Source organism: Phallusia mammillata, chromosome 1 (genome assembly GCF_965637545.1).
Source record: "Phallusia mammillata chromosome 1, kaPhaMamm4.hap1.1, whole genome shotgun sequence".
Lineage (NCBI taxonomy): Eukaryota > Metazoa > Chordata > Ascidiacea > Phlebobranchia > Ascidiidae > Phallusia > Phallusia mammillata.
Window position 1 is genome coordinate 23,922,305 of NC_137252.1, and position 130,079 is coordinate 24,052,383.

The window sequence follows — 130,079 nt, forward strand, 5'->3', positions numbered from 1 at the left end:
GTAGGTCCACACGGCGAGGCTGAGGACAAGCGAAGCCCGCGGCACTATTTCACTCATACGCCAAATTACACAACGTTTGTATGAGCAGCGTTTTACAGCAACTCGCCTGCTGGGTGTATAAAGGTTACATTCAAAATTATTATGCTGTAGCGACCTAACGATCGTTTTCGCTTATGCGCTCTGAAGCGTGCTATTTGCGTTTTTCTTTTAATTGCCATTGCCTCTTTATAAACGCCGATTTCTCTACCTCTCACACGTTCCTAACATGACTCGAACATGGTGACGCTGCTCATTAATTGCTTCAACCGCTTCTAAGCAATGAAAAAGACTCGCCCCAGGGTCGTTTGCGTCAGTTTGCATTTTTACAAGTGCTTCGTTTTAGTTTGTGCATATATTGTGACGTAACTGCCCCTTTCTCTTCACTTCGCGCCGCTTCTCGCAGCCTCCAAGCATATCCGCCAATGGCAGGGAGTAAAGAACCTGGCTTTCTTCTTCTCGTTTTAACTAACCCGAGGGGTAACGGTACCGCACTACCAGGCGTGACGCGCGTTTTTGTCTAATTCCTGTGTTTGTACTTTTTTGTGATCGCCCGTTTATTAGCGCACAACAAACAAAACTTATCTACACAGTGGTGCGTAAATACGCAAATTGTACAGCTCAACACATCCACATTTGTACAACTAAAAAAATATAAACCACTGTTCCATTTTTCCAAGCGCCGCCACGCAGGGCACGGGCAACACATTTGAAATTCGATCACAATTCTACGCCCTAACGTTACGGATTCACTTTGGAAAGCCTAACTTTGTTCGGCGGACTTGCCAACTTTTAACGCAAATGGCACAAGCGACTCCCTTTAAAAAAAAATCATATTTATTTAATAATCACTAGCAGTGTTTTTTTTAAGGTGTTTTCCGAAACGGTCCCCCAAATTTCTCCAGCGGTTTCTCAAAATTTTATTTAACTAATAAATAATTCGTTTAAGCAAATATGGCTTTTTTTGGTATTTAAATGAAACACTTGCGGTCTCTTAAAACTACTTAGCGGTCACCCAAACCAAACCTTAAAAAAACCTGATCACTAGAATAAACTCCCACTTTGGGCAAAGAGAAAGTGTCTAATTAAGCTTGCTGATCCGTTTGGTTTTGGTACATAAAGTATCTTGCCATAACACTCTGAGACGCTTCACCTACTGGCCTGTGTTCGTTTGCCCACGAGGTGCAGTGGCAATTACATTGAATACTCTTGTATATAGTGACGTAATATATAGGAAGGAGCTACGAGCAAAAAGCCAAGTTATGTGCAGACTGTAACGTATTATAATTGAGTTTTATTAATTTGTGTTGATTTTATGGAACTTCCACGAAGTGAATTGTTTGACGTTGTCTACGAGCAACGAACCGTTGGAATTCGAATGACCCTTTTGGCATCTTGGCCAACGCCCTAAATAATGTTTGTCCACTAACAGTTTATTACTAATTGCAGTAACGGTGTTTTGTTCCCCTGGTAACTCAAAGTGAAGTTGTTTGTGTTTACCAAGAACCCGGTGGTCCTTCGTAAGCGCAGTCGTTGGGCAGTTACTAAGCCGCAAGTCGTTAAGTTGGGCGGTTATTTTGGATGCCCAACTGGACAATAGCTTCTGAGTACGTTATTGCTCGATCGTTAAATGTCGGTAAACAATATTTAAAATAACTGACATTATGTTTAGATCTATATATACGTAGTAAGATAGGCCGAGCATCCATTCCATTCGATTATTCTACGATATACATTCTGTTTGAAATTTCTGTTGATGCTGCATTGAACTGATATTCGTGGATCGCTCTGTGTTAAATAAACAACAAATAACCAAACTTCTGGAGCAATAATACCCACTCTTGGACACGCAAGGTTGTAAGGCCTCAATTCTACAAGACGGCGCCGACAGTGCAATGAGTGTATTGAAAAGACCGAACTGCTTAACTTTTAAAGCTACGAAACAGCTCAAGAGAGAGGATTTATGAAACCTTATGAAGAAAATTAACTTTTCTCTCCAAAAAGAATTGTGGGATAGCTGAAATGAAGGGTACACCTGTGCATGCAATCTGCACAACAATAGAAACGTTTTGGTCTTCACAAGAAATTACTAGAGGTATTGTAACCAGGGAGTCGAACCGGAACTGAACCCGAACCCGCGAACCGGTTTGAGCGGTTAATTTCATTAAACCCGAACCGAATCCGAACCGCTAATTACGATTTTCTAAAAACCCGAACCGGAGTTGAACCCCATATTTTGTTTGGCGTTGGACCTGAACCGGAACCGAACCAGCAAAAAATGCAGTCTGTTTTATATTTTGCGATATTTTAAAAAACAGCGCACTGAAGAATACACGAGATAAAACTTATACGGCGTGTCAAAAATAACAGTGCACGGGCAAAATTCTTTTGGAGTTTGATAAGGCCAGGTAGATGATGGGTAGAATTAAATTAAAACGAATAAAAATTTGAACCGGTTTAAAACCGCAAACCGGTTCGGACCGTATAATTTGCCCAAACCGGAACAAAACCCGAACCCGATAATATGCATTATTAAAAACCGGAAGCGAACCCGAACCATTAAAAACAAAACCAAGTGAACCCGAACCGAACCTGAACCCATATGACAAGCGGTTCGACTCCCTGATTGTAACGGCGATAACGCTCCCCTACAGCAAAAACCTTTCCCGCCGTTGCAATCATCACACCATACATGCATTGTTACGTCGTAACTGCTGACCTTGTATGTGTCCCACTTTAACAGTTTTCTTAGTGTCTACACCAGGGGTGGGGAACCTGCGGCCCGCGGGCCGCATGCGGCCCGCTTGCCTTTTTAAAGTGGCCCGCGTCAACATTTTGTTAAAGTACAGCATAAAACTTAACATAAAAAAAAAACAATAAAATGTTTATGTACAAATATTTACTTGAAATGACTTCGACACTTCCACGTTTGACGCCAAACGTACAAAAATTGCCACACATTCAACCACTTGCTGTATTTGTGACGTAACAGTCACTCGATTCTATTTGTGACGTAACAGTCACTCGACCTCTCCTTGCAGTATTTGCCATGTGGTGTTAGTTTTAAATTGATTTTAGAGCTATAAAATGTATTCGGTATAACGGAGCTAGGGTATTCCAGAAGAATGGAAAAATGTTAGTCGAATTAAGTGATACACCTGAATTCCATGTTTGTTGCAAATAAGTAACAGCAAAGAAAAAAATCTGGAGCGATGAAATATAAAAAAATCCGGAGCGTTGAAATATAAAACACTTGTGTGCTTAGGGCATTTTTACACGGAATTTGAAAATAAAAAAATATTTGGCCCGCCCGAAAATGTTGTGCAATTCATGCGGCCCGCAGTACTAAGTAGGTTCCCCACCCCTGGTCTACACGTACAGTCCAGTTAGTGTTACAGTGGTGTATGAGTTAGTTGTGAGCGTATTAAGTTGTGTTATGGTGCATACTTTATGTGCTGCAAGTAAGATTGTTTGGACTATTTTGTGGTTATTACGTTCGTTATTCTATTTGGTTTAGGTGGTCAAAAATCGTTTTAAATCACTCTTAATTTCAATAAAGTGCATGTGAAACTGACCGCTCTTATTCTGCCAGTCGAGAGACTGAAAGGTAGAATTAGCAGCAATGCTTGAATTCTACAGGTATTATATGTACAAAACTCAAGGCTTTATGAAAGCGATAAGATCCCGATACCGTTCTCAAATGCCCTTATTGTTAAAAACATGGAAGAGCACCATAGTAAACTAAAGAAAATAATGCATCGAAAAAACGAAGAAGGACTTCTTTCTGGAATGAGGATACTCACAATGAACAAATTTGATCTATAAAAACCCTATACCCAGCCACATTCGCGTCATTGGCAATAAATTTTATGTGACTTATCATGGTCGTGTGCGAGTACGCAATCCCAGTAAAATGTTATAGCTGCAATACCGGAAGCTTAGTGGACCCAGACCGCAGGCATTTCTTCTGCTGCAAATGCCAAAAAATATATAGTGGCCAAGGCATGCTGTGATAAGTCAACCTTGTTCCTATTGCCACAATTGCAAACAGAAACAAAATGTCCGAAATGTCACGCACCGATGAGACTAATGACATGCTGCAAAAACATTCAACCAGAATAGATAATGGATGGCAACATGTTCAAATGCATTCAATACCAAACGTATGCTAATACCTGTTAACGCTTTGGCTAAAACTGCTATGAGTAAAGATGGTTACAATCCTGCCTGCAGAAATAAATTAGTCCACTGCAGTTGTGGGGAACAAACGCTGTACATATTGAACCAAGTCAACCTTACAACTGTAATTGTGGTTTTGAATATGAATGAGACATAGAAGTAGGAGTTCAGAAGTATCAATAGTGTCCTCAAAATAATATCCTCAAAACTTACTACTTTTAACACTATTTACGGAAAATACACTATTTAACACTATTTACGGCAGGGGTGGGGAACCTGTGGCCCGCGTCAGATTTTCGTTAAAGTATACAACATAGCATAAAAAAAACGTTTATGTACAAATATTTCCTAAAAATTACTTCGATATTATTGCTAATCTTCCCATACCACATTATGATGCCAAACTTATAAAAAAATGCCACGCATTGAACTACTTGGTATGTTTGTGACGTAACAGTCACTCGATTGCCTTTTCTCGCAGTAACAAATCATTTGTCATGTGGTATTATTATTTGATTTTAGAGCTATTAACGTGCGATCCTTATAAGCTATTGCTGCCAGGCATAATGTATGACCAAGTATTGCTCATCCAGCAGTTTTATTGTAAACAATCGACGTTTCGACGTCCTATACTATACAAGACGCCTTCATCAGGATAATGACGTAACGTGCGATCCTTATATTGGTATTTCAAACATATCATTGAAAAAATAAACAGATCAGTAATAGAGCTAGGGTGTTCCAACTCTTATTTTTTAGTCGAAATAAGTGATAAACCTGTATGCCTTGTTTTTTTGCAAACATGTACCAGCAAAGAAAAAGTCAAATCAAAATGAAATATAATACCACTAGTGTCCCTTGGGTAGTTTTACACGGAATTTGGAAATAAAAAAATATTTGGCCCGCCGCAAAATGTTGTGCAATTCATGCGGCCCGCAGTATCAAGTATAGGTTCCCCACCCCTGATTTACGGAAAATTCTTTAGAATGCCATTTTGTCTAAAAAGGCCCAAAAAGTTTTTCAACAGAGAATTTGAAAAAAGAAACAAGTTACTCAAACTGGTAAAGTACTTAAATTTTACGACTCTAATTAGCCATTAAAAATTCTAGTGGATTCATCGCAACATGGTTTGGGCGCTGTCTTGTAAGAAAAGGCTTAATGGTCCTTTCGACTTCGAGTATGCACCCCGGGCATTAAGCGAAACTGAACAAAAGTACACACAAATTCAAAAGGAAATGCTAGCAATAGTTTTCGGGTGAGCAAACTTTCATCAATATACCTATATGGCCGACATTTTTATGTTGAATCCGATCACAAGCCTTTGGAAATCATCTTCAAGAAACCGATTTCGACAGCGTCTGATAGATTGCAGCGAATGATGATAAAGATTCAAGATTACGATTTTGCTATTTCGTTTAAACCTGTAAAAGATAGCCCGATTGCAGATGGCCTATCTCGCAACCACCCTCAAAACAGCGATGAATCGGGCCAATGTGACAACAATTTGCATGTTAATTTTATAGATTTGCCCATATGCAAATGCTTAAAAGGTATATTCTTGACGGTTGGCCCACCGCGCGAAATTCATGCTCCCAGCAGACACGTGATTTTTGGGGATTTCGAGACGAACTGCCTATAACAGAAAATGTCTTGTTAAAGGGTGAGAGAATCGTTGTTTCTTCGTCTAAATGTTTCAAAATAAGCACTCAAAAGAACCATTAGTCAATCATGAAATACCTGTGACGCCATGGGAGCAAGTTGCTGAGGACCTGTTTCAATGGAACGGAAACAAATATATACTTGTAGTGGACTATTACAGCAAGTGTTTTGAAGTGATTTTGTTGACAACAACAACTAGTCCAGCGGTAGTTTCTCATTTAAAATCTTTATTTTCAAGGCATAGGATTCCGAAGGTTATCATATCAGACAATGGTCCGTAGTTCAACAGTCAAAAAGATTTTTGTACAAATTGAAACATATTACATAAAACATTAAGTTCATTACATCCACAATCAAACGGATTGACCGAGAGAACTGTACAAACTGTAAAACGTTTGTTAGATAAAGCCTTCAAGTCCAATGAAAACCCGTATTTAAGTTTTTTTTTGCAATACAGGAATACGCCGATCGGAAACGAAGGCTCGCCAGCGCAATGGCTGATTGGGGAGAAGATTAAGGCAATTGTCAATGACATCCGATCATCTTGAGACAAGGACTGTGCCTTTATCAGTTACCAGCAGAACACGTATTTTGATAGAGGTGCTCGACCACTTCCACCACTTCAAACTGGAGACAAAATCTATCATCGACGCGACAAAAACTAGAACCGTCCACTGTTATCAAAGCCTCTCACAAGCATCGTTTTTACATTATACAAAAAGGACGATTTGCTCTGGCGGAATCGACGGTTTCTGCACAAGGCTCGGTTGAGCCCATTATTCCGCACACAGAAGATCTCGAAGGGAAAGATGACGCTCAGGGTGCTTCACTAGAAGGTCCGACATACCACACTCAGTCTGGTCGGATAATACACTCACCGCAGCTATTTAGCGAATAATATTAGGTATTTTTCGTTGTGACTATTGTATTGTGTTGTTGTCTTTACAATCTTCCTAAAGAGGGAAGATGTAGTGAATTTATGACATATTTCTACGCTTGAGTGGTTTTCTACTACGTAGTCTTTCTTGTACCTCTCCACCACTTTGGAGGTCATTTTAGTTACGCGCGGGTGCTGTGCGGTTGTGCTGTTGGCTCCTGGCAATAAAACACTAGAAATATAGTGTTTTTGCTTTGTACTTTTTCACTTTTCTTTTACTGCAATGTCTGTATTAAATTTTGCATCATTCAATGTGGGGCTGTATGAGGAATCATAACAAACGATAAACCATATTTCACTTTCTCCAAGGGAAGGCATTTGATGTCGTTTTTCTCCGGGAAACGCACTATTCAGTTGGTCTTCTTAGCAATTCGTATGTACACATCTGAGAGGTCCTTTTTTCAAAATCCAAGAACAATTATGTTGTCAAATGCTAGAGAAAGCGGAGTACTGTCCCAATTTAAATTAGGTAACAGATGGTTAGATTTTTCAAGCCTATGCCTTTTCGTTTGTGAATTCGAGATGACTTACAGTTACAGGTGTACCACAAACTGTACAATGTCTGGCAATAAAACTTATGTGAATGTGTAAAAAGCTAATTTATTCGGATATTGGATTGCGGTCCGAGCCTGTTAGCCAATTAGTTACATCACTTCTGGACCGTCTTAGACCTACAACCGGTGGATTTGGAAATCTTTTTTTTAATCAGTTTATAACAGTGTTTGAAGTATTATCTGTCATCACTTCTAGTTCTTTTATAAATCTTGTTCGATTATTTGTTTTTCCATCCTTGCCTGTCCCTTGAAGTGATTTGCTCTGGTTTACAAAACTGCTGTTTTCGCGGAAAAACTTTTGTGACTTGGATAGCAAGTTTGCCAGTAATTGCCAATTTCTATTAATTGTTCTGCTTGGCTGATTTAAGTCCTGCTTTCATCGTGACGTATGTAAATGTTCATTTGAGAGCATGTGCATTGAACATCACGTTTTTGTGAGATGCATGAGTTGTTAGATTTGCAAACTAGGTAAGTAAATTTAGCCTAATTTTCTGTGTCTTTTTGCTTGTAGTGAAATTAGTAATGCTAACAGCAGTGGTTAAAAGGCTAGTTTGACATTTGTGGGACCTATAGTCACAGGCTAGTGCAGCCCTGGTTACCCAACAGTTGGTACGTTTATGTTCTTATTTTACTTCTGTTTAACTTGTATTAATGTATACCTAACCGTAACTGAACTTATTATGAGTAATTGGAAGTCATTTGATGTGGAATGCGACCGATTAATGTAGATTTAATCGGCGACATTTGTGCAATGTTCAAACTGCTTGATGTGAATTGTCGCCTGACGTCATAATGGTTACGTATGAATGATAATTTTATTTTGTGGTTTACAGAAAAACCGTTGCCGTCGCTATTGACGTTGTCGTCTTGCTGTTAGTGGTCAGCGTTGCCTTTTATCGCCCAACAAGAATATTCGTTGCACATGCAAGAGTGGGTCGTCTTGGAGTACAGGCTGTACGGACATCTAGTGTGACAAACGGCGCAGGGCCAGGCTGCGCACCTAGCGGTTATTACAGCAAGTGTCTGATCATTCTTCTCCCTAAAAATCAGCTTTACTACCACTGGGTCTTAAAGTTAAAAAAATTGCCGAATTTGAGTAACAACAAAAATCATCACTACCTCTGTCGAAATGCCCCGACGTGACCATGACGCAGACATGCCTACTGCCATCACACTACTTGCCCACGTCGTTATACTTGAAATATTTGAAGACGTCACACATGCATATGACGCATCGAGCATTCATTTCCGTGTTTGACAGATGATGATGGTTAACCGCGTTGTCCTGGCCATTATTATTATGGGTCCCCTTCCCTGAAGGGGACGCATCTTGATTTCACTCACTTTTTTTTTCTTTTTTCCGCCGTGAAGTTTATCCATGCACTTTTGGCAACAAATCTTTGATGGATGTGGATGAAACTTTTACAGATGGTAGATATGGTCATGCAGATGTGTCTTTCGGTTTGTTTGATAGCCCCAGTATTTACCCCACTAGCCCCTGAAATGGGGGAATTTTTAAAACGATGTCTGAATTGGATGAAGTTAGACAGTTTATAGAACGTCATCCATCAATGTCTTTTACCATGTGAGCCCCACCTTCACCCCATTAACCCCTAAAACGGGTGTAACGTTGGCTGAGTTGGTTGAAATTTTGACAGTTTGTGCTATATGTCATTTTAAGTGTCGTTTTTCATTTTTTGACCGCCAATCCCATTAGCCCCCTAAAAAGGGGGCTTTTTAAAACAATATTATAAAGGCTTTTAAAACAATAAAAACTTTTCTAACAATATCACAAAATTTAGACAATATATTCCATTTTGAGGTGAAGTTTTACCACGTAGCCCAACCATTTACTCCATTAAAACCCTGTAAAAGGTTAAATTTTGCAAACAATGGCTGAATTGAATGCGACTTGTATAGTTTGTACCTCATATAGCATGATTATGTCTGCAGACTTTTTTATCGTCCTCTTTAAACAGATAGCACCAAGATTTATCATAGTTATTTTGCAAAATGCATTATTTACAACTTTGTATGTGTGGGAGACCCATGAGTTTTTGGTTGCAGAAACAACTAAGGCTATGAAAGACAGTGGCTGATATGGGACCCAATTTAACCGATTATAAATAAAGTGTACGCAGTGTATGTGCAATGGCAATAGGTGCTGAGCCACTTTTCTAGTTTGAATGTCTTTTTATGTGCAGAGATGAATGTCGGCAAATTGTTTTTATCTCTAATTACTCTTTATCCGCTACTTTAGATCAGGGCAACTCAAACCTTCTTGCTGTGCGAGCTGTGACCCCATTTTAAAACAGAAACTTCTACGCGACCCCTTGATGGGTATAGCCCAGGGGTGCACAACCTTTTAGCTGTGACGGCCGCGTCATAGATCCTTATTTCACCAACTTGTGTTTTAAAATTACTGATATACATATATATATATATATATATATACCATCTTAATGGCGCCTAACAAGCCTAAATTAATTTCCAACTTGATCACACAAGTTGACAGTCTTAGCTTTTATGACGTCATAATCTATATTGTGACGCTTGTGGTATCTGCTTTTTCGCATTGTTTGCACAAAAGAGGTAGAGCTACTAACACGATATGTTTCAGGAGATTCAAAAGTGCTTAATTTTCGATAAGTGGCGTAAAGAGCTGAATTATTTATTTAGCGGCTAAAGAGGGGTTGGTTTGGGATGCAAGTTTTTGAAAATGTTACATTAGTAACTGGTTTTTTTGGCTAGTTTTATTGAATTTTAAATGCTAATACCTTACCCCGACCCTAATAGCCCTAACCGTTGGCATTAAATCGTCTCTGTGCAGCCACAAGGTTGTGCACCCCTGGTATAGCCTATACACGGGAATGATGTTTAAACACTAAATGTACGCACGTATACCATTTATTGTGACTGACATAACAACGCATAACTTTTCGCGACCCCAAAATTATATTTTGCGACCCAAATCGGTGTCGCGACCCACAGTTTGAGAAGCCCTGCTTTAGATTACCCATAGTCTGTGTTAATATGGAGTGATACAAAAATAAATCTGTTGAATTTATGTTGACGTGATTTCTAAAGTACACCTAGGAAACCTATAAAAGTAAGTATAGGCTACTTCGAGGCAGTTATACTAATTATCAAGACGAGTACGACGAATGTTGTCAAAATACATATTTTTCGATTTTACTAATTATCTAGCAGTGGTTTCCAACTTTAACGATGTATTTCTCACCTAACAATTCATAACATTCTCATTTTTCCCAAATAGACTATAATAGTAGATGCTAAACCATACAAAAACATTGGGTATTTTATCAAGTGTCCATTTACGAACCACATCTATAATTAAAGTTAATTCCTCCTCTTGTGTTTTGAAACTCCTCCCCGGTGGGAAACTACTGGATTAGAGCGTTGCAGAGTTGCAAGCGGGCCCAAAATCTGAGCCCGAACCCGGCCCGAACCCGAAAGTATAAGCCCGAAGCCCGGCCCGAACCCGAAACGTTTTTGAGAAGCCCGTTTAGGCCCGAAATTTTGATTGACAGGCCTATCCACGAAAGCCTTGCAACAAAGGATGAGAAATAAAAAAGAGAAAGACAACAAACACAATGAACAATAGTAGAAAATGGCGTAAACAATGTGTTTTAGAGTAGGGTGGGCATTAAGTCTAAGCCAGAGACTTGTTACTTAGCTGAGTGATTTTATTTAAAAATTGGCGGACACGGAACGCAAAGTCAGGCCCGTTTTAAGCCCGTTTTCTCACAAATACCTAAGCCCGAACCCGGCCCGAACCCGGCCCGAACCCGAACCCGACCCGAAAAGCCCGGCCCGACTTGCAACTCTGGAGCGTTGTCAAGTAAAGTGAGCCTATAGAGATCATTTACGTTAAATATATACAATTAACTGCTGATGTGGAAACTGGTTGGGTACACACATATAAGTTTTTTTTCGCAAATTTGCCCTTATTTAGGCCTCATTAAAGTTTGTTTCATTATTTTAACGGAACACAAATAATTTTTTGCGTCAAACAGCACCAGGTTCATACAAACTACAACAAAACTACATAGGGAATATTCGCCTAACAATGCTAAATACGGTTATATCAATATACTTTTACGGATAGACATTGACCAATAATAGGGCAGCAATTTTTTTAAGTCGTTTTAAAAGTACGACTCCAGAACACCCCTTCTTCTGACGTCAGTGGTCCAGCAATGGAACCCTCCGCCAAGCGAATTGGCAAACCGTATGTCGACTGGTATTGCCTTAATTCCTGTAACGTACACGAAATTAAGCTTTTAAATGAAAGGAACTAATGCCGGTTTTAACGTCAGCATTTTTCCATTGTGCCTTTTACCGACATTAAACAATAGCCTACCACTAAGTCGTGCTGTTAACTATTTTAAAAACAAAACAAAACAATTTCTTACCGAGACTTTCAAACATTCTTATAGTGGGTATTTCGTGTTTACAGACCATAACTCTTCGCTCATCCAACATAAGAACGTTCATGCTCAACCATTTTGATGACATCCACATTGGATGATCTGTGTGCAAGTCATAGTTTTGACTCGAAATAAAAACAGCTATATCACAGCTATGTGGTCATGTTTACCATCAGGCACTATTGGTTTTGGGGCCTTTACCAGTTTCCAACCGGCTTTGTTGAACATCTCAGACTGAAACGCAAACAAAGAAGTGTTGAAAAAAATGTTCGATACACAAGCTTAGTTAGTCTTGTGGTAACCACAACCACAACCAGTTCAACATAGAAATATGATCGTGCGGCATTTTGTGACGTTAAATACATAAAATATTCCTATACAATAATAGACACAAAGTTAGAAACAACCCACACCCTGAACATAGAACTCAATCATTATTCAAATCAAATTTGACCCGATAACCCGGTGTTCTTGCTGTTTTACGTAACTGTTCAACGTTGACAATGTGATGAATTCACTAAGCAAACAAACTTGACTTGATGACTCAATGCTCGGATTTAACACATTTTGGAATCTTTAACATATTGACCAACCTGCAAACATGGTATATCAGGATTGACAATCACAAGTCCCGGTCCAACAGCGTTGAAAGTAGCATCAATGTGCATTGGATTTGGATCTTTGAATTGTAATAAATGCACTTTATAGTCTGGTCCAAGATGGCGGGCCATCCATTCTATTCCAAACAAGTTTGTGACCTTTTAACAAATAAAGGTTAAGTTTAAGTAGACATGAAAAGTTTGTGAACGCAGTAGGTACGATTGAGTTCGTCGGGCACATATATTTATATTATACTTCATGATGTAAAACAGCCTAACCAAACTCTGACCTATTTACTCAGGGGTTACCGACCATTGCCTGCTTTTAACAGTGACTGTTCAAATTTACCGTGCCAAGACCGCGTATTAGCTACCTATAACATTGATCTTAACGGACCAAAGTCTAAAAACGTTGTCACTGTAATCTAACCACAAATATTCGCTATCAAGTTATATTGCTTCATAAAATTAGTCGATTGTAGTTCAACCACAGATAACCAAAAATACCACAGATAACAAAACACTTCAAACGCACGTTTCGCACCCTGCTAATTGTTATGAAGCAAAATATTCCAGTTTTAAATATAAAGATTGCGCTGATTCGTAAAATCCTAAAATTCATCAATGCATCCCATCATGCCTATATTCAGCTTCATAAAACTTTACTGGCTGCACGATATTTATTGATCGGTATAAATTTTATGTAACTATCCATAATATCTTTTTAAACGACATCGTACAACATTGTTAAAAATGTGATTGCGCAACATGTGAAGGAGCAAAGTCAACATTCATGACCTTAATGTTGCGTTAACAAATATTTGTTGTCACATTGTATGCGTAGTAAACCCGGTGACACTCCCGCTATATTTCACAAGCATTTGCAAAACGAATATTTCACAAGTATTAACATTGCAAAACGAACAAAATTGGTGCAATTTTGCCGTGATAATTGCTGTAATTCAAGTCTACGGACTTTGATACAGTTTTGCGAGTGACAGATGGTTAAACTGTGAGAACTTTGTAGTAAAAGAACTTACCAAAAGTGTCTTGTTACATCGTTGATTTCTCAAAAACATTAACCAAATAGGCAACCGCTTTAACAACCAACCAAAAAAAGAGATGTGTGGGAATTTTGCTCAATTTCTCACCAACCTGACTTTGCTGAGCGAAAATATCTTTTCCGCATCTCATGAAATCTGCTGCGTCAAAACAGGGTTCGAATTCAGTTGTGAGGTAACGGCCTTCGCTCAAAAGTTTGTAACGATGTTCCACATTCTCCACTGGGTAGTTCTAAAATAAACGACAAAAAATGTAAATACTGACCGTGTTTTTAAACTAACCTAGTGCAACGTTATGTGGAAAACGGACAAGCAACAGTAAATCTCGGTTAATCTGCGTCTTTGCCTAATTCAGTGGTTCCCAAACTTTTTCATATTTTTTTCAAAACGGTCCCTTTGCCATTATTTCGAGGGCTCGCGGTCCTTGAGCCAAAATGTGTATTTCATAAAAACGAAAGTTGATTGACAAATATTTTGGTCCAAACGGGTCTGGAATAACTGAACTGAGGTTTACTGATGTACTTAACTACAGAGCAAGCTGTGATAGGTTTATGTCTTATCTGATACAGCTTTGAAAAAAGTGAAACATATAGGTGATATGCCGACGCATAACCATTGTAGTCCCATTTGATGCTTACTTTAAAAAATAAAAATAAACTCAAAGTGTTAGGATTGATGACGCAGTATACGCGTCAAAGCTAATTTACCTAATTGCAGCCGATTAGCTAGGTTTAGATGTTTGTTTAACCGGATAAAACTCGGAAGTAGTTTTTTGCACACATTCATATGACACATCGCAGCTGACTTTTTGGCACAAACCACAGTCACCTAATACTATAATATATGAATTTGCTGTTTAAACTTTTTTTCTAATATATGTTATGCTTGATTTGCACTTAATTGGTATGAGCGAAATCTTGCTGTTTGTCTACTTCTAAAATTTTTAATGTCTCGAAACCCGCAATTTTGAATCAATCTTCAATAAATAATAATTACGAAATAATAAATGATTCTTTCTGCTTTTTCTCGCTTTTTGGTCAAAACGCGGCAAGTCTGGGAGTTATTATGCTGCTATTCGTCTATGATACCAGTACCCACAGGTGCTGGGAAAGATCAACTACACTAGAGCGTTTACAAAGGAGAAAAGGATTTTCTTAGGTTGGATAATCGGCTTTCACTGTTGACACCCAACAATGAACCACAGGAATACACGTGAGTGCGCATTCTAAAATGAATACTTTGTGCATTCTCCGTGTTAAATGGGTTGTCAGTTCAGCCCCACTGATCTGCTTCGTAATGCACGAACATGAGAGAACAAGGCCACTGCCGGCTTTTTAGTTAATAACTGGGTCCACGTGTATATTGAGTACTTCCCCTTTTTGATGTCGCAATTCCACATGGCAAAAGCAGCACGAAACAACATTCGCTTACCTGATCATATAACTCATCACTCATAAGAGGCTTAGGAGCAGTGGTCCATTTAGCCCCGGCTTGAAAATATTCTTTCATCAGTGACCGATAAGCGCGATATTCGAAAAACCTGGAACGCCAAGCCATTGGTGCCTCGATAATTTCTTCACCAATCACGATCAAGATATCTCGTGGCATAGCTGCGTGCGTACCTGCATATAAAGTGATGAATATAAATATCGAGCCACAGACAGTTTTCTGATTTACTAATATCTTTGTCAGTTTATCTTTTGACATATAGGGGTCCAATTAAAAGAGCACATAAAATCGCTTGTGAATTGTTATAGGCGCTTAGGTCTTAGGGTATATACTTAAAATACACAAGATTGTGACGTTGTTCTCATTATACCCTTTCTCCGTTTTTTTCATATTGACGCTTAAAAATTATTGTCATATAATAACCTTTGGATTTAAAATCTGGTGTTTCGTAGGCTTTGCTCCAATCTACTATGTCAGGACGCCTCACTGTGACGCCTTCGTGGCGTAACACATTGCACATTTCTTCGATTTGGGACACCGCTTTTTTCAGGTGCTCTTCTGGGAAAAATTGGCCCCCGAATTTTCGAAAAAACTCCCACTGCTGAGGACTTGTGATAGCCTGGAAACACAAAGGTGAAATACATTAATTTCAACGTGTCTTTCCAATCCACGCATAGCTATTCCAAAGGAGCCCGAAATCTAAACTTTATAATATGCATACATTGTCATACCTTCACTTCAGGGGTAAGTGAGGGTACGCACGCGTTGTCAGGACGACCGACGATCACCTCATCAAGTGGGTCCCACTCGTTGTAAGAACAGACTGGCGATTTTTTCTGTCGGTCAACCTGGAATATACGATAACTTTTGTTGTTTAGTTATTTGTATCGTGGGTTGTAACATGTTTTCCGCCGGTCATTTGCTTTATTAGTTGCATTCCGCTTGCGTTTAATTTAGCTATTGAATAAGATGTGCAAGGAGCCTCATTGTTCACAAACTACACAAAATGAGTGGTTCATGCAGTCAGGCAACCAAATCCTACCTGCCGCGAATACGGACATTTAAGATAGACATACTTATTGCCGACCGATCATTGATAAAAACCATACATTTGAACATACGACTTCTGTTCTTAAGTTTTAGGTTGGTAAAAATTGTATATAATGGACTTATACGCCCTGTTGCTTGACTTTTTTTAGACACTTCATGTGGAATCAATGGGCGACACTTAGCGTAACAGTTATGACGTCAAAAACAGTTAAGAGTGATTGCTGATAGTGTTTCATTAACAATATGGATAAACACCGTAACAATGGACATTAATCTGCTATTGACAGCTTCACATTGGATATTACGAGAAAAATCCTAAGCATGTATCAAAAAGCAGTAGTTAGCGAAATAATGACCACGTGGTGCAGCCGTCCACATAGAGAGGGGTGATAAAACATCTACCTTTGGTCCAACTGTATCTGCATGTCGTTTGCGTGCACCTTGAACCGCCACAACCAGCTTCGAGCGAGAGGCAATAACATTCTAGTAGAAAAAAAGAACTTTTAAAAATATATTTACTATTTTCCAGGAAGTCCACCGTCATAATTACATGCTTGTGTGGCTTTAGAACGGTGTTACGCAGGGGCGGCTCGTGCTAGGGTGCTGCGGAGGTGCAGCACCCCTGGATATTTTGACTTAATATTCCTACCACAATATTACAGATAACTTACATTATACTTATTTTTTTATTCTTTAGCAATATATAATAAGTATATTTTCCGCCTTGATCTTCATTTTTTCCTTTTAAAAAATTTTATGGCATTATTATGTTATCTATGGTGGAACTGCAGCTCCAATTTCGTGACGTTCATGACGTTTAGCAGTTGTACGCAAGGGCAGTTGGAAAAGCTACGTGCCGGGCGAAATAGGCGACAGGGTGCTGCGGCTCGCGCAACTCTACAAATCACGTAGCGTGTGAACCGGCCTGTAGTTGTGTTGTCTGTTCCGGGTCTACTGTGCTCCAAAGCCAAACCCGTGTACTATATTTTTAAGTTCGGCATTGAGTATAGTTAAATAATTATTTTGCCATCTTTCAATTTATTTATTTGAAGTTAGACGTGACTTTTTAAGATGACTGTAGGTGGGCTTCAGTTTTTGCAGTTATCATTAAATTAAAAAGTGAAATGGTCATCTAACGCCTTGAAAAGTCACGAATAACCAGAGACTACTAAGCTCTTAAGCAGAGACTACACACTGCCCATTAAGCGACGACATAAATGGGGCGATATCTTTGCCAGTACGCAACGGATCAAACTAAAATTTGGTATGTAAGTTTGAATTAATTATTCTGATTTTTAGGTATTTTAATCTGATACTTATTAAACTTCATTTGTGTTTTTAAAATAATAATGTTCTCTGCAAGTATTAAGATCGGTTCCGCTTAAACGCGACCACTAAGATTTTAGCGTTTACAATGGAAAAGGATAGGAAAAAGTGGTGTTGTCGTCTGTTTTTTCGTGTTTACGTGAAGCGTAGGCTTTTAAATCGGATATTAATGGGTGTTAAACAAACTAGAACACTTTTTAAAATATATAAAGGTAAAACACTCATCCGGCCCATGGAAATACAGGCCCAAGATAGTGGTAGAAAGCGAGATTTCTGATATGACCACATGTGTTTAGTCAAAATTGGCTGTAGGTTAGTTTTAAGCTGTGCTGCAGGTTTTTGTCGACAGCTCTCTCCTATACTAAGAATGTATTGACTGAAATGCACTACCCCCAAACGATTTATTTGTCTTAATATTGTTGAACTGAACTTAAAAGAGCTGCAGTAAAACATTTCTTTTGAAACTAATGTTGTGGTAATTTTTTCTAGAATACAGTGACTTTAGAATGGTAATAAGTTGTTGATAGGCTCTGACTTATGAAGATGGAGTTGCGTCACCACAGCAACAACTCATCAAATGTGAAACCAAGACACAAGTTTATTGTTACTATTAAATCAGCAGTTTCTGTTATGTTTTGTAACAGACTTGATTTGTATGCACCTTGCTACTTCAAAGTTCAGAGATAGACAAAACAATACATTTGTTTACTAAGTGGTATTTGTATGAAGGCTTAACAGAGGAAGGTTTTAGCTGGTAGAGAAAATAAAATTACATGCAGATGCAGTGGTTGCTTGCCATATTACCACATGAACACAAATAAAAATGACTTTGACTCATGCAAATGAAAATGTCACAACTCAAAGATAAACAATAGATGAAATATATGACTGAACAATGTACAAAAAATCAAAAAAGTTAAAAAAAAAAAAAAATCAAAAAAATCAAGTAGGCAGTTGATTTGAAAACAGTCCAGCCTTAATTGTATTTTAAATGCAATACCATAAAACTTGACAAATGCCTCAAAAATTAAATTGTAAAACTAATGGCAATATCGATTAAAATAATGCATGATACTGTATTTCCAGTTTCATCCTGATCAGCAAACTAGTATATCTGGGAGCAACACCTATGAGATTGGATAGTTTAAGCTGCAAAAACAACATCTAAAATAACTTAAAAATGTTAAATTGATTAAAAAACAACACAACTACCAGAACAAAAAGCGAAATGACAAAATTGATTGCATTTTAAATGTGTAAGGCCCTGGCATGGTCGTTATTTGATGATAACTGATTTTAAAATTTAGTGCCATTCCTTTGAGAACATATGCTGTTTCCTGTTTCATCCTGATAATCATCAAAATAATATATCTGGAATCAACACCTATGAGGTTGGTTAGTTTGAGCTGCTTGAATTGATATTAAAAAAAAACACAAGTACCAGAACAAAAGGCAAGATGATAAAATTTATTGCGTTTTAAATGTGTTGGGAATAGCATGGTCTTTAATTACATATGACAGATTTTAAAATTTAGTTACATTATTATGAGAACATTTGTAACTGCCAGCAATTCGTATTACATCTCTTTTCGCAAATATAATCTATAGATGTTGGCAATGGAGTTTTCGTCATACATGCACATCCGAAAATTTGGTAGCAAATTTCGTACATTCAATCGCCACCTATGCCGTTTTTTCCGCCTGCGGAAAGTTTCTTTCTTCAATATGTTTTCAGAAGTGGTCAAGTTGATGTACCAATCAATAAAATTTAATTCAAAAGCCTACGCTTCACGTAAACACGTAAACACGAAAAAACAGACGACAACACAACTTTTTCCTATCCGTTTCTATTGTAAACGCCGCCATCTTACTGGTCGCGTTCAAGCGAAACCGATGTTAATAAAAATCGCAATGTGCAGTCTCTGCTTAGTAGTCTCTGGAATAACCTTCATAATAAATAACTGAATTAAAAAGTTTTAAGACAAAATGGGATAAAACATATGCTGTTCCAAATATGTCATGCTGGAATAGGCAACATCAAGAAATACTCAGTTTTAGTTCTGAATGCTACCAAAGAAAAAAACAGCTCTGTGACTGTGAATTTAAATGCCTCACTGAAATTCAGGCAATATCAAATGCAGAACAAACAAATGCAGAAGCAACAGGAATTTTGAAATAACTGAGTGATGACAATTTCAAGTTTTGGTTTCTTAACACAGTGGTCGGCAACCGCCGGTCCGCGGCCCGGTACCGGTCCGCGAGGAGTTCGTTACCGGGCTGTATAACATTTCCTGTGGAACGGTTTAAAACATTTTGCTCATGTATCCCGGGAATGATAAACTAATTTAGGTGTTTTTATTGCTAAATATTTGTAGTTTTTTCAAGACCGGTCCGCGATAAAATTTCACTTTCAAAAACGGTCCGCGGTGCAAAAAAGGTTGCCGACCCCTGTCTTAACACACCATGTGGACAGTATTTGCAACCAAGTGCAATCATGTGTATTGATATGATGGACTGTTTCTCTAAACAGTAGCTGCTAAATTGCTTCACAGGAAGTGTTTTCTAAGAATGAACATTCTACAGAGGAGATAGTAGTGACCACCAAGCATATCCTATTGTTGACAAAGAAAGGCTAGTTACTGAAATAAAAATGTTTCTGTAGATCTGATGTTCATGATTACTTTGAAAATAATCTAGATCAGTGGTTCTTAACCGGGGTTCGATCGAACCCCAGGGGTTCGGCAACGCCGATTCAGGGGTTCGACGAAGGTCTTTTTGAAGTACAATACAAATACTCGTTTTTGTCAAAGTTTAGGGTCTATAGTTGCTAAAAACGGCAATTTGTATTTGGTCAATATTAAAACACTGGAAGGTTAAACTTAAGCAGGGCTGTTTTAAACTGCACTAAACAGTTTTTGTGATATTAAAAAGAGCATTGCGTTTGTGGTGTGCTAGACCACTGCCCGCCTTGTGGAAATTGTTTCCTGAATTGCATTGCTGTTGAGGGCAATTGGATGGGAACCTGCAGATCGTTCTGTGACGTCACTGTGTGCTCGCCAATTGTGTTTGCCAGGCCCTTCAAGGGTTTGACGTAGTCAAAAACTGTGACGTCACTGTGGGCTCGGCAATCGTGTTTGTCTGGCTCTTCAAGAGCTTGGCGCAGCCAATTAATTCGCGCCTGCAGGCCTGTTTTCTGACGTAATATTGTAAAGACAGTTTTGACGTAGTCAATTGCATCGACCAAGCGCTTCGGGGGGAATTTATTCATCGAATAACGTTTGTACAACTAGATTAAGTGATTGGACGAAAAAAAAAAAGCCATGCGATACAATGGCGATATGTACAGCATGTTGAAAACACAAATGATACAATCGTTTGCTCAAAGTTCGTTGGGGATGCCCAGTCAAAAATTTTCTACACCTAACGCCCGGGTCATACTCGACCAACACTGGTTTATCTATCGTTTATGTCAGGATCGGCCGATTCATGCTTAACAGAGCATACGTCATATTTGTTTCTATGGGTCTTTTTCGCCATACTAGGGTTTAAAATGGAAAATGTGGTATAATTACACTTGGTGTTGATAAGATTAAGCAAGAAGTTGCTATACTTGGGTGCCGAGAGTGTGGCGCCACACCTGTTCGGTTCTGGATTAATGCGGTATCTGAAAGAATATTAAGCTATTGGTTGACAATGTTATTTTTGACACCAGGGCCCTCGAGAGCAAAAAATATATGCTGGGGAACGAAAAATTCTGGCCCCCCTCTCAACACTATAGTCATGTCTAGAATAGTGATTGGTTTATGCGCTGATGATCAAACATTCAATACGTTCATTCTGCAATCAGAACAAACAAAAGGAAGTTGACCAATGGATAATTGACACTCATTAAAAGGCTTGGTCAAGAACGTCAGACCTTAAGAGTTTTGAAAACCTAAAATTCCTAATTTTTACGGCATGCGCAAAGACCGTAATTTTGCAACATTCAAAAATTAATTTACTGTTTGCGAAATTTTTCTTGGAAGGACATCTGAAATTAATTTTACCTAGTCTTGTAGGATTTCAACGTACAAAAATAATAAGCCAGTGCGTAACACCACAGACAAAACTACAAGTGTTTTGATTGTTCGCGAACAATTGCGGTAACTTTGATCACTTGTGAAATCAATTGCAGAAAGATCTCTTGGCGGTTCGATAAAAAAAAAAATCGCCGGGCGAGTTTGGAAAGACTACGCTATGGCTTGTAAACTATACGGCACGCGCGAATCATTATTAAACTTATCCGGCCCGCTATGCAAAAAGTTTGGTGAGCCATGGCATTAATCAAGCGGCAACTGCAACACAATGCCAGTGAAACACAGTTTTTTTTCTGCAGCGACTTCGTTACGTGAAAATTAAGCAAAAATAACTACGAATCGCACAGTAAAGTTCTGATGTTGTTTGGGTGAAGCCAACTCAACATGTGGTAAAAAAAATATGTTTTGTTGTTGGTATACCGAGCCAAATCAAGTGTTTTCCCAGCTGATACTCAAGTCGGACAATTTGTTGAAAACAAGGTATAACTGCCTTGGTGGTAATTTTCACATACGTACATATAGGCCAATTAAAAATGCTAACATGAAGGCAGACAGCAAAGTAAACGTCTCCACACACATACGACCGTTGCTTTACGAACCTTAGCAAATATGGTCCAAAGAAGTACCTCGCTTGTTAAAAAAACTGTGACCAAACTAAATACGTGTAACAGGTACTATACCGTCCAGAAAACTTACCAGCACTATGTAGTCAGCACAAATGTGCACTTAACACCATACCTTATGTTGTTCAAATTACAAGATGTATGTCAATTCACACCACAACTTATACGACTTATAAGCTTACTGCAATAAATGTTACCGTTGACATTGCTAACCCTCACCAAACAACGAACAACTGCGGCACAAAAAATAGGAACATCAAAAAAAGATCTCGCTACAATTCGCACATGTACCGACTAACAATCATAAAACTTGTTGCATAGCGTGATTTGCACTACTTACAAATCAAACTCCATATTCGGTAATCAGCATCAACATTTTTCAGTTTCAAAACAATTTTGAAAGAACATACACATTTGACCCTCTAATTTTTAACCTAATAATTATGGGCCTCCAATACTCTCATGGGCGGCGCACCGGCTGCACCTCCCTCTTGTGGGGCCTGATTGACACCATTTTCACCGATAGTTTTGAGGCAATTCGTACGACGACTTGAAGTGGTGAACATTTAAAAATGAAAGTAATGCATTTTATGTACCATCATTATCTTTTCGTACCTTTAGCGAGCCTGAAGTCGACGTGGCGGTTCGTTAGCGCCTAATCTTTGACAACTCAGGGCGTTTATAACATAGATATTACACATATCACGAATTATGTCAACTGTCAAGTAAGCGTAGTCAAACTCAAATTGCACCACACTTGCGCAATCATTTGACCTATGAACTTTATGAAACGTTGTCTGTCGTGATTGGTAAATGCCAATCTTGAACGTTTTGAATCCGGACTAAAAGCAAACACGTGTTGCTTGGCGGCGGGAAAGTTTTAATCAAGGAGGTTTACGAGTGTACGACGACTATATTGTTTATTTTAGATCTGACTAAAAAAACGTGGGTTAATGAAGCCACCAAAAACGGGTACAGCGTACAAAACTTTTAGCAATTTAACTCAGAAATGGAGAAGGAAGCAATCGTCGAAGAAAAGAAAACTGCAAGCAGCAGCTCTTATAATTGAAAAAGAGACCCAGAATATGAATGATTCTGAACGACACAGTGAGTGTGAAGGCATGTGTAGTTCAACCATTTCAATAACATTAATGTCCGGCTCTGATTCTGCACCTGTTTTACAGCCAACAGAGACAATGCCAGTGGCAATACCAAACCAAGCTTTACAAATGCAATTCATCACTGGGCTATAACGGAACCCAATGTACCAAAAATGGCAGTATCTCGACTACTCAAAGTTACCCTTTCATAAAGAATTGCCATCAAGTTTTAACACTTTGCTGCCATATCCAAAGCTTTGCTATGAAAATATGTTGGGTGGTGCTTATGTACATTTTAACGTTTGGAAAGATAATCTTAAATCATTTTTGATCAGGCGAGCGGCATCAACATGTGAAACAAAGTACTACTTATTATTCAATAATAATGAGTCACCAAATTTTAAAGTTTGTCCAATACTTATGTCAATTTTAAATGTCAATATGAAACCACTCTGTGCAGGAATTTACTGCACATACAAATCTTCAATTTGAGAGATGACAGACCCGAGTGTGTTTTTTTCGATTCACTACTAAATGACATAAAAGATTTGCAAAGCAATCCAATTTGCAGCGATACTTACAAACTTGGAAATTCAGGAATGTATGTTTGTGATGCTCCAGCTCGTTCCAGTCTGAAACTAATCAAGTCTCACACTTGCTACCACAGCTGTGAAAGGTGAATATTTCGACAATCGGTTGTGCAAGTTGAAAACAGATGAGCCAAGTCGAACTGATGATGACTTTTTGCATCAATATGATTGTAACCACCACATTGGTACTTCAGTTCTGACGTGTGGAAATGGTTACAGGCTTTGTACTAGATTATATGCACTCGACATGTTTAGGAGTAATGCGGCGATTGTTAATCTGGTGGAGAGGAGTTCCAACTTCAAGCAAAGCTTTCATCAACAGCTGTAATGTTGATCAGTGGGAATGAGATACAAAGAATTTATACCCCTTGAGTTTAACAGAAATCTGAGGCCTTTATCTGATTTACTTTACTGGAAAGCAACCGAATTTAGATTATTTGTGCTGTAAGTAGGAATAGTTTTTTTCCATCCTCTCTAGTGAACGATGCTGTCATTTTTTGGGATTTTCTGTAACTATATGAGATATTTATTATCTGTCAACTTTAAAAGACAGGAATTAAATTTAAGTGCTAAAAGATTTTGTTCGTAAGTGTGCACATATTTATGGTAAATCATTTGTCAGTTATATTGCTTAATTCATTTGATAAATTCTTTCGTTCGACTGGTGTATTGCTAGACAAAATACTAGTTGTTCAAGAACTTGTATTTTAGCTGACGTTTCGCCCACCAGAACGATAGGGCTTCTTCAGAGCAATGAATGAATAATACAGCGGGCACAGAGGCGAAAATGAACAAAAACAGCGGGATACGATGAAAAATAATTACATTAGGACAAAGGCTTTCCGTGAAGAGTTGCGTGCGCTAGAAAATGACAGGCCACTAATGAAAAAATGACAACTAATGTCCGATATTTGATGGGGAAGTCGAACGTAAAATGTCGTGGAAAACTGGGCTCAGGCTTTTGCCATCGTTACGATTTAAAACATTTGAATTAGAATTTATGAGGCAACTTTCGAAGACCAATCTTTTCGACCAATTCGGTTCTTGTTTCAAAATTTGGGCATCGTTCCAATTAAAGCGGTGATCACATTCCAAAACATGTTCGCATAAGGCGGACTTGTTGACGTCCATGTTTCTGACTGCCACTTTGTGTTCCTTGAGGCGTGAATTTAGATTTCGCTTAGTTTGGCCAATGTATACCATATTACAATCACGACAAGGGACCTGGTAAACAACTCCTGTACGATGTTGTGGTATAGTGGCATCTTTAGGTTTTGGTAGCAACTGTCCAATTGTTTTAAGAGGTGTCATTGCCACCTTTACTCCAGCGTCGTTCAAGATTCGTTTGAGGCGCTCCGATACACCCTGGACGTATGGTAGGCAAGTGAACGATTTAAACTGTCTGTTTTGCGAGGTGGTTGTGTTACGTGTCATGTGGTGCAAGTTACGTGGGAAACCGTTATTCCCTAACACGCGTGCAATGTTCTTGCATTCGTGTTTGCGAATAGCCATATCCCTGATGTGTGTCTTGGCTCTGTTGTAAAGTGTTTTGGCGACCGTAAGCTTTTGGTGCCGAGGATGGTGAGATGTGTAATTTAGGTATCGATCAGTGTTCGTGGGCTTCTTGTAGATGTTAGTGGTGAGCGTTTGGTCTGGCTGCCTGGTGACAGACACATCCAAAAACGCAATAGTGTCGTGTTTTTTGTTTTCCATTGTGAATGCTATTGTTGGTGATATGGTGTTCAGGTGTGCGTGATATACGTGGACCATGTTTTTATCGATAACAACGTATGTGTCATCCACGTATCTAAGCCATAGACGTGGTGGTGTGTGAAAAGTTGTAAGTGCCTTTTGCTCGATGTGTTCTATGGTGAGATTAGCGAGAATTGCTGAAATAGGTGAGCCCATCGGTGTGCCAAAGATTTGTTTGTATATTGTGTCTTTGTAAGTAAAAACAGTTGCGTTAAGGCAAATCTGTAATGCTGTTCCTATGTGTGAAAGGTCTAGTCCGGTGCGTTCGTGTAGTGTTGTGTCTTGTTTAAGTTTGTCCAGGGTGATCGAGAGCGCCAAATCAGTAGGTACGGATGTAAACAAACTGACAACATCAAAGGAAACTTGACATTCGCCCGGTTTAATGTTAAAATCAGAAATGGTTTCCAAAAAGTCCAAGGAGATTCATTTGTCTGATGATTACAAAAGATATGGTTCTCTAGAAAACATCAACCTAACCCTAAAAACTTTTCTAACTTTTTGTTGGATTTACCCATTTTGCACCCCTTTAACCCCGAAATATTTGGTTTTAGATTTTCCAGTCCCTTAGGTCAGAAATGCAAGCCCGTGATATGTACTAAAAGGTAACATTTGAAGAAAAAAAATGTTTGCAGTGGGTTACTCATTTAGTGTTCAAAATTTTGGCTCAATGGCCAAATGGTTACCATTACAGCCCATATGTGTACACTGGAAAGCCCAAGGGAGAAATTTACTGGTTTACAATTACTGGTTTACGCTATAGCGGCGATTTAATGCGTAGAGATCGATGCTTAAACGGGCGTTTTACCGAGCAGTCTTTTTGATGATTAGATCAGAGCTGTAACGCTATGTGGTTTTATTAAGTTAGCACGCGTATTTTCAGCTTATGCGAAAGTTTTGTATCTTAGAAGTGATTTAGGCAGAAGTGATTTTTTTTAATGATTTAGGGGATTTAGGGTATTTTGTACTTTTCAGGCAAACGTTGTTTCGCAAAGAGTAAATTAATTTTTGAATGTTGCAAAGTTATAAGTACGATTTGGCAAACCAAAAATTACGGTCACTGGCGCATGCCGTAAAAATTAGGAATTTTAGGTATTCAAAACTCTTAAGGTCTGACGTTCTTGACCAAGCCTTTCAATGAGTGTCAATTATCCATTGGCCAACTTCCTTTTGTTTGTTCTGATTGCAGAATGAACGTATTGAATGTTTGATCATCAGCGCATAAACCAATAACTATTCTAGACATGACTATAGTGTTGAGAGGGGGGCCAGAATTTTTCGTTCCCCAGCATATATTTTTTGCTCTCGAGGGCCCTGGTGTCAAAAATAACATTGTCAACCAATAGCTTAATATTCTTTCAGATACCGCATTAATCCAGAACCGAACAGGTGTGGCGCCACACTCTCGGCACCCAAGTATAGCAACTTCTTGCTTAATCTTATCAACACCAAGTGTAATTATACCACATTTTCCATTTTAAACCCTAGTATGGCGAAAAAGACCCATAGAAACAAATATGACGTATGCTCTGTTAAGCATGAATCGGCCGATCCTGACATAAACGATAGATAAACCAGTGTTGGTCGAGTATGACCCGGGCGTTAGGTGTAGAAAATTTTTGACTGGGCATCCCCAACGAACTTTGAGCAAACAATTGTATCATTTGTGTTTTCAGCATGCTGTACATATCGCCATTTTATCGCATGGCTTTGTTTATTTTTTCGTCCAATCACTTAATCTAGTTGTACAAACGTTATTCGATGAATAAATTCCCCCCGAAGCGCTTGGTCGATGCAATTGACTACGTCAAAACTGTCTTTACAATATTACGTCAGAAAACAGGTTTGCAGGCGCGAATTAATTGGCTGCGCCTAGCTTTTGAAGAGCCAGACAAACACGTTCGCCGAGCCCACAGTGACGTCACAGTTTTTGACTACGTCAAACCCTTGAAGGGCCTGGCAAACACAACTGGCGAGCACACAGTGACGTCACAGAACGATCTGCAGGTTCCCATCCAATTGCCCTCAATAGCAATGCAATTCAGGAAACAATTTCCACAAGCGCGGGCAGTGGTCTAGCACACCACACATAACCATATGTGTCAGACTTTTTGTACGCCTATTGTGTGCAAACAATGCGAACAAAACAGGTACCACAAGCATCACAATATAGATTAGGACATCATAAACAGTTAAAACTGATCACCTCGCTGTGCAGCTCAATCTGTGCACCGAGCTAGAAATTAATCTGGGCACATGATATAAACCAATTATTTTAAAACAAAAATAAGCAGGTAAATGACGGCCGCTGGTGATCATAAGAATTTGCGATGCGGCCGTCCTAGCAAAATGGTTGTGCACCCCTGCACTAAGGTTTTATTTTCTTTTTTTGACGTAACAAAGAGCATTGTTCGCGTTGTTCGTAAGCAGAAACACAACGAAGTTTTGTTGGCAGCAAAAACTTATTACTTCATCTGTTTCGTGTTTGTGTACAGATGCTAAAAATACAATGCTTCATTTTGGTAAAAACCAAAAATTGCCGGAATTAAAGCAATCATGAAACAAGTTGCTTGTACTATTATGTCAGAATTTAACAAAATGAAAAACAGTAACTGGTGCCACTACGGTTGAACGAAAACTAATTCTGACCCGCCAAACAAAATGGGTTAAAAACCTAGGATGTAAATTTGGGGTTCGCCAAAAGGCTGAAGAATATCGTAGGGGTTCGGCCGTTATAAAAAGGTTAAGAACCACTGAGTTAGGGTTATTTAACCATCTATAGCAGGGGTCCCCAAACTACGGCCCGCGGGCCGGATCCGGCCCGCGAGGTCATTTTATCCGGCCCGCGACCACATTTTTTGGTTTGCTGAACCGTATTGATAAGATTGTAACATTCAAAAATTAATCTGGTCCTTGCAAAAGTTTTCCTGTCGCGATTTGTAAAAATGATATACCCCAGTTTCATAGTATAATAAAGCCCAGGATTAATCCAAAGCCAGTATGTTACGTCACAGACAAGACTACAAGTGTCAATTGTGCGCAAACAATTGCCTTGTTTTGTTAGTTGTGACGTAATATAAAAGCATTGCTCTTAAGATGGGACGAGCTATACAATTTAACAGTCGCATCACCAGATTTTAAATGGGATTTAATTGTAGAAAGACCATATCTTGGCGCCCTTATAAAAATCGCCCCGCGGGCTAAGTTTGGAAGGACGGCGCTAAGACATGTAAACTATGCGGCCCGAGCGAATCATTTTTAAACTTATCCGGCCCGCAGTGAAAAAAGTTTGGTGACCCCTGATCTATAGGATTACGTTCATTACCCTCTAAACTTAGGGTTAGAATCTAAACTTAGGGTCATTACCGTCTAAACCAGGCCTGGGCATTTTACGGCCCGCGGGCCACATCCGGCCCGTTGGCTGTCCCTGTCTGGCCCGCGTGAGGTTTTAGTAAATTAAAACATCAATCCAATATAAAGGTCTATTCATGCTATGCATGAAATACGGCAATTTTGCTGTTATTTTGAATAGCCATTTGTTACATATAATTACGTAGTGATGCACGTGAGCATGCGAACAGCTACGTGTGATGCTGGTCAAAATCGTAATAAAACACAAGTTGTTCAACCCATTGTTGCGCGATGAAGCCTATATACCTTTTTTGCACTGCGGACCGGTTTGAAACAAAAATTTATATCACGGACAAGCCTTTGAAAACCACAAATAATCAGTACTGAAAACTAATGACAATTATTCCAACTTTCATTCAAAAGCAACCTTGAGCAATTTTATGCGGCCCGGTAACAAACTCCTTACGGACCGGCACCGGGCCGCGGACCAGTGGTTGCCGACCACTGCCCTAAAGGACCGCGGATCCCAGTTTGAGAACGGCTGCGTTAGCCATTTTTGGAATCCAAACACTTCTATTCCGGAATAAATTTGGAATATTCGGAAGTCACACGGACGGCGACACGAGAAAACGTTAGATACGGTACTCTGATCCTTGTCAATTACCTTTCTATGTTCCGTTTAGTTAAGTTTATTAGTCTAAGCTCACTACTCTTACTATCCATGAAACAATAAGCACATATATCAGGGGTCGCTAACCTTTACCACTCTAAAAATCATTCGGGCCAATTGGTACATTAATTTCATAGTATACATATATATGTATATATTTTTCTCAAATTCCTGACTTTTAAGTACATTTTAACATTTCTCCCTGACGCAGATTTTAACACCAAATTCCCTGACATGTCAGGGAAAATCCTGACGTATGGCAACCCTACATTAAATACACAAATAAAAATCCGCGTCTCAAGAAAACACAGCATTTGATGCTACATTGGAACGTGGGAAATTTCATTTGCTTTAACTGTGTACCTAATATGCAAGGAACCAACTGACAACAAAAAGTCAAATGTCGTGAGACATAAAAAACGTTTTTACAGTGGGATTTTATTTCAAATTTGAAAAGGTCTTTGTGGCTTCCATTGTCCGAATGGTTTTTTGAGTGCTAAAGGTTGGCGACCCCTGATATATGTGCTTATTGTTTTAAGGATAGTGAGAGTAGTGAGCTTAGCCTAATAAACTTGACTAAACAGAAGCCTAAGCAGAAAGTTAATTGACAAGGATCAGAGTATCGTATCTAACGTTTTCTAGTGTCGTCGTCCGTGTGATTTTCGAATATTCTAAATTTATTCCGGAATAGAAGTGTTTAGATCACAAAAAAGGGTAACGCAGTGGTTCTCAAACTGGCGTCCGCAGTCCTTCAGTTAGGGCATTTTGCGGCAACTGCGAAAAGGTGAAAGTAATTCTATATTCTAATTATTTGGCGTCAGTTTGTGCAACTCAATAAGTTTAAATCAAAGTGAAAGTGAGAATCGGCCGTCTCTATTGCTAAACAACAGGCTTTATTGCATGACAACTAACAAAAATGCAATTGTTCGCGCACAATTGTAATGCTTTTGTCTTGTCTGTGATGTCAGATTTGGATCATTGTTATGCGGAATTTTGCATAACTAGCTAAAATTCTGCAATCAACTTTCGTTTTTCTAAAATACACATTCAAGCTTACGCACCGCGAGCCCTCGAAATAATGCAAAGGGACCGTTCAGAAAAAATAACGAAAAAGTTTGAGAAAATCTGGGTTAACGCAACCGAGATAAATTTTGTGAGGGATTGTGTGTCATAAAATATGGCAACCCTATTATAACCCACATGTTGAGGTGTCAAAAAAATAATGTAAGCCGCCCTCGATTGTAAGCCGCACGCTGGGATGTTAAATAGGCTACTATATTGCTTCATCATAAATCATTATGTTGCTACGTAGTACAACTTTTTGCCCATGTTTGTTAGTCACGTTAATAATTGTACCCAACGGAACGTATATCGACGTATAATCTGTACATGCATACAAGTTTTGAACCCCCAAAATATTAAAAAGTTTAAGTGTAGAAACAATACCGGTATAAAAAAAATGTTAGCCGCCGATTATAAAGCCGCACAAACGGCAGGCAAAAAAACAATATAAGTCGCGACTTACAATCAAGTAAATACGGTACACTGTAAAAAAAACTCGTAAATTTTACTGGAAAAACATACGTAATCTTTTACGGTCTCGAAACGTAAGTTTTTTTTACGTCCACGTGACCGTAATTCAAGCATGTTCTGATATGGATGAATGCGTTATCCAATCAGATTCGCTCAAAATGTAGACTGCATCTATGCGCGACCGCGGAGGTTCTGTGTGAGCGTAGGTTGCTGCTGGCAGATGCACATCGTGTTACTTTTTTAGAGTTAATGTTAGGTTTTATTTTGTACGGTGTTTACAGTTGCTGTATACAGAGAGAGGTGCAGATGTTTGTTTTTTTGACAAAACGGTAAATCTGTTTTGATTAAAGCTAAAAACTTCTGTAATGGACTCAAGTTTAGTGTGTAGTGTAGAAATATGTGGGAAAGGTTTTGATTGCCTGAAAGAACCTATAAAACATACGAAGCATTATATACGACAAGGTTATGAAATTCAATGTCCTGTCGATAAATGCTCAAAGACGTACAATATCATATCCTCTTACATCACGCTTGTCTTGCTGTTATAGCAACTTGCATTGTATTGGCCGCCATGATACAAGTCTCAATGATTCAAGCTTTGGCAGTCAAATTCATTTTGTTATAATTAAACAAATTGCTCATGCTTATTCACATTATGGTGTTTACAAATTGGATCATTTTCAACGTTTTGATTTATTATGTGTTTGTATTGATTATTTTTGAGAATTCCTATAACTGTGTACAACATTGGAGTTTATGAGTGTTTTTGTCGACTTTCGATATGTTCAGGGTTTTAAACTTTTGTTTCTAACAGAAAATGGAGGAATACTTAAAAAAAACATTGCCAGAACTGGTAACCAATGAACAAAACTTAAATTATGTTTGAACCATTTAAGCAACCTGGGTGTTATTACCACTGATGATTTTCAGCATTTGGAACTGGATGATTTGCTTGTCCAGTTTACACTGGTGCAAGCAAGAAAATTGCTTAAAACTTCCTTGGTGAATCAGGGTAAGTAAAAATGCTTCCTAAAGCTAATTTGTTTAATGATTAAATATTGATGTGCTTTATAGAATCTTCAAGTTCAGGTACAGAGCCACTGCTGACCTCGGATACTGACAATGACAGCAGCATAAATGATTGTGTTCAGTGGATACATGAGTACAGAGTACCTTGGGAAAAATGTTCCAGGGCTTTAATGAATGTTCTTCAAGAAAATCGAGTACCCAATGCCGTTTTGAGAAAAGAACTTATTCATGTAATAATTGATAAAGTTATGCAGGTGAAGACATTACAAATGATACAAAATAAGTCTACTTTTCATGCAGTCCAAACAGTAGCGCAGTTTAGTTTTTTCCATATGTGTATTTGTTGACATTTGTGCAAACATTTCAGTTTACGGAGAGGCCAGGAAGAAAAAACCTTGAGCGCATTGCTTATTTGGTTGTTTCCAAATATCCAACATCATTCAGAGATGTTATTGGAGGCATTCCTATGGTGATGGCCACAACTCAATTGCAAACCAGCTGTACTACAGATGGGAAAATGTGATACGCAAAAAAAAGAAAACTGCAGCATTTATCTGATGTCCAAAGTTCTGCAAGTAAAATTTTGAAAACTCCTTATGGTGTCAAAAATTGGTTGGTTCCAAACAAAACCCAAAACCAAACTTCTTTGCAAAATTGGTTATTGGAAGAGTTTAAAAGAGCAAAACCTGAATGGGATATGCAACATACCAAAAACCTCATGAAGCAAACTTACTTCATGCAACGGGAATTAATTAATAAAAACTCCCCTGTCCAAATGGTGCTGACACAATGGCCATTTTTGACAGAGGCCGAGTTTTTACTTTCCCATTTTGGGAAGCTATTGGAAAAAGACCACATAGAACATCTGCCATCAACCATTGCTCATCGCAGCATGGAGGTGTATAGGTGAGCAAAGTGGAATTATTGCACTTTTGGGTTCTCATCTAACTTGTTGAATCTTGCTTCAGGTCACTAAAATTAAATGCTCGACCAAGTGTGGAAACAGTGCTAAAATCCATTAAGCACCAATGCTCCCAATTTGAAAATAACGATGCAAAGTCATCTGAAGTGGTAAGCCTTCTGGCTGCTTTTTTTAAGGAAGAAGGCAAGACCATTCTCAAATGTTTCAAGGTAAGTGCTGCATTTTTTGATGACAGTGCACAGTTCACTTCTAACAAAAATGCACTTTGTGTCTAGGATGAGTATCAGTTAAGCACTATTATAGAAGAAAACGAAACTACTCCTTATGTTATAGCAATTGGTGAGTTTGCAATATACATTCTTATATGTATGTGTATGTTTTAAGTACAAACATTTTTATTCTAGGGGACATGCCAGCCATTGCCAAACATTTTAAGGTCATTGTTGAAAAAAACATAGTAACTTCTTGCAGTGACCTGTTTCTTGCATTGTCATGCTGTATTGCCACCTACTTCATATTCAATATTGAGTATCCAAAAAGTGCATTGGCAACTTTGGAGTTCATGCAAAGGTTAGTGTGGACTATGTTTATGTTCTTTTGTTTGTGTACAAAACATTAGTACAAAAAAGCCGTAAGTCTGTTGGGTCAGGTAGTGCATTTTTTTCTTTTTAAACTTAAGGGCATGTTGGTTTTAACCACAGGTTTTGATTTGATTGTGATTTATTAGGTTTTTAGAATTTTTTATGTTAATTGAAAAAAAAAACATTGCATAGTTTGATTTTATGTGTAAAATCTATTGTTTATTCAAATAAAATTATAATGATTGTTATGTTTTTTGTATGTATAGGTATTTTGTGGAAATCAATGCACCCGGAAGCAAAACCTCTAAAAAAAGGAAAAGTTGTGGGATACATCCAAAAGTTTTGCAATTAAGCAACATTATGCAGGCATACAAGCAATAATATTCTGCCTTTTTGCAACAATAAAACACAGTTCTTTGAAGCGTGTTGTATTGCAATTTGCAATGCAGTAGAATTGACAAACTTGTCAGTAAAAAAAACTGCCAGGACTTTTCCCTGTAGATTTAACAGCAGGTTATTCAGTGAATTTAACTGGCCAGGTTCCGTAAAAATTACGTGTACAGACATGTAAAACAAAAGAAAATAACTGGGGAATGCACGTATATATTTACTTGGGTTTCCACAGTAAAATCTACAAAAAGTGCCGTAAAAAAAGCTGCCAGAAGTTTTCCCAGTAAATTTTTTAACAGTGTAGGCTACCTACTGTATTATGTGACAATAACATATAACAGTCCTAATATTGATATTTAGTTCCTTAGTATTTTCCACAAACTTACATGCTAATAAAATGCTTGGGTCGCGAGAATTTAGAGCATTTTTTTAGGGTCGCGTTAAAAAGTATTAGCGGACCCCTGCAGCTGTTAGTGGACATTGTTATAACCGGTTAGTTTTAAATGTTGTCCAACTGAAATACGTTTCGACTCATTTATTACTATTTTGTTTTGTATATTGAGTTTTTGTTCTATATATTGTTGTGTTTTACCATATTTACAACCGCTTCGTTTCAAGTCTGTGTCACGTGTGTTTTTGTGCCACAGTATTACTGAACGTTATTGAGTTTGGCCAATCGCCATGCAAGTAAACAAAATTCCCAAATGATACCGTCTGCTCGTTACACTCGTGTACATTAATGCGTAACGAAAATTGCGTCACAATGGAGTTGCTAATTAAGATGTTGTTATTCAACACAAAACAATGGCTGGAAATTTATAAATGTGGCTTTTCTATATATTGCCAACTTATATATGTTCAATAAAGGCTAAAATTTGGAGCAGCACCCGCAGAAATTTTAGGCATGAGCTGCCACTGGTGTTATAACAAACTTTCAACGGTTTCCTGACTGTCTGTGAAAAGACGTCATGCAATTTGCCGTCACGGAAGCCGGTCCATTCCTTGGCCAACGGAGAACTAGAAATCTCTGTGACTTAAACGTTACCAAAGCTTCAAATTTTCGTGAAAGATTTGGTTTCGGCCGAATTGCGCAATAACAAGAAATTAGTAGACTTAAAGGGTGGTAAAAGCACAACAGATGTATTGGCGCACGCTTACGGGAGGAGGGGAAACGCCGCAGCCCCGGGTTACACGCCAACAACCACGTGATAAAAATTTTTACCTGTAACGTACTAATATTAAGTTTTATGTTTGGCAGTTGGTTACTAGCAACGAACCGTTGGAATTCGAATGGCCCTTTTGGCATCTTGGCCAACGCCCTAAATAATGTTTGTCCACTAACGGTTTATTACTTATTGCAGTAACGGTCTTTTGTTCCCTTGGTAACTCAAAGTCATAGGCACCGAGTAGGCGCTGGCGGGCCACCTTGGGTTTTTAAAGCACGGTGGCGGCCACCGTGGATATTTCGGTTAGTTTGTAGCGGTATCGTACGAAATATCGTCAAATCTGAAGAAAATTGGGAAATATTTTGTATTTAAACAATCGTGCTGGCGATGCAGCCACAAAACATGGTGCTTTAAAACTGCAACCTGTTTTGGTATACACTTTACGCCCTACCGGAGTTGAGCAGGCTTTTATGTTGGTTATATCCAATCTTATCTTATGTTTGTTTTTTCAACGTTCAATTTTTTATTTTTGTTTAAGGATCTAGTACAGTTTTCTGCAAACGGTGCGTCGTATCTAATGGCAGATATGCCGCGGTGTGTATGTTACACAAAATCATTTTTAAAATTCGCATTTTAAACATAATAAAAATGGTTTAGATTACGCACACACACGCATAAATTGTCAAGTTAGACCAGAAAGTTTCATGTGACATGCAACACCTCACCCAACTCTGACGTTAAGTATGCTTTAATGTAAACAGGCGGAAATAACCATACATTTACATGTACAGCACTGCAAAACCCACCTGTCTGGCTTGTATTTGGATAACTGAGCCGTACGTCAATAATGCACGCTTCATTCTTCAACGTTGTTAGTATCAATTACTAAAAAATACCTAGCCAACAAATCTGGACCTGAATAAGTAAGATTGAACTATAGTTTTTTGTACCAATCTTTTATTTTGAATATCGTAAGACCAATATTGCCGAATAGTTTAGGCTCCAGCTAAAACCTGATTTTATTTTGATACTTGCCAAATGAAGGTTAAGTGATTCATGTAGACGGTCTATGAGTAAGCATGATGAGAATCACATTGGCTGGCAGGAATGCTCTGTCATTTGTCGGTCCATTTATCCTAACCTTCAACCGTTCTGCAACCAAAGCGTTTCCCACTTATATACCACGCGGCAAAACGAAGAAAAATGCACAGAATCTGTATTGTGTTACTTGCCCCTGCAGTACCGCCAAGCGAATGGAAAGTTTTACGCAGTTTGGCTTGGTATGGCAATTCAGTAAGTAGGTCCACACGGCGAGGCTGAGGACAAGCGAAGCCCGCGGCACTATTTCACTCATACGCCAAATTACACAACGTTTGTATGAGCAGCATTTTACACCAACTCGCCTGCTGGGTGTGTAAAGGTTACATTCAAAACTAGAAGAGTGGCTGAGCAAATTTTATTGTTGCATTTACACTATAACCTATTCTAAAACATTAATATATTTCCTATGCTGATTTTGTATTGGGTCGCATATTAGCCATCGTCTTTTATAACCTTAGTCGTTTCGGCAAGCAAAAACTCATGGGTCCCCACACATGCAAAGTTGTAGATAATGCATTTCAAGAGATAACCATGTGAAAGTTTAGTGTTGTAATGTAAAACACAGTGATCGGCACTGGGCTTAAATAATAATACTATGTAGAAAACAAACTATAAAATTAGATTCATCCCAGATATTGTTTGAAGTATGTCCTATTTAACATTTTAAAAAACTGACCCATTTCAGGGGGCTAGTAGGGTAACTACTGCAAATTTGACACATAAACTAAAGAAATATAAAACCGCAATGACTCAATCAATAGTACTGCAAAATTTCAGCCCAATCCGCCAATGTTTAAAATTTCGACCACTAGAGGTGTTTTGAGCAACAACCGTTAATGTTCTATGCTAAACTGCCATGGCGCAAAAACGTCCAACAAGTACCCACAATGCCCCAATGAGTAACATACAACTGGTTGCCCTTGTAATACTATTGCGCCACAGAAATATTTCGTTTGTGGTGCCCAGTAACATACAAACACGTTTTACACTTTGGGGGCTTGTGGGGTAAATGTTAGGACTACAGGGTTGAACACAACAATCGACACCTATAAATGACATACTATACAAGCTATCCAAATTTCAACCAATTCTGACACTGTTTAAAAACTCACCCATTTTAGGGGGCTAGCGGGGTAAATACTGGGGTTATCAACAAAAACAAAGTGGTATGCACATCTGCATAAATATATCTACCATCTGTGTAAATTTCACCCAAATCCATCAAACATTTGATAGAAAAACGAGTAGGACAAACTTTGGGTAAAAAACACACATTTTGGGGGGCTAGCGGGGTAAATACGGGGGTTATCAACAAAAACAAAGTGGGATGCACATCTACATAACTATATCTACCATCTGTGAAACTTTCATCCAAATCCATTAAACATTTGATGGAAAAACGAGACGGACAAACTTTAGGTAAAAAATACCCATTTTGGGGGGCTAATGGGGTAAATACTGGGGCTATCAACAATAGTGACCCTGTCCCAGAGGCATCACATGATATTGAACAAAACGATCAAGAAGAACATGAGACCTCAATTATTGCCCTGCAGTGACGCACAAGCACCCTCGTATTAGTCCAACAGAATTTCCGGACAGTAAATCTCGTAGTCGTGTGCGAGTACGCAATCCCAGTAAAATGTCATAGCTGCAATACCGGAAGCTTAGTGGACCCAGACTGCAGGCATTTCTTCTGCTGCAAATGCCAAAAATATATAGTGGCTAAGGCATGCTGTGATGAGTCAACCTTGTTCCTACTGCCACAATTGCAAACAGAAACAAAATGTCCGAAATGTCAGGCACCGATGAGACTACTGACATGCTGCAATAACATTCAACCAGAATAGATAATGGATGGCAACATGTTCAAATGCAATGCCAAAGGTATGCTAATACTTGTGAATGTAACACTGTTAACGCTTTGGCTAAATGTGCTATGAGTAAAGATGGTTACAATCCTGCCTGCAGAAATAAATTAGTCCACTGCAGTTGTGGGGAACAAACGCTGTACATATTGAACCAAGTCAACCTTACAACTGTAATTGTGATTTTGAATATGAATGAGACATAGAAGTAGGAGTTCAGAAGTATCAATAGTGTCTTTAAAATAATATCCTCAAAACTTACTAACACTATTTACGGAAAATACAAATTCTTAAGAATGCCATTTTGTCTAAAAATGGCCCAAAAAGTTTTTCAACAGAGAATTTGAACAAGCCTTGCATGGTTTACCCAATCAAGGCATTCAAATTAGGAGCGTTTGTTCATTTTGCCCTAATTAGATGTCGATTTGTTGTAGCCCCAACATTTACCCCACTAGCCCCCTAAAATGGGTGATTTTTTAAAACGATGTCCGAATTTGATGAAATTTTGAGAGTTGTTCAGTTTGCCACAATTAGGTTTCGATTGTTGTGTTTCACCCTGCATCCGCAATATTTACCCAACTAATGTTTAAAGCAATGTCTGAATTGGATGAAATTTAGACAGTTTATAGAACGTCATCCATCAATGTCTTTTACCCTGTGAGCCCCACCTTCACCCTATTAACCCCTAAAACGGGTGTAATTTCTAAACATTGGCCGAGTTGGTTGGAATTTTGACAGTTTGTGCTATATGTCATTTTTAAGTGTCGTTTTTCATTTTTGACCGTCAATCCCATTAGCCCCTAAAAAGGTTAACTTTTTAAACAATATTATAAAATTTAGACAATATATTCCATTTTGAGGTGAAGTTTTACCACGTAGCCCAACCATTTACCCCATTAATCCCGTAAATGGTTGAATTTTGCAAACAATGGCTGAATTGAATGCGACTTGTATGGTTTGTACCTCATATAGCATGATTATGTCTGCAGACTTTTTTATCGCCCTCTTTAAACAGATAGCATCAAGATTTATCATAGTTATTTTGCAAAATGCATTATTTGCAACTTTGCATGTGTGGGAGACTCATGAGTTTTTGGTTCCAGAAACAACTAAGGCTATAAAAGACAGCGGCTGATATGGGACCCAATTTAACCGATTATAAATAAAGTGTACGCAGTGTATGTGCAATGGCAATGTGTGCTGAGCCACTTTTCTAATTTGAATGTCTTTTTATGTGCAGAGATGAATGTCGGCAAATTGTTTTTTTTATCTCTAGTTACTCTTTATCCGCTACTTTAGATCAGGGATATACTCGAACTTTCTTGCTCTGCGACCCCACCTTGATGGGTATAGCCCAGGATGCACAACCTTCACCAACTTGTGTTTTAAAATTACTGATGTAAAGAAATACTTCTATATTATATATATATGCCATCTTAATGGCGTCTAAAAAGCCTAAATTAATTTCCAACTTGATCACACAAGTTGACAGTCTTAGCTTTTATGACGTCATAATATATATTGTGACACTTGTGGTATCCGAAACGGTCCCCCAAATTTCTCCAGCGGTTTCCCAAAATTTGGAAATGGCTATTTTTTGGTATTTAAATGAAACACTTGCGGTCTCTTAAAACTATTTAGCGGTCACCCAAACCAAACCTTAAAAAAAAACCTGGTCAGGCGTATACTAATAGGCTGGTATTACTCTTCCAAGTTCCACAAAATGTGTTTAGACCAGTTTGAAAATCAAAATATTTGGCAAAAGAGTTTTATTTACGTCACGGCCGCCAGTCACAAAGATTCCAACAAACACGTTCACGGCACATCTCTATAAACCCTGGATTGCGCTACTGGCCGTCACGGTTGAAGCAAATTGAAGCGTAATGGCGGCTGAAAAGGAAGCCCCAAAAATGCATTGCGGGCAATGGGGAGAGAGTGGAAAAATGACGATAATTTTTGTTTTAAGCATTTGTATAGCGATTTTTGCAGATATGATTTGTAGATTAATAGGACGCATGCATTCGAGTGTGTAATAACCTATAAATATGCGTAGATTGACTGTGATGTGTATTAGTGTAGGTGTACTGGATATACGTTATTAAGTTAATGTTGAAATAAAAATCATTACTAAGTGGAAATAAATGTTTTATTATGCAATATAAGTGGTTTGCGTGCTTTTTTAAGCATTTTAGACATGAATCCAACAAGATGGCTACTTCCATCACACAAGATGATGTAATTCTTTGTGTGACATTACCTTGTGCTAATCCAAACTGCTGTTTTTGACTGTTATCAAACTTCAGGAAAATCTGACCAACATGTGGAATAACGTTTTAATTCACAAAAACTAAAGGAATGTTTCAACTATTTTAACACTATTTGACTTTTTTTCTCGATTGAGTGCATTTGGTTTGGGTCTTTATTACCTTGCCATGGTGATATTATGAAATTTTGCAATTCCATTTTACATTTATGATAAATTTGTTTCCAAACATTTCAGACATAATAGGGTTTATATTTCTCCAATAAGCAACCTTTATTGTCTCTGGTAAAATTCCACTGGAATGTTTCAGTCTCCTCCCAAACCCTCAAGCTTTATGACACTGCCAGATTACAATACAGCCTTATTCGACAACAAATACACTACAGAGGGATTGGAATCAGATTAAATATTTTTTGTGTGTATACTGTTCTACTTCCACTGTGTATGTTTTGTAATCATTTCTGACACTGCCTGTAACATGATATGCTGTACATTTTAAATTAAACAACTTTGAGGTTGTTGTTTTTTTATTTTGTGAATGCACCATCTGTTATAATAGTGATCATCTGACAAAAAATACAGGATATCTGTATGAACTTGGCTGGTGTATGTGTTGCCTTTAGTCCTGTTTAGCAAGAATTTAAGTGATAACTGGTGTGCAGGTGTGTTTTTGCAGAAAATTGCTGATTAAGTAGAATAAAAACAATATTTCATGATTCTGACTGAAATAGTACATAAATAGGCAACTCATTTGGGTAGTTAAACTTGTCCACCCTAACTGCTATGATGTCTTAAATGCATTTATATGCACATGTATCTCTTTGAGATATTAGAATTTTGTTAAGAGTTTGTAGTTTGAGAATTCACAACATTAGAAAAAATTTATTCAACACATGTTGGTTGCAAACTGAAAAGGGTAGATTAAATGAACTAATTGTGAGCTTACTAGATTTATGGTTTGTAACATAGAAGCAAAATAATGTTGAACCTACTACAAAAAAACTTTTAAACAGCCATATTTTAGCTCCAAGACTTTGCTGACAATCAAAAACAGCAGTTTCGGTCAGCACAAGGTGATGCTAAATAAAGTATCACATCGCCTTGTGTGAAGAAAATAGCCATTCTTGTTGGATTTGTGTCTTAAATATTAATAAATGCATGTAAACTACTTATATTGCACAATAAAACATGTACTACCACTTAATAATGATGTATTTCAACATTAGCTGAATAATGTATTCCCAGTACACATACACTAATACACATCACAGTCAATCTACGCATATTTATTGGTTATTACACACTCGAATACATGCGTCCTATTAATCTACAAATCATATCTGCAAAAATCGCTACACAAATGCCTAAAATAAAAATTATCGTCATTTTTCCACTCTCTCCCCATTGCCCGCAATGAATTTTTGGGGATTCCTTTTCAGCCGCCATTACGCTTCAATTTGCTTCAAAAATCACCCAACCGTTCAACGTAGTAGCGCAATCCAGTGTTTATAGAGATCAGTGCAGTGGTTCTTAACCTTTTTGGTGCGGTTTCCCATTAAAGTAGATCACCAAGTTCAAATTTCCCCCTCTGTTATTTTTATAATAATGTTTTGTGCCAAACATTAACAAAAAAAATTATTCTTTAATCGAAATAATTTTGTGAAGCGATTTGTTCGGGACCTCAAAGGTATACTGCGATTTTATTTAGTTTTATTAGTGATTTCTTGAGAAAGTAATATCGTGTGGAAGATTGAAAAATCTCAGGTGCTTGCATTAGTCATTTATTGCATCACAATCAACAGATCATATGCATTTATTCGCGAACAATAACAAAGTCATTGATACTTTTAGTAATGTCTGTGACGTAACAAACAATGATTGGATTTTTATGCGCCTTGCAAAACTAGATGTAGTTAATCTTACATGTTGTTGCGGAAAATATTGTTAATTTCAACCCACAGGCCCGAGTTTGGTGACTTCTGATTCACATAATTTCCCTCTAAAACCATTAAATTTCCCACCGGTTAAGAACCACTGGATCAGTGGTTCACGGCCGCACAAAATCGTCTCTGTGCAGCCACAGAGAGGCGTGATTTGTGAAGGACACCTAGGAAACCTATAAAAGTAAGTATACTTCGAGGCAGTTATACTAATTATCAAGACGAGTACGACGAATGTTGTCAAAATACGTTTAGTCGATTTTGCTAATTATCTAGCAGCGGTTCCCAACTTTATCGATGTATTTCTTCCCTAACAATTCAAAATGTTCTCATTTCTCCAAAATAGAATATAATAGTAGATGCTAAACCATACAAAAACATTTAAAGTTGGGTATTTTTATGTGTCCATTTACAAACCACATGTACATTTAAAGTTAATTCCTCCCCTTATGTGTTTTAGCTACTGGAGTAGAGCGTTGTCAAGTCAGGTGAGCCTATAGCAGAGGTTCCCAAACTTTTCTTAAAATTTTACCTGGTTTACCCTTTGCAAGTATTTTGATATTTCACGGCTCTATAAAAATCACAGCATGCTATAGGATATAGGATAAATGCAAAACCCATGTTTCTTACAGTATACACTAGTGCGGTCACTATTTTTTCTAATGTAACAACTTTCTATCTAATGCGAACGATTGGCTGATAGATGGTGCTTTATGATGTCACAAGAGACAGCCTAAAACACCATGTATTTGCAAATAATCAAGCATTTTTTTTCTAGTACAGCTATTATGTTGAAAACATTCGCTAACTAAGATTAAATATATGCAATAAAACTGCTGAATTTGTTGATGTCGAAACTAGGTGGGTTCACTACATACAGTTTAAAGTATTTTCGACGGAACACAAATATTTTTTACGGTCAAACAGCACCAGGTTCATTACAAGTTTCTTGGTAGTATTTTGCGTAGAATATGTACCAATAACACAACAATAACACTTAGAAAGGTATAGAAGCCTTGCACAGCTACCTCAAAAATCGGTACTGCTTAAACTGGTTGTTATAACACTGGTTTATGTAAGAACTACGTTTTTAAAACAAAACTACATAGGGAATATTTGCCTAACAATTCTAAATACGGTTATATCAATGTTTCTAAATACGGTTATATCAATAACATTGGGGTAGCAATTTTTTTAAGTCGTTTTAAAAGTACGACTTCAGAACACCCCTTCTTCTGACGTCAGTTGTCCAGCAATGGAACCCTCCGCCAAGCGAATTGGCAAACCGTATGTCGACTGGTATTGCCTTAATTCCTGTAACGTACACGAAATTAAGCTTTTAAATGAAAGGAAATTTTTAACATCAGCATTTTTTTATTGTGCCGACATTAAACAAAAGCCTACCACTAAGTCGTGCTTTGAACAATTTTATTTTTTCAAAAACAATTTCTTACCGAGACTTTCAAACATTCTTATAGTGGGTATTTCGTGTTTACAGACCATAACTCTTCGCTCATCCAACATAAGAACGTTCATGCTCAACCATTTTGATGACATCCACAACGGATGATCTGTGTGCAAGTCATAGTTTTGACTCGAAATAAAAACAGCTATATCACAGCTATGTGGTCATGTTTACCATCAGGCACCATTGGTTTTGGGGCCTTTACCAGTTTCCAACCGGCTTTCTTGAACATCTCAGACTGAAACGCAAACAAAGAAGTGTTGCAAAAATGTTCGATACACAAGCACGGGGAAGTGTTAGTTTTGTCTTTAACCACAACCACAACCAGTTCAACATAGAAATATGATCGTGCTGCATTTTGTGACGTTAAATACATAAAATATTCCTAAATAATAATAGACACAAAGTTAGGACCCTTTCAATTCCGTCCGAAATTGTAAACAACTCGCACCCTGAACATAGAACTCAATCATTATTCAAATCAAATTTGACCCGATAACCCGGTGTCCTTGCTGTTTTACGTAACTGTTCAACGATGACAATGTGATGAATTGACTAAGCAAACAAACTTGACTTGATGACTCAATGCTCGGATTTAACACATTTTGGGATCTCAAGCATATTGACCAACCTGCAAACATGGTCTATCAGGATTGACAATCACAAGTCCCGGTCCAACAGCGTTGAAAGTAGCATCAATGTGCATTGGATTTGGATCTTTGAATTGTAGTAAATGCACGTTATAGTCTGGTCCAAGATGGCGGGCCATCCATTCTATTCCAAACAAGTTTGTGACCTTGTAACAAATAAAGGTCAAGTTTAAGTAGACATGAAAAGTTTGTGAATGCAGTAGGTACGATTGAGTTCGTCGGGCACATATCTTTATATTATACTTCATGATGTAAAACAGCCTAACCAACCTGTGACCTATTTACCCAAACGGTTACCGACTATTTTGTGCTTTTAACAGTGACCGTGCAAAGTTTACCGTGCCGATCTCAACGGACCAAAGTTCAAAAAGGTTGTCACTGTAATCTCACCACAACTATTCGCTTTGATATTGCTTCATAAAATTAGTCGATTGTAGTTCAACCACAGATAACCAAAAATAACCACAGATAACTAAACACTTCAAACGCACGTTTCGCACCCTGCTAATTTTTATGAAGCAAAATATTCCCGTTTTAAAAATAAAGATGGTGATTCATAAATTCCTAAAATTCATAAATGCATTTCATTATGCCTATACTTAACTTCATAAAACTAGCTGTGTGATATCTGTTGATCGGTATAAGTTTTATGTAACTGTTCATAATATCTTTTTATACGACATCGTACAACATTGTTTAAAATGTTATTGCGCAACACGTGACTGTGCAAAGCCAACACTCATGACATTAATGTTGCGTTAACAAATATTTGTTCCTATATTGTATGCGTAAACCCGGTAACAGTTCCGCTATATTTCACAAGCATTAACATTGCAAAACGAACAAAATTGGTGTACTTTTGCCGTGATAATTGCTGTAATTCTACGGACAGTTTTGCGAGTGACAGATGGTTAAACAGTTAGAACTTTCGGGTTCTTTGCAACAAATGCGTAACTTTGTAGTGAAGAAACTTACCAAAAGTGTCTTGTTACATCATGGATTTGTCAAAAACAATTACCAAACCGGCAGACGCTTTAACAATCAAACAAATAATATTTGTGGGAATTTTGCTCAATTTCTTACCAACCTGACTTTGCTGAACGAAAATATCTTTTCCGCATCTCATGAAATCTGCTGCGTCAAAACAGGGTTCGAATTCAGTTGTGACGTAACGTCCTTCGCTCGCGAGTTTGTGACGATCTTCCACATTCTCCATTGGGTAGTTCTAGAAAAAACGAACTAAAATTTAAATATTGACAGTGTTTTAAACTAACCTAGTGCAACGTTACGTAGAGAAACGGACAAGCAATAGTAAACCTCGGTTAACCTTGGTCTTCGCCTTCGCCTAGAGCAGGGGTCACCAAACTACGGCCCGCGGGCCGGATCCGGCCCGCGAGGTCATTTCATCCGGCCCGCGACCACATTTTTTGGTTTGCCAAACCGTATTGATAACTTTGTATCATTCAAAAATTAATCTACTTCTTACGAAAAATGTAATAATATTACCTGGTTTAATAGGATTACAACGCCCAGGATTGATCCAAAGTCAGTTTGTTACGTCACAGACATGACTACTAGTGTCAATTGTGCGCAAACAAATGCCTTTACTTGTGACGTAACATATAAGCATTGCTTGTAAGAGACGACCTATACAATTTAACAGTCGCATCACCAGATTTTAAATGGGATTGTAGCAAGACCAAATCTTGGCGCACCTAGAAAAATCGCATCGCGGGTTAAGTTTTGAAAGGCGGCGCTAAGACATGTAAACTATGTGGCCCGCGCGAAATATTTTTAGACTTATCCGGCCCGCAGTCAAAAAAGTTTGGTGACCCCCGGCCTAGAGGTACAAACAACGTACAATGTGTGAAGGCTTGAACTAATCCACATAGGGTAATCCTGATCTTTGCCTAATACGGACAAATACTTTGGTCCAAACGGGTCCGGATTAACTGAAGTTTAATGTACTTATCGCAGCGGCCTTTTTGGCACAAACCGCAGTCATTTAATTTAATACTATAGTATTGCATACATCTAATACTATTTATAGTTTTTTGCCTGCTTTTTCTCGTTTTTTGGCTTGATTCTTTCTGCTGTTTCTCGTTTTTTGGTCAGAACGTGGCAAGTCTGGGAGTTATTATGCTGCTGTTCGTCTAAGATGCCAAGTGCTGGGAAAGATCAACTACACTAGAGCGTTTTTCAATCCTAAGGGGGCGAAAGGTTTTTCTTGGGTGGGATAATGGGCTTTCACTGTTGACACCCAACAATGAACCACAAAAAATACACGTGAGTGCGCATTCTCAGCGTTAAATGGGTTGTCAGTTCTGGCCCACTGTTTTGCTTCGTAATGCACGAACATGTAGAGAACAAGGCCACTGCCGGCTTTTTAGTTAATAATTGGGTCCACGTGTATATCGAGTACTTCCCCTTTTTGATATCGCAATTCCACATGGCAAAAGCAGCACGAAACAACATTGGCTTACCTGATCATATAACTCATCACTCATAAGAGGCTTAGGAGCAGTGGTCCATTTAGCCCCGGCTTGAAAATATTCTTTCACCAGTGACCGATAAGCGCGATATTCGAAAAACCTGGAACGCCAAGCCATTGGTGCCTCGATAATTTCTTCACCAATCACGATCAAGATATCTCGTGGCATAGCTGCGTACATCCCTGCATATAAAGTGATGAATATAAATATCGAGCCACACACAGTTTTCGGATTTACTAATATCTTTGTCAGTTTATCTTTTGACATGTAGGGGTCCAATTAAAAGAGCACATAATGTCGGTTGTGAATGCCGCTTGTTTTAGGTGCTTGGGACATACACTTAAAATACACAAGATGGGTGACGTTGTTCTCATTTTACCCTTTCTCTGTTTTTTTTCATATTGACGCTTAAAAATTATTGTCATATAATTTTATTTTATTATTTATTTACCTTTGGATTTAAAATCTGGTGTTTCGTAGGCTTTGCTCCAATCTACTATGTCAGGACGCCTCACTGTGACGCCTTCGTGGCGTAACACATTGCACAATTCTTCGATTTGGGACACCGCTTTTTTCAGGTGCTCTTGTGGAAAAAATTGGCCCCCGAATTTTCGATAAAAGTCCCAGTGGTGATGACTGGTGTTAGCCTGGTAACACAAAGGTTAGATACATTAATTTCAACGTGTCTTTCCATTCCACGCAAAGCTATCGCAAAGGACCTAAACATGTAAACTTAACTAGAATAGTGGTTTTCCTATATATTGCCAGTTTATGTATATACTACATCATATTTAACGAAGTATCACATATCCTATTTACTATATTTATAATGGATATATATTTGGCACCTAACATTTCATTGAGTCCCTACCTTTTTCCTGGCACTTTATAACATAATTGTTTCTGCAAGCATAATCTAATCGGTCCCAACACATATGCATATGTGATTTGGTAACAGTAAAAATAGGGCACAATCATTTTTAAACTGGAATAGAATTATGATTTTTAATCCGCACATAGCGTTCCCTGGCGCCGTTAAGTTTCTACATACCAACAATGCAATTGCTTAGCTGGGCTTTTTATGTCCAAAACCTGTTCTGAAACAGTTTTATTAACGCTTTCAGTTTGAGAAGTCACGTTACACAGGTGTAACAAATCGTCCTGTGTTGTCGCTCTGCGTTTCGAAACACGAATAAGTTGACCTACATTAACGTTTACAGCGCAATATAACTAACATCGTAACATCTTAATTCCAACCAGTGAGAAAATGGTCAAGTGACGACTGCGTTCATGCGTGAAGCAGAGGCATTTTTTCCATGCACCACTATCGTCAATCACTCCCATTGCGTCAGCTGTGCACTGAGCGAGCACAAATTTGACAAAAGACAGCATGTAAAAACATATTTGGGGCTGTAAGAGTAAATACTGAGCCGATTGCACTGAAAATTTTAACAGCCAACAAGGAGCACCCTATCCACAGCTGTTTAAAATTTCAGCAGGTTAAGTCTTGTATTTCTGAACTCATTAACATGTGAACAAACAAACAAACATTTGGGGATAAAGGGGTGAAAATAGATATATACAACTTTAAGTTACAAAATACTTTAAAATACGCTGCAATGCACCAATCAAAAAAGTATGAAACTCCAGAATCATCTGCTTTAGCAAGTATAGCCGTTTTAAAAAATTCACGTTTTGGGGGACTGTGGGTGAACCGAGGGATCAAACGGGGTCAAAATTCATACCATCTTTAGACCAATATCTATAATGTGTGTAAATTTGAAAAAGTTTTAACCATTCTTTCTTGACCAAAACGTGGGAACAAATCCGCGTAAGACGGAAAAAAAGAAAAAAAGAAACAAGAAAAAAAGTATAGACAAAAACAATATGTGTCCCTTTCAGGGAAGGGGAGGGACCCATAATATTGGCAGAAAAACTTTTGTCACCTAAGGAATCTCCCGCAGACAATAGAATGTAAAAAAGAAAGATTCTTGCTTCTTATCAGTAGTCTAAATTTTAGACTGTTTCATGAAGAACAGGAACAAGGCATAAATCATTTCTTTCAAAACGGAAATATATATAATATGCATACATTGTCATACCTTCACTTCAGGGGTAAGTGGGGGTACGCACGCGTTGTCAGGGCGACCGACGATCACCTCATCAAGTGGGTCCCACTCGTTGTAAGAACAGACTGGCGATTTTTTCTGTCGGTCAACCTGGAATATACGATAGCTTTTGTTGTTTAGTTATTTGTATCGTGGGTTGTAACATGTTTTCCGCCGGTCATTTGCTCTGTTAATTGCATCCCGCTTGTGTTTAATTAAGCTCAGTGGTTCTCAACCAGGGCCCATGCCCAGTGAGCTTTTCCCCTTTATAATGCTTACAATTAAGGTGTGTATTGCAAGTGAGTCCAGATAGATAAAAATAAACAGTTTAGTTGAGTGTGCTATATACATTTTTGGTAGGAGGGCACATGTCTTAAGGGGTTAATTATGGGGGGCACGAGGCCCGAAATTTACTTTTAGGGGGCCACGGTGCATGAAAAGTTGAGAACCACTTATTTAGGTGTTAAATGAGATATGCAAGGAGCCTCAAACTGCACAAAAATGAGTGGTGTATGCAATCAGGCAACCAAATCCTACATTTAAACATATGCTTATTGACGGCCGATCATTAATGAAAACTATAGGCCACATTTGGTCATCTGATTTCTGTTCTTAAGTTTTAGGTTGGTAAAAATGGTATAATATAGACATGAAGACATAAACGCCCTGTTGCTAGACTTTTTTCAGGCTCATTATGTGGAATCAATGGGCGACACATAGCGTAACAGTTATGACGTCATAAACAGTATTGCTGATAGTGTTTCATTAACAATATGGATAAACATGGATATTAATCTGCTATTTACAACTTCAGATGGGATAATACAAGAAAAATTCCAAGCATGTGCCAAAAAGCAGTCGTTAGCGCAGCGGTTCTCAAGCTGGGGTCCGCGGTCCATTGGGGTCCGCCACGCGATTTCAGGGGGACCGCGCGGAGCTTTAAGTATTTCTGCAATGTTATGTAATATGAGATCTTGCGGGTGCATGAGCAAAAATTAGATAGACAAACGATTTTTCAATGACAAGAAGTGCTTCTTTACCAATTTTCAAGTAACAAACAAAGGCGATTGTTAGCGTACTGTGTTTATATTGTTTAAGTCTTGTTTGTGACGTGATAAATTGCCTCTGATACATTCCCACGCAAAGTGATCTTACGAAACTAAATGCATTTTGTATGCTGTTGTGGGAATGCTTTTAATAAATTAACTTTTAGTTTCGAAACTGTATAGTTTTATTTTGCAGAGGTATTTTAACTTTTAAGAATACATTTAGCTTGGACCGCAAGTGCTCAAAATTGCGAAGGGACCGTTATAACAAAAAAAAGTTTGAAAACCGCTGCGTGAGCAAAACAAGGACCAGGTGATGCAGCCGTCCAGAGCGAAAAGGTTTGGTATCACTTTTTAAGATAAAACATTTACCTTTGGTCCAGCTGTATCTGCATGTTGTTTGCGTGTTGCTTGAACCGCCACAACCAGCTTCGTGCGAGAGGCAATAACATTCTATTAAAAAAAGAACTTTTAAAAATATATTTGCTATTTTCCAGAATGTCCACCGGCATAATTGCATGCATGTTATGCATGGCTTTAGAAGTTAGAACGGTGGCTTTAGTACGGTGTTTCGTATAAACCAACATGTGTGTCTATAACAAACTTTCATTGCAATGGTTTCCTGATTGTCTGTAAAAAGACGTCATGCAATTTGCCCTCAGGGAAGCCGTTCAATTGATTGACCAACGCAGGACTCGGTAGAAATCTCTGTGACTTTAACGTTACCAAATTGAGCTACAAATCGTCGTATCTCTAATGAACTTGTCTACTAATTTCTTGTAATTGTGCAATTCGCCATAAACCGAAACAAGTATTCTGAACTGCAGCTACTTTGAACTGTACACTGGACTTGTCGTTTGTAATGTTTGATCGAATGCTTTAGCCTAGAGATAACCAAACTTTTTTCACGTTCAAATTATCTTGTGAGAGCCACATAGGTTACAAGCCCTATAGCGGATCGCCATCCCGAAGCGTCTTTGTTGGACCAACAAAAGTACTCACCTCAGAGTCAGATCGTGCTACTGTAAATAGTGAAATTGTGTTGAAAATTGTCAAAACCCAATTATTCCATCACAATTAACAATATAGAAAATGCGTTTGTTTGCGCACAATAACATATGGTCTGTTATGTAACAAACTGCATTTAAAGCCAACTAAGTGAAGTTAATCCTACATGTTGTTGCACAAATACTTTGACATTATATTATCTTGCAACAGATGTATAATAACACCAACTACTCTAGCGGGCCGGATGAAATGACGTCGCGGGCCATAGTTTGGTGACCCCTGGTAACGAACCCCTTGCGGACCGGCACTGGGCCGCGGCCCGGTGGTTGCTGACCACCGGTATAATGGAATAATCATCCATTTTTTCGTCACAATTGGACAGTCTGAACTTGCTTAAGATTTTGGCAGGACTTTAGGCTCCTCGCAGCCCGCCGATCAATCGCTATGCGGACCCCAGTTTAAAAACTACCTCTACATAGCAATGTTCAAGTAATTAACACACAAATGATAGTATATATGTTGGGGTAATCAAAAGACCGTCGAGGTCCACATCCAACGACCTCAAAGGTCCTGATATGAACCGCGGTCCGCCATTTGAGTAGCCCTGCTCTAAAATGTAAAGTAGAGTCTAATTTAAGTGGCGTTTTATGCATGATAGCTTAAATGGTTAGGTTAGATCAAAAAGGCTAACTGAACGTTACAGGAAGACAACACATTACATTAAAATCGTGAGTGAGAAATAGGTTATGTTTTTATGCCAACGATTGATGAACAGGAAAATAAATAGGTTATGTTTTTATGCCAACGATTGTTTTTAGTTTCCTGTATGAAACGCTCTCGCGGAACACTGTCTTACACATAGTTTTGCCTGTCTGTAATTTTGAAACACTCCCTAAAACAAACAAAATGTAGGTAACCAACCTATACTGTGTGGGCCTAACCTGAATTCGCAAATATTTTAAAAAATGTAAAAACTGTACTAGAATCCTTAAAAAATGTTTAAGGATCTAGTACAGTTTTATGCAAACTGTGCGGCGTATGTCAGGTATGCCGCGGTGTGTCAGTTACGCAAAAGCATTTTTTTAAATACGCAATTTAAACATAATTTTTTTACATCAAATTCAAACGTTGCGAAACGAAATTACAGTGACTTTGATAATTAACACAAACAAACTTTCGCAAGTGTAACGTAAGTAAAAATGGTTAGATTACGTGTTACACACGCATAAATTATCAAGTTGGACCAGAAAGTTTCATGTAATTCCAACACATCATCCAGCTCTGACGTTAAGTATGCCTTAATGTAAACAGGCGGAAATAACCATATATTTACATGTACAACACTGTAAAACCCACCTGTCTGGCTTGTATTTGGATAACTGAGCCGTACGTCAATAATACACGCTTCATTATTTCACGTTATTAGTGTCAATTAATAAAAAATACCTAGCCAACAAATCTGGACCAAAACTGAATAAGTAACATTGTTTTTTATACCCATCTTTTATTTTGAAAATCGTTACACCACAATCTTTCCGAATAGTATAGTCTCCAGCTAAATCCTGATTAATTTTGATACTTGCCAAATGAACTTATATTAACCGGTTAATTACGCGTGTCATTAATGATTCATTTAGACGGTCTATGAGTATTTAGCTAAAATTTGTCGGTCCATTTAGCTAAACCTTTAACTCTTCTTCAGCTAAAGCTTCTTCACTGATATACCAAACGACAAAACGAAGAACAATGCACAGAAACTGTATTGTGTTACTTGCCGCTGCAGTGCCACCAACCGAATGGTAAGTTTAACGCGGTTTGGCTTGCTGTGCCATTACCGTGCCCGCTGGCTGATAGTCAGCCAAAACGGCGGGGCTAAGGACAAGCGATGCCCGCGGCATCACTTTACTCATACGCCACAAACAATATTTGTATGAGCAGCGTTTTACAGCAACTCGCCTGTTGGGTGTGTAAAGTTAGCATTCAAAATTATTATGCAATGAAAATGACTCGCCCCGGGGTCGTTTGCGTCAGTTTGCATTTTCAAAAGAGTTTAAGTGCTTCGTTTTAGTTCTACACAACTTAACACATCCATATTTCTACAACTAAAAATAAAATAAAAAGTATTGTAAGTTGCCATTTTTTCCAAGCGCCACCACGCAAGGGGCACGAGTAGGGATGTTCAAAGTAGAATAATTTGGTATTCTAGAATAACTGATGCGAATCTAGAATATCGAATCCAATTCTTATATTATTCTTGACTGAGCAATCATTAATCTTAAAAACAACTAAATTATACCAGTTTAATACATTATAAAACATATTTGTCATTTATAATGTAAAAAAAGAACCAAACAAAACAAAAAAACACTGGAAAAAACGTTGCACAACTGTATTGAAACTAAATGACCCAAAATCCACTAAGCCAGAAAAATTAGCATAAAGTTAAAAAATAACTTTTACTTTTATTTAGTTTTATTTTATTTAGTGAATATTATTGCCTTCAGTAGAAGTAACTATGTTGTAAGTATGCTGTGGTACCTTGATTTGTTGATGGTAGAGGACTGACATAGACTCCCCAGTGTACTAATATATAACGTTTGTTAACCTAAAACAACTGCAAAAACAGGCACCCTAGCAAAGTTAAAATATTTGGTGATGTAAAGCTGGGACATTCTGTGATTTTAAATTCTACCAGCGATTTTGCAACACAAAATGTGAACTTTGCAGCGTGTACTGACTGCATTCTTATGTTCGTATGGGGTAAAAAAATGATGCAAATGTTATATGTTATGGGATTCCGTCACTGTTTTTGCGATATTAACAGACAATCCCATGCTTCCAATCGCTGCCTAACGCCATGACCGTTAAATTTTTGTTGTGTCGGAAACAATTAGATGCTGGTAAGGCGTTGCAAAAAGTCGCCGGTATGTCATTTAATGGCATAAGCATAATCACGTGATCAGATGCGTAACAAGTGCGCTAATCGTTAATTATGCCTCCAACGCACAACCGTCGCTAAGGCGTTGTTATAGCGACTCGTGACTTGGCGTTATAATGTTGTATAGCGCTCACTGATTTGACGGCGACGAGTCACTTGCCATCTTTGCAACTGGAACAATGACCGGGCGTCGACGTAAAAACGTAACGCATGTGTTTACATTTTTACCAACGGCAAGAGCACACATTTATATCGGTTCCAATTACCCGATATAAACGGCAAAAATGGATTCGAATCTAACTGGATTTGAATCCAAAGGATTCGTTATTCTACTTTGAACATCCCTAGGCACGAGGGACACATTTGAAATTCGATCGCAATTCTACTCCCTAACATTATACGGATTCATATTGGAGAGCCTAGCTCTTTTTTGGGCGGACATGTCTTTAACCTTGCTCTCAGAACCGGACAATAACGACACTATAAGATGCATAACATGTCAACCCACCATTTCCCACCGTCACGTTTCTAGTTAGCCTATATAAGACTGCGATCGATATTTATCTCTAAACTGACGTCTAAGTCTAAACTGACGTCACATATTAGAATACAATTTTATGTTAACAAAAATCTCTGTAAGATTTCTTGCCTCTAGCGGCGCAAACTGTTATGTACGGTTGCCAGGAAGATCGTCCTGGCATTGCTATTGTCGCAACAATGACTTTGTGACGTAAAATCCATTGTGGTGCAATTACCTTGTGCGAGACCGCATGGTTATTAGTTATTAGTGTCTGTGATGTGCTGAACGCATGAAAGTGAGTTGTGATAGCTAAGTAACGACATTCTGATTCTATTTGAAACAGAAATTTTACTGCAAATGTGCAAAAGTTGTACCTAAGTAAATTGGACCTGTGAACTTTGCGCTGAGCATTGGAATATTGTGACCCGATTAATTTACTGTGGGCAAGATTCGGCGTACATCGATCTGTGCGAGGAAGTGACTTGGTTGCATTGCTGTACGCCGGTATGTTTTAATGTAATGGCCTGTATCTTGGTGTGTTTTTATATGTTTTACTCATTACGCCTTACGATATTTACAGTGTGAAAACCGTAATCTGTGATTTCCAACTGGGAAGTCTAATGCCTGGACCGATCAAAGTTTGGTACGTTATTTGTTTCTCTCCTGTAAATGCGTTTGTCGTTGTTCCTCGTTCTGACTTTTACTAGTGTTGTTATATATGCAGAAAACCGCGTTTATTGCGCGCGTCATTCATCTTGGTCGAAATAAAATTCTGTTGCTCGCACTGGTAGCTTGTCCAGGCGCTGCACTGAAAGTGCGCCGCTACATCGTTTTCAAACTGATCAACGTGTCTTAACCAACAAATGGATCCGGATGATGAAGTTATTGTTGCCGCTCACAGAAGTCTCATGGCTAAATATGTCAGAGCTGAAAGTATGTTACTTAAACCTACTGACGCGCCTGCCGTTGAACAATTCCTTCCCGAAGTCGAAAAGGACTTTCAAAGAGTAATGTCACTGTGCGAAACAATGTCCGACGGGGACATTGTCCCAGGTAGCCGCACAAGAAAGATAGATTATATTCGAGACAAGATCGAGTTCGACGAGCGTATGGAACAATGGCTGTGTGATGTGCGGCAAAAAACTCCAGTTTCCAACGCATCTCTACCGCCATTAGTGGACAGTCCCTTTATCGTAGACGATCAAAAGAGTATAGGCTCTACGACCAGCTCCATGCGTAGTTTGAGGTTAAAAGAAAGTCAAGTTAAACTTCGGATTGCCCAAGTGACCCGGCGACAGGACGAGGAACGCAAGCAAGAGGAGGCGGCTAGAAGGAAATTAAAACAGGAACTGGCGGACCGCGAGGCAAAAGCAAAGCAAGATTTGGCCGACCGCGAGGCAAAGGCAAAGCAAGATTTGGCCGAGTTTGCGGACCGCGAGGCAGAACTTGAGCGAGAGTTAGCAGACCGAGAGTCGCAACGAAAGTTGGAACTTGCTGAAACTGAAGCTAGAGCTTGGGAGGATGCGTCTGTAGTTGAATCCATTTGTGGTAAGCAACATCCTGGATTTTCTGGCTCGACAACAGTGCCTTTGCCGAGTAGCCCACTGGACAGCCCTGTGCATACCTACATTGACTATAAAGCGCAACCGACAGCACTTTGTAAGAATTATGCGCAAGACCAGCGATATACTGTACGCGACACTTTCGTCCAGAAATACGTTAAAGAAGAAGCAATTCCGCCTTACCAATGCCGCGCACATGAGCCGACACAACTTAAATTTGATTCCTATCAGGCGCCCCCAAAACCACTCGAAACTCAAGCGCCCCGTGCTAGCCACAACCGATACCTGGAGGTTGGTGAACGTTTTCTCCCGAAACCGATTGTAGAAAAGTTTAAAGGTGACCCCATGGACTATTGGAGCTTTATCAACCGTTACCAATTGCATATTGCGGATAAGGTTGAATCGTTCGACCTGAAGCTGATTTATTTGTTGCAACATTGCGAAGAGCGTGTATACGAACAATTGAAGCACCACTCTGCGTGTGAAAGCCCTCGAGAGGGTTACGAAATGGCCCGACGCGAATTATACGAAAGGTGCGGGCAGCCCCATATAATAGCTCGGCGCTGCGAGAATTTGCTACAGGATGTCCCGAGACTAACTTCAAATGACCCAGCCGGTCTCGAGAAACTGGCCGTACTGCTCCGAAATTGCTGTGCTTCCCTGGAAAAAATGGTTGGTACGTCCATTGTAGACTCGGTGGGATTTATTTCCTCGATTGCTTACAAACTGCCACTTAAGATGCGGGAAAAATGGGTCTCTGAATCGTTGCGTGTTCAGGATAGAACAAATAATGTGGCGAGATTTGCTGACTTCGCAAAGTTTGTCATAGAGCAAAGCCGAGAAGCCAATTCGGTTTTTGGAAAGTGCTTGTTTTCTTCTCCTGTGGAAAAGACTGACACAGCTGCACCCAGAAGACAGAAAGTATTTGCGTACAACGTAAACGTATCAGCTCCGGAGAGTGCCGCAGCAGCTGATTTCTCACGTCTGTGCACACTTTGTAAAAGGCCTCATCGAATCGACGAGTGTATACAATTTAAACGTAAATCGTACGAGGAGCGAAGAAAGTTTGCAAGAATCAAAGGGCTGTGTTACAAATGTTTGTCTCCTGGGCATTCGGTACGCGATTGTAAAGCTGAGACTAACTGCGACGAGAAAGGTTGCGACAGTGCCTATCATCACACTTTACTTCACAACCCGAAGTGGATAAGCAAACCCACAGATTCCGAGGAAGAGAGAAACGGCAATGTGGGCGAATTTCACAACGACTGCATGAATTCCGTCATCAACAGAGAAAATGGTTTGGCACGGAGACCGTCCGCTTACCTGGATATACTTCCTGTTCAAGTACGATGTAGACACAAGCTGGTGAATACATACGCCTTGATTGACTCAGGTTCTAATATGACATTTTGCGAACGTCAGTTGGCAGAGAAGTTGGGTGCTAAAACAACTGCGAATGGCGTGCACTTTAAGCTAAACACATTAACCACGGATCAGCCTGTAGCCGTTGACACTACTTCTGTGTCACTATTGGTTTCACCGCTAAAGGGGGGACAAGAGCTGAAACTCCCTGATGTTGTATTGGTTAATAGGATCCCCGCAAACCCTAGCCGGGTACCAGAAGCTAAAAGGCTGCAAAAGTACGAATATTTGCGCGGTGTCGACTTGCCACAAATAGAGGGTGGCGCTGTAACATTGCTGATTGGGAACGATAATGCGATCGCACACAGGTGCCTGGAGAGCCGCTTTGCGCCCAATCCACGCGAAACCCCAGATGCGGTTAGGACGCCGCTGGGATGGCTACTGAAGGGCCCTTCTCTGGAGTCACAAGCGCATGTGGAGGAAGAATCCAGCTTCTACTTGACGGCGTTTTCCTCAGATGTTGAAGCTGACTGTTTAGGAAACGTACTTATTAACGATGAAGGAAGCTCGTTTCCATCGCTAGAAGACGATATCGGCGATGTTGAATCTCTGATGCAATGGCTGCGCAGTCACGAGGAGGTTTCTAATTTTGGGATGAAATACTCGAGGGAGGATGTAGTCGCCTACGATATGATGACGCGACTGGTAGAACGCGTCAACGGGCATTATCAGCTGCCACTTCCGTGGAAGAATGACAGTGAGGTTCTCCCAGACAGCTTGCCAATGGCCAGTGGGCGCTTGGAAGGCCTAAAGAAGCGCCTGTTGCGGAATTCCGCGATGCGCGATAAGTACATCGAGAATATGACCACCCTGTTAGAAAAGGGTTATGCAGAACGAATTCCTGAGGACCAAGTTGGTACGAAGAATAGAGTATGGTACCTCCCACACCACCCAGTCGTCAACCCAAAGAAACCTGAAAAGGTCAGAATCGTTTTCGACTGTGCCGCGAAGTGCTCGGGTCAATCAATTAACGACAAGCTAATGAAGGGACCCGACTTGGTAAACAACCTTGTTGGCGTTTTGGCGAGGTTCCGAAAGGATCGTGTTGCAGTTGTCGCGGACATAGAGGCCATGTTCCACCAGGTGTCGGTCGCTCCCCGTGATCGCGACGCTTTAAGGTTCTTATGGTGGCCAGGAGGAGACATGTCAAAGGTGGCTACTCCGCACCGGATGAATGTACATTTGTTCGGTGCCCGCTCTTCCCCCAGCTGTGCTACGTTTTGTTTACGTGAAACTGCAAGGGAGCACGGAAAGTTCTTCGACCCCAGAGTTGCTGATGCTGTGAGATACAACTTCTATGTCGACGATTGCCTCGCGACAGCCCCTTGCGACTCAAGCGCCATTAAGTTAGTGAAAGACTTGAAAAGCTTGCTCGCCTTGGGTGGATTCAAATTGACGAAGTGGGTTTCCACCAGCGACGCAGTCATGGAATCTGTTCCAGTCCAAGAAAGAGGCAAGGCATGCCAAAACGTTTCTTTAGGGGATTGCGTGCAGCAACGTGTGTTGGGAATAAACTGGGACGTGAACGAAGATGAGTTCCAATTTAGCGTCGACCTGCCCGCTAAACCGCTGACCCGACGAGGTATGCTCTCGGTAACTAATTCCCTTTTTGACCCCCTGGGATTCGTGGCACCTGTCGTTCTGGAGGCCCGATTGATGTACCGCAATCTGTGCCAGAAGAAGTTGGACTGGGACGAGGAAGTTGGTGGAGCTGACTTGACAAAATGGAGAAAATGGTGCGGCAGCTTGGAACGTTTGCGCGCTGTCCGGATTCCCCGATGTTTTAGGCCTAAAACAACGAACGACATAACAGGCCAACAATTGCACTTCTTCGCCGATGCCTCTACAGTTGCAAGAGGATGTGTGTGCTACCTACGGACAACGATGGAAGACGGCAGTGCACACTGCAGTTTTGTAATGGGAAGGTCGCTCTTGTCAGGTTCTGGAAAGCACACGATCCCTCGTTTGGAGTTGGAGGCGGCGCTGGATGCTGTCAAGCTTTCCAGGACAGTCAAGAAGGAGCTGTGTATGGAAAACTGCCCTTGTGTTTTTTGGAGTGATTCTACTATTGTTCTTCACAGTCTCTTTGCAGACAGCAAGAACTTTCCGGTATTTTCTCGAAACAGGCTTTCCCAAATTGAGAAATTTACGTGCGTACATGATTGGAGACACGTCCCTACCGCTTCGAACCCAGCAGACCAAGCCTCACGCGGCATGGCGGCCGACGCCTTCGTTGGGTCGAAATTATGGCAAAACGGGCCAGACTTCCTGCGATTTCCCCCGGATCAGTGGCCCAAGGGATTTGCTAAACCCGAAGTACCGGAAGGAATCTACAGCAGCTTTGATTTAAAAGAAACAACTGACGTGTTTCTTTCAATCAGCGACAGCTCACCGACCGATAAGCTGATCAACCACTTTTCGTCGCTCTACCGACTTAAAATCGCCACTGGATGGCTCTTGCGCGTCCGAGGATATCTTCACAAAAAGACTAAAGGGGAAACCGCTACGCTTTCTCGCTCGCCAATCACCGTTATTGAGCTACGGGACGCTGAAAAGGCACTTGTACAATACAACCAGCGGCAAGAATTCCCAAATTGGACTAAAGGAGACCTTCCCTCGCACCAAAATAAGACGTCTCAGATCTACAAGCTAAATCCCATCATGGTAGACGGCGTGTTGCGAGTAGGAGGAAGACTGGAAAACTGTTGCCTGGATTACGAAGCTAAACATCCCGCCATTATCCCACACAAATCTCACTTTACCGATCTGCTAATTGAACACTACCACAGCAAGAAAGCAGGACACTCGGGTGTCAACCATACAATGAACCTGTTATGTCAGCGCTACTGGGTTGTTAACGCGCGAGTTGCAATCCGTCGTGCCTTGCGAAAATGTCTACTTTGCCGACGACGTGATGCCAACCCAGGATCGCAGCAAATGGCCGATCTGCCGTCGGCCAGACTACAATTAAATGAGGCCCCTTTCACCCACACTGGGGTGGACTACTTTGGACCTTTCACAATTAAGATACGCCGAAGTGAAGTGAAACGCTATGGGTGCCTTTTTACGTGTATGACCAGTCGCGCAATCCACCTGGAAGTTTCCCCCGACCTTTCGACAGATGCTTTCATTAACGCTATGCGACGCTTCATTGCACGTCGCGGACCAATCAAGCACATGTATTCAGATAACGGGACAAACTTTGTCGGAGCGGAACGAGTTCTCCGAGAGTCTGTCGATGAATGGAACCAACAGCAAATACACAACTACTTGAGACAAAAGGCGGTCACTTGGCACTTTAATCCTCCTAGTGCCAGTCATTTTGGAGGTGCTTGGGAAAGGATGGTCAGATCTGTCCGCCGCATATTGATGACGCTGCTTCCAGACAAACCACTCGACGATGATTTGCTACACACTTTATTCCTTGAGGTTGAAGATATTGTGAACTCGAGGCCCTTGACTCAAGTTCAATTAGAAGTAGGAGAGGAATTACCACTTACTCCTAACCATTTGCTGAAGCTAAAACCAACGGTCGGTTTGCCGCCAGTGAATACTTCGAAGACCGACTGCTACGCGAGACGCCGGTTTCGTGCTGTTCAGTACCTTGCTGACGAGTTCTGGCGTCGTTGGATGCAAGAATACCCTCGGACAATCATCGCCAGACAGAAGTGGCATGAACGTAAGAAGAATTTTGCCGTCAACGATATTGTGCTGTTGGTAGACGATTCGACCCCGAGAGGGCGCTGGCCTATGGGCCGAGTTCTTAACATATTCCACGACAAAAACGGAATCGTCCGAAGCGTTGAAGTGAAGACTACCAGCGGAATTCTGAAGAGACCTGTTGCAAAGCTGTGCGTTATCGTTCCTGCCGAGACTGAGGGCGACGAAGAAGAAACAGAGCCAAGGATGTAGAAAATTCGGACTGCCATGGACGTTTATTTCGCGTGCGCCGGAGCCTATTGAGGCGCAAATCTTTTAATTGTTGTAAAAAATTGTAAACGCATAACTGTAGCGTTTCCCATTTTGGTGGGGGAGGATGTAAGATTTCTTGCCTCTAGCGGCGCAAACTGTTATGTACGGTTGCCAGGAAGATCGTCCTGGCATTGCTATTGTCGCAACAATGACTTTGTGACGTAAAATCCATTGTGGTGCAATTACCTTGTGCGAGACCGCATGGTTATTAGTTATTAGTGTCTGTGATGTGCTGAACGCATGAAAGTGAGTTGTGATAGCTAAGTAACGACATTCTGATTCTATTTGAAACAGAAATTTTACTGCAAATGTGCAAAAGTTGTACCTAAGTAAATTGGACCTGTGAACTTTGCGCTGAGCATTGGAATATTGTGACCCGATTAATTTACTGTGGGCAAGATTCGGCGTACATCGATCTGTGCGAGGAAGTGACTTGGTTGCATTGCTGTACGCCGGTATGTTTTAATGTAATGGCCTGTATCTTGGTGTGTTTTTATATGTTTTACTCATTACGCCTTACGATATTTACAGTGTGAAAACCGTAATCTGTGATTTCCAACTGGGAAGTCTAATGCCTGGACCGATCAAAGTTTGGTACGTTATTTGTTTCTCTCCTGTAAATGCGTTTGTCGTTGTTCCTCGTTCTGACTTTTACTAGTGTTGTTATATTTGCAGAAAACCGCGTTTATTGCGCGCGTCATTCATCTTGGTCGAAATAAAATTCTGTTGCTCGCACTGGTAGCTTGTCCAGGCGCTGCACTGAAAGTGCGCCGCTACAATCTCTTTCAAAAAAGTCTTTCAATTTATAATTGGTCAATTGGAATTCACTTCACTCTTACGCTTATGGATCTTTGTGTGCTAATTTCAGTTTAAATTAGAGTTAAACTATTCAGCAGGGCAATACCCCCAAATGCATACAACCTTTTACACACCCCCATCTAATTTGAAAAAAAATGGCAGATTATCTGATTACACACAAAATATGACAACAATAAGTATTAACAACACATCATAGATTATACAACAGTAGGTTTTAGTCTTAGTACAACCAATCCCAACCCTGCACATAAAAACAACAGATGTATAATAACAATAGCCTACATGTGAATAAAAGTTACGAGAAAATATACATCAATCATCCATTTTTGAAATGCGTGCCTTGTTTAATCACGGAAAGCCTGAACGTTTTTTTGTCACAATTTAGAGAAACCCGAGCCGATTGCAAAGGAACCGGACATCCTGCCCTCTAGAAAATACTGAACAGGCGTTTCGTTGACAATCAGAGATCAGAATCCTGCCCTCTGCTGTGTTTGTGTTGCCTCTGTTTAGTCAGTGTACCATGTTGGATTTCGCAATATCACACCATGTTAAACTTCGCCACACCCACAAAAACGGTTAATTTACTTAGTAAGTAGTCCTGAACTAAACTATAGTGTTTCCCACGCGAAGTATGGGTCGCCTCTAAACTATTTGTTTGTTTTTTGCAAAACATACATGTTTTGATATTTTCCACAGCGAATCAATAAATTAGGAACCCCTGACAGTTCGGCAAAACTGCCGAATATTCGGTTTTGGCCGAACCGAAAATTAGCCGATTCGGTACATCTCTAGTATTTATACAGCCCCATTTTCGTCACGTAAAGCAGAGTGTTGTTTACCGTGCAATCGTTCAGTGTGCTTGCTGCGCCGGTTGCCCAGTGTGTAAGAGTTGTAGATACTTTGAGCTGTAAACGAGATTTATCGTTTGTAATGTTTGATTGAATGCTTTAGCCCAGGGGTCACCAAACTTTTTTTCACGGCGGGCCGGATGACCTTAAAAATGCCTTGCGAGGGCCACATAGGTTACAGGCCCTAAGGCAGCGCCATTCCAAACGGTGGTCTGCGAAGCGTCTTTGTGGGACCAACTAGAGTACAATTTTTTCCGAGTCAGATCGTGCTACAGTAAATAGTAAAATTTTGTTGAAAATTATAGAATCTCTTCTACAGGCAAAACTCATTTATTCCATCACAATTAGCCTAACAATAGAAAATGCGTTTGTTTGCGCACAATGATATATGGTCTGTTATGTAACAAACTGCCTTTGGATCAAACGTAAAGTTAATCCTACATGTTGTTGCATAAATACTTTGACATTAAATTATCTTGCAACAGATGTACATTAAGACCAACTACTCTAGCGGGTAGGATGAAATGACGTCGCGGGCCTAGCGGGTCGGATGAAATGACGTCGTAGTTTGGTGACCCCTGGTTAAGCCTTATGTTTTGTGTGTCATTGTGTATCATAGTTGTCCGTGTTTCTTTTATTAAAATATTGTTTTAGCAAGAGGTTTTGTCTTGATAATATAATTTAACTATAGCTATATAATTCTTACACAAAAACCATAAGCGAAAAAGTAAAGTCACGCACTGGGTAGCATAAGCTTGATAATATAATCTACATTAGCGTAAGGTTATACTCTAAAACAGGGCTACTCAATTAGTTTTGTAAAAGGTCCAGATAGAAAAGTGAAAAATTACCAAAGGTCCGGACACATTGGTCAGAAATACAAATGCAACATGTCGGAGTCTATTTTGGTTATAGGTAATGTGGAGAATCACTGTCAAAAATGAAAGCTTGGACTGGGCACTAAACGTGATTTTATTCCTTTTGTAGGTAGCTAACCTATACTGTGTAGGCCTAAGCTGAATTCGCAAATATTTTAAAAAGTGTACTAGAATACTTAAAAAATGTATAAGGATCTAGCACAGTTTTACGCAAACTGTGCGCCGTTATGTCAGGTATGCCGCGGTGTGTCTGTTACCCAATTTTTAAACATAATTTTCCTACATCAAATTCAAACGTTGCGAAACGAAAGTACAGTGACTTTGATAATTAACACAAACAAACTTTCGCAAGTGAGATAAAAAACCGTAAGCAAAAATGGTTTAGATTACGTGTTACACACACGCATAAATTCAAGAAAGTTTCATGTGACTTCCAACAAATCAACCAGCTCTGACGTTAAGTATGACTTAATGTAAACAGGCAGAAATAACCATACATTTACATGTACAACACTGCAAAACCCACCTGTCTGGCTTGTATTTGGATAACTGAGCCGTACGTCAATAATGCACGCTTCATTTTTCAACGTTTTTAGTGTCAATTAATAAAAAACACCTAGCCAAAAAATCTGGATCAAAACTGAATAAGCATAAGATTGAACTATAGTTTTTTGTACTGATCTTTTATTTTAAAAATGGAGAGACCACAATCTTACCTAATAGTTTAGGCTCCAGCTAAAACCTGATTTAATTTTGATACTTGCCAAATGAACTTATTTTAATCGGCTAATCACGCGTGTCGTTAAGTGATTCATTTAGAGTAGACGGTCTATGAGTAAGTATGATGAAAATCACATTGGCTGGCAGGAATACTCTGTCATTTGTCGGTCCATTTAACTAAACTTTTAACTCCTATAGACCTAAAGCTTCTCCACTGATATACCACACGACAAAACGATGAAAATACACAGTAACTCTATTGTGTTACTTGTCCCTGCAGTGCCACCAACCGAATGGAAAGTTTTACGCGGTTTGGCTTGGTGTGCCATTTCCATGCGCGCTGGTTGAAAGTCAGCCCACATGGCGAGGCTAAGGACAAGCGAAGCCCCGGGCACTACTTTACTCCTACGCCAAATTACACAACGTTTGTATGAGCAGCGTTTTACAGCAATTCGCCTGTTGGGTGTGTTAAGGTTACATTCAAAATTATTATGCATTGAAAAAGACTCGCCACGGGGTCGTTTGCATTTTCAAAAGAGTTTAAGTGCTTCGTTTTAGTTCTACAGAGTGGTGCGTAAATAGGCAATTTGTACACCCCAACACATCCTAATTTGTACAACTAAAAATATAAACTACTGTTCCATTTTTCCGAGCGCCGCCAAGCAGTTTGAAATTCGATCACAATTCTATACGCCCTAACGTTACAGATTCATTTTGGAAAGCCTTGCTTTGTTGGCGGAAATGGCAACTTTTAACTCAATTCTCAGATCTGCTGTACAACAACTGCTTAACGCCATAAGGTGCAAAAGACGTCAATCCACCATTTCTAACAAAAACGATTACTTTATACATCAGTAGTTTTCAACCTTTTTCATGCCGCGACCCATTTCAACAACCAAATGGAACATGCGACACCCTTTTAAAAAATCATGTTCATTTAGTAATCACTAGAATAAACTCCCACTTTGGGCAAAGAGAAAGTGTCTAAGCTTGCTGGTCCGTTTGGTTTTGGTACATAAAGTATCTTGCAACAACAGGCTGAGACGCTTTACCTCCTAGCTTTAAGTGTTTTGACTTTTTGACGTTCGTTTGCTCACGCGGTGCAGTGGCACTTGCATTGAATAATCTTGTACACAGTCACGTAATATAACAGGAAGGAGCTATGAGCAAAACGCCAAGTTATGTGCAGGCGGCAACGACAGCTCGCTGAGTGCATTGAAAAGGCCGAACTGCTTAACTTTTAAAGCTACGAAACAGCTCAAGAGAGAGGATTTATGGAACCTTATGAAGAAAATAAACTTTTCTCACCAAAAAAATTGTGGGATAGCTGAAATGAAGGGCACACTTGTGGATGTAATCTGCACAACAAGAGAAAACGTTTAGGACCTTCACAAGAAATTACTAGAGTATCATATGTACAACACTCGAGGCTTTATGAAAGCGATACGATTAATGTAGGCGTTGGATGGGTCCCGATACCGTTCCCAAATGCCTTAATTGTTAAAAACATGAAAGAGCACTATGGTAAAGTAAAGAAAATAGTACATAGAAAAGACAAAGGACTTTTTTTCTAGAATGTGGATACTCACAATGAACAAATTTGAATCTTTATACCCAGCTACATTCGCGTCATTGGCAATGAACTTTGTGTGACCTATCATGGACTAGCAATAAACTGCAAATATTGTGGAGGCACAGGCCACAAAGAGTCTGCTTGTGTCAAAAGAAATGAAGATTTTCCATAGTTACAAAACCGACAAAAACAAAACAAAACCCAAAAAGCACGGCAAAAATGTGCAAGCGCCGTCGAAATAGTCCAACAGAATTTCCGTACTGTAGCGGCTCCCTCACTACCGTTATCGTGTGCTTTCATACTACAGCGAACCAGACAGATTGCCTTCTTTCTCCGACTCTCGTCTTATGCGGCGTATTCGCTCATGCTCTCGTATTCTGTGCGGATACACAATCCCAGTAAAATGCCCAAGCTGCAACACCGGAAACTTAGTGGACCAAGACTGCAGGCATTTCTTCTGCAGCAAATGCAAAAAAGAATATATAGTGGCCAAGGCATGTTGTGATGAGTCAACCTTGTTCCTATTGCCACAATTGCAAACAGAAACAAAATGTCCGAAATGTCACGCACCGATGAGACTAATGTCATGCTGCAATGAAATTCAACCAGGATACATAATGGATGACAACATGTTCAAATGCATTCGATGCCAAAGGTATGCTATTACTTGTGAGCGTATTACTGTTAACGCTTTGCCCGAAATTGCTATGAGTAAAGACTGTATCAATCCCGCCTGCCGAAAAAAATTAGTCCACTGCAGCTGTGGGGGAAAAAACGCTGTAAATATTAAACCAAGTCAACCTTACAACTGTAATTGTGGTTTTAAATATGGATCATAGAAGTAGGAGTTCAGAAATATGAATAGAAGTTTTTGTTTTTCAACTTTTTTTTTACTGCAATGTCTGTATTAAATATTGCCTCATTTAATTGGGGGTGTATGAGGAATGATAACAAACGAAAAACCATTTTTTTACTTTCTCAAAGAGGAAGCATTTCATGTCGTTTTTCTCCAGGAAACGAAAAATTGTGGGAAATAGAATGGGGTAACAAAATAGTTTGGGCGCATGGCTCTACCTGTAGTAAAGATGTGGCAATCCTGCTCACAAAAATTTGTACCCACCCAAAGTCGTAGAATAAGACATCAAAGGGGGGTACGTTTTAATCGACCTCAAATGTAACAACCGCAAATTGAAACTTGGCAAACAACGATTACCCAGTGTTTTTCCGACTCTTTTTTTGCGAATTTAGCCGACAAAGATAACTCCCATTAAAGGCGTGTAACGTTTCTGGTTAAACTACTAAGACTACAATTTCTGTCTCAAGTATAAACTATTGTCACAAATTAAAATACAATTTTACATTAACAAAGATTAAGTCTTTCAATTTATACTTAGTCAAGCGTAAATTCACTCTTACGCTTATGGATCTTTGTGTACCAATTTCAGTTTAAATTAGAGTTAAACTATTTTAGCAGGGCAATAGCTCTAAATGCATACAACCATTTACACACCAGCATCTAATTTTAATAAATGAGTCACGATATAACACGCAGGGCAAAAATGGCAGATTATCTGATTACACACATAATATGAAAACAATTCTTAATATTAATAACACATCTAAGATTAAACAAACACAGGGCTTCAACGAAGGCTTAACAAACTGTTAGTCTAAGTTTTAGTCTTAATACAACCAATCTCAACCGAAAATAAAACATCTGCCCCGACGCAGCTAAGGCAAAGCGTTAATTTGCCTCTCTCGAGCTTACGTCGTAGGTTTCTTTTTTACACTCTAAAAAGAGAATACATACGGTTAAAAGTTACGAGAAATATACATCAATCATCCATTTTTGAAATGCACGGTTCTAGTTTGTTTAACAACGGCAAGCCTAAACGTTTTTTGTCACAATCCGAGAAACCCGAGCCGTGTGCAAAAGAACATGACATCCACTAAAACTGGACATGTCAATTGACATAAGGTACGCAGATGACACTACGCTAATTTCAACTGTGTTCGAAAAACAAAAATTATCAACTCTCGAACTCGAAAAAGCCTGCAGAAAATGGGGCCTGAAGATAAACCCTTCGAAATGCGCAATCATGTCTCCAGAAGAACACGAAAACATCACAATAAACGAACGCATAGTCCCAAAAGTAAGAGAGTTTAAGTTCCTCGGCAGTTTGATCCCTAACTGTGCCTCTGACGTCCAACACAGAATATCCATGGCGTCACAGGCGTTTGGTCTTCTGAGGAGTAACATCTGGACCTCTAGAGACATGTCCAGAACCCTAAAAAAAGGTTATATAAGGCTTTAATCCTCCCTATAGCGACGTACGGTTCTGAGTCATGGACTCTCAGAGAATAGGAGATTAGAGCTCTGCTGGTGTTTGAAATGAAATGCCTCAGAACAATCTTAAGAGTGACACGGATGGACAGACTCAGCAATGAGCACATTTGAAAGACGCTGGACATGACCGAAACCATAGAAGATGTGGTGTCGGCGAGGAGACTTCGATGGTTCGGGCATGTTGCCAGAAGCAGTGAACTCATAAATTCCAGCTACAAGCAAGACTTTGGTAAAGGTAGAAGAAGAGGACGCCCACCAAAGAGATGGACAGACGCCTTCGGGCAAAAGTGTGGAGTTCCTCTTCCAACGCTAGAGAGGGATGCGATCAGAAGAAAGAACCTGGTGTCCATCAAAACAAGGGGACGCCAAGTCCTGAGCATTGATTGATTGTTTGATTGAGCTAACAGTAGGCTAGTATGAAAATCATATCCGAGTGCAGTATAAAGCCAAGCGATTTACTAATTAGGATTTTGAAAACAGAAGCTGTAGAAGTAGACAGTGCACAATGTTTCGACCTATAAGGTCTCAACAGTGCAGCTGATTAAAAGACATATGCCATATTGGTTAGTGTAGCCACCTAATGGCCCTCCAGTTTGTTGGAAGTAACAGGCAGAACATTAATGCCTCACCAAATATGTTCAATACCACAAATGGGTATAAACCACAGAAAAAACTGATTTTTAAATGCCTATAAGCAACTGCTGGGGAACCAAAGTGATGGCAATATGATTAATAAGCTAATAGATAGATAATAAGTAAGCTGCAAAAACTGCTCACTGTTTTGACCTGTAAGGTCTCATCAGTGCACCTGATGACAAGACATAGGCCATGTTGGCTAGTGTAGTAACATCCTGAAAAACCTTTCCTCGCCAATTCGGTTCATTGCTGCAGTTTTAAAGCAATTCCGACAAAAAAAGAAACCTGTCTATAAGTTTTTGAAAATACACTTCAAAGAGTTCATACATTTGAAAGCTAAAAACGTTTTAATAGCTCTACAATATTAAACAATAAACCCAATAACTAAAAAACTTTAAAACAGACACGGATTTGTCGCCAGCGGCTTTCAAAAACTAGCTGTTTACCACGTAGCCTACCTCATACAAAACATCAGGCGACGTGCAGTGTTAGTCATGCGTAACCGAAACGCGCAGAATAATAAAAGAAACGAGAGGAAAAGAGGAGCTGGACTACCATGTTAGTATACTATGGTGTAACCATAGATAACTTAATTCACTAGATGCGCAACTCGTCTGCCGACTAAATATTAAAAAAATCTCTCGGGTTAATTACTACATAGAACAAGATGTAACTTTTAATGTGTAGTTATGTTTTGTTGATGTATTTTTTAAACATTTTTATTTTAACAAATCTAATTTAATTACCACGAACGCGAATATATTGGTTTTGCCTTCCTTCAGACGTTGCACGCTCGAATGAACAAGTACACATTTCGTGTGCATTGGTAAGAACATACACATATTTTGTCGTCTTGTCGATAGTTTTTTGAGCTGCGACGTTTAGTTTGATAAAAATGTTTTAGTTTTTGGAATTTTCTTAATAATATCATAAAAAATGGCAATTAACCTTATTTATGTAGCAAGTTTGGACTTTGAATTCGTTTTGCATTATGTCTACCACCTTGCTACATATATGGGTTGCCATTATGGTGTCTGCATTTCTGGCCCCGTAGTCAATAAATCCAACTGTGGCCTTCCTAGAATACCAATTTTCTTGACTACATGAAAATAATAAATTTAAAAAAAACATGAAAAAGTGCATAAATTGCTGCTGTTAACTAACTTTGCATCCACAGAGCATTGGCTGCCAATTGGTTGATGCCATATGCACCAGAGCCAATATTTTTAACAATCTACCATACAGTGTTTTTTAGGATTGTATGATGATATGTCAGTTCAAAAAATTATGTGTAAAATTGCAACTTATACCTGTACCACTGCAAAGTACGTGATGATGGCAATATAAGAACACCACTGGTTCTGAGAGGATTATATGCTGCTGAAGCTCTAGCAAACAACTCAATTGCCCAATGAACCACATCAGGGTGGTACCGTCTCTAATTAATGGTCTTTGAAGCATTTTTACATCGCATTTTTAAAAAATGAGGCTTGCCACTCATTAGTGAGTGTTTTTGACTTTCAACCAAATCCTGCAGATGGAAAATGACACATTACTGTTCCAAAATTAAATAAGAAACATTTGAATCTGCCTACCAAGATATCCTAATGAATTCGGTCATCCACTGTTACCAATTCTTCTTCACTAGTTGCACTGGATTTCATTTGCTGCACTCTGTTGTGTTCCATTTTTTGCTATACTTTGCACACATTTTACACATTACCGGCCCTTTTTCTGTTACTGTGTTTGAATATTAGGTGATCTAGTTTTAAATGTGTTGCCATATCTACTGGCTACATTGCAGTGAGGTGAGCGAATTATGGTTGTGCCTGTCAGGGCGTTCCATGCTTGTATGACATGTTTGTTAATATTCTTGTTTTTTCCTGCTTACTCCCGTACAAAGTTTAAAGTTATCCAACTCCCCTGTAATGATGCAAAAAAAACAACAACAATAAAAGCCTAATGGTAAAAACTATCTTGTTTCAAAAGCAGGTGTTATACTTAAAAATGCATTTAAAGTTGATTTCCTCAATGGAGTAATACCCAAGGATAGTGGTTTAACTCACCATCCATAAAATGGAGCCCATTCAACCTCAACATTGCTTGAAATGCAAAGTCTACCACAAAAATTATAACATACAGAAACCCAGATTAATTCATAATAAACATAACTGTACCTTATGTATGCTTTAACAATTTTATTTTTATATTGTTCTACCAAAAGGTATTTGCCTTTTCTATAAAATGACCACTTTTCTAAATGTTGTACAACTTGTTGTTTAAAATGAATTCTTAACTTAAGAAGTGTGTACTAACTTTCAGCTGAGGACCTAATTGTTTAAAAGCTTTCTCAACACTTTTAACGCTGTGGTGTTTAACTTATGAAAGAACCTTTCTGTCAAATGGTGCTTTTCTGCTTGTCTTGGCCACAACAAATGATTTTAGCTGTAATAAACATTTATATGTTCATGGGCAATGTTACCAATTTTGTCCTGTACTGCTGTTTAGGAATTTTTTTTGGTGGCAAAGCACCAATTTTTAACTTTTTTCTGCAACCAATAATCAGCAGATCGCTTTTTTCAAAGTGATCTACACATATGAACGCTCTAAAATAATTACTGTTTAATTTTGACAACAGAAGTGGGTTAAAAGGAAATTAATATTACGTTTCTTTATGAAGCATGTATTATGTCTCCCTAAGTTGGGTCACGCAATGAGAGCACACATTTTTGTAAATTGCTGTAATGTTTCTTCATATCAGAGTTGCTTTGAAATTCAGGAATGCAAATTTTAAACAAAGATTTTTTGCCATTTGCTGGCACGGTGTAGCTAACCTAGCTATTACACAGAAATACAACTAAATCACAAATACGAGAATTTAGTCTTGTCCATGGTATATTTAACATACAAAATCAATCAAACAAAAACGGTTAGTGATCCTTTTAAAACACACAATAAACTTCTAAAAACGAATAAAATACACAAGATACATGGCACTTACGTAACCTGCAAGTTTATTATCACTTCAATTCCAACGTTATTTGACGTTTAATGCAATAAATTGCGATTTTTGCCAATATCTTCACTCTTCACCCATTGCCCGCCATTGTAAAGAAGCCAATGTGTACTGGTTCATCCAAGCGTGACCTGTCTGAGCGATTTCGCCGAGTTGCGCATCTAGTGGTAAGCACTTTTATGCAGTCTTTCCAGTCTGACTACGGTAACCATTGTCAGTTGATTGTTACCGTCATGGATGGATGATTTCAGTTTGGCGCGTGGTGAAACCATAGTATACTAACATGGTAGTCCAGCTCCTCTTTTCCTCTCGTTTCTTTTATTATCCTGCGCATTTCGGTTACGCATGAATAACACTGCACGTCGCCTGAAGTTTTGTATGAGGTAGGCTACGTGGTAAACAGCTAGTTTTGAAAAGCCGCTGGCGACAAATCTGTGTCTGTTTTAAAGTTTTTTAGTTATTGGGTTTATTGTTTAATGTATGTAGAGCTATTAAAACGTTTTTAGCTTTCAATTGTATGAACTCTTTAAAGTATATTTTTAAAAACTTATAGACAGGCATCTTTTTTGTAAGAATTGCTTTAAAATTGCGGCAATGAACCGAATTGGCGAGGCAAGGTTTTTCAGCATGTTACTACACTAGCCAACATGTCCTATGTTTATCATCATGTGCGCTGATGAGACCTTACAAGTCAAAACAGTGAGCAGTATTTGCAGCTTACTTATCATCTATCTATTGGCTTATTAATCATATTGTCATCACTTTGGTTCCCCAGCAGTTGCTTAGGCATTAAAAATCAGTTTTTTTTCTGTGGTTTATACCCATTTGTGGTATTGAACAGATTTGGTGAGGAATTAATGTTCTGCCTGTTACTTCCAACAAACTCGAGGGCCATCAGATGGCTACACTAACCAATATGGCATATGTCTTTTAATCAGCTGCACTGATGAGACCTTATAGGTCGAAACAGTGTGCACTGTTTACTTCTACAGCTTCTGTTTTCAAAATCCTATAATTAGTAAATCACTTGGCTTTATACTGCACTCGGATACGATTTTCATAGTAGCCTCCTGTTAGCTATAACATTATTATTAAAAAGCTAACATAAAGTAGTTTCATATTTTGTAATTTGAAAAAAGAAGCACATTTGTGCAGAAAGTACAGGCACTTTTGACAGTCATTTTGATTTATTTTTCAGAGCTCCTCTTTTAGACCTTTGGAACATTTTAGAAAAGAGCTTTTTGGCAAACGTGAACGACAAGACATGAATAAATAAATCCACGAATATTAAAACCTATTGGGTACTTTCTCTTTATCCATATCAACTTTCAGAATATCACATGTCCTATTTTGGAAACTTTCATAATGAGAATCATAGAAAACTTTTGCAATACACAAAAAAAGTCTAGCTTGTTGGTTGGCTAAAAAACTTTCTCTCATTTCAGGTACACACTTTGAGAAAGTTGAAGTAACTCTATTGAAGGATAAGTGAGACTTCCAGGCCCTTGCTCCATAAAAGAAACCAGCTGGCCCTGCGATTGCATGGTGGACAACTTGCTAACAATTTTACTTACTTTTGCAAAATTGTTTTTTGCCTTGAACAAAACATCACCTTCCAAATACTTTAAACTCCATGTTACTTATCACAGTATTTGACTGTTTTTCTGCACCACTTTATTAGTTGTTTATGATGTCTAGAAATTGTTTTTGTACCTTGATTTTTTTTCAAATAAACTTTTTGCTTCACATCACTCTTTTGCATGGTTTCTCATCTAATCAGTTCTTTTAGGAAAAATCTACCTCTTGTTGACAGTTTAAAATGAGTAACTTTGGAAAAAATATGGTCTTCGTTTAAGCTTGACTTTCCGTCTGTCCGGATCGAGTTCCTGGTCGGGGTCAAAGTCGTTAAACATCAGTTTATTAAAAATGCAGTCAGTTTGGAAAAGTTCCATTTTCACCAGACTTTAGTTTGATCCGTAACAAGCTTTATTCACCCTTGAATATGTTAGGTAAAACCACGCTAAAATCACTTCAACGCGGTTAAAGAAGGACTAAAAGGCAAAAAAAACTCAGTAAATTCCCTCCAACAGCATAATTCCAACCAAACGTAGTAATATTACACATGGTAGATGCATACAACCGACCACACACGCACAGTTTTGTCATTTTCCTGCTCTTAAGGCACCCAACTCAATGCAAGCATCCGACAAGCGTGCAGAGTTAATCAAGCGTGACGGTAACAATAGCTGGACTACCATGTTAGTATACTATGGTGAAACCAGGATGCGTGGCCTGTGATAAAGCGAAAACATGTGACCATTACTGAGTATTTTTTTTTAATTTAATGACACAATTGATAACTCAAAGTTGTGATTACGGCTGCGCGAACGTCGTCTGCAACCTAGTTTAAAACTTTAGCGAGCACACTACTATGAAAAGTATGGTGAAGTTCGTGTTGCCATCAATGCCTTGGTTTTAATTTTGTTAAAAGAAGTGTAGAAAAAGTTACATATTATTCTTTGGATTTTCCAACCACTCCCTGGAGGCAATCCGTAGTGGTCGTTACGTTTTTTTTTGTCCAGGACCTTCGCCAACAGCCATATTGTACCTGGAGTGAGGGACAGGATGCAAAGCTTTATCTCATTTTGAAATGAAATCTGTTTAAACAAGTTGTGAATTGAATATAGGGCGATAAATGTAAATTCAGCAATGAGTATGTGAGATAGATATCAGGTGGCCAAACAACAGACATTGTTTATTAAAACTACCTGTTTTTTGGAAGGGATTTCATTTAAAAAAAAAAGTTAACCAAAACCATTTGTTTTAAAAAGCAAACAAAATACTTACCAAAAATAATAAAAACTATGTTGTTTAGAAACTTATCATATATAAGTTCTGGATCTTAACAGTATTGATTCTGAATGACCTCTCCAAACTCAGCTTTTCTCATGAACAAACGAAAGATGCTTCTTGCAAATGGGTAATGTTTGCACAGGAAATATGGAACTGTTGATGACAGCAACAACAAGAAATTAAGTCAGTTGTTACTATTACTGCATACTGTGCATGTTGTTTTGTGACTGTAATTTAGATTGGAGTTTCCAGATAGCTTTAAAAATTTTTTCTATATTCTAATATGTAGATTTTGGTACTTTACACTCTCTTTCTTCACAATCCACTTTGCATACACGCACACAAACACTCAACAGCTGGTATAATCAGACTGAAGGTTGTGCACAGGTATCTTTGCAGTGTGTATATGGTCATATTCTCTCAATGTATTTTAACAAAATCTTTGCTCTAATCATATGTAAATCGGTTGCCAAGGTAGTTTTTTTATTTCGGTTTAAAAGGAATAGTTTTTCTTTACCTCTGTTTGCACTCCACAGTCAGTAAAACATGTTGAAAAGGAATGATGAACAAGTGTTGTCCAGGTGTTTGTAATTAGATTATAATCATGTAGACACCAACATAGAATTGGTTGTCCATTGACTTAAATAGTATTTTTTGGTAGAATATTTATGTCAAATTACTCCATTCTAAGATAGGATGATGGGCTCTAATTTTTTACATTTTTAATGCAGATTTTTTTTCTTAAAGTGATTGGCCTATTTTTACATGCTGGAGGAAGAATTAGCTGCTGTGAAAGTAACAGCAGTAGCTGCACATATAACAAAAGGTTTTTCATTCTATTTACGAACCCGCCACATCTTTTAGCTTATTTGTTTGTTTTGGTATTTTCACTAATAAGTAATTCAATAGTTGTATGCTTTGGAAGTATTTTTTGGTTTTTTTATGACTATATTACTATGGTCATGGACGTTTTTGTAGGTTTATTGGTTCATTTACAGTACAATTTTGACAACCTAAATTTTCCTTTTTAATCACAGTCACAAACTGACATGCTCTATAACTAAGGACACAATGTTTCCCATATATTTTTGAGTGTTTTACTTGTTAATGAAACAGCTTTTTGCAATGCACTGACACAAACAGTAAAGTGTTACAACACAGAATGTGGAACATGAAACAATGCTTAGAAACAGAAATATGACTTCAATAATTAATATTGTACAATTTAAACTTTTTCAGAAAATCGCACACATGTTTGCTTTACAGTAGACATTAAACAGTTGCATGCATTTTATGTTAAGATTGTATGTCATTTTTAAGAACTCATCTATTCTGTAGTACAGTGGTCTTCAACCTTTTTTGAAAGCGACCCCAATTTAAAAGAAAATTGAAACAGCATTTACATGCGACCCCATTTTTTCCGATAGGGGTAATGCCGAAATTAAAACTATTTTCATGTAAATATGCCCGCTTAATTTTCAAGTAGACTTCAGTGTACATTATTACGCTTAAATGTTAGAACGCAAAAGTTTTATTAAATTCCGCTCTACCAGATTGCAGAAATGAGTTAATTTATGTATTTTTCCCTATACCCGCTGTATCATTTTGGACACAATATGCCATTCATGGGTCTCTATCGCGTAACAATGGGTTGGATAACGTTTTTTTATGTACACTATTGCAACACAATGATTAGATTGTGACACGAGGTACCACGATGTACTGCAAAACTTGAGCAAAGGTTGCGAACTGGGACAAAAACATGTCATTTTTTTGGTAAAGTACTTAAAAGCCGATAGATTGAATTTATAGCGACCCCAGAAAAAGTTCACTTGGGGTCGCGACCCACAGGTTGAAGACCACTGCTGTAGTAGGTTGGTGCATATTGAAAATAAAATAGTATTTGCACAGCTTTGTGGTCTTGATTTTACAGAAAAACTTTCCATGTGACATGAGATAAAATTAATTTATATTTTAGAGTCATTTTGGTCACAATATGTCTGTGTTAAAAATGGGGGACACTAAAGAAGAAAAGCGGGAAACGCAGGAAATCAACTCCAAAAGCAGAAAGGAAAGGAAAAGCAGAAAAAAGGGAAATTTATGTTTCCTAAAAGAGGGAAAAAATAATTGCAGAAAAACAGGAAAAGGGTGAAATTTCTTGTTTCTTTGGGTTTCGAAATACGGAAACAAACTTCTCGTGACAGAACTTTAAACTTCTGCCGAATCCACTTCCAACATTGAAGATTTTGTCCATGGGAGTGTTTGAAATCTTTGATTCTGACAAAATGATTCCGATTTCTGGTAAATTGATTCTGACAGTGTGCTATTGCCATTGTTGCAACAATTATCAACTATCATTATATGTATATCATAAGTTAGGAAATCTTTATTTCCTGGTTAAAATCAGTTGAAAGTCGTATGAAGAACAAAGTTTCAGTTGACAGTCGTATGAAGAACAAAGTTTATTATTATTATTATTATACAAAATTTCCCAAAAAAGCATCTTCAGTGTCTATACAGAGAGCAATAAAAGGGATTAAAATTAGAAAAAAAGCTAATAGTTCCTTCACAAACACGATCATTCCTCAACTGAAAGCCTAACTGACTAAACTGTCTGTGAACACGCAATGAAAGATGAGAAACGCACAAAAGATAAACAAACAGCGCATTACGCATTTAAAGTTCAAACGTCCCACAAACTCTTTCTAAGAGCGCATAAACCATTACTTACCTTCCTAACACCAGGAATACAAACTGGCGCCAGTTTGTTTACTTCAGTGTGTGACGTCATAATGCATATTTTTTCATTCACGGTAGTCAGACTGGAGAGACTGCATAAAAGTGCTTACCGCATCTAGTGAATTAAGTTATCTATGGTGTAACAAAACAAGTTTGTAGCATATTGAGCGCAGTCATGCGGCATATATTTACACGTGATAATCCTGATCCTGACTGTGTTTTGATGAAAGTCTTACGAAAAAGTTAAACAATGGGACCTTTGTAAGTTAAAATTTTCTAACTGTATTTGCACTAAACATTGTTTGAGCGTGAATGATTGTAATCAACGGTGTTGCAACGTTTTTTATTGCTTTGCTATCTTTTTATTTGGGGACAAACGTGACAATAGGAAAATGTATTACCCGTCCGTTGATCGCCAAGAAGTACCCAAGCAGGGCTAACATTTTTGCAATAAATTATCTTTGATTTCTGCTAATAAATGTCTTAATTTTGTTTAAACTAATATACGTAACTTTGAACGACGTACTACATGTTTTTTAGACCACCAACGTATGTCAAGGGATTTCAAAATGAGGACACTTCCAAGCTGACTTACCAGCAGTTAGGCGGCACTGACCTAATTGTTCCAAAGTTAGCCTTTGGTAAGAAGTTTGTAAGGTGTTACTAAATGTTGAAACAGCATATTTATAAGTAAAATGTTTGTTTTTTTGCATAACACAATGTATAATTGAGAAATAAGCATTAGTATGTAAGATTTCTGGGCATTAAGTGACCATCAGTTGTTATTGGCTGTAATGCAAAAATCGTTTTGTAAAACCTACTGTTTTTAACTTTAATTGTCATTCAAATGTATTGTAATAAGTAGTTTTCTGTTGTGGTTCTTTGGCTTTTCAAGTAAATAAAGTGACCTTAAATTATTACCTGTAATTCTTGTGTTGAAACTGTAGGTTGCTCTGCACTGGGAAGTGTATTTCGGGCTACAGATGATGGAGAGTCAGTTAAGGTTACTGAAAATGCAATCAAAGAAGGTTTGAACTTACTTGATACTGCTCCATGGTATGGTCATGGAAAAAGTGAACAAGTGCTAGGAAAGGTAAATAACATTAAAAACAAACATATAAAATTTGGTTCAACAGAACACTTGTAGTTTTGTTCCATCTGCTCTTTTTTCTGAACTAAAGGATTTTCTTTTTTTGTGCTTCATGAGTGCAAAATATTTTGTTGCTTCATTTTTAATATGTGTTGGCGAGGAAAAAATTCTATGTGATTTTCCATTTGTTTAATTTTCCATTGACTAACTGTAAGCTTTTTGGTTGCAGATTTTACCCCAACTTCCTCGCAATACTTTTTACATAAACACAAAAGTGGGAAGATATGAACGTGATTGTGAAAAAATGTTTGACTTCAGTGCTGAAAGAGTTATTAAATCTGTTGATGAAAGTTTAAATAGACTTGGACTTGAATATGTTGATATAATTCAGGTATAAAGTTGGATTGTTAATGACTTTTGCACATTTGTTGACAAAATAAATCTACTTTTAGCAACCACAAAACAAGTAAACAAATTGTATTTGAAATTGGAAATTCATAATTTTGCATGAAAGTTCACTATTTTTTTGCATGAGCAGTTGTTCTATTCTTATATTTTTGCATTTGTACCCATGAGTTTATGTTTTTTTTTAACCAGGTTCATGACATGGAATTTGCACCCAGTCTTGATATTATCATAAATGAAACCTTACCCGCATTACAAAAAGTCAAAGAATCAGGAAAAGCTAGATACATTGGAATAACTGGCTATCCACTAGAAAATTTTAGGTGGGATATAACATTTTTTTTTTCTGTTATGACATATTTGTTGCCAGAAATTTGTTTCAGCCCATTATTTGTTTGTTTAACTTTGATATACTGTTAAGTTTTTTAAACTTTTGCTCATATTACACCCAACTTTTTGTACTTGGTGAACATATATAATTTTTAATCTAGCTTATTTAACAAAATACTTTTTCATGTGTGTTGTTTGATAACATTACAGAACGGTAATCGAGAGATCTGCTGTAAAAGTTGATACTGTACTGACTTACTGTCGTGGTTCCATGAACGATAATTCACTTCAAGAGTTCTTACCTTTTTTGAAGGTATTTTTGTTACTTTTATAGTAATTACAATCAAATTACAATTAAACCTTGTCTAATTTTTCAAGGAAAAAAAATTGGTAAAAATGTGCAATATGTCATAACTTCTGTGTTTGCAAAGAGCAATGCTAGAAAACGGAACGATAAATTAATGCATGCAGGAAACGCATTTTGTGTACTTGTCTGGCATATGGCTGAATGCCATCTTCATGATCATGAAATGCCAACTAACTCATTTCTCATGTGCTAAAAGGCAATACAAAACTATAGCTTGTTGTATGTTAGTGGAGCATGCAAACAAAATCAACACACTCCCTAGTATACCCACTGGTCTTTGTTCTTTGTAGTCCAATGGCATTGGAGTTATCAATGCTTCTCCACTTTCAATGGGTCTCCTCACCAATCGTGGACCTGCTGATTGGCATCCAGCTAACAATAAGATTAAATCAGTGTGTAAACAAGCGGTGTCCTACTGCCAGGTACATAATGTTGTTATTGTTTCATGATTGAAATGGTGTTTTGGAATTCGATTTGTAGCACTTTTTTACCCTTGACCTTAACTTACATTTTTAACAACCAGTGGAAGCATTGTGCATTTATTACAAAAACACGGACCTAATGGAGTGAAATATGTCTGTGCCATAGGTTAATGACATGACACCTGGAACATTTGCATGACATTTTTTTGTTTTGCACAGAATCATGATGTTGACATATCAAGAATAGCAACAGACTTTTCATTGCAGCAACCTGATATTCAAACAACTCTTTTCAGCTCAGCAAGGTCAGAAACACAGCTCTTTTCAAATCAGTTTGAATTGTGACAAACTTAGTTAAGTCATAAATTTACATTTAAATAACATAAACAAAACCAACCACATCAAAGTGATGTGAACAGTCTTTTTTTGCTGGTTTGGGCATAGATTATTTATTATGTTTGAATGCAAAACTGACAATTAAGAGTCAATAAGTTGGAGACTGTTTTGAGCAATGAGAGTTGAAGTCAGCGATTAACTTAGACTTCTTAACTTAATTAGATTATTGGAAAATAAAAAAATTGATTAATCAAATTTTAACTTCGTGTTTTTATAACCTATCATTATAAATTAATTATATAAACATTCATACACATCAGTATGCAGAAAAACACATTTACCTCTGGAGATGAAGTTGGTTTGTACTACCAACACCCAACCTTTTTTGAATGAATAGGTTACAGCTGGTAGATAAATTTTCAAATTGTAACAGATATAAAATGAAACTGGTAAATTAAATCCCAAACTATTTTGCCTATTATATATTGAGTAAATACAATCTACTTAATCAGGAATACCAACTAATCAAAATTTTTTGAAAACTATTACCTATCATTTGTGCTGGACAAACTGGACCGATTTTGAATGGGGATTATGATAAGCTGTATTAATGATTACCATGTGCAGTCATGGAATACATCAATTCAGTATGTAGCCTTCATTAGGGTAGGTGTACTGTGAGGACTGGGTTTTGTTTTACTTCATCACACCTTTTATAAACCATTAAAATGAACCACTTGATCAAGCAAACAATTTTTTTTCGATAAATATGATTTAAATCCTTCCCTTTTTTCTCAATAAATACGATTTAAATCCTTCCCCTTAACTTTTTCTCAATAAATACGATTTAAATCCTTCCCAAGATTCCAATTGGATATAAATAAAATAGTGACAACCACTACTCTTATTTATACTGACAGCATGAAAAACATGGCAAGCAATCTGCAAGTACTGAGGGAGGGTATTACAAAAAAAGAACGGCAAGTTCAAGAAGAAATCATGGAGCAGTAAGTTTTATTTTGGCAATAAAACGTTTTTTCTTGGGAAGGAGCATATGCCTGATCATAACCAATGCTGTGCTAATGTTTAAAAAAAGGTATTTCTGTTTGTTTTGTATTTTTAACTGGTACATCCACCATCATGGTAAGGGTACTTAGTGCCAGTAAACATGACAATCAAATCAAAGTGCTCAAGTGAGTATTAACTTAGAAGTTTGCAACATCATAAAGTAAAGCGATTTATTTTTCTCAACAAAAAGCATTAAAGTAAACAGTTTGCTGGCAGACTTATTTCGAGCAGATCCAAGTTACAAATGTATGTTGATTTCATCAGACCTTGACCAGCACTTTGTTGAAATCCACATTTTTTAATTTTTCAGGTATTTTAAGCCACTAAATAATGCCAACTGGGAAGGGGTGGAGGTAGCTAAATATCGTGAAGCACTTTCCAAAGTTTGTGCAAAAGACTCGTAAGAATCAGTGATGTGATCAGTGTTGACAATGTTTATACTTTCAAGTATAACTTTCAATTAACTGTTTGAATTGTGTGGGTGCCATTGAGGTGTATACGACAGAACACCTCAACGTTTCACTTACTTACTGCTACTTTTTTTAATAAAAAATTGTTTGCTGAAAAAGAAACTAAATGTTATAGTTTGCACTGTCTATCCCAATTTTACACTTACTAAGACACTGCTGATTTGATTGAGATGCGTTGGTTTAGAAGTTAAAACTAGACTTTGTTGTTTGTTGAATTTATGCAGTAATTGTGTTGCAATGTGCATGTAGAGATTATGTTTGCTAAATTTGCTGCTGTTACAAATTTGTTCATGTTTTGTAACCGTTTTTGACGTAATGGCATTGTAACATGCCAAAAGCTATATTGCTTTAGCCCTTTGTGCAATATAATTCACATTTTGAGTTGTGTATTGATCAACAAATTTGAAGCTTGTGGATGAAGTGTCTTTGTAGGAAGATTAGAGAAAAAACTGCTGTAGATATTTTAGCAACGTCAGAAACCGGAGGCTCCCCCAACCCAAACTTTTCACTTGATTCACAATTTCGGTGACTGTTATTATCTAATACCATTACCACAACATAGGAACACCAGCACACCGCTCTACCTGTCCCAAACGTCATTTTCACATTTGAATGCAAGTCATTTCAAAATTGTTCGGATGTATACAATATTTTAATTCGACAGAAGTTTTTGCAATCGACCAAATCCATTTCGACAGAAGTACCCTTCATATCTGGAAAGCTAAGACAGACAAAATGCAAAAGGTTTTAACTGTTCTTTTCTTTCAAAGTTTCTTACCAGCATAAGTCGATGCGCTGTTATCACAGACAACGCTACTTTTCTTTTTACTTTGCTAAAAAAATAGCTTAAAAGATTTCAGTAAGTTCTGTCTTTCGTCCCCCTGTCACAATTGTAAGTTTAAAAGCGACAGATACATTCAGCATGCGACATGCGTCAAAAGATCTCAAGCGCAAAGTTGTGCTCTTGCTGGTCACGCAATTTTGCTAAAAAACTGTGGTTTTGCAAAAAAACAACGTATGAAGTAGTGTTGTGTAGGATAAAAGGCTAATAGCAACGTTTATGAAAACGTGTCAATGGAAAACAATTGGGCCTTTTAAAAAGTTTTGCGTAAGAACCTTAAAGTTGAAGTCACCATGAACTTTTTTGGATACGGTGCTATTGAAGATGTGGAAATAGTACTCGATGGTGCGGAAAAGAGGTAACGTACCACCAACGACTTTACAGTGCAAAAAATAACGTGAAACACTTTATAGAAGTTACAGAAGACTATAATACTGTTCCTGTTTTGTTGTGTTTGTTATAATGGCGTTTACGTTCACTTGTTATTAAAATGGTGCTTCATAGTGAGATCAAAAATGGTCTACTTTTAAAGGAAAAAGGTTGAGCACCGAATATCTGAGAGCAAAAGTGCTGAATTAAGTGTTTATTATGACGGTGAAACTGTATCGGGTGCTGTCAGTGTTGGGCTCAAATCAGGAACAAAAATTGACCACAAAGGAATCAAGATTGAACTCATTGGTCAAATAGGTAAGGGCCTTTTCTGTGATTTAACCACCCAAAGTTGAATATGGCTAAAAATATGGGCTAGTTATGTTGACTTTTTTATATCAGCATTTTTTCTTTGCAGAAATTCTGTATGATAGAACCAATCTTCATGATTTTACAACACTAACTAAACAATTGGCAAGTCCAGGAGTGTTGAATCAGAGCAAAGTGTTTTCATTTCAATTTCCACATGTTGAAAAACCATTTGAATCCTATTTTGGAAGCAATGTTAGATTAAGGTATTTGAGTAAACCAGCTGCAATTTGCAGAAGAATCTTAATGTCGACTTTTGATTTTTGTACAGATAAAAAAACTGAAAAATAATAACCTACTACTTGTTAAATGTAAAGTGAATTCCACTTGGCAGGTATTTTTTGAAAGTGACCGTTGGGAGACGTCTGACAGATTTCACGAAAGAACTTGAATTTATTGTTCACACATTGAGCACATACCCTGAAGCCAATAACAACAGTATCAAAATGGAAGTGGGGATTGAGGACTGCCTTCACATTGAGTTTGAATACAACAAACAAAAGTAAATTTTGCAACAGTATGTGTGTTCCCTGTTTAGGATTGACAAAACTGGTGTCGGTTTAAATATCAAAATGGTATAAAAAACTTTTAAACCCAGGCTTTACAGAACCTACCTGCCTTGACATGCTCTAGTGCAGGGGTGGCCAACCCGCGGCTCGCGAGCCGCATGCGGCTCTTCGTCTGGTTTTATGCGGCTCTTACGTCGTTGTCGAAGTTTGGGGCCACTGTGTATATTTTGGTTAGTATGTGGCGATCTGGTACAAAAATCGTGAAATGTAAAGTAAAGCTTTAACAATTTTGCTTTTGAACAAACTTATTATCCGTATGGCCACAAACCATGCCTTAAAACTGGAACCTTAAATGGCAATAATGGCTTGATTATGATGGCATATATTCAATTGTGGAACAATGAATGGTTGCTCATTGTTGCGTACAATGCGAATGAGACACAAAGCAACAGCAATATTTACAACAAATGTGTTCCAAATAAACAATGCTTCAATCCGTTGTTTTTCGGGTTATGACGAACGTGGCATTTTTGTAAAACTCGGCGCCTAAGTTTGGGGCGCATGCGCGTTAGATGAAAATACCGCAAAGTTTCTCAGCAGGGAAGATCTTTTGAGTAAGAATTTTTTGTCAAGTTAGCCTTTAAAATGGGAGAGAAATGTGGCTCTTTGTGGAAACACAGTAAAAAATGTGGCTCTTAGGCTTTGACCGGTTGGCCACCCCTGCTCTAGTGTTACCACAAACCGAAGCTGAATTATTGACATTGCTAACAATTTTTGGAATCCTTGGACCTTGACCAAATAATTTAATGATTTTTTTAATTTTCAAAATAAATACTATTTTCTAGTCCCCCTGTATAGCAGATTTTTGCCAAAAAATATGTTCTCGATTAAAATTGCACACTCCCATCATTAATGATTTTGGAAACCGATTCACATTAACAATATTCTATTGCAAAATCAGACACAACATGTTTTTTTCCTCGGTGGCCATTCTGGAGATTTAAAACAATTTTTCCAGGATTTGGGAGTATGATTTTCACTTAGGAAACCTAAATACCGTCTGATCACAAAAGATTGCATAGAGTTTACCAACAAGATCCACCAGTGAAGATTCATGTGTTACCATGTAGTAAATTACGGGTTGCTTTGATACCACATGTCAACACAATGCCCATCTGTGCTGTGTTTAATATGTATTGTGTTTATACATTACTGTGCTTATATATATATTTTTAGAAGCCTTTATGCTACCATAAACACTTCTTGTCATTCAATTTTCCACAAAAATAAAAATATTCTTGTCGGATAAACTGGTATCTGTATACACAGTTTTGAAAATACATTGATTTTTAACCAGATATCACCTCAAAGATGCCATCATTGGAAAAATCTACTTCCTTCTTGTAAGAGTTAAGATTAAGCACATGGAAGTCCACATCATCAAGCGTGAGTCAACTGGAACTGGACCAAATGTTTACCATGAAGACGACACAATTGCGAAATTTGAAATTATGGATGGTGCTCCTGTAAAAGGTAAACAACTAAAATATCCATACTGATAGAAATGGTCTGATTCAATTAATATTAGGGATGGGCCGAGCCGAGCCAGAACCCAAGTACTCTGTACCAAGCATCGCTGTTTTTAATGCAGTTGCACAAATGGACCCGAGCGTAAAATTTGCATATTCATGCCCTGCTAACATATGTAACTAGTGTTCTAAAGGGTGTCTATGAACAAAACGAATGATTTTTCAAATGCACTAGATTGTGGGATAAACACTATGGGCATGTACCGCTTAATAAACACCGCCGGTGACGTAGGAGGGCTTGTAGAGCTAAAACGCAGCAAGGGGATTTTTTGTGATGTCATAATGCACCGAGTGTGCTCGGCATTAAAGTGAGATGCTCGGTGCTCGACCAAACAGAACATTTGCAGTTTTGGCACATCCCTAATTAATATGATAGCTGTTTCAGTTTTTGACATTCATCATACTGTTCTTATTTTTGTACCATTCATAGTAATACTGTTCTTACTTATAAAATATATCCCCTCTAAGTACTGGAGTTTTAGTCATAATGGTTGAGCATTTTCTTTGTTTGTCCGTAACTTTTGCAATTACTGCAAAATGGGTCACATTTTGACTTTAAAGATTTGTACAGTAAAAAAATATGCTATTGTAAGGTTTGGATCGATGTGTATTATCCTACAACCTTAACAGTCACCTCACTAGCTTACAAAATGTGTTACATTTTTGAAAGGTGTCTACATTGCATAATATTTGGATGGCTAGAACTTGCCGTATGGTGTCGATTTGTTGATTTTTATGTAATGGCCAATTATTTACCCCACAAGTATATATAAACAATGCCCAAACTGAGTAAAAATGTTTGAGTGTTGATTGCTATGTTTCATTCAAGACCCTATCAGCTACCTTGTCAGCCCTAAAATAGGTGAAGTTTGAAGCACTGTCTAAACTGAATGAAATAAAGACGTTTATCATTATGTTCAACCCAACCGCTTATCCAACTAGCCGAATAGAATGGGTCAAACTGTAAACATGTCTAAGTTAAATAGGATTTGGATGGTGTGTACATAAAATACCATGCATAAACTTACTGTACATGAATCGCTGTGCATGAACTTGCTGCACTGAACTTTTATGTTGTAAAATGCATGCTTAACAATTTTTGGTGTGAGTTACGGACCCATGAGTTTCTACCTGCAGAAACAAACAAGGTTGAAAAAATGTTGGTAAAAATGGGACCAAGTGTAAAACAAACATGGTAATTATTTTTATAATTAGCTGTAGTGTTATACAATATGTTATAAAAAAAAAAACTTCTGGTGTACAGTTAAATTTTTACATTCACTAACAAGTTTTTCTTGCATTTAATTTTTTTCTCAGGTGAATCTATCCCCATTCGATTATTTCTTGCTGGTTATGATTTGACTCCATCAATGCGAGATGTTAACAAGAAATTTTCAGTCCGCTACTTTCTCAATCTTGTTCTCATTGATGAAGAAGACAGGAGGTATTTTAAACAACAGGTTAGTACACATTTTGCAGTGAAAATACAACTTGCAGGAAATAAAGTTCATTACGACTTTAAAACTTTAAAAAGAACCAAAACTATTATTTTTGTATCTGGAAAAACAACCAAAATGGTCGGAGAGTTGTTGACCAATCTGTTTATAACCAGTGGCTCACTAGAAAACATACAATACAGTCCATCAATATATTTGTTCATAAACTTATTGAATAAGCGGGAGGTTGAAATGGAGTTTAAACGACACAATTACATAGAAAGTTTTCATTTTGGGTTTTTTGAGTAGTTGAATCAAAAACATATTGATTTTGTTTGTTTGTTTTCTTCTGTCTATCATAGGTTTATTTCCCTAACTTGGGTCAATACCATTTTTAATTTTCAAAACGGAATTCATTAAATTATTATTAGGAGGTTATTTTGTGGAGAAAAGCGGACATTCCTCATCGGCAGGGGTCAAAATCTTTGGAAGAATCTACGCAAAGATTTGAAAAATAAAACCCTGATGAAAATATATCGCAATCTTTACAACAAATTATTTAAAACATTGATTCCTGCCAAATAAAGCAGCGTCGGAGATAAGAACCAAAACGGATGTGCTACTAAGATTGACTTTGAGTGTAATTTTTGTTTGATCATTGTTATTATCCTATTGCTGTTATTATAAGTCTATGTTTGTTGTTTACATTTAAACCTCTTTGTAATGCTCAAGGCTTGGGTGAACACTGATTTCAATTTCTATGGATGAAAAACGCCGAGTTAATTTGCAATTTGAAAGTATTATGCAATATTCGCTGATTTTCATGTATTGGATTTTTTTAAATTTAGCGGAAAAGATTTATACTTACAAGTACACTATGTAAGTAGATCTGAGCAATTGAATTATTGCACCATAATGTCTACATTCTGCCTTAAAAACAATAAGCATCCCTTGAAGTCTAGGAAATCCATCCATTTTTAAACAAAATCATTAAAAACACATTTTGTTTTTAAGTGAGGTTAAAATATCGTTGTATCGGAAATATATAACCAACGTTATTTACCGATTCCCACCCTTTATTCATGCATATCCACAACCCAATATTTGTGTACATTCATCTCATTTGAAAAGTTTTTATTGATTGATTCATTGCTGCCATGACGTTTCAAGCTCCATTTGTGTGCTGTATCAACGATATTTATAATAATGCTCAAGTTCGATTTATCGTCACACCACCAAAATTATCAACTGAATCCTAAGCATCTGTAAACGAAGTTATTAAAAGATGTACCCGCCACTTTTGCTTTTAACTATTGAGTTCAAATTAAGCTTTTACAATGTTTAGTATGCTTTGCTGTTACTAGTGATAGATTTATGCCTAATCAGTGCATGCATTATCGTAAAACCACGCATCTTTGATAAACGTTTGACAAATTTACAAATTGTAGGCCCTTTTCAGTTGTGAATAAATGGTAATATTGAGCCGCCGTGAGAGGGCGCTGTTTACCGTTTTTTAGCTCTTGGCAGTAGCTCCCTTGTTCCAACGATTTTTGTGATGATTTGTTTATTCGTGAAATGTCATTGCAACTTTCATTAAAACATCTACAAATGTCAGTCGTTTAAACATCTACAAATGTCACCTGTCCAACTCCTGGGAGGACAAACAACATATTTTTTTTCAAAAACTTTTTGCAACCCGGAAAAAAAATTTTTTTTTGCTTCTTTTTAAAAAACTGTGCGCAAATTTGCACAACAAGGCCATTCGGGGTTGAGTCACAAAACAGCGTTACCCTTATACGTCATGCCTACCGATTGATGGAACAAAACACCCCTTGTCCATTATATCAGGGTGCCCATTAGGCTGCAAATGTTTGTGTGTGTGCAATTAATTAGTACTCACTCAGACCGAGGTGAACCCCGACATTATACATTACTTGGTGACTAGATAAAGTAAAGTCACAAGAGAAATAATGTGACAATGCTATTGACATCGTTCAGATGGGGTTTACCTGCTGTTAGTAAGAAGCTGGTTATATTGTTTTGTTGGGAGCATGGAAAATATTTTGTCAAAGTCATTAAACTGCTTTAACGTTGTATACTGATGCTGCAAAGCAACGCCTAAATTCTGTTGGGATATTTTGTCAGTTTAGATCGCAAAAATTGAGGCATATATGGCTTATACTCTGAGCTAAAGGATAAATGTCCTTCTATAGAGGCTATTTCGAACTAAGATTAGGTAATTTTTCGAAAAACTTGTTGCGTGGCAATTTTACTTACAAATTTAACAATCTTGTATTTAGCATTGTATTAAATGTAAGCATGACTAAAATTGTTGAGACAAAAACTACCGACCTTGACAATGGAAGCTTTACTTTGACGGCGTCGTCGGCAGCACCAACCCAGGCCACTTTGAAAGACAACGCAACATGGAACACAACGGCGTTGTTTACTGGATACACGGAATACGCATCCCGACCCATGGAAGAGACGATGATTGTAATTCTTATCATTATAAGCGCCTACTTCAGTATTGTTGCTATTTGCTATCAATTCAAACACGGCCAGGCTAACGTAAAGTGGACAAACAGATTGTGCACAATCTGTGCTGTGATGTTGCTGACCCAGTCCTGTTGGTTTGTGATTGAAGTTATGAACAGAAACAACGTTACAGACGCGACCTGTAAGGCTTATGTAGCCGTAAGTCTTATTTTGCTTACCTTTAACAAGTCGTTCGTCTACTTGGTGCTTTGGATTCGTCAGTACACATTTTTTAAGAACCCACGCTTGGCTCAAAACGCGTCTAGGACCTTGTTTGTGATCAGTTACATTACTCTGGCCGGAATCCTTATCCTCCCGCTCTGCACACTTTCTTTTCATCTTGCAATGACATCGTATGCAACTCCAGTTGGTTGTGTAAGCAAGTATGAAGGAGCAGCTGTAGCACTCCGCTTGGCCAACCCTGTAACCTACATGCTGTTCGCTTTATGCCAAGTGGTTCTTCTCGGTCTTGTGCTGCACCCGATCGTAGGCCATCTACGTAGAAACAACGGAGACGGTTCTAAAATTCAACAGGTGGTTATGCGCTTGTGTGCCTGCACAGTCATATGTGTTACCACTGATATTGGCTTCCTGGTCTTCGTTTCTATGATTCCAAAGTGGGCTTCCAATTCTTTTTTACCAGTTGTGTACAGTTTTAATGCGGTCATCAACACAGCGGCACTGTATGTATCGTTTACTGATGCAATGGAGAGGTTTGTTCCATGTTACACGAGACCAAAAAATGGTGGTGAAGCAAATGAGAATATTACACAGAATGAGACAGGCCGTACTGTAGCCTAATGCAAATAATTGGAAATTAAACATCAACATGTTTTCAAACAATACTTTTGGATGTGTTGATCATGTGACTTGGTCAATATTTACTAAAACAAGGATTTTGCAAAGCATGATGCGTTTTTTGTTCAGGTCTACAGAACATTTTAAACATTTTGGGTTTACAAATCTCTTTTGGACTGTAAATAAACTTGTGTGATGACACTGTTTTAGCCCATTGCTTTTCAACCTCGTTAGGTCTCGGTATATGTTATGTTGGCGGACACACGAAAACCTTGGCATGGCGTTTAGATACATTGGTTGGGCGTTTAGATACACTGGTTTAGCTTATGTACAGCCGTCTAAAAATAAAGTACATTATGCTGTTTGTGATTCTGAAAATTCACAAAAACTATTGTACCAATTAGAATGACCGTTTAATGACATTTTACGTTTGTAACCGGTGACAGCATAGGCGCCGAGTGGGCGGTGGCGGGGTGGCGCCGCCACCTTGGGTTTGTAAAGCACGGTGGCGGTCACCGTGTATTATTTTTTTGCTTGTAGCGGTTTGGCACGAAATATCGTCAAAACTAAAAGCCAGGAGCGATTTTGCTTTTAATTAAATGTGCTGGCGAAAAAGCAACGAAACGTGGCTTAAAACTGCAACCTATTTTGGTCAGTACCCTTTTTATGACGTCAAACACACAATTGTTGCCCGTGAATGTTTGGCTATTATTGTGTACAATTTGATTGTGCTGTAATAAAAGGTTATTTTAGGTGATAAAAAGCAACAACAACGTGACTAAACATTTCTAAATTTTACCAAACCAATTTTAAACGGAACAACAGTGTGTTCCAAAATTTATTTTTTAATTTTGACGAACAGTCTATATGGGAAGTTTTTTGGGCTTTGAGTTTGAGTTCTTGTGGTTTCACGCATTTATGACGCCACATAAAATGACGTCATACTTTACGACCGCCACCTTGCATTTTTGAAAAACTCGGCGCCTATGGGTGACAGTATTGTGTGCTATTTTGTCATTTAATTATTGCATATCATGTAAATATTCGGGATCTGATTTTGTTGATTTGCTCGATGCTGTGTTTATATGTAATAAATTTGATTGTTTCAAAGTAATGTGACTGTTTTAATTAATTACACTAATAGAACAAGAAAGATGTTCTTACAAGTTGCTGGTTGAGTATACAAACTGTTCGGTATACAACAATGACTAGCATGTACAAATCTATAACTGTTGAACACACCCGTTTGTACAAGACCAATACAGTTAAAGGTTATGCACATTAACTACTTCCTGTGGTTGTTTTAATGTTTAGCAATAACACGTCTACAGGCCAACTTCTCGTACCTCTTTACAAGCACTTTTTCGTTTGTTAATGGAGGCCTGACCTGGAGCTAATTATGGCCGACAGACAAGGTAATTGCATAGGATCTCCAATCTTCGAACTTGTCAATGTAAATTTCGCTTGATAAGACTGTAACTCGGAGAGCTTATGTACCAATGAGTTTCTCTCCTGCTGTAAGCGTATTAGTTAAACAATTACAGCAGCTTTTCTTGCCTAATAGCAAGGTGAAAAAAGTTTTTAGTTCTTGACATTGCAGTTTATGTTTTGGCACAGTACGAGGTTTGCTCAGTTTTTATAATATTATTTATTTAAATTATCAAAGTATTCTGTCAAATTAAACCAGGTGAAAACGATTTATACTTGTTAAATTTGTGTTATTCAGGTTAACCATCACATATTCACTTAAGCACATTGCTGTTGAATTTTACCAGCCATTTTCAGGAATGCAAAAAAATATTTTAAAATATTTTTCAAGCAGTTTTGAAAAAAAACTAATACTGTGCATTTTAATTATTTTGGAATGTAGGCTGCAATTGATGAATGGGTCGAATGAAATAGTACAAACAATGTTCTCCAAAGAGTAGTTCCTTTTTGCTAATATGAAGAACACTCCCCAAAAGATGACACATGTTGCACCAAGTTTAGGTTATTTCGAAGTTCAAAACTTTTTTTCGCTTCTTGACTTTGACAAAACTAATTAGCTTTAAAAGCACTACGACGGAAGTGTTTATGTGCATTTGGTGTAGGTGCATGTAGCAAAATCATATATTTTGTTGTTCCAGAAAGTGTTCATTAAATATTAATCGTGTACTAAACAGGCTTTTTGTCAACACTTAAACAATGAACGCGACCACCAGCCAAACGTCACAATTCACGACCATCACGAATTCATCAGGAACAACCAACGACATTGATGATCATGCAACAAGACTAGCAGAGAAGATCATGGTTTACATTCTAATAGCCATCACTTTGTACCTTGCTACTTCTACAGTTGCCTTTGTTTTAATTCACGATAAAGGAACGTCGACCTGGACAAATCGGCTTTGTTTAGCAATAGCAATTATACTTCCAATGCGGTCTATGTGGTTTTTGCTGGAAATCTTTGGACGTGGAATACATGACCATGTTTGCGGCTTCTACATCACCATGGATCTCATGATGTCAATTTCAGATAAAACTTTGGTGTATTTGACCTTTTGGATACGCCAGCGCAGAATATACAAGACACAAAACCCGCAGGGAAGTTCAAGAGCACATGTAACTTTTAACTATACTGTCTTAATTGGCTTTATTCTTGTTGCTATTGCTCAACTAGCAATTCTGATGTCACAAAGAATGTTCACCACCAAGAAAGGTTGCGCAGTGGGCCCCTTAAGCCCATTTTTAAGCGTTGCATTTCGTGTTGTATACGCATTGTACATCAGTGCACAAATTGGACTTTTGGGTCTAGTCCTTAACCCGACAGTTATACATTTACATAAGCGACGCCGTGTGCCAAATGCTGGGAAACTACATAGTGCTGTGATTAGACTCAGTATTTGTGCAACTGTATGCGTGGTCACTGACTTTTTGTTTTTAGTGGTTGGTTGTATTAAACCTACTGATGCATCTGTTTCGTTTATTCCTATCGTTTTTTTGTTTAATTGTGTGGTGAATTTTGTGGTTTTAAGTCTCTCGTTTGATGATTTTCGCAGTCGGTTATTTCCTTGTGTGAAGCCTCCTGCAAACGATGAGGAAAGGACTAGTTTCTGACGTGAAATTGTGTTTTTGTAATTGCAAACTTCGTTAACATTTGATCAAACATAAAGTTCAAGTCATTGCTACTGAAAAATCTAAAAAAATCTTTAAACGTCCGTTTAAAAAAATTAAGTTCAAAAATTTGTAAATGTATTTTTGTGCACTTTGTGTAACTAGTTCTTGAATTACCACATATTGGGGTACGTATTGGTGTTGTTTGTTTGCTGGATTTTATGCTCCTTTCTCTGGAAAACAAAATCGCTACCCAAACGGTTTCTTCGTTTTCCAATTGCTTACTAAGTAAAAACGTTTGCTCATTGTCATTGCCGAAATTTTCGCTTGGATAAAGTTCTTTGCACTGTAAAAACTATAAAAGATTTAGGAACTATAGAAGTATTCACCCAAAAAACATGAAGATATTTGTCCCATTACCGATTACTAAACGGGAAATTGTAACCGAGAATAGTCCTGCAGAACGTCCTTTTTTCTGGCAAAAACGTCTTTAAAAAATATTTGTATGGGTAAAATTCCTTCCACTTTTTACAAAATATTTTTTTTATTAAGCCAGTATCTATGGTTACTTAAAAAACACTTGTGCCTGGTTTAATAATTATCAATATCTATGTCAAAATTATAATTTGATAATGAGCATTATAATGCTTCACGAACATTGTCGTTTATTTAATATCTTAGATCGCAAAAAATTAGGCGCTTTTTTGTGCTATTTCCAATTCCGCGAGACATTTTTGTTGTATCGTATTTGTCACGTGATTAGGATTAAACCGGTGTTTTGTGACGTCACATGACACACCCAGCTTATAAATTATGAATAAAAACCTTTAACGAATTTACACCTTCTTTTCAATGTATTCCTTTTCGGCTTTGTGTCCCGAACAACCAAGTAATTAGTTTTGTAACAATATTGAGGTCAGTGAAATGAAGTAGTAACGAACTATTTTTGTCAGATCTTATTAAAGCGAAAATTACTTTGCAGCTGTAAACCTGAAATATTTACGTTAAATAATAATCAGTGCAATTGTTTGCAATGTAAACAGGTTCTCTTTTCGTGTCCAGCAATTTAAGCGTGGATCCAGTTATGTTTAAATCAATGTTCACCATTTTTGGTTATTAGTGATCTGTGGCAGAGAGACGATTGTTGACGTTTTGTACAAAAACGATCAAATTTGTTTGTTTAAAAATATATTGATTCACAACGAACTGTTTTATATCCGATTTCAGCTGCACTTATAAGACATTTAGGTAAACCATCCCTATTATCTGCACCTAAGAGCAAGACAGTTTGTGTAATTAAAATAAATTTATTTTGAAGGTAGACATCAATGTAGCGTTAGGTTGTAATATCTGACATCGTAAACATGGCGCAACCGGCGACAGCAACAATAAATTCTAACTTGATCTCCACACTCGAAAACGTCTCTTCGACGACGTCATCATTCCAGACTTATGCGTCCCGTCCAGCTGAAGGAATTATGAGTGGAATACTAATAGTGCTAGGCTTATATCTCACCATTGCATCATGCTGGTACCAATTTACAGTTGGACAAAGTAGTCTAAAGTGGACAAATAGACTTTGTACGGTGGCGGCGGCGTCATTGTTTGTTGGAGGTTGTTGGTTTCAAATAGAAATTTACGGATCATTGTCGGACACAACGTGTCAGCTGTATGTCGTGGTGAGTGTTGTACTGCTGGTTTTCAACAAATCCTTTACCTATTTGGTTTTATGGATTCGCCAGCGCAGCTTTTACAAGCTTCCTACAATGCAGATGAACTCAAAATGCACTCGTTTCTTTAACGGCCTAACATTAGTCGGTATTTTGCTTTTGCCACTTTTTCAAATAATTTTCCATTTGCTTTACGGTATAACAGCGACACCAGGTGGTTGTATCTTATCAACATCAACGATTTCGATTCCTGCAGCGATTCCGATTTCGTACGTTTTGTTCGTTCTTTGCCAAATTGCTCTCTTGGCTCTCGTTTTATTTCCTATTGTGAAATACTGGCGTCGACGCAACCAGATAAACAAGGTAAAAATACTGCGAGTTGTTGTAAGATTGAGTGTATCCACAACGATATGCGTAATAACCGACATGGCTTTCTTGGTTTTGTCCTTGCAAAATCTTCCATGGGCGTCGCTTACTTTTGCACCAGTTGTGTATTCGTATAACGCGCTGATTAATACTTTATGTTTGTACTATTCGTTTGCTGACTACAAGAAGCGTTTAATTATTTGTGTTCATTTTAAATCCAAAACAAGTCAAATTGGAACAACGCGTTCTGATGTCACTACTGTAATGTAAGGCCTTGTGTGGCGGCATGTATTTCCTCAATGGTAAAGTACTTTACTGTCTTACATAATTGTGTTTCTAACCTTTGTTTTGAAACTTCCAGTGTCCCCTAAAAAGGTGGCATAAAATCTGTATATAATGCTTAAAGTTAATGGGCTGAATACCGTTTTTGATTCGTCTATGCCTGAAAGTGAGTTGTGAATGTAATATTTGTTTTTGATATATGTTGAATTCAAGAACCTGGTCACCATGTAATTACACATGTATCCTTCAATGTTCTTTGTTATTTCTATTATTTTGAGAACTTTAGTTTCTAAAAAGAAATACAAACTGTACATGAAGCTGTATTAAAGATTGCGTTGCACTGCTTTTGTTTGTTTGTCAAAATGGTTACATTTAGAGCCGAAACCCATCTATGATTATGTTTATTTCTCCAACGTATTTAGTTACATTTTAATCCCCATATGTCACATCCTGTGGCATTACCGTAAATGATTCAACTAAACTTGATACACCTAGAAATTAAAACCACCATCCACTACAAAATGACACTTTACTGCCTTAAACTTGACTTTTTTGTTATTTTAAAATGATGAAAAACTCCACTGTTCCTTCAAAATGATGAATAAAAAATATATTGTTGCTATTTGTACAAAACAAATTCGGCTTTGTGGTACTTTTTAGGACATGGCCTGAAACCTTTCGGACATGTATTGTGATGTTTGCTGAAATTGTTGTGTTATTGAAGACAACAGACACTTCCTCTCGGAAATGGTTATGCAACCTTGAGTTGTTGCACACTTTCCCTAATAAAAATATACCAATTTAAAAGCAAATCGTTCATAACTCATTGTCAACTTATACTTATTTCTGGAGGGTAGGTTACCACAGTAAATTTTTTGTAATTTTATAGGGAAGAAAGTAATATGTGACACATGAATATCGTTTCCGTTTCTTTGTTTTACTTTGTATTGTAATAAAATTGTAAATCTCATCACCAAAAGTTAATCCAGAGCTGTTAAATTCAGAACTAAGCAATCAACCTTTATGTTTTATTTATTTTCGACCGAAAAATGTTTCAAACAAGCAAAAAATCGAACTTTATAACAATGTCAGTACGAACGAAAGTAAAACGTAACAATTGCACCTTGGCTTAAGAGGAAACAGGATAGCAACCTATTCCGTACCAGCGGAGCTTAACTTACAACTTTTGAGATGAGACTTTAGTTGGAAGTTTATCGTACAAGCTTAAAGCAACACTTTGGGAAACAATAACTCGTCTTATAATATCGACAATTCGACACACTGGTCGTTTTTTAACACATTGACACTGCATGCACCTCTTGAGTTTAAAGATTTTTTTGGATATTTATTGCAAATGTCTGTGGAGAGAAACGTTTTGTCCAAGTGGAAAGATCAGTTAATAACTATGCAGTTTCAATGCCACGTGCTTTGGTGTGAAACAAATGCCACGCGAAGTCACGTTAAATTTTGTGATTTGAATTAGGAAAAAGTGTCTGTAAAATCGACAAAATCTCGTGCAGTTTTATGTTACTTCAAGACCCAAGAGACAACGTAACATTATCGAAAATGTTTGTTGTACTTACTGTAGCAGGTGGGTACTGTGACGACATGTGGTTAACGAAGTGCATTTAAAACATAACTTGTGCAAAAATATACATTGTTTAGATTCATTGTTTTTTGGGGGTACACACCATTCTTGAACCGGATTATATTTCATACAAATTGATAAATATGTATCACGTATATACCGTAGTACATCAAAAACACTCTTCTGTGATGACAAAAACAAATGCATTACCAATGTTTCGTCAAATGTGCGGAGTCATGGTTTTGTTAGATTTACCCAAGTCATTGTACACCTTCCTATTACGATTACACACCCAGTGTGAATCAATGCTCCTTGGCCCATCGTTTATTCATCACCTTCACAGTCGACTTTCAACCTTCAAAAGGCCGATTCCTTGTCATCAGCAGCTCGTTGTTTGAGCGCCACTTTGGGGTCATTAGTAGTCAAAGGTAACAGCCGTTTGGTGGCACCTCGGAGTGGCGGGAGTCGATAGGAATTGTTGTTCACGTTCCGGGGCGATGACGTCAACTGCGTTGTTGCTGTGACGTAACTGCTGTATGACGTCCGGGATACGGAGCTCATTCTGCGAGACCTATAAGTAATCGTAATAAAAATACTATTAAATGTTGATATCGGGTCGAAATAAATTTATTATCTGAGCATGCTTCATGACTTTTTTATATAAAAGATATCAAGATGAAGTGATGTATAAAAAACGAGTTCATTTTGCGAAAGAGATACCATTTCACTTCATATTTGCAAAAAAAAAAAAAACTATTAACTTGCACAGGATATGCTTTATGGTCTGCTAAGGTTACCTTTTTTAATCCTCAATTTTTGTGTGTAAAGGTTGCAATTTATTTACAACTAGTTATATATTAGACAAATAGAAATGAAACCTCACTTGCCCGCGCTTAAAGAAGTGTTTCCTGAAGCAGACAAGTCGCTTGATAAACTTCGTTCGAATCTCCTTCATGAAGATTCCGAATACCAGCGGGTGTAGAACAGGATTGAAGTACATCATTATGTACATTGCCGTGTCGACCTGCAACAAATTAATTACAATTCCTTTAGTTTAGTGTTTCTCGATCTGTTTAGTCCACAGTCATCTTCAGGGTGATTTGAAAACTTCATAAATGGACCACACCCATGACAAATTTACTTTAAGGCTAAAAGCTATAATATGGTTGAGACTGATGTATTTTCTAATTGCAAACGTCCCAAGGCGGCCCTAGCCCTGAAATTAAAAACCATTAAGTTACTTGAATGTCATGCACAATAAATATTATTGCAGGTACATTTTCTTACAAAGCTTATCTCGACGGAATAATATTTGACAGTGTGTTTTATTTTATTTCCTAGTCCTGGCCATTTTAAAAACTGAATTATTTTTTCGTGCACAACGCCGTTGTGGTAACAAATACTTTCAAAGCAACGGCTAAATTAGTTTCAATTGATTTAACGCTTGTGGTTCATACTGACAGCGCAGAGTTGCAAGCGGGCCCAAAATCTGAGCCCGAACCCGGCCCGAACCCGAAAGTATAAGCCCGAAGCCCGGCCCGAACCCGAAACGTTTTTGAGAAGCCCGTTTAGGCCCGAAATTTTGATTGACAGGCCTATCCACGAAAGCCTTGCAACAAAGGATGAGAAATAAAAAAGAGAAAGACAACAAACACAATGAACAATAGTAGAAAATGGCGTAAACAATGTGTTTTAGAGTAGGGTGGGCATTAAGTCTAAGCCAGAGACTTGTTACTTAGCTGAGTGATTTTATTTAAAAAATGGCGGACACGGAACGCAAAGTCAGGCCCGTTTTAAGCCCGTTTCCTCACAAATACCTAAGCCCGAACCCAGCCCGAACCCGGCCCGAACCCGAACCCGACCCGAAAAGCCCGGCCCGACTTGCAACTCTGTGACAGCGAGGCTGTTCAAGGTCACTTTAAAGTGGAAGGTCGCAAACCCGATCGAACTGCTGACAAATTGATTTTTACTATTCGCCCTAATTGAAACCAACACGTTGTTTAAGTTCAATTGTGATTGACATCTGGTAAAATTCTAAGGGTTAAGCTAATTATTGATTCGTATACGACCTTTTTCAAGCGTAGTACTATAATATTGAAATACCAATTTGTAAAATATATATATTTGTAAATTAATCGAAAAAAAACGCTATAAATGTCATTGTGTTGATTTTAAACTACTGTTTTTTACACTTATCCTTTGTTACGTTTGTTAACGTCAATAATAGTGTGGCTCTTTGCAACTAAGGACACAGGTACATTTTCCAACCAAAGAGGTATTTAAGCCTCAGAGAAAATGTACTTTCAGAGGCTTGATGTGATTCTGGCGTATGATAACTTTGAATACCCTTCTCAATGCACATTTCAAATGTCGTTAGACAAAAAAAATGTAACCTAATATCTCTCAATTTCGTTTGACCTTGTAATAAATTCTTGGCGTATAGGCGAACACTGATATGCAAATTACATTAAAAATGGCCATCAAAATCACATCGTAGTCCAAATTTTTCTACGATACCCATTATAATGTTATTAGCCTCCAGTATCGATTGTAAACCGAAACCCGACACCAAAGAAATGTTTTGATAATTGGTGTCCTTTGGGAAAACATAATTGAATTCGAATTTCTATTTTTGGGCCTGGTTAGGGTTAAATTGAAATTGCCATTTAAATGTTGCCGGCGTTACGTAACATCAATGAATCGACGTTTTGCTCGTTTTAAATCCGGCTCAATGTCAAAGTAAAATGGTTCTATTTTTACCGCCTAAAATGCTTGGTTTTGTCCAAAACAGTTTACTCTAGTTGCAGTTGAATAATGTGTTTTGCATTGGATTTAACAGAGTTAAGATGTCACTTTAAAAAGCACTTAAACGCGCACAAACATTTTGCCTGATTGATAATTAATTTTACAATATGTTTGAACAGAGTAGGCTACTCTATAGCAGAGGTAAATACTCCAAAGGGGTAAATTTGACATCGGTTAATTTTTACAAAAATATGAATAACCAATTTTTTTAGGTTTGTTATCAAGTGTGTTCAGAACCTATGCGCCATAGGTTTTCCTATCTGCACAATTACTGAACAACAAATGTTTAAAACAGATGCCTTCATTTGCATGCAACATTGGTCCAGACCATTAGGTTGTAGGCTACAGAAAAAAGAAACACCATGTAATTATGGTTTCGTCAATTTCTTGATCTCACAAATTTAATCAGGCCTTTGTCAAATTTGATCAGACACAAGTCGGATTTTGGCCCGTGTGTTGTCTTTCTACTTAACCTGTGTAGGTTGTTAAAATTAGGTTACATTAGGTGACTGGAAAAACGTTCCACGTTTTTGCGCGTTATGATGAACGGATGTCATAGAAAACAAATGCACAAACCGCTCTGATGGTAATAAAGAGTGTTCATAATAATACAGATTTAGACTTGTTGATTTGGAATGAACTTTTTGCCCTCAGATAATTTTAGGCCTCGTTGCTTTGATGTGGTAGCGACAAAATACATCCATGATTTTAACGCAAAACCCTATTTCGTGTTTGTTTGTGAAGGTTCCAGCGTAACCCCATGTTGTCGCTTCAGGGTCGTTCGGTGGTCACAAACCTAAATGCAACTATGATGGTCTTGAAAACACAGATCAGGCGATCCAAGAATAACAAATCCAGACGACAAAACACTTTGCAGCGCAATAAACAACCCCGACAAACATGTCTACGACCCTAAAAGTTAGGAAAGAACAAGTTAACCAATTGGTTTGTTTATGGAAGTTTTGTCACAAACATATCCTGTTACGCAATAAACTATCGTGCGTTACGTAAAAGGTTGGGGTTAAAGGTTGCAATACATATAACAGCTCGCAGTTTAATAAAGACTGACAGCATTTTCGCAGACCCGCAATTTGTTTTAAACCTAAGCTATGACGTAATAAACAACGTTTTGTTACGAAACAAACCACATATCCGGGTCTAAAAGTACCCAAAGTTTGTTTCTTTATTTAGACAGCGGTGAAATGTTTTTCAAGCCGCATTTCAACGTCATAGTCGTTTCTACGTCGTTTATCCAAGATTTTGACGCGATATGGTTTGGTATGATTGTGGATCGTGAATAGTGGTATCAATTTTGCTGGCAGTGTTTGTTGTCTATGGGTCGCCGTAGCTCCTATGGCTAATATACTGGCTCAAAAATGCGCACGCCATAATGTGTGTAAACCTTATGTAATTGGGCGTATGCTTGGTATTTAAAATCAGTGTTTTGTGGTGAAAGTTGTACCGGAACGAAATAAATAACTTTTGGGTTGAAACATTTAAATAATAAATATCGTTTTTTAATGTTTTTAGTCAAATAGCGAACAAACGTACTATTTTACCATCAAATTATCCATTTTTAACAGTATGTTCCTTAAACAAATACTCAACAACAATTATTTTTTGATAACCACACGTAGTACTTACAGCGGCTGGTGGTGTATGGTCAGATGGTCTGAACCAATCGTATAATCCCTTTCCATAGTAAGGACCCCAGCAGATAAGGAAGGTGAGAGTTATAAGGGTTCGCATCATTATCGTTCTTTGCTTGGCCCGTCGCATGGAGGCTGTGTTAACACTGTTTCTTCGTCCCATCAGAACTACAAAAAACAAATTGGTTCATGTGTTGCAAATATTTTATGAAGGCCTCAAGACATAGAAGACATGTCTACGGGACACAATTCATTCCTGAACCCGACAAACATAACACAACTCTTTATAGTGCTCCAAAGTTTAATACTACTGGGCAAAAACATATGTTTTTTTTACAAAACGTTTCTAAAAAAATATTTGCGTTGTGAATTTTTCCGTATGCAGGTATTTAAACATGTTGCATTTTTAAATATTTATTTAAATACGCAATTATGTGAACAGACGCCGTGTTTCATTGCTATGGTGAAACATACTTTTAATATAACTTCTGCAACAAACGTGTAATTTACAAGAACAGTAATCTGACTGGCGCATCACACGATTCAGTTTAAGCCACTGCCCATGTTTAGCTCGTGTTTTTTAAAGCTTAGCCCTTATTCTTTGTGTTTGAAAATAACTCCAGCATGAAAGATTTTGTCTCTCAAAGTCCACAATCTCATCTGCTTACTCTATCTGACGGAAAGGGTCATGCTTTACCACAATGAGATTTTATCTCGAATACATACACCCCAACTAAAGTCACTTCCCTGCTATCTTCGCATCGAAACGAGATCAGAGAATGTTTTCATATATCCACCGGGAAGCCATAAAAGTCGACATCGGGATTTAATTAGCGATGCGAAGCGGAAGTTTATGATCTGAGTGATGTTTGATATTAATTGATAAAAGCAGGAAGTTGGATGGAGAAATGATAAAATGGTTTAAGTTGATACGAAGTTAAATACATTTTCCTTTCAGGCATCACGTTTTATTCCTGACAAACGAAAAACGTCACAGGTATATCGCTCTTTTTGTTTCAAACATAAACAAAACTTTAAACAAACCATTTGTGAAAACGTAAACCGACTTTTAACGTTTATAGAAACAAACAACGGTGTTTACGTAAGTTTTCCTCGTTTGAACAGTAAAGCATGTAAAACAGCTAAAGGTTTGTGTTTTGACACTTGTCACACAACAAAACTTTACAGAATATAACGGTTGCCTGGCTGCGTAAAATACTTGTCCTACTATAAATTGTTGTAAAGAAGCGTACATTGTTTTGCAAATTTGTATCCTATTTTGTGAAAAAAAAGAAAATAATGGTTCGACAACCTCCATCACATCACAACAAAAACAAAAAAATGACAATGGATATTTTTGGCACAGGCCAAAGACGAAACCACCTAGACCAGCCTGTTTTACAGTCTGTACAAAACCCCCAGCTACAGAAGAAAGGCTATTCAATAATAGTTATATAATAGCAAATATCCAACGGACAAACGTTTATCCTTGTCGTATAAATTGATCGCTTGATAAAACCGTCCACAACAACAATTCGTGACAAAGTCAAATAACGGATCGCGTCAGTAAAGACCTGCAAACACGCTCCTTTCTTGTAAATTCAGGCGCGCCCATTCTCGTCCACAATTCCAGAATGACTCAGTTGATGAGAAAAGCACCACAAGGTTTATTTGTGCAGACAGATCGACTGGACCATAGGCGTTTTTCTAGGTCATGGTCAGATGTATTTATAGAATACCTTGTTGCGCTGGTTATTTTTCGTTTCTTGTGTGGATTTTGAACGCTAGTGTTTTTTACGTCAGAAAATTGGTAGAATAAAGTTTGATTTGACGTCAACAAGATATGCATGACATAGCTCCCATTCGCCCACGCGCCAAGTCCTTATCTGACCCACTATAATCGCGTTTCGTGGAACAGGCAAATTTTAACAGTGACTGACTGTTTTGGAAACGTTCTTCTTTTTCTACGGTTACCATCGTACGTTTAAGGTCTATCTGTGGTCATTGCATCAAAAGAACCTTTATTTTATATCAATGCGTACCTCGGTCTCGTTCTTTCATGTTGGATATTTCGCACACGATGAGCGAATAGCTGACCAAAGTACATATTAGTGGCAGCACGAAGCTCATCAACATCGTGAACAAGTAATATGGGGGCAGCAAGGAACGATCTGTGACAACCTAAAACGCATTGAATTGAGGTTAGAAGGACGTGACAAGTTTCACACTAGAAAATATGCAGTGATGAAGTAAACAAATCTTTGCTGTGCATAAATGTATTTTGGGTGAAACGTGGGTAGTTTTGATTGAATTCTCCCATCAGAATTCAGCTTTAGACTGTAAACATTTCACTTTTTTCAGTAAACTGGGAAATCACCATGATATAATCAAGGGTTGTTTAAAATCTGAAAACACAAACCTGGAAATCGACACACTGGTAGACGTTGATGTTCTCGCACGTCGGCACTGTGAGTACGGAGAATATGACGCCCTAAAATGGTACAAGGGTCAAGGTGTTAATTGCAACCTCTCGGTACGCAGTTTATTTTCTTGCGGGATTTCGAGCCTCGTAATTGGGCGGACAAATAAACGAAGCCCTGTTACAAATTTGTCGCGCTGAAGATATTTGATGCATTATGTAACAGACATCCATAGCGTCCACCAGTTATTCTTGCAAGGGTCAAGCGTTGTCATAAATACTTCAGTGCCGGTGTATAAAAAACGACAAATAATGTTTTAAAATTACGATCACTGAGTCATTGCTGCAGAGCTCTCGGTAAAATATTAAATCCAAAATGTATAGTGTTTCTTTACCAAACAGTCGTGTGCTACATTACGATAGAGATTAAAGTAATATCGATTTTTACTTATAGGGTGTATTTTGACGGCATTTACACCACAAACTGAAAATATTGAACCAAGAATCAAAAGTTAATACTTACAGCTGGAAGACAACAAATGAAGCTTGTAGCCCACGCTATGGCAACCATAACAACACCTCTTTTGCGTTGGCTTTCTGTGGGTAATGGTGACAAGATACCAGTAACTCTGTCCACTCCGATCACCTACATAAACAAAATACAGCAAATAAAACATAAAATGCTTTCAAAAATTCTTTAAATCATTTGTAAAACAATTTCTACAAAACTAAAATGGCCCACAGAAAACTTACATGGTAATATTACGCATGTCGTATTTCAGCAGTTTTTTTCTGAACCAGCACCCATGATATTGACCACGCGTTCAATCACTTTCTCCATTCGAGACGTAGCCTACTTAACGTGTCAAGAGCCAGATATGTTACGTCAAAATTTAAAGATTGATTAGCGTCGCAACTACAACGAGGTGCATGAATTATATAAGAGTGGGATCTCTTAAAACCTGTGCCAGAAACTGGGAAGTTTGTTGTGCACACAGACAAGTTGTCTGTGCGCGGGAACAAAGGGCCCTCAAGGTCAGATAAGGTGGAGATGTAACACGACAACACAATTAGCGTGAAACCGGGTTTCCGAGAGCAAGCTGTCCGCACTGTTTTGAAGGTCTAAATTTGGTGAAAAGGTCACAAGCGTGATAGTAAAAACCGGGAGTTCACCTAGTTCTTCGTTGGTTAACGTACAATCATTCAAAATCAAAACTCATCTCGTTACTATGTTTATCGCAATGCCTGACAAATATTTACACATATAAATTGTGCACAAGGGCGAAAAGTCAGGTCAAGATTGTGGCAGATTTAACTATCCTCCATTTTTTCACTCCTTGGTAAACAAACATGTTATCTAGTTGACCGAAAATGTTGTTTTTGCGTTTGGATTGAATTTGAAAGAAGTGTATTGGGAACAGTGGGAATAAACTGCATGTTAAATGTAATGCATCCCGACACCAAACAAGCAGCTAGGTTCAAAGGTCACGACGCTGCTGCCACATCTAGTTTATTTGTCGAGCTGTAACATCAATGGTCTCTTCTACGCTTTCCTATACCTAAAATAGTTTTTGTTGGGGACTTGATGGATAGATTCGATCTACTTGATTCAATTGGAGTTCGGTGCATTGAGTTTAAAGTGGTTATAAACGGCAAAGATCGAACTACTGCTGTCCTATATGGTATGGTTTAGTCGTACGCTCAACCCAGGTTCAAAGCAGTTGTTATGAAGTGACCCTTGCAACTCTTAAAACCCTTTTAAGTACTTCGACTGTCCAAAGCACAAAGCTCACTCGCCAACCCTTTTCAGGCATGTACACATGACATTTGTGTTAATGCGCCTAAAGCGTAGTGACTCACGTAGTTGTTGGTTCCAATTTCATTGTGGCTTTTTCAGAATAACACTACAGTGTTGACAAGGGTTTAAATTTGGTTCATCCTAATATAAGACCTTTTAATGTTCCGAGACAAATAATTTTGGTGTGTATGAGTTTTGTTTTACCAATGCTAACAAAGTCAACTAGATCAAAGAAAACGACTTCAGTAAAACCATTTATAAATATTATAAATGCACTCTTGTCTTACTTTTTCACCAAGTTGTACCGCAAATTTGGAAAATGTAATACTGCACAATTTGTTGTACTTATTAGCTAGTTGAATCCGGTATTTAAAAACAATGTTTTATAACAAAAAAATTTAACGAGAATTTGAACTCGCAGACTTTAGTTAGGTGGTTGAGTTGGAGTGACATTCCGGTACAAAGCTAAAGTATGCGTATAAAATCAATATCCATGTTTCAATTTATTGTTATTAATTGGTTTCGATTAGAGGGATATAAGTATGACAGATTGCCAGGTAATTACCAAGTGTGGCATTTGAGAGGCGGCTGACTTGCTTTGACAATTGGCGAAGCCTTTTATTCGATATACTTATGATCATGTAGTTTTTGCAGAGAAACTAAAATACTTTTTACACCAAGTGCTATCACTTGTATTCCGTTTGTCTTGTTTATTATTTTAAAAAAACATCAATTTCACTGTTTGGTCTTTGAAGTTATAATAATCAAGTAAGATCTTGATAGAACTACATTATGGACTCAACTTACTGCAACCATGAATGAGCTGGAATACATTCCAAACTGTTTCATCATCTGACATGTTCGACACATGAAATCTCCAGCTATCCACTGCATTGTCGTGTTCCAGACAGCATCTGTAACAGGAGTTAAAAGTGTGAGATTGGCTGCATTTAAAATGATAACTCAATTCAGTAAGTCAGCTTTTGCAGGCGTTCGCCAATGGATCGATTCTACCGTTGGGATACATGAAATGACATCTAAATTTTATGCACAGTTGCTCGCTATCAAAAACAGATCGATGTAAACAATCCTCGCAGAAAATATGACACCCGCAAAGTCAATACCGCATACACAGTTTTTCCTCTACTTGTCAAACATTTTACCATTACAGATTTTTTTATGGAATGTCAAGGGATGACTTAAAGTACAAAATATAGGAATCTATTCAATTGATTGCAGTAACGTGCAAGGTTGCAAGTTCAAACCTCAAAACGCGCTTATGAATTACAGCCAATTGAGGTTAAACATTCGTGGCAATATTTCGCCACTCACCTGCTGGCATGACGAATAAGGTGTAGATAAGGTCACTCAACGTCAAGTGGAACATAATGAAGTGTCGTGCTCTGCTGCCACGTAGTGACCATAATACGAATGTGTTTCCGGTCATACTGAAGGCAAAGAGCACCCACGTGACCAAAACTCGAACCAAGTGGAGCGTGTCGAAACTGAACCACATCTACAACATACAAGTGGAAACCTTGTATTATTAGACAAAAATCTCTTGGTCCATCGGTTATGGGATCAAATCTTAGCTCGGCATTAAGAGGTCGCAACGGAGGATGAATTGTAAGATAGGTAGTTCAAAAATCAAAATCTGTGTAATGTGACAAAAGTTGAAGGGCGGAAACTAAAGAGTAATCACAGATTGTTGCACTACAATGTATTTGAAAATATCGCAAGTACAAATCCAAATCACAAGCAGCTCGGTGGCTGAAGATTAACATGGATTGCTACGAAAACATGGACAAAAAACTATTTAGCTAATTTATGATAATGATAACCGGGATATTTGTTTTGTTTCGTTCTACTCAATGATGATGAACATAAACTCCACCCAAATACATTGAACAACCCTCTTATTATATATGAACCTTATGGTAAAAACACACAAAGGTAATTTAGGCAATATGCTGTTGTTAGTCGTGGCTAAAAATAGCCAGGATAAGTCCCCATCGCGTTTTTGTGAATTTAGCTTAGCAAACAGTCGCAATCTCGACCTTTAAAAGCTTTTAAACATAAGGTTGTAAAAACGTGTTTAGCGAATGCTTACACAAAAACATAACAGTTCAGTTTTCTGCAACTGGTTATTTTTGCAAGAGTACAGCGTGCGTTTATTATTTACCGTAATTTATTACTGTTTTTTTTTACACAAAGAGACGACATTTATTGTAATTGTTCACGAGTGGATTTCATGAATTGTTGACCCTGAGAAAGGTCACAGGGCCACGCCAAGCATCGAATTTTACATGCAAATTAACGAGGTATTAAATGAGGAACAGGCCTGTATAAAATAAACAAGCAGGGCACAAAACATATGTCACAGTTATAATTAGACGTGATCACGTCTTGGTTACCGAGACGGTGCTTAGACCCTTCCTCTGCAAGGCCAAAATACAGCTGTGTTTTTCTTTAAAAAAACGGATGTTTTGCTCTGCTTTTTCTGGGTACGTATAGGATCTTGTACAAACCGTTGATCAAGGATTGATTAATACGGTTCCAATAGCGACTAAAAATCGGTCGATGTGGATAAAACGTGTGATTTTACGACGATTACCGTCTAAGCCCCATATCAACATGCAGGGGCATTACAGCTTGTAGCTATTTTGTCTGTGTTTCAAAAATCGATGAAGTAAAACGCAACACTCACTTAAGCACTGATGACGTCTTACTGGTGTCGTCGAAACGCCAAATCAAAAAAACATTCAAAAAAACAAACGATTTGAGTTGGGAGAAAAACGCATTAGCCCATACACAATCAATACACTGTGTTTTGCACCAAGTGGATCGAATCTCTTACTAATGAGCGATCAACTCGGAAAAAATTGAATTTTGTACTTAAGTTTGGCTAAGACAATTCATTAGAGCAAATTTAACTTTGCCACAATTTAAAGACGTTTTTACAATTTGTTTATCGGTTAACAATACCAAAAATATTACAAAACATTGCTTAAACTGACACAACTAATCGATTTCATATTGTTAACATAGACCATAGTACAGGGGTTCTTAACCAGGGGTACATGTACCCCTTGGGGGTACGAAGCACCCAAGCAGGGAGTACGACAGGCAGGGTGAAATTCGGCATATTTCTGAAGAATGCATGACAAGTTACTTTGTTATATGTCTAGAACGGTTTGGTTTTGTTTTACTTACAATACTGTTTAACAAGAAATTATAAATACACTGAGTTTAATTCCTATTATGACAATTTTATTTACTTCCGTCAGTCATTGTACACAGGGGGTACGAGAACATTTCATGAAAGCTCAAAGGGTACGAGCGCTAAAAAGGTTAAGAAACACTTCCATAGTACTATATTCAAGTCCCATCTCCGTAAATTTAAGAACGTTTTCATGATAAATTTTATAGCAGCGTAAACCATTTCTTATATTTATCGGCCACAACCGTTTCGAAAAAGACTGTAGATCCCCCCTTAAAAATGTCGGTGTTTTTTACGTTTATGATTGTAAATTTCCCAAATTATGTGTTTTACACACACGATCACATATGCTTAACCGTTGCAAGTCAACCCGCAATAAACGTTCCCGTTTACTGAAATTGGTAATCTAAGTCGTGCGTTTAATGATTAATGTGGCTTCGGCTTACAGAAGCCCCTTGCGCTCATCTATAATGGAACAACGCCACTCAATACTACATAGTGACAACAAAAAATAATCGCTGTGTTTCTTCTTTGTGGTGCGTATTTGTAAGCATAAATCAAAGCGATTCTTTACCAGCTCTTGCTAAATAGGCAGTTTCAGTACACCCAAAGTCCATAATGCTTTGACACTACCAATACAGGTACGTACCGTGACGATTTGATCGTGTGGTACACATGGTGACGTGACGTTTTCTGTTGCGTTAAAATCAACGATGGACGGTGACGTCACAGCAAGGGCAGTCGTCATTCCGGGACTGGGGCTGTTTCACTCGATGGAATTCAATGTGACGTTTAAGCGCAATTTTAAGTCAGTCTGATCTTTAACTTATCTATATGCTGAATACCTGCAAATGCACACAACTAATATTAAATTCCGAAGATCCATAGGTTGTGGTACCAGAATATTTTGCAGACGAGTAACTTATTTGGTAGCAAATACCCTTTAAAGATATTTATTGCAACAAACAACATGCGTTTCAAACAAGCCTACAACATAATGTACAAGTTATTTGGTAAATACTATTTAAACTAACGTTATTGATTCGGGTCTTCTTGTGCGCCCAAAGACACCTAAGTACGAAAGTCCGACAAATTAAAAGTTGTTGTTGTACAAAGGTCTGCATATCCTACTTGGCGCCAATTCTACCTACACAAGTGATATCATCATTCGAAGTTGTGCTATTAAAATTCAAGAGCGTGGTCGCAGAATTTTAATCACCATTGATTACAGGAGTGAGACATGTTTCCGTCGTGGTCTTAAAAGCGGATTAATTGTCTTTAGGGAAGACATAGGTGCCAAACAGGATAGGAACAATAAGCTTTGCAACTTTGCCAAGAAGCCATATATCAGTTTGTGTACCTACATCTGAAGCTATAAAGTCCATTTATTGTCGTTGCAATTAGGTAAATAAGATACATCCTTGTTTTAGTTTTAAGTGGGTTTGGGATAAAATCATATTTTGGATTTTTGCCAAACGGTTTTTGACAATCTCCTAACCAGTTATGGTAAAAATTTTGTTTTTACCAAACAACACAAAATAGCAGTACTTTCAAAATGTGGTTTTAATTATGGGCTACTTCTCCTAAACGCTAAACGTGTAAGATAATGTTGGCCTTGATGTAAATCAATTTTAAACATGCCCTATCCTCAACGAGGTCATATGCGCTAAACGACGACCACAGATTGACAATGGCTGTGAGTCGTTTGTATGAACGGGTCGATCGTAAAATGCCTGCTAACATCCCGTTGTGTGCAATATATTTTTCTTTATGTTACAATGGCGACTTGTTATAATTAACCCTGTCAAGACACTTTTTTAAATTTTGTTAGTACTGCTCTATAGCTTAATGAGTGACAAATATATCATAAATTTAAAAATAGGAACACCTATTCGGCTAATTTTATTGTGTTTTTTTTAAGGAAATAAAACCTCCAGAAGTGTAAAGTTTAACATTCATGGAAAGCCCAACAATTTTGAGGACTTCAGCTAAAGCTTAAAACAATGGTATTGGGGATAAACAAAGCAGCTAAATGTATGTGCACCAGATAATATCATAGTGTGATAGCTCAAACCACGATGACGCCAGACACCTTAAAACCTGGCCATCGCCTCAAACCGACTTTAGAACTTGGTTTGCTCACGAAACAGCGCATACCGAACTTAAGCATTGTCGCGTGACGTCATTGACGCCTTTGTGACGTAGGTATCGTCGATTAGAGGTCACGTTTGGGTCTTTGATCGCTGGAGGTGGATTTAGGATTAAAGTACGAAGTCTCTTTAGAATAACTGCATTGGCCTACCACCATATAAACATTTCAATGTTATAAATACATGCAACATTTTATAAACACCAAAAAATTTTTGTAATTTTTAGATTTGCTTCCATGTTCAACGCTTTTTCCATGTTTCCAAACTCCGTTTGTGTCTGTAATAGTGTCACCTTACATTGCGCTAGTAATATTCCTCCCAAAACATCTTGAATATTATTTACGTCAGTGGTTCCCAACCTTTATGGACGAATTCCCTGCTTAACAATTCAAAATATTCTTTTTTCTCTCCATTAGACTAAGTAGTAGATGCTAAACCATACAAAGACCGCTAAAATCATATATTTTATCAAATTCTAAGGCTACATTCCCAGAGCTAAAGTCTTCCTACCCGCCATGTTGAAAATTCCTACCTTGAACGGATTTCCTCCCCATTTGAGAACCACTAAGTTACGCTATTTTAAGGGAAAAAAGTCGTTTCTGTCTCTTATGTATTTTTCCAGCAGATACGTCGAACGCAACTAAATCGAAAATTATGTGACATTCAACCATGTCTCTGGTTCATAACCTCATTGTGCTTCCTGTATTTTTAACTACATGAACTGGTTTGCCCATCAATCCCACAGGAACGTCCACTATCTTTCGCTGAGCCAACTGAGCAACTGACCTCATCCTGAACCAAGTTGCAGAGGCGACAAACTAAAGGGAAAAAGGGGGGCTTGGTCATAAACACTGAACATAGCGTTGCTCAGGCAATTTGTTCATTCGCAACTGGTGATATAAGTACATCGCACAGTAATTGGACTGCAAGATAAACCGCGGCTTGTACGGCAATGTGTCAAGGTCGATCAAGTATGTTTGTTTGTATTAAAAGAGCCATCCATAATGAACTATGTTCAGTTCGATCCTCTTATGGTTCGTGGTTCAAAAGGGTTTTACAATTTGTTAAAACGAGCAGCAGCGAGTCCAACACTCATTTCGATTGGTATGAATGCGACCAGGGTTGCCAATGAGAATTTCAACAAAACCCAAGACTCACAGCAAAATAACCCAAGAATTTAAATTAAAACCCAAGAATGCAAAATGTGGTTAGAAATGCAATTAATTAGGAAATTTACTCGTTTCATTGACAAATATTTGACAATTTACAGTCCGGAAATGCAACTTTACAAACTTTTGGTAGGAAATGGTCAATGCAAGCAAAGGGAATATTATGTTCAATAAAATATGCAGCAATCGCCAGTTCACTCTTGGCTGTTTGATGATCATCATCTGTTTTCTTTTTCATAAAATTAGTAATGTCTACAGTATATTTAAAAGCTTTAAAACTTCTTTGATGGTTCGCAGTTTTTATGTTTAACGGACATTGATCTATTTGCATTTTTGAGTATAACGATTGCTTTCACTGTATACTTATCTAGAAAGAATTAAGGTCTAGAATAGAGAGAAAATAAAAGAGATGATAAAAGGGCCCAAACAGTGCAAACCCGAAAAACTCTAAAATAAGCCCTTTGTTGGAAATGGCATTTTACAGCACATGTTAATTTCATATGCAACATCTTTCAACAGAACCGGAGGTAATCGCATTCCGTGTTGAAAATCCGAAATGTTCGTGACAAATTATATGCCGTATACGGCGTATGGCATTAACACAGACAATCATTTAGATTAGTGCTTTGTGATGTCATACGGGGACGTACGTACTTAGAATGCTTACATTGTCTTCCTTTTTACCTTGTTAAAAGCCTACCGACCAGCAAAGGTTAGGCTACTGCGTCGCTTAAATAAAACTAACAGGACTAGTCAGCTGGATCGATTCTTGCTTAATTAAGACAAATGCCCCAACGCTAATTTGGTCTTCGTGTCGTTTGGCGAGAATGAACTATCTTACTTGTCGTGACGAAACGGTATTGACCACAGAGAACAATTTAGTTTTTGCTGCTAATTTGCACACCTCTACATACGACCTTTAATTAACCAATAAAGGTAAAAAAACTGAAAGGCGTTTCACTCAAACTGCAAAGAAAAACAGGAGAGAAAAAATGTTTCCAATACACGCAACATCGTCTCACACTTCAGTGCGTTAAACGCAGCATCTATCACACAAGAAATAACGATGCCCGTTTGACTATGCTAAATCTGATGATTACTATACCTGACCATCTTGTATTCCTTCTTTTGCCTCTTTCTGCGGGCGCAAAATATACGGAATGTCGCTTTTTATGGTGCGTAACGTCAGATATAGATGCAAATTGGAGCTTTTTTCGTGACTTCTAGGGGCGGGAAATAGATAAGAACGAATTGTCATCAGATTACGGCGCGGTGGTGGTAACGGACTTTACTTGTAGTACGAATCTCAGTCACCAGCCTGCGGCCTATTTTGGTTTTGCGCGGAGTTGCTTATTCAGTTTGGCAAACATACCCAAGTCCCTTCTTGCCTGGCAATGAATTTTTACATCATTTAACGTAGATTTAGAAATCTAATGTCTGTTTATCTCAATACCAACAACTGTCTTTCTAACTCAATCAGAATAATATGGCTTCGCTGTGGCTCAAAATGCATTTTGTTGTTAACTTCACATTTGTTTCAGTATGCGCCCGCGCATCAGGAGCGCTGATAACATGTAATTGTTCTAATCGCTACCTACATTGCAAATAAACGCCAAATAACGGGCAAGACGCGTAATGTACAAGTACATTACAAATTAAACCAAAAGCCTACGGGCCTTAACACAACTGCTTATGTTTGCACCAACAGCAAAAAGTACCTTTAGCTTCCTGCAAACTCTTTAGTTATATTACCAATTTTGCTTTCGCGTAAAAACCGGGGTCACACAAAGTCCCTTGTCAAACATTTTTGCCTAAACCATCGCAACTGGCGAACCTTCAACGCGTATGTAGTTGCTGCTGATTTCTTCAAACAAAGCACGAAATAAGCGATCGATATACGACCACTGAAGAGCGTGATGAACCCTAATACACAATGTCACACGTTATTTAAAGTAAATTATTGCTGTTCTGCAAAAAAAACAGATTTGTTTCCAATTAGCCGCAATTTTACAAGTAATCCATATGTTTTGGAGTCTAACGTTCTGACAAACCCAACACAATAAGCTTTATTAGTCAAAGGACCTATAATCCATACAGCCTCAAGTAGGTTCCGATTACAATAGACTCATGACTCAATGCTAGTCACCCATACTAATAACCGCTTATTAACATGATTTTGGAGGTGTTCACTTGTAAAACTAGACGCTTTATCAGTGAAAACAGTCTGTCGTGATTTGAAACAGGAGCAAATGATTTACCAGTGAAGTTATACAATACAGCAGTTGGAACCACCAAAGATATGACACTGTCCAATTCATCGTTTCTAAAGATAGCTTAGCACCACATTGAGACGATGACACAGATGTATTCACACCAGAAGGTGTTAGGTTCCGTCACAATTTGTCATTGTCGATAAATTAATCCTGCGTTACCATGTAAAGATATTAAATGTTCAACACTCGCACGGCATATAACTTTAAATCTGATTTGTTGTCATATTAATTGGTAAGCTGAGTTATTGCTGACTTAAGAGTAATTTTCCAATGAAAACTCCATGCACCAATGTTAGAAACAAAGTTAAACCGATACAAGCAATTTTCAAGCGAATAAAAAATTGTAATCACTTGTGGCATCACATTGACTTATATGTTGGCATTCTCGTGCGCTGCAAACTAAACTATTTACAACTAAGTATTTAAATTTGTGCTTACAGGTTATTTAAAAAGTGCTAATTATTTATTGGGAACAAAGTGAAAACGACGTTTAGCGCAGATAGAAATAGGAATTAATAACGATCTAGGCATTTAATATTAATGCATTGCGGCAAGCTTTAGGCAAATTTAAAAATGATCTGTATAAAATATGATTTCTAATACCCATAGAACATCACTGAGATGACTTACTAAGACTTACTGAAGAAACAAAAAGGTTTGCAATCACAAATTATAGAAAGTTTCGCGATGTTAATCCTGATACTTATTAAGCATGTACCCTAAACCAATTAGATATTTACGGAAATGCTTAAATCAAAGTATAAGCCGAGGAAAATGTTGATGAACAATTTCCAGCTGGTTAAGATTGTAATCAAAGATTTTACAGTGACGTCACGGTAGTTCGATAGAGATCGCTTAAGCCACTAGAACCACGTGATAATCACAGATTAGCGAGTAGCAAACTTTGAGAAAATTACTTGGTTATGTAAGTTTCGCGCACGCATTTTGTAAAACATACGGACATTTACAGATTTTTTACCCTTTCCCTTTTAATACTTGATCCAAATATATTTGTATTTTGTCCATAAAAGCGCAACTGCCGGTACGCACATTCAAATGACTTGTGTTACACGCAAGGGCGTTTCAAGGTCAAATCGCCGGCGGACGCATGTTTTGTGTGAAAATAAACCCTTCTGCTTGGGCTCGAACTTCGAGTGTGTTTAGCGTCCAGAGCCCGGCACGCGAAGTTCATTTTCAAAGAGCAGTCAAATTGTTTCAACTATTTTCGCCGAATTCGAACCTGGTGAAAACTGCAAAGTCACGCAAAGAGAAAAACTGCTGGTACATAGGTTGCCGTGTAATTTAAAATGCAAATTTTGCGTGTTTTATGACATCGCCGCTTACAATCCACCTTCAGACACTTTTGTTGGTATTTGCCCTAAAATTGAAAAATATGAAATTGAACTGAAAATTTAAAGTTAAATCGGCAACGTTTTTGCTAGTTCTTGGACTTTTAATTATCGATTAAACTTTCTCCACATGAAAATGCATATATCCACCCTAAAACGTATTCCATAACAGTTTAACAGGGCCTATTAAAACTTCGAAATACTTTTGGTCAATTTTCCCATTAGTTTGCAACACAAAACTTAACGACAACCACCATTAAGCGCAAACTATACAGATAATGATTTTATCACATTATCAGCTTTCAAATAGGGTTTGGCAATAAAACTAATAATTAAACTGCATTTTGTGTGTTGTAACATCCAAGTTAATTTAGCAGAATTTCTTAAAATTTCTTATCGATTGAAGGAAGAAAAACCTAATTTTTTTTTTACTAAATATATTTCCGCCTGTGTAATCTCTGTTCAAATATACGTTTATGCTAAAGCATAATTTGCCTGAAATAATGCCTCGGCTAATTAAGTGCATCAGAGTTGCAAGTCGGGCCGGGCTTTTCGGGCCGGGTTCGGGCCGGGTTCGGGCTTAGGTATTTCTTTTTTCTTTCTCATCCTGTCAATCAAAATTTCGGGCCTAAACGGGCTTCGCAAAAGCGTTTCGGGTTCGGGCCGGGCTTCGGGCTCATACTTTCGGGTTCGCGGCGGGTTCGGGCTCAGATTTCGGGCCCGCTTGCAACTCTGAAGTGCATACACGCATATGACATATACAATGAGTTTGCATTTATTCCGTGCATGTAGTAATTACGTAACTCAAAAATTACGATTGCAGTTGCCTAGGCTGCCGCAACTTTGCAAAATATAGCACAGAAAACCCTTATACAGAGAAGTCGGCTGCAAACTCTTTGCTCGGCGCCATTTTTCAACGCAAAAATACTTTGCCGCGTGTATAAATAAACTCGCCGCTCCGAGAGGTCGGTAAGGTTGTTCAATGCAAAATCGGCGGCGTCGCTTTATCGTCTCGCTTCACACGACAACCAACAATTAACTTTTAACAAGCGGTTATATTTAGCTTTCACCCCTGTCGCCGGTCCCAGAGTTCCGTTGAATCAACACTCATTGCGCTATTAAACCAAGAAATCCAAACAAACATTACATTTTCAAAGTTTTTCAACGGCACCCGGTTGGCTTTGTACCATATTCTAGATGTTTTCAAGTCGTTTGAAGAATGCATATCTGCTTGCATAGTCAATTTGTGCGCTTTTCATGCTTATCATGGTATTGTAATGAACTGGCAATCCATCATAGTGACAGCTTGCTCTCTAAGGTTGCGGTAAAGAACTGAGCTTCAAAATATTCCGGCGTTTCTTATCGGTATATTTAAAGTAACTTGACCTTCCTCCAGTTTATATGCACAAAAGTTTGCACTATTTTCAACTGTTTAACAAGACAATGCGAAACAGGTCGATAGCTTTTTGAAAATGTCAGTTTCCTGGAAAAAAAAACACCACACGCAAATTGCCGCTTTATGAAGTGGCATATACCGGGTTTGAAATGTTAACATTTACAAAGATAGTACAAACGACTTTCGTAATGAGCCTATCATCGCTAATATTTCAAACAAAACTCTTTGCCAGAAAAAATCTGCTCTTACGGAACAACGAGCAACTTAAGCAATACATTTAACTATTTGCATTGTTATTTACATTTCCAAAACCATAAAATCGGTGGTTTTAACCAGATAAAACATGTAAAGGTTAAATCTTTTTTTCAGTCATGTTTTTAAACTATGTATCAAACAGTTAAACCTTTTGGGAGGCATACAGCTTAAGCGCGCCTCTTGTGGATAAATGGTGTGAAAGTCAATCTCGAATACCTCGGTTTTAATCCGTGCTTATGTTCTGTACTTTGGCGACTCTTGAAACTACCACACGCTTTACAAGCAGGGATTAATGTCAAAACAGTAGATTTGTATTACCAACCGGTCTATCGCGGTCTGCAATCCCAGTAGTATTACAATCGACAATCAGAAAACACACAATAAAATCTTTGTCTGACATACTCCGTGTGTAGATTTGATCTTCAAAATGAATTTTAATCGAGTTGCAAAAAATTTTAATGTGGCGATTTACCTGTATGTTGCGGAACACATCAAGAGCAAGCATAGGTGCATATAAGAATACAGAATCAGCAGCATTGCATATCCACTGACGCAAAAACTCAAATAGTTCACAACATACTAACGCGTTATGTATAACCACCGAATAATTTTCACATTGACTAAAATTATCACATATTTGCCATTATTCACCGCGGTCATTTGCCTAAACTCTGCTAACGTCAATTCATCTGTACAAACTCAGGGACGCAAGTACAATCATACATAAAGCCGTCAATACCGCGACAAACTAACGGTCGTTTCGTGGTTAAGAGCCATGAATCGGTCAAGTGCGACGCGTTGCTCGTAGCTTAATGCGATTACTGGTCAACGCCACACTGTGACGTCACGCTTTGTGTATACGTCAAATGCTTTCATTCGCAAATCAAGACGTAAAACAACACACGTACGTCAATCTGAGATAAACGTGATAGAGCTTAAAAACGTTTTTTACCGAATATGTTTTTTGGCTATAAAATGCATTCCAGGAAACATTTATTGATTCGATGACCACCGAAAGTCCACAAACTTACTCCAACCCCAACTGTTTGCGTAAGATTTCATGTATCACAATTGCTCGCAATACTGAAATAATTTACAGCTACAAATCATTATTGCGAGCTATTGTGTTATTAATTTAACAGCTTATTGGCGGTTTGTTTCCAGGTTTAGAAAAAATTAAAATTTGAAACTACGCCTCACAAAGTTTTTAACGATCTAATGCAAAGTATAGTACAAGAAGTGCAAAAAAAGGTTTCTTCACACACCGTGAATTGTACATTGACGTAGATTGACAGTTGTTGCGATTACTGCGAAATAGACTTTACCATTAGTTGCGAGATTATAATTCGGCTTGCGTGCAACCAAACTTAATCCGCCGGTTCACAAAATACACCAATCTGTCACCACTCAACACAAATATCAAAGCTTTACTTTGAACGAAAAGGTTATCTGCAATCTCTGTCATGCATTTGCGATATAATCTTTAACGGATGAAACTGATACCGTAAGGGTAAATAATTATAGCAAATGTCCACGGCGTGGATATATTGGTTTCGCAATTAAACACTCGTTCTTAAAACTTTTGACGATTTTGGAATGGGGCGGTTAAAACTCTTCTGGTCCTTAAGAAACCTCGATTTTCAGAACATTCTGGAATGTCTAACAGGCTATCGTTGTCCCAAAAATTGCCTGACCTACCTTTAGGATAACGGCCTCTTTTTGGTAATTTTGATCTATATACAAAGTGAGTTTACATTTCGGAAACGCAAATTCCAATATCCCGCATGCACAGTATTGGGAAAAGCAACACCCAATCACCTGCCTTTCTCTATGGTCCAAGTGTTGGGAGAGTTGTTTATCTAACTGCCCCATTTCTGACCAACAGTTTAGAAACAAATCTCCTCGCAACGTATGTCTATACCAGGGGTCCGCAAATAGTGGGTCGCGACCCAAATAAAATACAGTCTATGTAACAATGTAATAAATTAAGCGCATCTGTGCAAGCATGCGGTTCTCATTTAGCTGTTTAGTATTTTCCACAAACTTACATGCTAACTAAATGCTTGGGTCGCGAGAATTTAGAGCAATTTTTTAGGGTCGCGTCAAAAAGTATTTGCGGACCCCTGGTCTATACCACTCAAGGACCGGTACAATACCAAATGACCAAGTAGCAGTTTTGATTCGTTTATCATGAAGCAACTGTCACATATTTTTGTACAGCCGCTGCTAATGAGTTTTCTTTTTCACCGGTAAAAGCTCAATATTATAGAGTTAACAGCAGTACGTTTTTTATGTTTCTCAACTCAATGCTGTATGTCATGTCAACTTTTGGTTTTGCGCACAAACACTCCCACATTGCTACACGAATCATTTCTGTCACACGTTGGCAGAATAGCTGCTGGGTAACTGTTGACGTATTAACTCACAACTGGTTCTATTTCTAGACTTCCATTCAGCTTAAAACTGCGTGAACCCCACGACTACTACTAATAAGTTAGCCTATCACAGGCAGTAAACCTCAAATTTTAATGCAAAGCCAATGATAGAATTTCTCCATTGAGCTCTATGTGACGAAACAACTGACTACCTTGCAACATAAACACTTGAAAGTACTTTAATAGTGCTGTGAGTTCAGACATAACGAGCAGTCAATATTCGGCACAGAAACGTACGACTGATATCTGACCGAGCGAAAACAAAACTATTGTATTACAGTACCTTTGTGTGGGCTTTAGGTGCTGTGGACCAAGGAGTTTGGTGTTGTTGTATCACATGACATTTAGCACACACCCTTCTGTCCGACGAATAGGTGCTTGGCAAGCCGCATTACATTATTGACTTTAGATTAACACGAAAGATATCAACTGAGCAAACTTTTCAAATCATTAATCCACGTAAAACATGTCGACTGTTTTGAAAGCACTGCTGGTAAAAGTTGGAACTAAAAACAGAAGACAAGCTATTGGGCAGAGTAAAAACTTAAATACAACATGCTTTTTACCCCCTGCAATAGGCTACACAGCAAGCAAAATTAGCCAAACTGAAATCAATTTCAACCCTTAATTCAAACTAAACTGCTATTTCTACGTAAATTTCTTAGCCTAAACTTGCCTTTGTTGAATGCCTATGTTCATACAAAATACCCTTTGACTTTGATTGATGACTGCTTTGTTGTATTAAAGCAAGCGCATTCCATTGTATACGGTAAGTAAGTGCGCATCATGTTAACATAGAAAACAATTTCTTTTGCCACTCAACATTAGCCCCACACGAAGCGATGTATTGCAGTACGACTACTTATAATCAAACTATTGACGAAACTTGATGGGTCAATCAAGCTAATGCAGGTCAAACGGTCATTTACTGGACATCAGAAGGGTTTATATGCTGGGCGCCAGACGTTAAGCTGACAACGTAAAATAAACACAACATGCACTTGCTTTAGAACCATCGTACGTATTAGGTAAATGTGTCCAACTTTTTGTGTTACGAAACTTCCAAGTAGCAGCAGTTTCTGATCACACATTTTAGTGCGTGCACTAGGCTATATCTACATGTTTGGAAAAATGCAAAATCATTTTGCTTGAATGGCTGATTTTGAACTACTAGAATGTGACCTCTTAAAAAGTCAATTACCCACTCTCAGAGAAGACGATAGTGTTTCATTAATTTAGATTTTTTTATTTGTTCTTTATTAGAACCAAAGTTAAATTTATTACAGGTTGGATACGTAGGGATACCATAAGTCATCTTTTTGTAGAGCATGTTTAGCAAAAAGTAAATTGTCTTCCGAGTACTACTAAAAATGGCCAAATGTCCTCCTTTTCAAATTACCTGTATTTGCTAAATATATGTGTAACGATTTGGCCTTTAAAACATGCTAAAAATACACTCTCAGCGTAACCGCTAGATGTTTGGCGTTAAACTTTATCCAAACAGTAGGCCTACCATACGTCCTCTTTTTGGAGGACATGTCCTCCTTTTTAACAAAAACGAAGTTATCCTCCGAGGACAAGAAAAAATGCCCAATTGTCCTCCTTTTTAATAAATTTCTGATTTATCAAATACATATGTGACCATTAAATGCCTTTAAAAACAGCCAAATATAGATCTTCAGCTGATTTTTTAAAGAATACAGGATTTCCTTTTTTATAAAATACAAACTTATTTTAGTGTTGTGGTGTAATAAACGTTAAACTTTATCCAAACTATTGTATGTCGGTAAATTTCTGAAGCTTTTATTTTTATTTTGTATTTTTTTTAGGGGGGGGGGGGGGGGTCCTCCTTTTTAGGGATGGAAATACCAAACAGGGTTATATCATTTGACTGCTTTGAATTCGCCAAACATATATTCTGCTATCTTTTTTGGAGAGCGCAAAAGTAACAGTTAATATTCTTTGTTAAGCATGTGTCGCCTCCTCTGTTGTGATGAATGTATGGCATTGGCAGGCCCAAAGTTACGATAATTCTTTGTTGTTTAAACCGTTTCAATTTTTTTTTTTATTACAATTTTTTACAGTCTTTAACTACAATATCAAAAGTTTGTGTGTTGGTGGTGATCTTGTGTACCGGTAAATATATTTACTCCCCCTTGCCCAAAAATATTTCGATTTTTTTCTCCTTACCGGATAAGAACACAGCTGATTGGCAGCTGCCTCCATGTGTTCCGAATTTCACAATCTTTGTTAGGTGCGAAGATTTACAGGAAATGGGAAAGCCCTTGTGTTTTCCTTTTTGTTGGTCCAAGCATAGAATCTATTTCGACAAATCATTAACTAGCTAAATTGAGATTAGGGCGTTCTTGTTTTTACTTGTTTTTTTGTTAGCCAGGTGATGATTAGTAAGTTAAGTAACTTAATTTTGTAAATTTGTTTAAGGTTATACATTACAAGCAGTGTCATTCTTTACTAATTGTTACTGATATATTTCTTAAGACTGTAAGTAGCTTTTGATAATATTAATTAAAACTTACCAAAAGTAAACTTTGTTATCATTTGAATTGAACTGTCCTCTACGTACATTCTTATTCATATCGAAATGCCCTCAGAAGCAGCAAAACGCAGGGCACAGAAGAAGAAAGAAGCAGCAAAAAATCGCCAACGTCCAAACAAGAAAAATGCAGAATCAACAGAAACCAATGGCGACACAAGTTAGTCATAAACATTATTTGTGTCCTTGATACTTTTTCACGATAAAATGTCAAGATATACAGTAATACAATTGGTTTTCTTTCTCAATATACCAGTAAGTTTCAGACAGCAATTCTTTTAATTATTAGCCATGAAAGATTTATAATATCAAACTGGTTTGGTTCAACTAACAGAAAAAAAAACAGTCACCCTTGGCTTGACTCCCTTATAGCCAGGGTTGCCATCGACATGGACCCTAAAATAAGGACTTCCGAAAATTAATTTTTACACGAAACGAAACAAACGTTTTTGAACAAATCTTTGCATTTATGCGAGCCATGACATTTCACAGGTCATTCTTTTGGCAGAAACAATCTGTTCCAGCAACTCCTTGGTTCGTACAAAATACTTCGTGCATCTTAGTACGACAGCTCAGCTTTTGGTTTACTTTTACTTGTAGCAGGGATTTGTAATTGTTAAAAATAAGACAAAATAAGGACTCAAGTCAAAAACAAGGACATTTCTTAGAAATAAGGACAATATGTTTTTGTAAGACATTGCCTTTCAAAATAAGGACAAATCTTATAAATAAGGACGTTATGGCAACCCTGCTTACAGATAAGATTATTTATGCTTGGCAGGGTTCAGAACTTATATACTTCATCAAAAAGATGTTGGTTCATAGTTTATTTTCCCTTAATTAACCTCTCCCAATTGGACATAGCTCCATGTGTCAGTTTAAACTCATTTGGTCTGGAGTCTGGACATTAATATGACATCTTTAAGCTGTTGCTACCAGACATTATGGGATGGGTTTGGGTTATTATCTTAGGAGTCTTGAGTTCTTATTCCAGGAGTCTGAGAGTAGAATGTTTTTACATTTCGACTCTGCAATCTTACTGGAAAAAGGTTGCATGTATGCTCTAGCTAGCTCCAATATATACTATATCTTTAATCCTAAAAGATACAAACATATATACTCAAATAAATGATCAAACTATGTTTGAAAGAGAAAATTGCGAAAAATTATTTTGAAAGTGGACACAACTCAGTTTTGTTTTATGCTAGCAATTCAATGCATGTTTTTTAACATTGGGAGATAAGTGCTAAATTATTGGTTCAAAACTAGGTTTGACAATTAAAGCATATGAAATCATATCTATAAAGTAATACCTGTTTAAAGATGCCGAAGTCAACGGATTACCTTTGAACTCACTTAAGATTGAAACCCCTAATGTTGACAAAGAAGCTCGTTCATGCACTGGTGTTCTTGCCTCCCATCCTATATCATCTGATTTGCACATTTACAACTATTCATGCACTTATCATGGACAGGTTTGTTAAATATTGTTTTTGCAAACATGAATGATACATGCTAGCACATGCTTTCATCAGCTCATTTTTGGTTGGATTGGAATACTACACTAACTTGAAGTAATCGTACTTAAGTTTATAACAGACAAAAATAAGATTAGATGAATAACAAACTGCAAGTTTATAAGTACCAAATCTTTTAATATTGCTGAATCTTCAATGTTGCAGAATGTTTAATTTATTTTATTGCCAATTTTTCATGAATGGTTTTGTGTTTTTATAAAGGTGCTCTTTCAAGACACCAATTTAGAATTGAATGCTGGAAATCGATATGGACTGATTGGAGCAAACGGATGTGGTAAGAAAATAATATAGTTTATTAAACGATTTAAAGTTAAAAAAAACTTTCCAAACGGTTGTTGGACTAAGTTTTTCTTGCTTTGATATTCATAACATAAGGTAAACATTGAAAATGCATTTTTTCATGCATCTGTTCATTTATTTAAATTATTGCTAAATTAAACCATGTTATTTTAGGCAAATCTACTATGTTGGCCACACTTGGTGGCAGGGAAGTGCCCATTCCAGACCACATTGATAGTTTTCATCTACAACATGAAGCTCCATCAAGCGAAACAACTCCCCTGCAGTTTGTTTTAGAATGTGATGATGAGCGACATCGATTGGAGGAAGAAGCAGAGAGGATTATGCAAATTGATCGTAAGTTATAATAAACATGACTGACAGGTTTAGATTAGTTGTGTGTAATTGATGTTGTAATGCACCCAAGTCAACATTCTGTTGGTGGTTTTTTTATGAAAGAAAAATTACCTTCATTTGTTAGCTATGAACTGCCTGTTAAGTCATGTCCTATTTTTTATTTACCTCCCAAAATCAATTTCAGCCATTGTACTGTACTACACATCATTTGATAAATTGTTACATACAATATGATGAAAATTTCCTTTTGTGTATTTTTACTGTCAATATATGTATGCTGTATAGTGAAGTTCATTCTACCCAAGAGGAATGTGAAAAGTGTTGTTTGTTCAGCTATAATTTTAGTGTGAAAATTGTTGTTTATTCAGCTATAATATTTTTTTTTCAGCTGATAGTGATGAATTAATGAAGATCTACGAAAGGTTGGATGAATTGGGAGCAGACACAGCTGAAGTTCAAGCTGCAAGAATCCTGCATGGTCTTGGGTTTACTGGTGAAATGCAACAGAAGCATTTGTCCGACTTTTCTGGTGGTTGGAGGATGAGAGTATCTCTTGCAAGGTGGTGATAAAATAAGCAAATAGTTGTTCACAGAAAATTTTGTTAACTATATTCATGCATGACCTTAGGGCTCTGTTCCTCAAGCCGTATCTTCTTCTGCTGGATGAACCCACTAATCATCTTGATCTTGATGCTTGTGTGTGGCTGGAAGAAGAACTTAAAAAGTAAGGCCAGTTTAATAATAGTGACACTATTTAAAAAACATTGAGATGATTTTTGCCAACATACCATTTTGCATTGTGACCCTGTTGTGCTTCCATGACCTTTTGTTAACCAAGGTCTAACTGGAAGTTTCAGTGTAGGCCAATGGGTTTATTTTTGTAGTCAATATGATTGTTTGGCTTTTGCGTTTTGATCCCTTAACTGTTCACTTCATTTATGCAGAAGGTAAACATTGGCTGAACAAGTTTTTACAGTTGTGATTTTTTTTCAATAATGAAATATTTTCACACAGGTTCAAGCACATCCTTGTTCTTATTTCTCATTCTCAGGATTTTCTCAATGGTGTTTGCACAAGAATTATTTTTATGAATGAAAAGAAATTGCATTACTATACGGTAAAAACTTTAAATTCTTTTCTTACAATTTCATCTTTTTTGTCTGTTTTTTTTTCATTTTCATTGTTTTACCACTGTTGTTAAGTGTAATATTTATGAAATATGTATCAAGGTGTAATCTCATTGAAACAGTGACACAGCTTTTTATTTCCAATGATTCAGTTGGATTCCACCCATGAATATGTCTAATAATATAGGCAGCCATATGCTTCCTGTTCTTAGGGATTCTAATGTGTATTCTTGCTTATGGTACTCAGGGTAACTATGATGCGTTTGTTCGAACTCGAGCAGAATTGGAAGAAAACCAAATGAAACGATACAAGAAAGAGCAGGATGAAATAAATCACATGAAAGTAAGGACTGGAAATCAATAGAGAATTAGTATTTACACCCTTGTCATATGTTTTGCTTTTTGGTGTACAGGATTACATTGCACGTTTTGGACATGGCAGTGCAAAACTGGCTCGACAAGCACAAAGCAAAGAAAAGACCTTAGCGAAAATGATTGAGAAAGGTAGTATTTCTGTATTTTGTTGTGGTGAAGCTGGATCCAAATATTAAGTTATTGATGGTTGTAACTGGGGCAAATATTTTTTGACTTGTCAAAAAAAGTCAAAATTTTGTCAAAATTGTTGGAATAGGTCAAAAATTGTCAAAATTGTTCACAAAGTCAAAATTTTTTACAAACTGCATTGTCGTGGTGTTGTAGAGGTTGCACTGTCAGTGAACTGTTCATTTTACACATTGTAGCCTACTTTATACTGTTGTAACTGGCCCATTGCCTACTTATTGTGAATCATAAACCATCAAGTGAGTGAAATAATTAGGTTGATATGGCATGATGCGCAACACATCTAAAAACGTTCAAAATTTTGGTAGGTCCCAAGTCATTTTACGGCAGCTGCAGGTTAGGTGCAGCTCTTCCTTCGGTTTTGCTTTAGGTATTTCATGTATCTTTCGTTTAGACAACTGTATTGAATAATTTTCGTTGTGTCTTAGCTGCAGTTTTTTGGCAGTGATTTTTAATTGGCTCATTTCCCTTTTCAGAACAGGCTAGGTCTGTGTTCAGATTTTTGCCCTTCTGTTAGACATTTGCTCTACAGAGTAGCATACAGCCATACTTCAACTTTTTGTACAATAATGTGTAATTTAACTACTTGAATTTTTCATAGGTCAAAATTTTGTCAAAAAAAAGTTTTTTAAAGTCAAAATTTGTCAAAATTTTCAATTTGTAGGTCAAAATTGTTCGTTTTTTAGGTCAAAAAATAATTTCCCTAGTTATAACCTATTATTACCATTTTTCCTATCCTTATATTAAGCATGCTTAAGTTAATGTTACTATAAAATGATTGCTGCCTAGAGAGGTTTTGATAATGTGGTGTTTGTTTCCTTTATAGGTCTTACACAAAAAGTTCGTACAGACAGTTCCTTTTCTTTTTACTTTCCTGAATGTAGCCCACTTGCGCCTCCAGTGTTAATGGTACAGAAGATCAGTTTCAGATATTCAGATGATACGGTTGGTTTATTTTTACCATGCTTTTTGAATATTGTAACTTCTTTACTTTGATTAAAATATCATTTGTAACTGCGTAAAATTTTGCTACTTTAAGTTGTTTGAAAAACGTTTGGTAAAAAATGTAAGACTTTTAAATTCTAAATTACCTGTTTAAAAAGCCTGGTGTTTATGATAAATTTGGTTCTGACTATTCTTTTAGTTTAAATTACCTAATAAAGATCCTTCTTTAACATAGCCCTGGATTTATCGTGATGTTGAGTTTGGTGTTGATTTGGACACTCGCCTTGCATTGGTTGGACCCAATGGAGCTGGAAAATCAACTTTACTCAAACTTATTGCAGGAGAGGTAAGTTAGGGTTCAAATCTTCTAGATCAGTGGTTCTCAAACTTTTTTTTGTTGCGACACCTCTGGAAAAGTTTTCTGGTCTTACGACGCACCAGCAAATAAATGTTAATGAGGAAACTTATTATTAAGTTGTGTTTATTGATACAACCACACAAAGCCACGAAACGGAACTATTCTGCGATGCCCTTGGAAAATTGAAACGACGCACAGTTCAAGAACTACTGTTCTAGATCATGGGTGCACAACCTTTTCGCTATGACGGCTGCATCTGAGTTTTTTATTTTACCGACAGCCGCTAATTTTTATTTTTGTCCGTATTTCTTTTTTCTGTCTAACGCTGGTTTGTTAAATGCATTTGGTCAAGAAAGAGTGCTTCAGATTTATTCAAATTTGGACAGATGTTAGTTATTAATCTAAATTTGATCCTCCTGAATTTTCACCCCGAATTACCCAGCGGTTCACCCACAGGCCCCCAAAATGCAAAATTTTTAAAATATGGTTTGTTATATGCGTTTGGTCAAGAAAGAGTGCTTCCAATTTGGACAGATGTTAGTTATTAACCAAAATTTCATCCTCCTGAAGTTTGACCCTGAATGACCCAGGGGTTCACCCACAGGCCCCCAAAATGCAAAATTTTTAAAACATGGTTTGTTATATGCGTTTGGTCAAGAAAGAGTGCTTCATATTTGTTTAAATTTTGCCAGATGTTAGTTATTAACCAAAATTTGATCCTCCTGAAGTTTGACCCTGAATGACCCAGGGGTTCACCCACAGGCCCCCGAAACGTAAAATTTTTAACGCTGGTTTGTAACGCTGGTTTGGTAAAGAAAGAGTGCTTCAGATTTATTCAAATTTGGACATATGTTAGTTATTAATCCAAACTTGATCCTCCAGAAGTTTGACCCCGAATTACCCAGCGGTTCACCCACAGGCCCCCGAAACGTAAATGTGTCTAATGCTCGTTTGGTGAAGAAAGACACTGTAGGCAGAAGTCCCAAGAGAGTAACTCACTGGTTTACGATAGCAGGAGGGCTCAGCTTGACGTCGGACAGACATTTTACGAGACGTCGTTTTGGTGATCATAAATCAGCTGTTTTGCACAGCAATGCTATTCCGTTTTATTAAGTTATCACTCACATTTTCAGTTTTGGCAAAGGTTTCACACCTATGACGTGATTTAAACCTAATAAGCGTGCTTCGGTTTCGTATATGTCAAGCAAAACTTGTTAATCAAAATAAAGTTGAAAAAATAAACTTGACATTTTTGCAAGATAAATGTTTTTTTTAAATGCTCGTTGTCAGGTCGGCCGCCGCATGACCACGGGTTACTTAAGGTCAACTAGTAGGTATTACTAACACAGTTCAGAACTTTCTTTCGTCATAACGTAGCATTTTTTTGGCAATAAATTTAGGAATCAACACTCAAGGCATGTAGAAATTGGTTAAATGGTGTTGTTGAACAGTAAGGACAGCGTGCTATTGAAAACTGTGTCAATAGGTCAAACAGTCGTTTGGCGTGTGCACTCTGAGAGGTTACTACAGGTCAATGGTTTTGCGAAACAAAGTTAAATGAAAAGCAAATTGTTATGTGTACACTTGTAGCAAATTGCTTTTTAATTTAAAGTGTCTGTAACACAACTGTTACAGCTT

General features: G+C 37.8%; 11 protein-coding genes and 1 long non-coding RNA gene across 19 annotated transcripts in view; 8 read left to right on the forward strand and 4 right to left on the reverse strand.

Annotated features, from left to right (window-relative positions):
- Positions 1 to 11,298: 11,298 nt before the first annotated feature.
- Positions 11,299 to 35,991, reverse strand: LOC145206075 (glycine amidinotransferase, mitochondrial-like). The gene is made up of 10 exons (XM_080078498.1): positions 35,888 to 35,991; positions 16,378 to 16,458; positions 15,657 to 15,773; positions 15,349 to 15,544; positions 14,908 to 15,098; positions 13,571 to 13,708; positions 12,410 to 12,574; positions 11,987 to 12,050; positions 11,802 to 11,918; positions 11,299 to 11,644 (listed from the first exon to the last, which is right to left on the reverse strand). The coding sequence occupies exons 1-10, from the start codon at positions 35,939 to 35,941 to the stop codon at positions 11,535 to 11,537; spliced, it is 1,233 nt and encodes a 410-aa protein (XP_079934624.1). The 5' UTR covers positions 35,942 to 35,991; the 3' UTR covers positions 11,299 to 11,534.
- Positions 24,588 to 25,598, reverse strand: LOC145237393 (uncharacterized). Its single transcript, XM_080100243.1, has one exon. The coding sequence runs from the start codon at positions 25,596 to 25,598 to the stop codon at positions 24,588 to 24,590; it is 1,011 nt and encodes a 336-aa protein (XP_079956369.1).
- On the forward strand, positions 31,838 to 34,580 carry LOC145234581 (sterile alpha motif domain-containing protein 3-like). Its single transcript, XM_080099295.1, has 7 exons — positions 31,838 to 32,005; positions 32,068 to 32,276; positions 32,390 to 32,928; positions 32,991 to 33,153; positions 33,220 to 33,283; positions 33,349 to 33,514; positions 33,792 to 34,580. The coding sequence occupies exons 3-7, from the start codon at positions 32,720 to 32,722 to the stop codon at positions 33,904 to 33,906; spliced, it is 717 nt and encodes a 238-aa protein (XP_079955421.1). The 5' UTR covers positions 31,838 to 32,005; positions 32,068 to 32,276; positions 32,390 to 32,719; the 3' UTR covers positions 33,907 to 34,580.
- A 5,435-nt stretch (positions 35,992 to 41,426) lies between the features above and the next one.
- Positions 41,427 to 52,509, reverse strand: LOC145234227 (glycine amidinotransferase, mitochondrial-like). 2 transcript variants are annotated; one of them, XM_080098983.1, is made up of 10 exons: positions 52,379 to 52,509; positions 50,387 to 50,467; positions 48,963 to 49,079; positions 47,312 to 47,507; positions 46,852 to 47,042; positions 45,456 to 45,593; positions 44,350 to 44,514; positions 43,893 to 43,956; positions 43,708 to 43,824; positions 41,427 to 43,567 (listed from the first exon to the last, which is right to left on the reverse strand). In XM_080098983.1, exons 1-10 carry the CDS (start codon positions 52,430 to 52,432, stop codon positions 43,458 to 43,460), a joined length of 1,233 nt encoding a protein of 410 aa, XP_079955109.1. In that variant the 5' UTR covers positions 52,433 to 52,509; the 3' UTR covers positions 41,427 to 43,457. The 2 variants fall into 2 exon arrangements, with proteins under 2 accessions (XP_079955109.1, XP_079955116.1); XM_080098990.1 differs by lacking the exon at positions 52,379 to 52,509 and having other exon boundaries at positions 48,963 to 49,095; positions 50,387 to 50,446.
- A 2,092-nt stretch (positions 52,510 to 54,601) lies between these two features.
- Positions 54,602 to 62,171, forward strand: LOC145209363 (uncharacterized). Its single transcript, XM_080079643.1, has 4 exons — positions 54,602 to 54,984; positions 55,061 to 55,123; positions 55,205 to 61,891; positions 61,968 to 62,171. The coding sequence occupies exon 3, from the start codon at positions 55,344 to 55,346 to the stop codon at positions 61,374 to 61,376; it is 6,033 nt and encodes a 2,010-aa protein (XP_079935769.1). The 5' UTR covers positions 54,602 to 54,984; positions 55,061 to 55,123; positions 55,205 to 55,343; the 3' UTR covers positions 61,377 to 61,891; positions 61,968 to 62,171.
- A 10,103-nt stretch (positions 62,172 to 72,274) lies between these two features.
- Positions 72,275 to 77,421, forward strand: LOC145215365 (uncharacterized). 6 transcript variants are annotated; one of them, XR_013857283.1, is made up of 3 exons: positions 72,275 to 72,440; positions 75,416 to 75,513; positions 75,858 to 77,421. It is a non-coding gene; the product is annotated as an uncharacterized LOC145215365 (long non-coding RNA). The 6 variants fall into 6 exon arrangements; XR_013857289.1 differs by lacking the exon at positions 72,275 to 72,440 and adding exons at positions 72,675 to 73,574; positions 73,719 to 75,309 and having other exon boundaries at positions 75,416 to 77,421; XR_013857286.1 differs by lacking the exon at positions 72,275 to 72,440 and adding exons at positions 72,675 to 72,972; positions 73,472 to 75,309 and having other exon boundaries at positions 75,416 to 77,421.
- A 172-nt stretch (positions 77,422 to 77,593) lies between these two features.
- Positions 77,594 to 82,767, forward strand: LOC145215347 (uncharacterized). Its single transcript, XM_080084038.1, has 10 exons — positions 77,594 to 78,126; positions 78,406 to 78,506; positions 78,813 to 78,958; positions 79,185 to 79,346; positions 79,553 to 79,683; positions 79,901 to 80,003; positions 80,348 to 80,479; positions 80,699 to 80,784; positions 81,736 to 81,822; positions 82,194 to 82,767. Exons 1-10 carry the CDS (start codon positions 78,116 to 78,118, stop codon positions 82,285 to 82,287), a joined length of 1,053 nt encoding a protein of 350 aa, XP_079940164.1. The 5' UTR covers positions 77,594 to 78,115; the 3' UTR covers positions 82,288 to 82,767.
- A 491-nt stretch (positions 82,768 to 83,258) lies between these two features.
- On the forward strand, positions 83,259 to 89,080 carry LOC145215356 (vacuolar protein sorting-associated protein 26B-like). Its single transcript, XM_080084046.1, has 7 exons — positions 83,259 to 83,552; positions 83,727 to 83,881; positions 83,982 to 84,138; positions 84,267 to 84,434; positions 85,799 to 85,974; positions 87,348 to 87,490; positions 87,898 to 89,080. The coding sequence occupies exons 1-7, from the start codon at positions 83,488 to 83,490 to the stop codon at positions 87,982 to 87,984; spliced, it is 951 nt and encodes a 316-aa protein (XP_079940172.1). The 5' UTR covers positions 83,259 to 83,487; the 3' UTR covers positions 87,985 to 89,080.
- An 81-nt stretch (positions 89,081 to 89,161) lies between these two features.
- On the forward strand, positions 89,162 to 91,916 carry LOC145215339 (uncharacterized). Its single transcript, XM_080084029.1, has one exon. It carries the CDS (start codon positions 89,666 to 89,668, stop codon positions 90,803 to 90,805), a length of 1,140 nt encoding a protein of 379 aa, XP_079940155.1. The 5' UTR covers positions 89,162 to 89,665; the 3' UTR covers positions 90,806 to 91,916.
- Positions 91,917 to 95,221: 3,305 nt separating this feature from the next.
- On the forward strand, positions 95,222 to 96,455 carry LOC145239430 (uncharacterized). The gene has a single exon (XM_080102750.1). It carries the CDS (start codon positions 95,263 to 95,265, stop codon positions 96,202 to 96,204), a length of 942 nt encoding a protein of 313 aa, XP_079958876.1. The 5' UTR covers positions 95,222 to 95,262; the 3' UTR covers positions 96,205 to 96,455.
- Positions 96,456 to 97,230: 775 nt separating this feature from the next.
- On the reverse strand, positions 97,231 to 110,536 carry LOC145237695 (gonadotropin-releasing hormone receptor-like). Of its 2 annotated transcripts, none has more exons than XM_080100663.1 (9): positions 110,345 to 110,536; positions 107,808 to 107,991; positions 107,283 to 107,389; positions 105,201 to 105,323; positions 104,678 to 104,749; positions 104,301 to 104,439; positions 102,254 to 102,426; positions 98,692 to 98,828; positions 97,231 to 98,375 (listed from the first exon to the last, which is right to left on the reverse strand). In XM_080100663.1, exons 1-9 carry the CDS (start codon positions 110,441 to 110,443, stop codon positions 98,162 to 98,164), a joined length of 1,248 nt encoding a protein of 415 aa, XP_079956789.1. In that variant the 5' UTR covers positions 110,444 to 110,536; the 3' UTR covers positions 97,231 to 98,161. The 2 variants fall into 2 exon arrangements, with proteins under 2 accessions (XP_079956789.1, XP_079956795.1); XM_080100669.1 differs by having other exon boundaries at positions 98,155 to 98,375; positions 98,688 to 98,828.
- A 12,661-nt stretch (positions 110,537 to 123,197) lies between these two features.
- Positions 123,198 to 130,079, forward strand: part of LOC145217100 (ATP-binding cassette sub-family F member 2-like) — a 14,150-nt gene continuing 7,268 nt past the window's right edge. The window contains exons 1-11 of the mRNA XM_080084543.1: positions 123,198 to 123,436; positions 124,600 to 124,751; positions 125,016 to 125,088; positions 125,268 to 125,450; positions 125,839 to 126,010; positions 126,079 to 126,174; positions 126,465 to 126,567; positions 126,825 to 126,920; positions 126,991 to 127,081; positions 127,965 to 128,083; positions 128,319 to 128,429. Coding sequence (XP_079940669.1) covers positions 123,325 to 123,436; positions 124,600 to 124,751; positions 125,016 to 125,088; positions 125,268 to 125,450; positions 125,839 to 126,010; positions 126,079 to 126,174; positions 126,465 to 126,567; positions 126,825 to 126,920; positions 126,991 to 127,081; positions 127,965 to 128,083; positions 128,319 to 128,429 — 1,308 coding nt within the window. The 5' untranslated portion in view covers positions 123,198 to 123,324. The remainder of the gene's footprint in view (positions 123,437 to 124,599; positions 124,752 to 125,015; positions 125,089 to 125,267; positions 125,451 to 125,838; positions 126,011 to 126,078; positions 126,175 to 126,464; positions 126,568 to 126,824; positions 126,921 to 126,990; positions 127,082 to 127,964; positions 128,084 to 128,318; positions 128,430 to 130,079) is intronic.

Coding starts and splice junctions, on each gene's coding strand:
- LOC145234227 (XM_080098983.1), bottom strand. CDS start 52,432: ATGAAGCGTGTATTATTGACGTACGGCTCAGTTATCCAAATACAAGCC. Junction 50,468..52,378: donor TCCAAATACAAGCCAGACAG/GTGGGTTTTACA, acceptor TTTTTTTAATAG/AATGTTATTGCCTCTCGCAC. Junction 49,080..50,386: donor CAGATACAGCTGGACCAAAG/GTAAATGTTTTA, acceptor CGTATATTCCAG/GTTGACCGACAGAAAAAATC.
- LOC145234581 (XM_080099295.1), top strand. CDS start 32,720: ATGCAACATACCAAAAACCTCATGAAGCAAACTTACTTCATGCAACGG. Junction 32,929..32,990: donor CGCAGCATGGAGGTGTATAG/GTGAGCAAAGTG, acceptor ATCTTGCTTCAG/GTCACTAAAATTAAATGCTC. Junction 33,154..33,219: donor CCATTCTCAAATGTTTCAAG/GTAAGTGCTGCA, acceptor CTTTGTGTCTAG/GATGAGTATCAGTTAAGCAC.
- LOC145239430 (XM_080102750.1), top strand. CDS start 95,263: ATGGCGCAACCGGCGACAGCAACAATAAATTCTAACTTGATCTCCACA.
- LOC145237695 (XM_080100663.1), bottom strand. CDS start 110,443: ATGACGACTGCCCTTGCTGTGACGTCACCGTCCATCGTTGATTTTAAC. Junction 105,324..107,282: donor CCAGCTCATTCATGGTTGCA/GTAAGTTGAGTC, acceptor TTGTTTATGTAG/GTGATCGGAGTGGACAGAGT. Junction 98,829..102,253: donor ACCATACACCACCAGCCGCT/GTAAGTACTACG, acceptor AATTTGTTGCAG/GTCGACACGGCAATGTACAT.
- LOC145215339 (XM_080084029.1), top strand. CDS start 89,666: ATGTCCTTCTATAGAGGCTATTTCGAACTAAGATTAGGTAATTTTTCG.
- LOC145237393 (XM_080100243.1), bottom strand. CDS start 25,598: ATGGGCTCACCTATTTCAGCAATTCTCGCTAATCTCACCATAGAACAC.
- LOC145215356 (XM_080084046.1), top strand. CDS start 83,488: ATGAACTTTTTTGGATACGGTGCTATTGAAGATGTGGAAATAGTACTC. Junction 83,553..83,726: donor CTCGATGGTGCGGAAAAGAG/GTAACGTACCAC, acceptor CTACTTTTAAAG/GAAAAAGGTTGAGCACCGAA. Junction 84,435..85,798: donor TTTGAATACAACAAACAAAA/GTAAATTTTGCA, acceptor ATTTTTAACCAG/ATATCACCTCAAAGATGCCA.
- LOC145206075 (XM_080078498.1), bottom strand. CDS start 35,941: ATGAAGCGTGCATTATTGACGTACGGCTCAGTTATCCAAATACAAGCC. Junction 16,459..35,887: donor TCCAAATACAAGCCAGACAG/GTGGGTTTTGCA, acceptor TTTTTCTACTAG/AATGTTATTGCCTCTCGCTC. Junction 15,774..16,377: donor CAGATACAGTTGGACCAAAG/GTAGATGTTTTA, acceptor CGTATATTCCAG/GTTGACCGACAGAAAAAATC.
- LOC145209363 (XM_080079643.1), top strand. CDS start 55,344: ATGGATCCGGATGATGAAGTTATTGTTGCCGCTCACAGAAGTCTCATG.
- LOC145215347 (XM_080084038.1), top strand. Junction 78,507..78,812: donor TGTTCCAAAGTTAGCCTTTG/GTAAGAAGTTTG, acceptor TTGAAACTGTAG/GTTGCTCTGCACTGGGAAGT. Junction 81,823..82,193: donor CAAGAAGAAATCATGGAGCA/GTAAGTTTTATT, acceptor TTAATTTTTCAG/GTATTTTAAGCCACTAAATA.